The sequence below is a fragment of the Eupeodes corollae genome, chromosome 1 (genome assembly GCF_945859685.1).
Source record: "Eupeodes corollae chromosome 1, idEupCoro1.1, whole genome shotgun sequence".
NCBI lineage: Eukaryota > Metazoa > Arthropoda > Insecta > Diptera > Syrphidae > Eupeodes > Eupeodes corollae.
In genome coordinates, this window is record NC_079147.1 from 202,914,196 (window position 1) to 203,058,374 (window position 144,179).

The 144,179-nt window shown below is 31.8% G+C and overlaps 1 protein-coding gene across 1 annotated transcript; it reads left to right on the forward strand.

The window, feature by feature from the left end:
- The first annotated feature begins 9,447 nt into the window (after window positions 1-9,447).
- LOC129943095 (ABC transporter G family member 20) lies at window positions 9,448-91,643 on the forward strand. Its single transcript, XM_056052322.1, has 9 exons — window positions 9,448-10,124; window positions 43,368-43,793; window positions 78,544-78,703; window positions 78,839-79,101; window positions 79,180-79,273; window positions 87,068-87,492; window positions 87,610-87,829; window positions 90,218-90,395; window positions 90,462-91,643. Exons 2-9 carry the CDS (start codon window positions 43,576-43,578, stop codon window positions 91,214-91,216), a joined length of 2,313 nt encoding a protein of 770 aa, XP_055908297.1. The 5' UTR covers window positions 9,448-10,124; window positions 43,368-43,575; the 3' UTR covers window positions 91,217-91,643.
- The last annotated feature ends 52,536 nt before the right edge of the window (window positions 91,644-144,179 follow it).

Sequence of the window (144,179 nt, forward strand, 5' to 3'; positions counted from 1 at the left end):
TTTTTTATTTTAAATCAAATAACCACACAAGTTTGCAAGCAAAAACGAAATTAGTTTAGGGAAAATGCTTAAAGAATATGCAATATTTTTCCGTTGAATAGACGCGCAAAAGGTATGCAATGAAATATGCAATATGTTTTGTCTGCCTGCACATATGTTCGAAAAGTATGCAATATGTATTCAATTTCAATGGCGTCAAATTATAAAAAAAAAAACTATTGTTAAGGGATACATATTTTACCAAGAAGTAATTTTCTAAATATTTAGCATTTTAATAAGCGACTCCAAAATTTTAAGCATTTCTAATAATAATTGCTAATTGCTTTTCATTAAAAAACCATCATCCGAACAAGTCTAAACAGGGACACTTCCTGAAAATAAACACAACAACCACTTATTAATTTGAATTCCTGACTGTAGACAGGACCAGTCCATCTACTACTCTTATAAAATTAATTGAATATATTATTTAATATGGATAAAGCAAATTGTTAAAAGTTAAAGTAGCCATTTAGTATTTTTAACTTTAGCAAATTTTTAAGAGATAATAAAATGTCAAGCACTAATTATTGCTTGTTATTAATTTTAAACGATTTAATTATAATTAGTAAAATACTAAAATAGCTTTAATAGTCGTTTAAAATTTTGCTCCAATGCCGTTTGTGGAAGCATTAACCTTCCATTTTTATTTATGGCTTAATTTTGACTTGCCAAATGTGAAAAGTCAAAAATAACCTTTTATTGGAAAATTTTTATTTGTTTGATATCGAATCTTGTAATTTTAAGGACATTTAGACCTAGTGTCATGTTAATATATTTTATGTTGTATTTAACAATATATTGTTTTTAGTTAAGATTCATTGGAGGGCAACTATTTAGTCGCAGAAAACTCTTAACTCTACAATTTTTGAATATTGAACAAATTATTTTGAACATTTCCACTCATTATTAAAGAAAAACAACCTTTTTAACCCTCAATTTGAGTTATTTTGATTGAGTTTGATTTCGATATTGTTTAAAAATACATCGAACCTATAGAAATAACTATTTATTTATTTATGGACATAAAACGACTTCCTTTATCATAAGGAGCCATATTAAAGGTACTAAATATTAATTTTCTTTCCAAACAAATTAACAATTTGTAGTCAAATAAAACAGCTTCTATCTAATATTAGTTACGGCAACTCTTTAAATTATATTCTTTTTTCTTGTTTATTTCCACTCTTAATTAATATTTTTTTTTGTATTTAATACTACTAGCATTTAATTTCAAAACAAACTCACAAAATTAAGTTCATACTCCTTCAAAGTAATAAGCTTTATGTTGAAACTTTTCATATAAACAGCATCTAATTTTAGAAACGGCAACGGCAACCCTCAACACTATAATTTTGTTGTGTATTTCTAAATACTCTAGGTTTGTACGTCGTAGTACCTTATAATCATTAAGAATTCATAACTATCCCCGTCAATTATTTTATGCATGAACAAGTAAATTGAAGATAATTTCACTTTAAGTGTATGATGAAAATTTAAATATACCACAATTTTACCACCTTTATACACACCCACACCCAAACCCACATCCATACCCCCCCATGTCAAAGTGTCCTTGGCCTAGTGTCTTATACCTGGTTTGTAGTCCTTATGATGTCCCGCACTACCACTTCTACAAATTTACAAAAAAAAAAAATACACCACTAACAGAATTATTTTCCCGCGCTTTTCCCCTTTCGTTTATTCTAATTAAAAATGAAAAGTTTAAGAGTGAATGGTATTAATTTTGCTCACAAGGACCTTTTCGCAATTTATAATTTGATGGAGACTGAATGTTAGATTTCAAAAGAAATAAAAACGAGCAAGAATAAGAAATAGAAAAACTAAAATTTAAAGTCAGGGTATAGGTAGGTAATCCATGCAAGAAGGAGATGGAGAAGGAGAACTCTTTTATGTAATTAAAGCCAGAGACAACTGTGACTGTGACACTCGCCTTCCAGCCAGCGAATCGTACCTGGACATCTACCTATTTATTTGCCTAATAGTTGGCTTTGACTTGACGCTTCCAATACTGGTCACTGGACGGTGCGGTAGTGCGATGATAATATAAGGGTACGCGGGATTCGGATACCGAGGGGCTAGCTGTCTCCTGAAATAGCTTCCAACTTTACCCTAAGAAATTGTTCTGCATAGTTATTCTCTTCTCTCCTTTTCGTTTCGTATATTTACTTTAATTATTCAAATGCAAGCGAATGCTGCTCTTTTAATTGCAACTTAAAATTCAGAACGTAAAATTTGTGAGAAAAAGGAGGATTTTAGTTTAACATACTTTGGGTGAGTGAGCTACTTTTAATGTCAAATTGTATATACGTACATAGTTCAGGGCTAGAGAAATATTGCTTTGGATTTGTAAAATTTCTTCATCTGCAAGTTTGTTTAAGAATTTTGTGATGGTTTTTTCCTTTGTATCTGTGTTGTTAGTACGAGTATTGTAATAAAATATTTTTTAGTTCGTTGATTTGTAGGAGAAGCAAAAGGAACGAGAACAAACTTTATTTGTCAGTGTAATTAACAATCAATTGATAAAAGAGAAAATGAAAACAAAAATGTTAATCGAAATAAGTTAAGCTTTGGTGAAAACTTCGCCCAGGATTCTTGATGGACAAAAGTCGACATCAGAAAGGTTGCGGCAGAAGACTTTTGATTCAAGGGTTTTTTAAAAATTCTTCAGTCAACTTCTTCTTTTACCCTGGTCATAAGTTGAAGAAAACAAATTGAACCTTTTAAAAATACAAAAATTACTAATATCTGATTGTTTGTGATTGTTACCGGGAAAACCAGCAGCGCTTATTTGGATGCGGCTTTGTCGTTGGAGCCACACTTAGGTAACAAATCTTGAGCTATAGGTGCAACAGTGCCCTTGCTACGATATTAAAATTGTCTTGGGATATTTTAATGTCAAGCTAGGAAAGGAAGATGTCTTTGGTGGAATAATCGAAAAAAAAACAACCTGCACGAAAACGGCTTAGGGCTCATCCATTTTGCTGTGGGGTGAGACGTCAAGGTAACCAGTACTCATTTTCCACACCCCAACATCACAAACGAACTTGGAGCTCTCCAGATCAATCTACCGTCAACCATAGTGACCACATACTTGGCAACATTGCCAAGATGCAATCAGAGAAGCCGCCTCTTACGTTATGGGTTTCAAGTAGCCACCAACAAGGAACCACTGGTTTGATAAGGAATTTCGCTATGCAAATGCAGCTAAACAATAGGCACATAAAGCGGTGCTGCATAAAAGAACGAGAGCTGCTAACGAGACCAATGAGGAGAAGAGGCGAGAGGACCACCGACTTCTCAGAAGGAGACAAAGAGAGCATGAGATGCGTGCGGTGGAATATGTTGAGAGGTTTAAAAGCAAGAGTGAAGTTCGAATGTCCAAGTTCATAAACTAAAGTGGAAACTTCATGGTGAAATAGCAGTCAATGTTGAGGATAAGGAAGGATCACTTTTGCAGACTGTATATAACGGCGACGACGAACCGAATTCAGCTGTCAGGCAGGATGGGATAACCCATTCAACATAGACGACGAAAGCCAACAATCCCGTCCTCCCGACTTAGAAGAAGTAAAGATTGCGATCCAAACTAAAGTCTAACAAAGCCGCTGGAGATAATTTGTTAGGAGCATGCACCGACTTATCTGTAAAATATGGCCGGAAGAAAGCTTGACCGATGAATGGAACCTCATTATTGTTTGCCCAAATCTGAAAAAAGAAGAACCTCTTAACTACTCTAACTATAGAGGCATAAGTTTACTTAACATCGCTTATAAAAAATATTCTCTGTCGTAAAATATGACCGTCTCAAGCCCATTGTCAACAACCTGATAGGTTCTTATCAGTGTGGTTTCAGACCAGGAAAGTTCACAGTCGATATTCACATTACGGAACATCCTGGAAAAAACATATTTTCATCGATTTTATGGCCGTATATGACAGTATCTACAGGGACGAGCTGTATAGAGCCATGTCTAGTTTTGACATCCCTGACCATTTAGAATTCACGCTGTTCCATAAAGGTTCGTACCGTTGAAAATATCGCTGCAGTAAGTGAAATTGTTTCCGAAGACGCGAATGTGTCGATTCCTCGTCGTTCTTAGGCATTAGGGCTGTCTTACAGCATTGTACATATGTTGCGTTTAGCTCTATATCTGCATCCATATAAAGCCCAGCTCACACTACAACTGAAGCCGGTTGACCATTCACAAAGTCGAACCTACGTTGAATGGGTGCTTGAACAACCCGCGGCGGCGGTGAACGGCGATTTTTCGAACAAAATTTTCTTCAGCGAAGAGTCACATTTTTCACTCGTTGGGTATGTTAGTAAACAAAATTGTCGTAGGTATGTGGGGTTTTTAAGAATCCCCAAGTAGTTGAAGGGAAACCATTACATCCACAAACGTAATTGTTTGATGCGCTCTTTAGTCCGGAGGTGTAATTGGACCTTTCTTCTTCGAAAACGACGATGGAACGACTATTACCGTCAATTCGGAGCGATATGGGCATATGATAACTGTCTACCTGCTATTGAAGAATACGACTTGGAGAATTTGTGGTTTCACATAATGTCAACGTTCAAACTTTATAATAAAAAAAAGTTATATTGAACAAAAAAATTCATGTATGTTTTATTTACGTTTAATTTTGAAAACGCAAAAGGGATAACCCTGTATGTGCTTTTATACTGATTTCATTTTTCTTTATTATCATTTTCGAACTTAGAATAAGAATATTAAAAAAGAAAGGCGACCGACGACGTCAGCCTATTGAGGCACTATTCGTAATTTTCTATTATACATCGTAAAAAGAAACAACACACAGACAAAAAGAAAGACCAAGAAAAGCTTTAACAAAAAATAAAAATATTCATAAAATCACAGTCCATGAAACATAATAACTAAATTTCTAAATCCTTTACCAGAAAACAAAACAAAATAGGAAAATATCGACAAACCTATACTACATAATACATGTGCGAAGACCGCAAACGTTTACCAACTTTCTCCTTTAATGCTCCTTAACATGCATCAAGGTTCAAGAAAGAAAGTTCTATGACATATTGGGTCAGTATGGAACATTGGTCAATGTCCTTCGCCCCATCAACATTTAGATCCATTGGCTTTTAGGATATAATATGTGCGGTTGCTGCTTTAAGTATAAATGTTCGTTCATTTATATTCAAGGTCATTTCATCACCCACGATTCTCTCCTCAAGTGATATAATTTATGAGATTGTAAATTGGGGTTTACGACACCATCATTGAAGCCGAAATAAAAAAACGCTTCCAGCATCAGTAGCCATCGTCTTTTATCTTCCTCCCCATATATTCGTATGCGAGATGAGTTTTTATTAGTTTTTCTTTCAAGAGTTTAAGAAATGCGAATAATTTCTTACCATAAAGCCTTCTCGTGCTGGATGAGGTCTGGTATCTGGTTCTCTATTGAAAAAAAAGAAAGAAATTTTAATCAAAGAAATTTAATTTTCAGCCTGAAAAAGTGAAAAATAAAAAAAAAATATTACTCGAGAAAGGGGCCCATGGGATGTTTTTTTTATTATTGTCTTCTTGACAAAAACTAAAAGAATAAGGATAATCAATTCAGGGAATCCCTTTGGGCAAATTAAAAGAATGTCCTTAAGTTGTGTTTTAGAAGAATGCAAGAAAATTCCATACATAGGAGAACGAGAAGAGAGAGGAGAGGGTGAAAGAGGTTGGAATTTGAATAAGATCATAAGCATTTTAAATAAATATTTATATTAAGGTACCTGAGACATGAAGTATGAATAAGGAACTTGAAGACAAAATGATATAAGAACACAGTAATAAGATAAAATATTTTGTAAATTGTTGATGGCTTAGAAGTTTTTCTTCTTTTGAGATTACAAGTTTAACGTGATTAATTATTAGTATTTATCTGAGGAGCATACGTTATGAAATATCAAAGGATTTTGTTGGATTGGTCTTAAACCTTTATTTATGGTTGCTTAGGATTTCACTTATATTTTTTGCTTTATCAAATTCTTTGAGTGCTGTTTTTTACTTAAAGACGTTCAGGAACATTATTTAATATTTAAAACTAAACAAATGTATATATCGTTAATCTCCGAACATCCTTTTTGTTAAAACAAAACAAGTGTGATAAGTTGGGCATAAAATTAATAATCGCTATTCAGGTTTATAAAAAATGAAAAAATCTACTCATCAACAAATATATCTATTTTGTCGCCGAAAAATTGAGAAAAAACTTATTTTTATTTTGAAAGAAAGAACTTATAAAAAATACACATGGTTCCATATCGTTTTTTTTAAATTTTGTGTTAACATTTTTGGATTAATTTTGTTATAGTAAGAACATAGAAGAAATATCTTCTTCGTTGAATTTATTAGTTCTAGATTAATAGTTGAAATGCACAGAGAAAATACAAATAATTATGATTATAAAATTGTATGATTGAAATCGAGCTCTGACCTATTTCCTAAAAATGCTACTAGTAGGTTTTTCCATGACACATTGGTGGAATTTTTTTAACTTTTACTTTCCAACATACGTTTCATCAATCTCAAATTTGCATCATCACTCAGGAACTATAACCAAAATTGTTAGAAAGATTGAATACGGTAAAGAATGAACAACTTAAGATCAGTAACAGACTTACTCAAAAGCCATTGTTAGCTAAATAGAAACCTTAACATCCTGGGAGTTTTATGTTTTGGGCCCTGTTTCATAAAACACTTTTCACTTTGCAAGTTTGGACTTTTACTTTGCAAATTACGTTTCACGTATTTGTTTCTCCAAACAATAAATTTTTCAAGCTGTATTCAGAATTTTGAAAAGGTTTTTCAGTAAGGGATTTTCATTAAGAGTTGGTTTTTGAAAATTTGTCGAAAACTAATAAAAACAGACATACATTAATACACACGAGTATATGGACCGTTTAAAAAATGAAGAAGTAAATAATTGTTATGAAGACAATAGACATAGGTTCTTTTTTATTTTTACAAATTTAAAATTAATTTTAAATGTTAGAGTTGATTTATCTCAATTTCAAAAATTAATGATTTTGTAGAGCATAGGAATCTTAGCCATTCTTCAATAGATTTTGAGAGTTTAAAGCAAAAACCGTTTTTTTTAAATAGCTTGTTAAAAAATGAATCGTTTTAAAGAATATTTTGAAATCCTTGAATTTGATAAAAATAACCAAAAAACATTTATCTCTAACACCATTTGCTAGGCACAAGATTGTTCAGACATAATCTCACAATTTTTCCCTCAAGGAGAATTTCCTTTTTTAGGTGGATGTGTTGATCGTGCCATAAATAAGCCCACAACTAATTTTAACTTAGTAAAATGGACAATTTGTAAGAGAATATGCTCAGAAAATATCAGCTTTGTATATGAAACTTGAAAATTGTGTAACCAGCTTTTCAAGGAAGATTACCTGTTTTAAATTTACTTTAATTCAATAATACTTTTTATTTTTTTTATATACATATAAGCTAAGTTTGTCATATATAATTTTAATTTTAAGATTCATTCGAAAACTGAGAGATCAAATAAAAATAATTTATATTTCTTAAGATTGATCTTTAATCCTGAAAAGACCATAACAGTTCTAAGACTTTGAAGATTTAAACTTATTTATGCTCGATTTGCAATGTCTCCCGACTGCAATGGATTTTTCCATGAATGTCTTCGCTAGACGATCCACACAAAATATCCAGATGCCGCCCTATTCGACTTTCACTGAAGCTGAATAAAATAAGAACTAAGGAAATTGCTTATTCGTAGATTATGGTCTAACTGTATGTTGACCTTTGCATGCAACAGCCAGTCTATATTTTAAGACACTTACTTTTAGGAAAACAACTTATAAATATTACAGCTTATGTCTATTTATGTACATATAATTGAAAAAGTGAGTCTTTCAGCTTACAAAAACAAAACAATATTTTTATTTAGTTTTACAAATAAGTATTACAAAAAATACAACGAGGCGTCGCGACGCACAGAGAGCTAAGGTTGATTTTATGCTAAACAACAAATGAAAAATAAGATTTTAATTTTTGTATCTTTGTCTTTTTTTTGAAGAATTGTCAAGATACTTTTTAAGTTTTATTTTGAAAGTTAGTTGTACTACAGTTGATACAGGACTATATACAAAATAAAACATGATTTTTTTTGCATTAGTGTGCAAAAACTAATGAAACAATGAGTTCCTTAAATTAAATTAATAGCTAAGAAACTTAATTTGTTGCTTCAAAATAGAGTTGGCTTAGAAGAAATTACACAGCTTTCTATGACACCAACACGTTACAAACCGTTACGCTTTTTTTAAATGCTAGCTACAGATAAAACATGAAATATCAAAAAGTGCAGCAAACCGTACCAACCGTGAGTACTTATCAAACTCTTCGAACATGCATTTTTTTTATTTGTAATAAATGTAACTCCACTACCGATATTTTCGCCAAAAATACGCGCCTGATGTTAAATTAGTAAAATTTGTAACATATACAAGATTGATTGTGAAAGTATGTTAAATTTCTAACAGAAAATCCACCTCAAAAATATTCTTATGAGAAGTCACACCTGCCTAGATATCAGAATAAGTTCATGAATTCTAAAGTAAACGGGACAACCCCAAACGAATGGGATTTTTAACTTTCTTAGAATTAATCTGTGATAGTTTTTTTGGTAGTCCTTACAACCTTCCGCTTACGCTGATATTTGTAATAGAGCTGACTACTTAATGCTTGGTTAAATGCAAATCATAACTTAAAATACAAAAAAAAAATAATTGACATTTGTGACGTCAATCATGATAAGATGACAACAATGGTATACGAGTATCTTCTTTTTTTAATGGCAATGCGTAAATCAAGCATGAATTCACTGAATTCTAGTGAATCCCTCATTAAATGAAACTAATCAAGCAAAACGACCTGACTAACGATTTCTCCAATTAAATGCTCAAATTACGGATTAGTTCATTTTCCGTTAATGAGTATTAATTGGAATAATCCTTGATAACAGGTACTCAAGCATATAAACAAACTACTATGCCTCCCTTAGTGTGGGCGCCTTACCTTGTTTCGAATATTAATTTTCTTAGGTTCCAAAAAGTATGCTTTAAAATAAAAAAAAAGACATATTAAATCTCTCGTGTACTGACACCCTGTACAATTGACTTACCAAGCCTAGATTGACCACAACCACAGCACCAGTTCAGAGCCAGCCATGTTATATGCATACCAGACCAGCTAAAGCTTCGCGGCGAATTCATCCATATTAACGTTTTGTTTGTTTACACTTTGGCAGAACCTGTCAACAAAGGTTACTCAAGAACCAGTATCTGCTCCCATCAGCATTATTCAATTCGCTTTAGCGTTAAGCGCATCTACGATCTTCACACAAGAAGATACAAAATTATCTATTTGTGTCCGTGCTGACTACTGGTACTTCGACTACTGACTACTTACTGCTGACTGATCACAAATAGTTAATCGTTTTCGTCTTCAGTCTTAAGTTACTATCACTCTTAAGTCAGTTTAGTTCGAGTCGCACTACTGATCAGTCATACTTCTCATCTCGAATAATAAAATATCCATTTCTGGCCGATCTAGTATCTATATCGATCGCATTGAACAAATGTCCAACAGTAGTAAAGTTGTTGTACTAGTTACACCGTGTGTTGCCTATTTCTATTCCAAAACAAAGTCGGAACAAAACTTGTTTCTGACAACATAACTTTAAATTAAACCAAAAAACTCACTCGTGGTTTATCGGTCGCGACTCGCGAAGTATTGAATTCAATTTTGTTTAGAAATACATAAAAAGAAGTTAAATCATTGCTACGTAAATGTTTTGTAATAAGATCATTTTCTACCAAATATAGTTTTTAATATTGTGTAAGAAATTGTAAATTGTGTGTGTGTATGTGTGTGATTTTATGTTTGTCTATAAGAATCAATGTGGATTAAAAAGTGTTGAGACAAAAAGAGGAATTTCTGTGGAAATCAAAAATAGCAGAGGTTTATTGAAATTCAACAACCCGATTCAAGGTGAGCGATTTTTTAATCTTCATTAGGTATACCTATACCTATAACACACAGCCTTATATTAATGTTTGCTAGTTTTTTTTTTGAATCATCTCTATTAAAGAGTCAATTTCCAAAAGAGTGAAGAGTTATAATTATTCTGCTTTGAAAAAGCTGAGTATCTTCTCTTTGGAAATGGAGCTCAAGGTCAACCCTAAAGTTAAAGCGAATAGGTGGTCGCAAAAACCATCCGTGGGTTTAATATGCTAATTCCGACCATTTGATTAAAAATTTAATACTTGGCAGTTATAGTTTATTAATTTTACTTTAAAATTTAATTCATATGCATAAACATTATCAAAAAGAATAAATAATTTGTAAAATGTTTTCAGTCCGTGAATGTTTCTATCGTAAGTTTAATGCCTGTCGTGGTTAGGTATGAGAAGCCGAAAATTTAGACTTCCTTTGATTTTCCTGTGAATCATATGAAAATTTTCCGTTCATACAGAAAAGTATTTAAATAATACCATCATTATTTCGTTGTTAATAAAAACTTGTTATAGGATTAAATTGGTTTTTATAGAAAAATCAATAAGGACGTAGTTACTATAATTTCTCTTATACCTATACTTATTTTTAAATGAGTTGGTAATGCGAAATAACTTTCAAAAGGTCTTAGGATGTTAGTAATTTCAGTTAATCAGACAGTATCCTACTTAATTAAGAGTTGATTGTTTAAACAAAAAATAATTACGTTTTTAAGGTTAAGAGCTAAAGTATGCACATTTACTTCTATTTTTTCTAAACTTCTATTTTGAAATGGCTTTAAGCAGATATATAAATATTTTCCTACGATTAGTCAATTAATTTAAAAGCTATGAATTACAACCCAATTTGCATATATCATTTTCAGTCGCTCTTAAGTACATATATGTATGTATTTCTTATCGATTTCGTATAATTCTTGTCAACTAAATTAGGATTCCCTTGAACCATTACAGTTATTCATACGAACAGCGTGGCTTTTATTCAATTCCCTATACAAAAATTTCGTATCTACTCCCCTTTCAAAGTTAAAATTTCAAAGGGAAAAAGCTCTTTTCTCAAGACGCGCGCACATAAAAGGAAACATCTAAATTATTAATTCAAGGAAATCATCTCAAGTAACTGCAATCAAAACGTTGTCGTAATAAAAGTACAATTTAAACAAAAAAAAAAGAACTAAGTCAAAGAAATGCCACATTTTTAAGGAGCTCTTAAATTCCACACTCAAATCAAACCAAAACAAAATTCTTGTTTAATCAATCATACATTAAAAGATCTGATTCCAGCAGACAACTTTCCCGCCCACGAGCGACGAACGTCAACGTCTATACGCTCGTTTTCATCGTCATCGTCATAATCGGCACACTATAGATTATATACCTGCCATAATGGGATCAAGTAGAAACCACTAGCACCACAATCTGCTGCCTTTTATTACCCTTCAAGTATTCGCTTGCTCAAAGGAAAAAACCCCTAAGCGGCTTTACCCACTTAATGCTATCATCTCCTATTACATCCTTTCTTGTTTTATATATCCTCTCCGGTATCTGCTCACTTATCGTCTTTTCCGATTCTTCTCTAACCTTCCTATGACGATGACGAGTAATTCTTAAAATCCACGCTCACACTCAACCATTCCCAATTTAATGGTTTCGCTAACATTTTTACTTACACATCGTTCATCCTGTTTCCTGCAAATAACATAAAACTCTTCATTTTTGTACTAAAATCAATCGGAGTAGATCCGAAATCTCTATGTACCTATATTATATAGATAAAGTCTATACTCGTATATGTTTATTGTTATTTGGGTTCTTTTGTGAATCCCTAAGGGCAGCAGCTATAGCAGGTATAGCTGCTCCAACACCAACCCCAACGCCAACGTCAACCACACAACACAACAGACAAAAAGTCGTTAATAGTTTAATGGCTTTAAATTTTGCAACGAACTGAAAAAGAATGTTTTTCATTTGAAAGCTTTTGTTTTGTAGATATTCCGTCTCTCATCAGTTCTCATCCTTATTCCAATCTTTCTTATTACCATTTGAATTTATTCCCATTTCGATTTAACTAAACACAAAGGCTCCCTAGCTCCCTAGTTGTAGAGTAGAGTAGTAGGGCTTTATGGTGTACTACCTATGCTTTGAGGCGGTTCGCTTGTGGCAAAGAAACGATTTCGATTTAATATGAATCCGCTCTAGCTTCGCCCGCCGCCGCCGCCGACGCAACCGTACTACCAAACAAGAAACAGAAACAAACCAACTCTGCTCCCATAGTTCGAAGGATATTTACGCTTTTCTAGCGAATCTGAATCTGAATCCGAATCGAAACGGAAGCTGAGACAACAACAGGTTATCCATTCATCCATTGGATGAACACATGTACTTTGCACGCAACAAGAAACTGAATTTTATCCACTGAAACACAAAACAATTTCCATTTTGTACAAAATGTTTATTTTCATCCTTAATTGAGCACAGAGCAGAGCACAGCGAAAGGATGATGGAATTTTGATTGTTTTGCTGGCCTAGGCTTTTTCAGAGATGCGATTTCTTTATTCTTTTTGTTTCTTTTTTTGTTTTTGCTTTGTTTTTGCTTTTCTGTGCACTTCAAAGAAGTTAAAGTAAAAGTATTAACCTTCTTCTTTTAAGTCTTTTATGCGTGTTTTTTTTTAATGATTTAAAGTTTTTTGGAAAGGGTCTGCTGGCATTTCTTTCAGGAAAGATTATTCAATGTTTTTATTTTGAACTTTTGCTCAAGGGTTTTACCTACAATTGAAGGTTTATATATAATTTTGTATTAAAGTAAACCTAAGATGAATCTTTATGTTGTATTGTAAATAAATATGTCCACTTCAAATACCTTAATATTCAATAACGCAAATGATTGAATTTCCAATATCAGTGTTATATAAAGAGATTATGTATTTGTATAATCGATATAATTATTCTAAAGACATTCTCTTGACATTTGAATTGAAAAAAAAACTTTTATTTCATCGGTTTTTAACTAAAATATAATAATAAAAACAAGTTCAACAAAATAGTATCCAACAAAGATTATTTAACAATTAAAAAATTAAGGTGTCACCAAATTGAATAAGAATAAAAAGTTTTTAACGTTTCTATGTCGCCGACGACGTTCCGAAAAAAGTTTCAATCAACTTTACTACAACTCAAGTATCCAGACAGGTGCCCCTTTAACCAGTTTCAATCAAGGACAAAATCCAGTAACAGAGATTAGCTTGAACACAGTGGTCTTTTCTGTTTTATCAATGTTTTTGCAAGAAATGTTCTATCAGAATAGCCACTTGCATTTCTTAAAAACTGCTGGCGTAATACTTAACCATCTTCAGTTTACCATTGAGCTCAACTTCGGACGTACTGTCAAATATCGAGATCGTTTTTTAAACCTCATACAGGAATGTAGAATGCTTTGCCCAACTCTTTTCTCTCATTTAATTTTGGTACCTATACAAACTTTAAGTCCAATGTAGGTAAATTTTTCTAAGTTCGGGGTCCAGGAGATCTTTTAAGCGCCCCTTTAGAACCGAATGAGGTCTCGTAATTTACAATTTTTCCTCTAAGATTAGAAACTTGTGTATTTGAGATCATATTAGAGATTTAATATTTTTGTCTTCTATTTGGTAGTGTCCTAAGTTTTTTTTCTTTTTAAGCATGAGTATTTTGCATTTCCCACTATGTGATCGGGCCTATTCTTTTATTCACTTTTCATTCTCGGCCGATCTTGCATTGCTTGAACGTAAGGGCGTTACCTGATTGTTTACTGAACCGGTCATCACAAATTTGGCCACCAAACGTTCAAAAGTCGACTGTGAAGAGCCACTAAGTCTAACATAAAATGGGCGCAATGCAATGCGCTCAACGTTTGCTTTAACGTGCACTCATTTTGATAATAAAGTTTTATCATTTTATCATTATGATTTGGCAAAAACAAATGAATAATAAACAAAAGAGTTGACATATGTCACTAAAACAAAATGGTTGCCACGGGCGACAAAAACTACCCTTAAAAACCCTTTATACCTTACTCCGTATTTCTTTGCAATTAGTAGTCACTTTTTATGTTATCAACTTTCGTTGTCTCCTCCACGATTCAATGTCACACGAAAGTAGTTTTTATTTACACCGACACTTAAATACAAAACAAACATGTTTACATATAAACTTAATACTAACCGGAATGATTAAATTTCATATGAAATCCGCTATTTGAAATTAATATCTTTACTTGTGTATTTACAAAGCTATATATTTTTTCCATACGGATGCTAGATAATAATCACTTTTCCATATTATTCATTCTCATTTCAATTGAGAATTTATCAACTTGAAATTATTAAAATTATCAACACTCGCTTTTTTCATACATATTATAATCATTGAGAGATAAAACCCTAAACCACTATGGATTTTTAATAATATTATATTTAAACAAAAAAAATGTGTTTTGCGGGTTAAAGCGATATGAGAGGATTTTATGGCAAAATTTAAGGAAATCGGTTTGTTGAAATAATCCTTTTTTTTATTCAAGCAATAAAAGATATAAAATTTTGTAATACTGTTTCAACATCAACCACCGGACCTTAATTTTTATTGCTTTAAAGGACTTCAAGCTTCCAGCAAACATTAGCTGAATAAAAAAAATAAATTGTTTTTAAAGTTGATAAAAACAATGAACCATATCTACTAATTCAGCTTTATTTCATTTTCATAATAAGAGCATGATGGTGAGCGAGGTGGCGAATAATTTACAAAAGCAAATAAAATTGCATCTATTAAAAATGAAAGCATTTAATTTAACGAAGCTAATGATTTTTTTTTACGTAGCGTAGGAATTAACAAAACTAAGCACGGAAGCACCTTCCCTCATATCTACATATATGAGCTTCCATCCATATATCGTAACAAATATCTCACATGGTGGAGGTAAATTCTATGTACGAATACGAGTTTGTAGGTTGTGTGTACGTATTTATATCCATATAAATATGATTTTATTTTGGATTCAGATCCAATTTACATAAACCTCCCGACGATGAAAAAAATAAACATAACCTTGATCCTCTTAGGTTCTGAATTGTGCCTACTACCTATCTACCTCCAAAAAATGAAAAAATAAATCGAATTAAAATGCTCCACAAACCAATTCCAGGCCAAAATCGTTACGTTAATTACTCACAGATAGCAGCAAGTTTGCCAAGCGTTTCCCAGCATAAATGTGCTGGGCATTTTCACAGAATTTGTGCGATGCGATGTGTGTTGTGGGTTCAGATGGAAATAGCGCACGCAAAGAATTTAGGTTTGTAATAAAATGCAAAATAAAAACGTACACACACACATACAAATGAAAAAAATTGTTTACTATGGAAATTGTGCTGGCAAAAAATCATCTGGGAATGCATTTTGTGTTTGCCATATGTTTTGAAAAATTGTTGAATAGACATATTTTTGTGCGGTTCTATGGTATTTGCAAACATAGTCATAGGGTCAGCAAAATCTGAGCCAAGTAAATGACCATCAGGCCCTTCAAGGTTATACTAGCTAAGCTAAATAAGTTACAGGAAGTTAACTAAACGATATGATGAGTGGAAATAATCTTATGATTAAATATTTGAGCTTGTTAGCCTTCAAAACATAAATGTTATTGAGTGAGGAACTTTTATTTTGGTATAGTTATGTCTCGCCACGACGTTTTTTGTCGGCCTTTCAAAGTTCTTGTGTCACCTGTTTAAGTACACAATATATGTAAATACTAGATAAGCAGTAATATATTGCTGTTATAACAGCTTAAGCCAAAATAATGGGACCATTCTTTGCTTTTGAGTTAAACAATTTTTTACACATTAGTAAGAAGTGGCTTTATCATTAAGTTAAATTATTTAAACAAAACAAAAATCAGTGGCGTGATGGTTAGGGCTTATAACTGTCATACCAGAGATCCCTGCCAGTGCCATCTAATTTTTTCTTCACGAGTACTGCCTTTTGCAAGATATTGACAAATCCTCCAAGAATAATTTATGTAATTAAAAGTGCTTTCCCAAATTAGCTGTTCGGATTCGGCTTAAAATTTGTAGGTCCCTTCTATCCCTGACAACATTACTCGTACACAGGAATGGTTGTAAGTTACTAGGCCCACACAAACAACATGAGTCATACTGTAGTTTGTAATGAGTAACAATTCAGTTAGAAGACAAAAATTGAATAGTCTTGTTTGGTAAGAAAACAAGTTTCGATAATATTTTTAATTATTGATTTTTTTTAATGTGTGGTTTAAGATTTTGTTCAAATATGTTACATCTACATTTATTGCATACCCATAAGATGAGAAGTTTGAAGTTCTGCAAGAATTTAGCTCAAAGCCTAAAAAATAAGAGCAACCTTTATTAGACTTTTACTCAAGACAGCTCAAGAAAGGTTATTCCTATAATGCAGGAGGTTGACCCACACAAAATCTACAGAAAGGTGTTATTACAACAAACAAAAAATAGAGGCGAGCAGCCGCGGCGGCGGCGTCCGCTGTTTTTTATTTTCAGACTTATGGTTTTGGAGAAGAAATAAAAAACATTTAGTTTTATGCTAGGGCCAAGAATTAAGCTTGTTATAAAGATATGGGCTTGGCATTATGTTTTAAAAATTATTTAGGCCACATTGTAAACTCAAATAAATTTCAGCCCCCAGTGATGATTAGTGCATTCAATTCGTGAATGGTTAAGAGTTGTGAGTCACTAAGCTTTAGTGGAAACAGCATAAATTATTGTACAAGATCGCGGAGAGACTTATTAGGGTCTTCAAGTTTTTAATTTTGTGCAGCAAAGCAGCAAACTGAACCACTTTTAACTTCCCATAGGAAATTATTGTAATCGGTTTTATTTGTCAAATTAAAAATGTTTACATTTCTTGATGTTTCAAGGCTCACTAAATCTAAATCAAAAATTTTTAAGGAGATGTCTGTATGTCTGGGAAGATTTTTTCGTAGTCTATGTCTAAAGAATAAGTAGAGATATGGGCTTCAAAAAAGTTTTCTTATACAGATAATAATTTCAAAAAATACAGAAAGGACTATTAAAGATATTGAGTATGAGGTTCTTTTGGTTGACCCAAAATATCTCACAAAAATATTATATAATGTGACGTGATATCAAACTAGAATTATTTAGAAAATAATCAATTAAGGGCTTTTGTATAAATAAAAAAATTAACTAATTATTTGACACCTCTACTATTTTATGAAGAAAAATTAATTTTACATACAAAATAAATGTATGCAACGGAAAGTAATGTTTTTGACGCCTCCTGGTAAAATTAAAAAAAAACAGCTTACAAATAAAAAAATAAAAACCTTAAAATAAACATTACTAAAAGTTGGTATATATATATTTTCGACTCAAATATCTTGGCAAAAATTAAAGATATAAAGCCTTTAACTAATTTCATCCTATAAAATTTATTGTTTTCAACACACAGTAAAATTTGTATGAAATTCCACGTTCAGTTTTTTCATGAAAATTAAAATTTACAAACATTGATTTTCGAGTGTCCGTACAATAAATAATAATAATAAATATAGGTATTGATTTCAAAATGATTTCTTTCCAGGTTTATTTTTTTGTTAACGTAAGATAATAGTCGTACGGAAACCCAAACTTTATTTTTTTACATAAGAATTAAAAACATTTGAAAAATGCTACTGAAATTAGTAAACATTGACTTTCGGCTGCCAATTTTGGGAACAAAAACAGATTTTGAAATTATCAATTTTTGAAATTGTCAATCAAAATTATTTCATGTGCAAAATTGTTGCTAACTTTTAGTTATTTTTTTTTTAATTCAATTACAACTTTTTTTTACAAAGCACGAAAACCTAAAAAAATTTAAAAAAATCTGATAGGAAATCGTTTTTGGCTCTAATATTAGGAAAATAAAGAAAGATATTGACTTCAAATTTTTCATCTCACATAAAATGTTGTTATTAATATTTTGCTGGAATTTGCGAAGAATCTTCATACGCAATTGGAAGTTATCAATGTGGTTGGGATAACAGCCTCTTTTGTTGGTAATAAATTTGCACGATTTACAAATGTTTTTCGGGAGTAAGTCTATTAATTTTGACAGTTGATGAATCAAAGAAAAATATATTTGGAATTAATAAAAAAAATGTTTGCCAGTAAGTGGTTTCATTTCCTCCTTTCCATTAAGTATATGAGATAGAAGATTAAACAAGGTATTTCTATTTCTTTGAAAGTCCATTTTGAAGTCTAGCCGAAATCTAGACGTTAACTTGGCTCATTTTACCGAATATAAGGTATGCAATTATACCAAAAAACTAAACATTGTTCCTATTACTTTAGCCTTAGCTGTATTTCCATACTTTATGTTTATTTGCATAAATATACATTAGATTCAACTTGCATACAACTTTAACATTGTACACTTTATCGATTTATGCCTTTTGTTATAGATTCATTAATTAATATATCATGCGCAAAATGAGATATTTAATTACATTTGATTTGTCATAATTAGATACCTACAATCTACAGTGATGCATCATGGAAAGCTTTGTACCATAATAACACTGAACTTAGAAACAGTTTAAAAGTGAACTTGCAGTGTCAATAAGACAAACTTTTCCACTGACACAACAATTATACATACATATGGATGTATCTCCTGAGAGGCATGTCAGTTAGCATTTAGCAAGGTAATTTCTATAAATTGATGAACTTAATAGCCAAGCAAATCAAACATACAAACAGACAATACCTGTCTAACAAAACAGAAAATATTCCAAACGGGTTTTTACGAGTGTCGAGTGTGTAACGTAGCTTTACCTAATGATGACAAGTAAGTAGGTATGTCTTATCGGTGAATCATGACGGAGAAAGATGACTGACATTGTTTAGTGATTTGTTAATTAAAATCTTAAACATAATTTGCTAACTAACTTGAGTTATCTTACCTTAAGATGTATATATGTATATAGGTCCATAACACCAACAATTGGGGTTTACCTGATGGCAAGCCTATACCCAAGATTGAATTTAAAGGTCATGACATTGAACTATATTTTAAATCATTTAACTTAATTCAGATATTGATCTAAATATGCAATAAATTTCTTATTTCAAGAGAAATACATGTTTCTTTTCCATGTTACTTCTCTCTGCTAGCTTCTCATTGTCACCATTACCAGGAATGTTTTCATTATTTTAGAGCACTTAAGTAATTAGGTAATTTGCAAAGTGGAATGAGAAATATAATAATGAACAGTATATTGAGTTGGGTGAGAGGGGAAGGTGTTGTTTATAAAAATAAAAAAAAATTGGGTAAATTACTTTTTTGAGATTTCCCTCCCCGCTCACTCCTCCAAAACAGATTGAGGTTTGTATATATTATATAATTTTGTCTGTTGCCTGCGACAGACACTTATATCTTCGTTGATGATGTGACAAAATCATCCGCCTTCTTCAAACTTGAATTTGTGCCGTGCAAGCCGGGTTCCCTTAAAATGTATCATCATCAAAAAAGTTCATCTGCCTTTCACAAAATTAAAGTCGCACGAGAGCCAAAAAAAAAACAAAGACTGAACAAAACTTTTGACGGCAAACTGATGAACGGATAAATGGTTGGACGGACATGTGAGGTGAGATCATTATTCTTTGCTTTTTTTTTGGTTCTGCTTCCCTTTTTTATTGCCAAACGTTTGTTGGTGTACAGTACAGTCTGTGGTATAGACGGTAGAGGGTCGACGTTCGAAGGACGACCGACGTAGATACTTGAAGAAAAAAAGGAAAATTAAGCTCGATAGAATCATGAGATGGTCGTAAAGATGAGGGATAAAAGATTGAATAAAGTACATCATTGAAGCAAACAATGTTATTCCTAAATTATGACTCAATTTTTGTGATTGTTATTTTTCTCAGCAAAATAAAAAAAGCTCGGATTTACGAGTAAGTAGTTTCACCAATAAGTTCCAAACCATAATGAGATGTAATAAGGTCAACAGAAGAACATCTAATTATATATATACATAGCATCAGGGATTTAGTTCCATATCTTTTAAAACACTCATCACTGAAGCTCTGTTTGCATGGAGAGAAAAAAGAACTAATAATAAGTAATATCTACAAAAAATGTTACATTTTTAATTAATGAAGGTGTATTGCGTGACTTGCGAAATTAAGATCAGTTGATAAATTTGACGACTTCCTATTAAACAACTTACATGAACATTTTTTTAAAACATTTTTATTTCATTGATAAAATTTGTTTAACTACCCAACTCCAAAAGAATTGAATGTTACACTTCTTAAAAAGGTGAATATACATTTCATTTGTATTGTTTCCAATTTTTATTAATTGATCTTATTAAGATACAAAATGATTGTGAAAAAAAAAACAAATTTCTCCTTCGGGAAGCTTGATGCAATTTTAATCCAGTGATAGACAAAACAATACGAACACTTTTAATGTGCTACGATTTCTTAACAAAATTTAGGAATTTAAAGTTAAGGTAATAGATTGACTTTACAACATATCTTTGTTTTTCTGCCACTCTTTAAGATCTACAATGCTACAGTTGTCGATCAAAAAAAAATAAATATTTCTATGCATATTTTTACTTTCAAACATCTTATTCGGTAAATTGCAATAATGTATAGACCTTCCTAAGCTTAATTTTTCGGATGATGTGGATTCGTTAAATGGTGTAGAAATTATCATCTTAACTTTGAGAAAAAGAAACTTAGCAGACTTATGACAAGATGAATTTGTACCTTAAGAATCTTCCAGTGGCAAGAATAAAATATGTACATGAATTGTTTAGTTTTTGTTTTAAGTTAAATTAATTTCCGGGAAGTTGGTAGATATTTACAATTGTTCCGCTCTTAAAACCAGTCAAATCTGCAGATATGCCACACAACTACGGGCAAATCAGTCTACTCATTAAAGTAAATGTTTTGACAAAAGTAATTTAAAATAAATTTTAAAATATGTTGAAAGATGAGCTATACTTTCTCTAGAACAATTTGGATTTCGTGCCTTCAACTATTCAGTGCATAGAATAACCAAGCATATTGAGCAAAATGTCAATGAAGAAAAAAGCACAACTATGGTCTGCCTAGACATAGAAAACGCGTTGAACACCGTTTTGCATAACGTTTTATTAAACAAGTTTTTAACTCTTAATTTATTGATGTATTTCGAAAAGATTGTACAATCATTTTTTATTAACAGGAAATATAGAGTTATTGTAAATAGTAAAGTCTTAAAATTAATGTTGAATCTTCCGAGACATTTTTTGACAGAAGAACTGCACCAAATTTGTAATATTGAACTAATATCATTAAGACTTCCAAGCCTTTTTGCGAGATAACAAAGCATGCATGTATTAAAAAAAACTTGTTAGTTACTTAATTATTTATTTATTTAATTGATTTGATGATTGAAAACATTTGTTAAACTTCATATCTTTTTCATAACTTGCTTTATTGTGTACATTAATTGTTAATTTATTGATTTTTTTTATTAATAATTTTGTATTTATTTAATTGTTTGATACTTTTGTTAACTATATTACTTATCTCACTATCTGTTTCGATGATTTCCAGTAATTGTTAAATTCTTGTTTATTTGTACTTAGTATTTAGTACTTATTATTTTTTATTTATTTATTAAGTTGATTTCTTTAATATAAAAATTACTTATGCATTATTTATATGGCTTTTCGTTTTAGTTTTTCCTTCACTGTATATTGTTCAATGTAGGTTAAGACAGCAATGCAATGTATTTTATGGTATACACGGTGAAATTCATAGAACATCATAATACCTCATAAAATTTATCTAGCACCGTGACCTGAATCTACTTCCTTAATTTAAATTCATATTGATTAGCATTACTCACAAATCTCGAGTGCTAGACAAATTTAACCCAAAATATTTTTTTTTTAATCTTTGTTTTAGATGTCAATACCAGTAAAAATACTTTAGGTAGCACAATTAAATGGCTCTAGTATTAAACTTTATGTTTCTACTATAAATCAAGTTATTATATAATTATAAATTATCCAATATTTTATTTTTTATAAATTCCTTATTTTTTCTTCATTGTCTTGAATAGTAATCATTTTAGTATTTATTTAAGGAACAATAACATGTAAATTATGTATAGAGAGAAGGCTTTAAATTTTCTTAAGAAATCATACCATATTAAAAGTGGTCCTGTTATTTTGTCCAAACATCTATATTGAAAACACATTAACGTGTTTTATTTAAAAAATGTAATTTTTCAAATTCTTTATTAACATCAAAAAAGGTAGGTAAGGGAATTTCCAAAATTATAATAAGATTTCTTGTCTCTTTTTCATTTCTTAAGTTATTCAAAGATATTTTCAAAGTTTAAACTGATTTAAAATAAATACCTAACTATGTATGTTCTTTTAATGCAATCTAAAAATAATTCGGTTATTAAAAATACACAAGGATACGAGATGAGTATGTCTTTTAATTTGTAAGCTAAAAATCAGTAAGATAGGCCAACTGTGTTTTGTATAAAGTTATCCGAATATCGAAAGCTAAATTATGAAGTTACAGAGTTATCAACAAAAATTGTTGCCAGTCCAATACAAATATTCACACTTGCCACCGCTCATTAATATAAGCTCTCGCTTTGTTGCACATGCAGGTCTCACAAACTATGTACTATATACCTCAAACCTAACATAACACCAATGCCCAATGCTGATGATGCAAAAACCAAAAAGTCTATAGGTATATATAGAATGTAGTATAGCTAGGAAAATATTGTTTCTGCCATAGTAGTCTGGTTGTTGTGATGTTATTTTATTTATTTATACTTTATCTAGCTGCAACAATATTCTTGCAATATTCCACACTCAATCGGGTTTAACCATTAAATTTAAAACCACTGCTATGCTGTGATGGTCGCTGAGGCAAAATGACTCAGCCGTGGCGGAAGATCGAGTGCAGCAATAGTTAATACGATACAGTCAGTATTAAAAGTGAATGTACACTTGGAGTATTATATTGTTATGTAGGTTAGGTAACATTTGTTTATTTTTTTTTTTAAGAAAAAGGAATTTTTAAATTGTGAAATTTTCTAAAAGTTTTATATATCAACCAACTTTTGTCAGTTGTCGTTTAAAGTCGGTCGAATAACTTTTCAAATGGAAAGCTTTATGAACGTTTTACTTAATTGCTAAAGAAATGTTGCTAAGTTACGAAACTACAGTCTCTGGACATTTAACTAAAGTTAAATACAGAAAATAGCTAATAAGGATTTTCTGAAATTTCAAATTTATTAGACCGTTTGCTAGATTAAGGTCTGCTTGCTTTACTGTTTAGATGTGTTCCGATATTTTTTTTAAATAAAAAGAAATAAATATTATATTATTCACCAAAGAAATAAAATTTCTTGTAAAATGCAAGAAATGTGTCACACAAAATTGACAACTGGTAAAATCCTCAGCACTTAGAAAATGTACGTAAGAGTAACTTTAATTTTATTTATTCATACTTATATACATAATAAATATTCGTATGTTGTTATCTGAGAACGTTTGAAATGTTATGCTTTATAATTCATTTCAGAAATTAAAACAATTTCATTGCACAAAAGGACTTCGAGTGTTGATTTTAAGCATGTACAAAAAATAAAGATAATCATGTTTTTAAGAAAAGGAAATTTTTCAGAGTCCATGAGATATAAAAAAACGCTAACTAGTGAAGGTATAAAGTTGAAAAACAAATGTACAAAAGCCTACATTGAAGTTTCATGGAAAAAATAACGTTTAAAGCTTTTGACGATTTTGTATTACAATTAAAAGCACTCAAAACGTTGCTAATACCCCAAAAACAGTACCAGATTTATTAAAATAAGGAAGGATTAAATAGGAGATACGAGTCTTAAAGTTTTAAACATCAAAATGCGAGGAAAGATCGGGGTGTATAAAGAATTCTACATTCTCCTTGTGCGGTCTAAAAAAGAATCCATATATTTGACAGTACGCTCGAAATTGAGGTCAAAGGTTAGCTGATGAACATTCGTGGGAGTGCAAATATTAAAGCTGAATTATTTGAGAGGGAAAATGCAAATGACTACTTCGAATGCAGTATTCTTTTATAACTGGTGCTGACACCATTTCTCTATTTCACAACTCTCAATACAGCTTTAATCCTTGTTTAAATAAATAAATACATAGGTCAATTCTCTGGTTTAACATACACTTGATTATCATCTCTGCAGCTCCAGTATTTTTTCCGCGGATTTCGGAGAGATTACGTAAAGCTTTCCTGATTTGCCTATAGAAAAGTTAAACATTAAGCCCGATATATACATTTCTCATGTCTCGCTTATCGAACATGAGGTTTTTATTTTCTCTGCAATATATCCTTGATCCGATACAAATACCAAAACTTCAAATTTCGTAATTTTCAACATTCTTTTTAATACACAAACATAAAAAAATTACGTTGACTCTGTCGTTCGTTCTTCTAAGAGATGACTGTTTATTTTGACTGGTTTTGCTTTCGTATATCAATTTAGTTTGTTACACTCATTTGTGTTCCTCTCACTCAGAAAACCCTGTGAACGAGTCTACACACGAACTATCTGGCCATGGGGTTCCAGAATGCAGAGCTTTGCAATTTTCCATTGAATTAATTTTTCCGTTTGAAATTGATTTTTGTTTTTGTTTTTGGCTTTTGTTTCAGTTTGTTTTACAAGTTACGTCAGGAAACAAAAAAATAACATTTTAAAATCAAACTGAACAATGAAAATGTGCGGTTTATTCCATTACCTGGAAAAAATAAAGCTTACAAAAATAAAGTAAGGGGGGCAAGTCGTATGTGGTTGCCAAACTTGTTCTGTTAGCGTCAAAAGGCAAACATTAACTTTTTTGGGACAGGAAAACTACTTGGATTGAATTTGGACGGATGTCGATGGATGAACGACGAACTGCTGCTGGATGCAACCTTGAATTCTCGAACTCGAACTCAGACAGAGAATATACATATATATGTACATCAATGTGTGTCATAGTTACAGATAGTTATATATCTATGAAATGTATATAACTTACCAAAGTCCTCAAAACATTGATGCGACAAATATTTGTTTGCGTATATGTATGTTTTCGACTGTCAATTTTAATTAAGGCATTCAAATACATGATGTTCGTAAATACCTGTATACCTGTTTATAATGTTTATGTAAGTAATTTAAGAAAACAGACATGTAAACAAGAATGAAGTTTACCTTGATTAACGATAAATTTAATGCCATGTTACCTACCTTGCCGCCACCACGCCGCCCATAATAATTTTCCCGGTCAATTGCGGTTCAGCCGATTCCCAATAAAATTGCAACTTGGTGACCTTATTCACGGGCAAAGGGTAGATGGGTTTAATAATGAATTAAGGAAAGCATAGGAACATTATTTGCAGGTATTTCGTACCATTACACATTCTTATTCAGTTATGTGTGTGTAGCTACATTTATTAAAAGTGCACCAAAGTGGCCTTTGGAAAAGTGCTTATGGTGGCAATTAGCAATTATTATATCCATACTAAAAGATATACGTTTGTTGTTTCTTAATCGAAGAGTAATTGCATTTGGAAAGACAGGGGTTAAGGTCATTATAAATCTATCGAACAACATTTCCGTTTAGTTTGATTTTAATGCGTCTGTCTGTATAGACTTACAAATCATGTTTAATGATTGAACTAAAATTTGTATTTTTCTCAAATTATCTAAATTATCTTGAGATGTACAGAATGTTCGTCTCGAAGTTCAAGGTTTATAGGTTAATTTTTACAAATTGTACAGGATATGCTGATTAAAACGATAAGTATATGTCATCGTAATGTTCTTCAATTGATCTCAAAGATGACTGTATATAAATTAATAGAGTATATTTTTGTAAAGTATTTTTTAATTCAAAAACTTCCTTCCTGTTCATCAAGTACGCTAATTACTTAAGATTTTGTTATAATATATTCGCAACTATCGGAAACTATAGATTTATATTTATACTGAAAATTCTCTTAATAAGTCTTTCCATATCGGAACCTTAGCTCTCAGTTCTCAAGGCAGTTAAAACTTTTTTTTTTAATTTCTGTTTTATCTATTTTCTAATGAGACGGGACACAAAAGTAGTTGACCTAAAAACTATGCAAAACTTTCATTGTATTTATCTACCAAAGAATCTTTTTTTTCTCAATCTTACATTATTCCCTCATTTCCAAGAAATTGTTACGTCAAGATTGGAAGTTGCAAGCACCGCTGCGCGCCATGGGAGCGCGCAAAAGTGGTAGTTTCATTGTCCTACTCTACACGAGCAAGTAGTTTAACAATCTACTATCCATCATAGGATGTTAGGTACTTTTTCGATGAGACCCTCTAGGCAAAAGAACAGCAAAGTCAAGTTGGTAAAGAGTTACTTCCCGATAATGAAAATTAACATCAAAAGCAATTATGTTCCTTTAAATAAGTACACTACTCTTTACATGTTAAATTTTAATTGTTGATGTTTCATAGTCAGGCTTTCAATGTTCTGGTTCTGGGTGTTTTACCTGTTTAACCAATCGCTTCCCATCTTATATACCTATTATAGTTTGCATCGTGTTGTGTGGAAGCTTTACACACTGTGTTCCTGTGTCTATACATATATTTCAACGTTATTCATCGGATGATGTTCGGAATATACAGGGAGCTGGTTACATCTGCCCTTGAGATTGAACCCAGTTCAGTGACCAGTTTTTATAGAGTCATATAGCCAATAAAAGTGAATTAATATGACGGCAAAATGATATTGCCATCGCGCAGATACTATATTCACGGAGAAAGAGCCTTTTTTTTAAAATATAAATTCGATTACAATGTACTGCTTTAAATTTATTTAAAATTTTAAAGGCTTGGGATTGAAAAAAAGCAGTTTAATATAATATTTTGAAATTATTTTTATTTTCAGCGATATAATTTCTGATATTAAAGAAATGATACTGCTAAGATATTAAAGAAAATATAATTTTTAAAAATCAGTTTTCGATCTTTGTTTGAATCTCATCTGACACTCGTAGCTTAATATAATGATCAAAAAACTATCATGACTAGATTTATTGAGGTTATTCTATTTTAATTGTCATTTTTACTGTATTCTTTCATCATCTTTAAGTAGTGTTAAAGGATTATCCGTACCCGTGGCATGATGGTTAGTGCGTTGGACTGTCATGCAAGGGGTCTTGGGTTCAATCCCTGCCTGTGCCACCTTAATTTAAAAAAAATAATTTTCGCGGGTACTGCCTCTTGCGAGGAATTGACAAATCCTTCAAGAGTAATTCTTGTCATGAAAAAGTGCTTTCTCAAACTAGCCGTTCGGATTCGGCATAAAAATTGTAGGTCCCTTCCATTCCTGACAACATTACTCGCACACAGGAATGGTTGAGAGTTGTAAGTCACTAGGCCCTGGTTCACAACGGACTGTTGCGCCACCCCATTTGATTTTTTTGATTTGAAAGGATTATCCACATATCAAGGTCGGATACAGACAAGGATCACACACTAAACATCATCAAGACCAGTTTTTGAGCACTACCTAAAAATGTTATTCAATGTTCTGTTAAGGAAGCTGTCAAAATAAAAATAACATACATAATGTGTATCCTCTCTCCTTTTCCTAGTGCTCACACTTAGTCTTTACACAATAAGGTTAGTAATATGCTCTTGAGTTTGAGCTTATTATTTTTAATTTTTATGAGAAAAAAACTTACTGTTGGATTTGTATAAACATTTTCAGAATGTCGAATGCAGTATTTTCTATAAGATGAAATTATTTTTTATGTAACTCGAAAATAAATTTTTACCAACTTTTAGTCTTGTTTTTTTTTAGGTTTTTCGTTAAAAAAAAGTGTCAATTCGATTTTTATCAAAATTTTATTAAATGTTGAAAATGTCATTATTCGTTGCCATTAAATCGTTTTCGAGATAAAATAGTTTTTTGTTCGTGAAATATTCGAGGTGACACTTATTTTTGTTAATTGAATTTGTTTCTTAAAATAGCACGTCACAATATAAAACTACTATAATAAAGTTCAATTCAAGTCGCTAACGTCACTGTTTCGTGAAATATTTTGGGTTAACCAAATTGCTATGCAAGAAACCACCCACGCAATTTGTTTGAGAGTCCTTTCTGCATTATTATCTGTAAAACAAAACTTATTTAAAGTCTACCGACTTCTACTGATTCTTGAGATATGGACTACGAAAAGAGCTTCGTACATACACACGTACGCACAGACATTTCCCTAAAAATCTGTTATTTAGGCTCAAGGGATTTTGAAACGTCGAGAAATGTCAAAATGTTCAATTCGACAAATCGGACCGATTACAATAAAACATATTTCAATTGGTAAAGTGACAACTTTATTATTAGATTTTATGTAAAACACTGTTGTCGCGAAAGTCATGGTATAACTATTTAATTTGCATGACCCCCTAGATATGAAAGTTTTCAATCAGTTTTCTATATATACATACCTCATTTAAGAGCAAGAGTACAATAGTTAAGAGGCTTGTTTTCCAAAAATAACATATTCTGTCCTTGTTGCCAATTCTATAAAATTAGAAAGTTTGCCAAAAACTCTTATCTTTTTCAATAGGAAAATAGACTTGTATTACACTTCAGAATTTCACACATCAGAAATTTTCAGAAAGAAGTAAAGTTGTAGCAAGCGTCAAGCTACGATCAGGGGCAAACAAGAGCTTTAAATTTAAATAAAATTATTCCTTGGCTAAGTTATTTAAAAGCTTTAGAAAAGTCAGTGTATAAATAGTCAACTTCATAACCTTGTTCTAAAGCATTTTAACATATGTTTGAGAATGTGAGCAGATTTGTAACGGTTGATCTATTTTCCACAAAACCATGTTGCTGTTCGCAAATGAGATTCTTACTAACTACTAGCATTTTACTCGTATATTGGAGCAGATGCTAGAAGACAAATTATTATTTGGCGTGAACCTTTTGTATATGTCTTGATCAAAAATAAGGCTGCAAAACTTAAACATCGGAGAGAGAAAAATTTGCATTTCTTCAATTTAAAGAAATAGGTTCATCTAGGTACATAATTTCTCTAAACATTAAAAACAATCAGACTAAGGAATGAAAATAAGTTTGGAAAAAAAAATATAGTGTGTCACTCACAAATTGCAAGTGGCAGAATCTTTTCTCATTGCAATTCTCGAGAGCTTCGAAGCTTTTATATTGAATTATGTTTTCCAAGATGCTTTTGGGACTTTTATATTCTTGAAATTCATGTCAATTCTAGAACAACCCCAGCTTGATTACTTCAAAGAGTAGATTTTTTCAATTTATTAAGATCTTAAAAGTTTTTGAATTTAAAGGAGAAACAAAAAGATATAGTTGAAGGTGTGTTTCAGGAACTAAAGTTTGTGTTAGAAAATAAATAAATGGTGTAAGATTGAACATTTTTCTTAAGAATTTGCATATTTGTTTTTTCTCCCAGAAAAAAAATCTTATTAAAATAATAAAAAACATTCCTAAAGCTTTTACTATTTTAGTTGTTTTTTTATTAAATTAAATTATTGAGCACTTTTAGCAACAAAGTGGATTAGATTTAAATTCAAGAAAATTCATACGAAAATTAAAGAAATACTCTCCCATGGGGGGAGGGGGTCAAGGCCCCTAGGACACCTCTAGATCCGTTATTGTCATACATACCCTCTTCTGCAAGAATAATTAATAATTCATCAAAAGATTTTGTTTGTTGATTAGTTTGTTGTTAAATGAAAGTGTAATAAAAAACCTACAAAGAACAAAAGCTTCCATGAAGTTATTATTTGTTGAATAAAATTAAATCCTTCGTTTACATTATTTTTCCATCACTGTAGCTACTTAAAATGCTTAAAAAAGCTATTTTCAAGGAACAATACGTTAAAATTCTTAAACTATCAAATCCCTTGTCGCATCTATGACTTCTTCCTATAACTCACCTATTTTTTTTCCAATTTGTATTAAATTTAATCATCATTATTTCTTTTATTCAATACGATTGCCGTATAAAAACATCCTAAAATAAATCAAAAAACAAGAAGCACATTTTTTCTAAAGGTTTTGTACCTTGAAAAAAGAAATGCTGGCTATTATCAGCGTATCAGTATGACACCAACATCTATTATATTACATCTTTTATTAAGGTACCTACCTGGTATTCAAAAGCCCACCTTGATCATCTTCAATTGATGATTTACATGATATCCCTAATGATTTCGATAACACTTCATAAATTAGGTACTTCCGCAAATTATGTCCTCACTCAATTTGAAGGAGCATTAGGGACTGGCTTTTTCTCTCTGTCATCATCCAAATAATAATAATAATGAAGTCAAAAGAAAAAGAAGAAAAAAGAAAACCAAATGAAAGGAAAGGAAAAAACTGGTAAAAGTATAAACCAAGGGAAGAACCGGGAATAATGTTCTAATTTTAATTCTGGACTCATTGTACAACAACAATACGCGCGGGGAAGCAAGTATACGACTTTCAATTTAAACCGGAAAGGAACCAGAACCAGAAGCACAAGCAAAGAAAACAAATTTAGAAGCAACACCCTCACGAAGTCAATTTCACCCTTGATGAAATCCACTTGCAATTTTTCAGTCGCCGCCGCAATAGCATCCAAAGAAGTAGAGGGCAGTGGAGTGGGAGTAACATGGTTACAGAACGAAGCAGTGAAGGCTGAGAAGAAAAAGGAGAAAAAGAAGCTTGTAACGCGTTTTAGTTGGCTGCAAGGCAATGTTGATGTTCATTAGGCGAGGATCCTTCTTGATGTTTACTCTATTTTAGTTCTATTTCTTCGAAAACGTGTAAAGAAACAAATTGTTAAGATTGTCCAACATCAACATAAGTTTGTCCTAACGGTGGTGTATTGTAGTGTAGATACTGATGTTTATATTCTTTTCGCATCCCGCCATGCCATCCCTTGCAGGCAACTATAAAACCTTTGTTTATATTTTCTACAAATGTTCCTGTGTGTCGGTATAGCTGCGATAATTACTCTTACAATGGACAATGAGTTTACGTATACCTCAAAACCGTAAAACTGTTCCAAAAAATTGTAGCTACATACAATACATAGATAGATATGTGGCTTCTTCATGGGTTTTTATATTTCTTCTTTATGGGTTTAACATGCAACTTTTAATCTTCAAAGCAACTTTAGTGGAAAATTAAAGTGGAACTCAAGGAACCAAACAAAGTATACTAAAGTATTCAGAAAATGCAAATACGTTGCTAACACAATTATTGGGAGCATAAATCATAGAAAAGTGCCCAAGGCCTGAATATATTTTCATTCGCTTTCAATTTGTACAGATAAAAATGGCGACTCTAAGTAAATTATTTGTATTTACATGTCAGATCAATAAAATAAATCCACTTTTATTTTTATTTTATTTCTTTGAGGTTTTCTTAAATTAAAAAACATCAATCTAAAATTCAAATAGTTTTACTTTACTGGCCGCTCCCGCCGTTAGCATTGTATTTCATTCGTAAATACAATTTTCATCTTAAAATTCAACCGTTTAAATAAAACAAAACCCACTTTGACAAATGAATCTTTTATACGGATTCTGTGTGTAATGCTACTTAGTTTTCTTGAGTCCTTCTGTAAGTGGCGATGGCTATGGTGATGGCGACTGACAATAATTCCTTTTTTTTTCTTGATGTACATATAAATATAAAAGCAAGTGGTCCTTCTGTAAGTCCCTTGTGTAAATAATTTACCATAAAGCCCTGGTACTTATTCGTCAAAACTTTAATGTCTACATCATTCAGAGTTTTAACATTTTAGAAGTTCTGTTTTTTTTTGTTATTATTTTCTTTTCGTTATTTTATTCTTCTCTTTCTTTTGCTCTTCATTTTCATTATCCTTGCCGAATTTTCTTATGAGAGTTTCGAAAGTGTGATTATCGTTAAATTTTATTCAATGCCACAGATTTTTGTTGTTTTGTTTTTCATCCAATCGAAACGAATTTAGTAGCCGCCGCGCCGTATTGTATCGTTTATTAAATTTTTTTTTGGGGATTTTAAATGAAATTCGATATGATTATAATTTAATTTTATGGATTTTTATTTATTTTCGAGTCAAGAGTTTATACTTGTATCATAAATTTTGAGAAAATAAAAAAAAACTTTTTCAATTCAAAGAATGCTATCAGGGAAATTCGTATACGCAGTACAATCTGTTTGATTATTGTTTTTTATTGTAGTAGATATGGAAAATGTTTTATGGGAATAAGTTTTTTTGAGATTGTTTTTATACAACCAACTTAGGTTCTTTTAGTCATTTTCTTTTCTTTTGCAACAATACTAGTATTTTCAAAATTTGCCTCAAGATTTATTGCATTTATGTACATGAGTGTAATTAAATAAATATGCAATGATGGTCAAGAAAAAGTGGCAATCCAAGGGCTTATACATAACTTTGAATTTTTGTTTAATAAGTCCATAAAATAATTTTAGGGATCTTTTTTATTATAACTATTTTGAAATTTAATTGCTCCTGACATTTTTTTCCTTAGGTCTTGTCATTTAGGTACTAGAAAATGTATAAAATAATATGGTTTAGTGGGGACCTGTTGTACCCTCTAAATATAATATTATAAAGAGCTGACATTTACATTTTCATTTGTAAAAAAAATTGTCACAAAAAGAGCACCCTAATATATCTGTAATATAAATTTGTTTTTAGTGAATTTATTCTTTTTAGTTCAATTTGTAACAAAATTGAACTATCTGCAAAGGAGTAGGAACTGCTGTAGTAATAATTTGTGTATACCTTTGTTTAAGTATTCTTAGCATTGTGTTAAGAGTCTTATAAAATCTTGAGTCCAAATCGTAAACTAAGTAGCGTCAAAAAGTCAGGACAAACCATTTTTTCGTGATTATCTCAGTTTCAATAGATCTGATGGTGTTATAACCTTTACAAAATATGTAGTCTAAAATTTTCTAAATAAAACTAACAATGTACAAAAAATGGAACAAAAAAGTACATTTTCTTTAAAATGGATAAGCTTACATCTAATCTTAAAATAAGATATTATCAAATACAATAATTGTATGGGCATGATTTAGAACTCAAGTAATGGGGCTGAGTGTTTAATAATTGATCATTGGAGCCAATTACCAAAAAGATACCACTAGCTTCAAATCAATTATGTTTTGTAGTTCGAACAACAGATCTGGTTGTAGAAAATTTCGTTTAAAGGTAAAACAACTATTTCAAAATTTCGAAAATTCAAAAACAAAATGTTTTTTTTTCATAAACTCTAGATTGTTTAACTAAAATTTAATTTAAAAAAAGTTTTGAGTATTACGCACTTTTTGCCCAATATCCCTGAATCGATTGAGCGTATGAAAAAAAGATTGCAACAAACACTTTAGCAAATCTTCTTGACAGTTAACACTGTTAAATCTACAAAAGCGGAGATAATCAATAATCACGATCAATAACGAGCAACGTGAGCGAAATTTTTTGAAAATTTGTACACAATGTTTTGAATACTAAAAGGGAGGTATAAACGATTTGCAGCTTTCTCAAGCCGAGGTAAAAGCCCTATTTTGCCGGACTGTACGAAGTGACAAACCCTTCATTCGATCACTAATAATATTTACTCACTCGGTCACTGATGGGGTAATTCGGCTCCAGATTTGCTTAAAATCAGAACTTTTTAAACATGAGCTCATCATTATAGCACTTTTATTATTTTCTTTTAATTCCCATTTTTATCGTTGGGTATAACAGAAACTGTTTTGTAGACAATTAAACGTTTTAAAAAACATTTTAGCTTCTAAAAGCTTCTTACAGAAGACTACAAAATAAAACCCATCTCTGCTGTTCTTTCAAACAATGGCTGGAGATCTTTTTTTAGAAGACCAATGCAAACTAAAAAAAACTTCAAAAATAACTTTTATCAGTTAGAAATTGTTAAAAATCCCATAGTTAAAGCTTTTTAGTAGCAAAGTTTGGTATGTTTGATTTTGAGAACTTGTGGAAAAAAGCGGAGATTCCATGTATAACTAAAAAAACTCACAAAGACAAGAAAAACCTTTAGTCTATACAACTTTTTTGTTTTGCAATATTAAAAATATAAAGTGGTAACACTGTGTCATATCAAAAGAATATGCGTGACAATAACAAAAAAAACTATATATACTCAAGAAAAAATAAGAGGTAAAACCAATAAAACAGCTTCTGACTTAACTTGTTTTTTGTTTTCAATCCAAATTGATCTTGAAATTCTCTTTCAAGTCTGTTATTCTTTTTTTTTAAGTATTAACATTTATGCAATGCAAATGACCTTCGAAACTTAATTGGATTTACCTTTTCTGATGTATAGGTATTCATTTTTTTCTTTGGGAAAATAAACGGAAAGATACAGCGTACGCGTTTATGATTCAACCTACTATAGGATGATAAAGTGATGACGATTGTTAAATTTGTGGGTTTATACTTTTCTTTGTTAAAATTATAGCTGGTCAATGGCATTAATTCAAAAATTGTAAATGTTATGCTAAATATCCACAGATATATGGAAACAAATTCTTAAAAGGTTCTACCCAGATGGTATGTCTAATCAAGTTCAATTGAGTTGAATGACATATAAGTAATACAAACAAAATATGCGTACTTACTCTGAATGAATGTTTCTGCTTAGGTTTTTAATCAATTTAAATTCAGTCAACATTACTATCAAATATCATGCATTTATTCGAACTAAAATAATTATAAATTTATAAGTTTTTCTCTTATTTTTGGAACGTTCACTTTTATTTTAAAAAAATACTACTTCCTTTATCCAAGCATATAAAAGCTTAAATCAAAATAAGAAAATATCTTACAATTAATAAGGCAAGAAATGTATTGAAATCGTTAAAAGGCACTGTGGCGTATGCGAAACTGATATAATTTAGTTAGGGGTGTTGAAATGGTAACCTACAGTCACCGCAGTAATAAAGGGTGGTTACATTTTAAAGCCCAGTGTTGAATATGGACCACACCTAAGTGTCAAGTTTTTGTCTGCATTTCGTTTGATATTTCTCAATTTGGGAAATAGGCGGAAAGTAATTGTATGCTGCGGTTGATGAGCTGGCGGTATCAACGTGCCGTTTATTTATCAAAATGATTCCGGCAGTAGTTACTGCGGATGGTGTTCGCTATCGTGAGATGATTGCGAACTTTTTATGGCCCGAACTTGATGATATGGATATTTTATTACATATACATAATTGAACCATACCAATATTATCATAATGAAAAGAAGTAACAATTATTACCTAAATAATTTGTATTTTATTTAAAACCATAATCGGCCCTTCAAATGTAACTATCCTTAAGTTATTACAATATAACCAATAAAAAAACAACATAATAGTTTCTACAAACATTTTGGTACAAGGAAAAACAGCATTAGTAGATATTATTATATTTCGATACTACTTATGCCATCATTAAAAAAAAATATCAACAGAAACATATTTTTTTCAAAAACTTTCTTGGAGAAATTTTGTTGAATTTTGTCCACTAAATTTTGAAACTAAAAACACGCAGAAATGTAACTTGCTTTTAATGTAATTTCACATCTTATTTAATGCAAAATAATGGACTGCTTAAGAGACGATCAAAATAGAACATAATATAAGTTGACTCTCTCGAGCCTGACCTAAGATTCAAAAAGTAAAATTTGTATAAAGACCGCTGATGACTGTGCAAGACTTAAACATCATGTTCTCAAAATTATATTATTTTCAATCTTTTCTTTTCATTCAATCTCTATATTTAATAATGTTAAAATAACAAGAGAAAAAAGATTGGGGAAGGATCACACGATAAGCCTAGTATAAAAGAAGTATACAAACGGATAAATACGATAAAAACCATCCTCAATTACTTTTCAAACCACTTGATTACATCCTACATTTTACAATCGAAGACTGTTAGATGTGCTATTGTTTTCTGTGTTAAATTATAAGATAGGTACAGCGTATTGAGTAACCAATATAAAAACGCCTTATATGGCATAACCCTTTTTTAAGAAAGTCTTCTTATAATATAACAAAAGTGAGCTTTTGAGTCTATAAAAGAAGCACTTAAGCACTCAATACAAAAAAGCAAATTTGTGGCATCCATTTGGGCATTTTGTAATTTTCTTTTTTTTTCATAAAATATTTCCATTAAATAATTATTTTTATTCAGAAAAGTTTTAATTCGGGGACTTTTCATTTGAATATCTATTAATTTTAATTAAAGTTAATTTAATTAAAAAACGCTATGGCGGCTTGAGTTGATTTGGTTATTAACATTCGACCTAAAAATAATTACATTACTCTGAATTAACACCCGAAGAATTTTATTTTTATTCCATTACTCAAAATGAGATAATTAATTTGCATATAATTATTATTATTAACCTTTTAAAGTTCTCTACTCTCCCTACTAAGGACCTAAAGTTTGACAATCAAGGGATGGGTACATAATTAAAAAACCAAAAAAAAAGAGCAAGAACTGAATTTCTGTTTAATTTATAATGAAAACCTTGCCAATCGAAATGTAATCAATGGATACTAGATTTTTATTTTAAAATTATCTCGAAATCTCGCCAATTTTTGCTTTGTTTCATTTTTGCCAATATGAAATCTCTTCGTTTACAATTTCAGTTGTTTGGATATGTGTGGGAGATGTTACCTATGTATATGTAATTTAAATTATATTGCAGTAACGTATTCAACATGACCTTGAGTAATTTTTTCCCTTCATTATTTTTTTGTTGTTGTTCTTAATTGGCAGACTTGTACTTGGCTTGTGTTGCATCTCCAAATTGCTCATCCTTCTTTTATTTCTATATACATATATATATTTTGTTTTTAATGGAAACTCGTGGCAGAACCATTCCCTATACCTACACGTAATGATGTCGAATGTGCTTGTTCTGTGGCATTATTCTGTGTATACAATTTTAAACTTTATACCGATGTACAAATTTATTGTGCTTCGATAAGTGGAAAGGGATATTGGGAGTTCAAACCGATTACAGTTATTTATTTAGTGATTTTTGCTTTTCGATTTTGTATCTTTTTCTGCTTAAAATATATGTATTTAAAAAGATATTGCCAGCAAGGGAGTTTTTATAATTAGAGGTAAACAGCAGTTATGTTTCAGTATCCAAATAATGTAGAATCAACATCAATATTATCATTAAAATTAATTTCATAAGGTTTATATCTCATGTTTAAATTAAAATTAGTATTTTTTCTAATGTGGTATCATGGATGTTAGTTAAAGTGGATATGGAAATCATACAAAATGCAAACTTTTTGTTCTTATTTTTAAAATAAACAAACCGAATACATATTTATAAGAAATTTAAGAACAAAAGGATAAGGTACATTAAACGCAAGCAAAACATATTTCATAAGTTAACGGTTTTTTGAAAGCCTCAAACAGAATGATGGAAGTTAAATTAATCATTTTCTTAAAAGGCGACATAATCAGAAACCATAAAATTTAAAAATGCCTCGAAACGCCCTTAAAAGACGACAAAAAAAAATATTCGAATCCTTTAATCTTATGTACTTTCACATTCCAGAACAAAAGTCTTAAAGTATAAGTCCAGCTATCAATTTCACAACACTTGACTTTTTGGCTTCCAACACGCAGAACTCAGAACGCAGAACTCAAAACCCAAAACGCAAAACGCAGAACGCATAGCAGCAGCAGAATTTCATTGTATTCCATTCCTTAAATATTGTATTCAAGGATTTACATACTTTTTGATGCTGTGTAATGATGATAAAGTATATGCACGTAATTTATCACGCTGGCGTGTAGATGGGGCTTTTGCTCATTCTCCCTTCGTGCACAACACTTTATTTCATTTCGAATTGTTATGTTCATCATTTGCATATTCTGATATGCGCATATCAACGAAGTGTGATATAAATTTGCATATTCCTGTAATTTTATCGCACAGATTCCTTTTTTCTTTTTTTTTCTATCAAAAATGATGAAATGGATTTACGCGCTCATCGTTTTTTGTTTTTCTTTTTTTTAATTTTAAATATGTGTTATCGATTGACTTTATTTTAAAATAAATTGTCAACAGAATATTTTTTCAATTGGTTTATTCACATATTTTATCACCTAGAAAATATTGTGTAGATTTTCTCTATATAAAAAATAAATAACCTAAATCATAAATAAATTAATATTTATCAACAGTAAAAACAAATCCAATCAATTTTATTTATAACGCAAACAAAAATAGTTAATTTTTCAAATAAAAAACTTATAAAGTAGAGAAAAATCAAAATGGATATTATTCAACTATCCCACTTTTGATACCCAGGCTCCAGGCTATATCCTGCCCCAATCAGAAAAATTAAAAAAAATCCACTAACATCATCGTATAGACTGCAATAAAGTAACCTATAATATAGAAAATTAATCCCTAAGTCTAGGGAAACAAAAATATATGTAAGTCTTTTTCTTCTTCGTCTTCTGCGAATCCTTAAAGAATCGAGGATATTTATTATGAGAAGAACAACACAAAATGATTTTCCTTCGATGATGTCGGCTATGTTATTCCTTGTTCCTTTCTAAACCTCAGCTTACACTTCCACCTACAACGACGACGAGCTAAGAGCTATAAGATGTATACAAAAACATACAACTTTGGTATATGTGCTCCTTCATTCATGATTTACTACAATTGTCCTTTTTGTGCCATTCCTTAAACAAGGAAGCAGCAAATACACATTTATGGTTTTCACATCTGATTTATTGCAATCAGAAGCAAGACAACTATGATGATGTGTATTTTTTCTTCTCTTCCGCTTCGTATTTGTTTTATTTATATATTTTTCTGTTTTTTGTTTTTTGCTTTTTATGTGTCAGTATGTTATAAGAAACAAGAGAAAATTCTTTAATGTTCTCGTTAGTCAAAGGACATGTGCAAACAATTTTATATGACATATAGGTACGAAGAGTGGCATCCAATCAATATATAAGACATATAAATGTCGTATAAAGCCAGAGGGCATGAGATAAGCCTGAACCCACCATCCATACTATCAGACAAGAGATGGGGTTGATGTAAGAAGACCCGTCAACGGGATTAAACAAGTGAATGAAAATGCATTAACATTACATACATATATGACTGCTTATAGATCTGATGATAATAATGATGATGGTGAACTAAAATTAGAAACAGAGGTATAGTCCCTTCAGTGAAATGTACAAAGGAACATACATATATTCAGGAAATCTAATATTGTAACTTGTGTCCTAGTTTATAAACATGACCGAACTTTGCGACTATACCAATTCTTAAGAATCACAGAGCGCAGTTAACCTATAATAGAGTTTCCGATTATGTGGAGAAAATTAACAACTTTGCATTTTTTGTTTTAAATTAAACGAACCCTCGATTCTGTATCCTATCAGCAGCATCAGCGCGAAATATAACTCAGTGATGCGGAGCAAATTATTACATAACTTTCATAACCGTATACACCAACTGTTTGACCTAATTGAAGTGTTTCGAAAATAACCATGCACCGCTAGGCAATAATTGCCCCTTCATAAAATTGTGATCCAGTTTCTTAATTTAGTAAATTCCCCCTAACCATCGCACTTTACAAAATAAATATTAAAACCTAATGAACTCCACTCCGGCTTTAAGGAGCACGCCCTGCCGTATCTATAGAATATGGTAGATATGTTTATACTCTGGGTCATATTTTCTAGACACTCATACGTGACAAGAAACTCTATGTAATCTATACAAGGACGAGCTAAAAATGTCCTTTAACAGGTATGTACATATGTATGTATATTTTTTGTAACTCATTTATAAAAATGACAAATTGTATCATTGATATAATGAAAATAACGTCAAAAATTCCAATAAAAATAAGAATGATTGAGCTCCACTGGACCATGCTGCAGTGCAAAATAAACCAATTAAAAATCGAAACGCATAACTTAGGTAATTAATGTCAAAGAAAACCCGAAATTCGATTAAACAAAAATGACTTAAGAAAAAAATATCTCAAGATTATTATGATTTATGAAATATTTGTTTGAGGTTTTTCTTTTATAATTTAATCGTTTTTTTTGTTCATATATTTTAAGATTTAAAAGTGGCCTAGAGCGGCTGTAAGATAGGGTGTGGGCTACTTAATCAAGTTGAAAAATTAAAGCTTCGAAAATGGTGTATTAACTTTTTTCCAATTTTTTTTATTTTTGTGTACCCCAAAGTTTTTCACAAAAAGGAATATTATGTATAAAAATAAAATACAAAATTCGTATAATTGATGTGCAAAGGAAAAGTTAGCAAACGCTTTTATGTTCTTTATCAAGAGTAAATAATTTTTTTTTTGAAATGTGTTTACGAAAACAAAACGAAATGTTTATATTTACTTTACAGCCTTTTTTATTGTTTACTGAATTTCTTAAAGCCTTAAATGTTTGCACATTGTGATAGATTTGTATGTTTATATATTTAGTAGCGATAAAAGTATATTTAATAAACTGAAATGAGCTCTAAATTAGTCAGCAGATGTTTAGTCACACAATCTTTCTAAAAATTGATTTTTTATTTGGACAACGTTCGAAGAAATTTACAAATGAAACCTTCTCCTGAAAAGCTAGGATTCAAAGTTTGTTGTCAAAACAGATATAATTTAAATTGTGTAAACTTCAGAATAATGTGGATTTATCGATGAAAATTCTTACACACATAAATAATTATTAGAAAATTCAAGAACAATATACAATTTACAAGTCATGAAATGTGTTATTAAAAAGCATAAGTTACTTTTTGTATCGATTTTTTTTTAAACAGATTGTGACTAAACAGAAATTTGTTTTAAAATCTCTTAAAATAAGGATTTTCTAAAAATTTTTAAATGGTTAAAAATTTCACTGAAAACCAATAATCGCTTAATATAATAAAAAAAAGCTTAGAAATGTTTTGCTTTAAAGTCTCGTTTTGAGCTAACTTCTTGAACGGTGAAGTTGGACTGGTAAAATTGAAAGATATGATTTTCTTGAAAAGAATTATTTACTTGTACACTTTGGATTGTATGTACTTTTTTATTTAAACTCTTAACATAATATTGTTATGTAGGCCCAGAATTTGTGGAAAAATATGGAATAAGGGTGTACTGCGAGTGCGACTAACTTAATTGAATTTATATGCAAAGTTTTTTTTCAGTCCTCAAGAATGGCAAAGAAGTTGATGTTGCCACTGATTACAGCAAAGCATTTGATAAAATATCTCATAAGATATTTTATCTCAAACTTAGAGCCTTAGGTTTTCCATATATATATTTAAACTGGATAAGCTTCTAACTTTAGAATAGAACTTATAGAGTCCTCTTCCGTAGCTTAGTCTCCAGTCCCATACATGACATTTCTGGAGTCCCACAAGGTTGTCACCTTGGCTACTTACTCTTTGTCTTAACTGTTATAGATGTCTGTCTTCATTTAAAAAAAAAACTCAGATATCCTAATGTTTGGGGATGATAAGAAAATTTTTAAAATTTTCTCAACTCCATCTGATTCATTACTTTTACAAATTGATGTAAATATCTTTTTTTGTTTGGTGCTTGCATAACTTAATAAAGTTAAAGGTAGGTAAATGTAAGCAAATGACCTTTTCTTGCAGTCAAATCCCATCTCATAGGGTATACTTCTTCCTTATTGACCCTGTCAACGCAGGCTATTCTATTATTGATATTATGTGTGAAAAACACTTGAATTTCCATTCCCATTTTGACCAAGTTATTAATACAGGTAATAGATCTCTCGGTTTCATTAAAAGATGGTCAAAAGAATTTTCTAACCCCTATGTAACTAAAGCTCTCTACATTTCTCTAGTGCGACATCCTCTTGAATATGCATGGCAAGTATGTTCCCCATTTTAAGAAAACCATTAACTTAGAATTGAAAATGTTCAAACACGTTTAGTTCGATTTTCCATACGTTGTCTCCCCTGGGGTTATACATTTAACTTGCCTCCTTATGACGATCGAATAAAACTGATAGGTTTGCAACCCTTATATATAAGACACAAAAGCGCTGATATATTTTTTGCTTATTAATTGTTAACGGGCAATTTAGTTTCCCCGGCACTCCTAAATAAACACTAACCCTAGGAACCTGCGATCTATCAGTCTTTTTTACCGAAATATCTTTTCCCTCATTATCGCACTAACCCTTTGAACCAATGTCCAGAATACTTCGTCACTGCAGCGCTGCTATACTAGTCTTCGACTTTAATATTTCGGAATCCCATCTGAAAGATACTCTTTACTCGTACTTATCCCCTTTTTAGGGCCCACGTGAATCAATGTTGAAAACTGATAACAAGAACCAAAGACAAAGAATTGTTAAAAGCTAGTGTTAATTTAAATTAAGTTATAGCTTGTACTTTGCTGAATAAATACAAAAATTAAATAGGGAGAGGTCATCCTTCTCCCCCCCTACCTGCTTTAAGAAAGTAGTTCTGCCTTGAGAAACTCTGGGGTTCCTTTAACTAATTCTGTAACTTAAGGAAAACAACCTATCTTTTGCCATTGTCATCGTTTTATTGTAGACCTGTAGTTTCCATAAAATGTATCAAACTAATATAAAACTTTAACACGCACCATGATCACGTCTCTTTTAAATGTTAAGGAAAAAATTAATGTATATTAAAAATAAATGGAAAAATTCCTTAGCCACCATTTAATCAATTTTGATACATTCCTCAATCTACTTCAATTCAATACCGTGTTCATATCCGTTCATGCGTTTTTTTAATTTAACTTGGTCAACCAAATAACAAGGTATTTTGGTCTAAAAGTACTTTACAAAGGCTGCCCAAATGAACTTCAATGAAAGTTCCGTTTCAATAAACAAGAAATCAGTTTTCAAATACAAAAACATTTATTATTGGCCCAATAGGATAGAAATCATGTTGTTTCGTAATCCATACCCTTATACCTACATCTTTTTTTTGTTTTGTATTTACGACAAATTTGTCCATGTAAACTTTTTTGTATCGGTATTTATAACTTTATTCAACCCAACTTCAATCCCATTTTTTTTTTTAATTTCAGAAACTTTTGATACTTCAAACAACTTAAATTGAATTAGTAGCAACGTTATAAGGGTTTATCGTTCCATCATTTTAAGAGTGACGACATTGAGTGTATCGTGTATTTATATTTATACATCATAGTATAAAACTAAGCAGGGGCGCCAAAATTTTCCTACAAAACACAAAGTTCCATTCTAAACAACAACCACAAACAAATAAATCTAATCATGGATGCTGAATCAGAGGGTGTTCCGCCAATTGAGCCAGCCGCACCCCAAATGGATTTAGCCGCACGTCGCCGCCTTTTCATGTCACAACCATCGACTGTGGCCACCAGAAAACAGCAAGCTGTATGTGTACGCCGCGCTCACAAAATGTACGGGACAGTCAAGAATCCCAACATTGTGCTTGATGGGCTGAATATGACAGTACCAAAAGGATCAATGTAAGTTTTGTTGTTTGTTTTGTTTGTTTGTGTTTTATGTTGATGATTTAAAAAAGGATTGTCCTATACAGCATTTTAACTTTATTATAATCCATTTGGTTTTTTGTTTTTCTGTATATGGTAAGTAAATATTATTTGTGAGGAAAGTTTTGTTTTTATAAATACAATACAAATACGACAAGTACAACTTCCTCCCTATAGCCATATCATGATTATGTTCGAAAGAACATCGTCATACTATACATTTTCACAGGATATGATCACACACACAAAAAACTTTTATAAATAAATTAATACCATTCTGTTTGCGATGTGTTTTCTGTTTGGTTGACGTTTTTAGTGAAAATGCGTTAAAAATAATAATAATAATAGTAAAACAGAAATGCATAATGATGTTGAATTTGGAATTGGAATTGGATACATCCGAATGTCCTTTTATGAAGTCGACATCATTTTCGCACATGGATACACTTTATTTTGTATCAAACGATATGTTCGCATTTTGAAGTGGAACTTATCCTATAGCTTTAAGCAAAGTGCCAGGAGCATGCAAAAAGTTGATTGCTTTTATGCACCAGCAAAGTAGTAACAGATTATTCTTTATCGTTCTCATATGCTCTTATATAGTCGTATAGTCATCATCATCGTCTCCATCTCCGTTCGTCGTCGTAGTCGTAGTCGTTTTAGTCGTCCTTCTTTCGTGTAGGGCATCCTGTTTGCATTGTTCCTTGATTCCGAGCAGTCGATGTTTCTTTACTATGCTGTTATATGCGCTCACCCATTACATTAAATTTTCTTCTTTTTAGATTTATCTTCCTTTTTTTTTGATCTGATGGATAAGTAAGCATTGATTCTACATCACTTCCTCTATCAATTTACACTTACACGAAAGGATATGCATTGACTTAAACTACTTCACCAGATTTGTTTCCAGATCAAGAAATTTATTTTTTATTTATTTTAAAATTCTTTTTAATAGAAAACGAGTATTTCCGATGGATTTTTTGTTGGGGATATCCCTAGAGTTAGATGTACGAGTATGTCAAGTTAAATCCAAATGTTTATATTCATACCATATTTAAAGCATACTCGTGAATACATATGCAGGTCCAAAAACATTCACACATTTACTAAACGGTCGTTGTACCTTACCTAGTAGTATTTTGTATATTTTGTGTGTTTTTGCTTTAGTGTCGCTAGTAAAATGTTAACATAAGTCAACGACATGAATACGTCAAAGATCGTCAGACATTAAACTCACCTGTACTTTTTATTGCTATACAACTTGAAGTCATGTTTCCAAACATACTATAACACGTTGCTTAATAAAAGATTGTTTATGTTCTCGGGGCTAAAAGACATAGAAGTTACTCATTCTGGCAAAACTATGACAGGGAAGAGTTGACTTTTTATTTTGCATCATAATGAAAATTAATGATTCTTTAGTTTTAGGAATAGTTTTAGCTAACAAAAAACAACAAGTTATTAAACCGGTCATGCCATTTTATTTAATGATTATGAACTTGCGAAACAGTATAAAGATGTCAAAATTCTGCCCAAAAGCTGTGGGTTGCTTTTTGTCTGACTATGATGTCTCACCTTTGAGGTTTTTCTTTTTTAATGCTTACAATAAACTATTTATTATGACACATTTCATGCTGAAACGTATAATGGTTGTCTATATAAACAAATTTAGTGTACAGTAGCGTCCATGAGCGACATGAGGATGTTTCTGGTTCGTGTCAACTTATTTTGTAGAAGTAAACTAAACGACTTATAAATCACATGCAGTAACTTTTGCGTTAAAGAATATGCTGAAGGAACCAAACTTATTTGAAGTTTAAATTGTCTATTAATATATAAAATTTATAGACGTTAATGGAAAAATTTAAAACCAACGAGTGCATCAAAAAGATAGTATTATAGGTTGTAAAAACTTAACTTTAGCAAGTCGTTCATGAATCAAGAAAATTAAGATTTTGGGTGTATATATTGTTCTGTTTTGTCGCAAAAATAGTTTTAGGGGTCTCATTTTGAATTATTATTTTCTTTAATTAATTTTGAAATAATTGCGACATTTTCAATGTTTTACCTGAAATTTTTTTCTAAGTCCTTTTACTACAACTTTTTCAACTTAGAAAAATATCGATTAATAGTTAAGCAACCGTTAAACAGTTAAGACACATTTATTTTTGTTATTCCACGTTTTTTTAGCTTTATGTATTATATAAGTGATGGTTTATTAGTATATTAGCAGTTTTACGTTAATTATTTGTAAATTCCAATTAATTTTGTAGTTCTGGGTGTTTAGTTTAGTTGATATGAGTGCAAAGGGTTTTAAAATAAGTACTTGAGAATTTTTTTTAAATAAAACGCAAACAATTTAAAATATTTTTTCCATAACTTGTCCACGCTCTTAGAGCACACCTCTAAGAAAATAATAGCCCCAAGGAAAATAGTCTAGAGGCGTAAGATCGTTTGAAATTTCTCATTTTTTGAGATTTGTTGAAATCACATGTCGTATAGGTACATATCTTCACAGTTTAGGCGAAAACAAGGCTGGGATGTTTGTAAAAAAATGTCAATTGTTTGATTTCAAAATCTGTCACCATTTTAAGTAGATTTTTTTTTTTAAATTTTTTCAAAGTATTTGTTTATTAAAGAAATACAAATTGGATTGATTATCCCAATACTATTACCTTACTTAAACAGTAAAATATAGCTCAGAATGAAATTATTTTGAAGTCAATACGTTTATTTATTACCGAGATATCGAGAATTGAAGTTTTTAAAAATTTTGTGTAGGATTTTTTCTAGATATTAATTTTTATGGATAAACTGACTATTGGATTTTTATACAAATTTTACTAAATGTTGAAAAAAATATTTTTAATACGAAATTAATTCGAAATCAATATCTTTTTTTTTTGTTGATATATTCGAATCGAAGTTTAGTTTAAAACAAAAGAATTCAATTCGAGTTTACTAAAAAATTTATCAGATTTTAAAAATGTTATTTTTCGTTACATAAAATTATTTTGGTTAAAATATCATTTCTTGTTCAGAAATATTGGAGGTGAAATTTGTTACTTTAATTATAAGTTACATGAAATGTTTTGTCAAAATTGTACTCATTTAGTATCACATTACATTTTATAATATAAAATTTAATTGAAGTCGATAGCACTAATGGTTCGAGAGATATTTAGGGTCAACCAAGCACCCACTTAATTTTTTTGAAGGTCCTTTCATCAACTTTCGATATTATTGTCTGTTAAACAAAATTTATTTGAAGTCTGGTTCCTGAGATAAGGACGTCAAAAAGTGGTATCATGAACGTACGGACGTAGGAAGTTGTAAGCTGTTATTGCAAAACGAAAAACAATTCATTCCAATTTTACTATTTTAATTTCGCGAGATTTCAAGGAATTGAACTGATTTGAAATTATTTAGAATATATATGCAACTAAATATCTGTTTCGATTTGTTACCTATTTAATAGGTTAACACACTTAACTTGTATCAACATTGGTCATTCATGACTAATTAACTGTAAATTATGAGCAGGTAAGGTAAATACTATAACACCTTAAAGCTCGTTATCTTAAAGTCAAGGCAGCAAAGCAACACAAACAAAATAGTCTAATTCTAAATTTTCTCATCTAATTAACGAATATTTAAAGGAAAATTATCTTTAAGTTACGTTATTATAGTTAATATGCTAAAATAAATGTCACATAAACATATTTGAAACAGAATACAACATTCTATATAAACAAAATTTTACACGATCTTTATTCACGCATCTCTTAAGCACGTCATTAATATTGTCGTCAAATGATTATATGTAGACAAAAACATTAGACGCTCTCATTTTCGTTTTTATAATAATTGGTTCCTTCACTAATACATAATTATTTTTCATGGTCAATTTCATGAGATGGCAAGTCCAAATAAGAAGATACTATAAATTATTTATTCACTATAATAATAATAATACAAAAACCAACATTTCAAACCACAGATTCACTGTCAAACTTAGCTCTCATAAGACCAGAAAAGAGATTAAGTTGGTTAACGAATGACATTGGCCTACTTGGATGATTAAAAAAGAAACAAGAAAGAAAGAAGAAACATAAATACAAAGCAGAAAAAAAGACTCGGCGGAAAACAAATACAAGTGGAAAAGGTTGCAAAGTTGTCGAGTTATCGACTTGAGTAAGATAGTTATATGTACATACATACCTCCTGAGATTTTTTTTTTATTGTTTTTTTTTTTCAAATAAACTTGATAATTCTTAACAGATCTACATTTTTAGATATAATTTAAGATACAAGTACTATAAATAAAAGTACTCAGCAAACCTTCTTTCCTGCTATTTTGTTTTTCTTTTAACTTGTAATGATTTAATTAGCTTAACTTAGCCTTTTGCCTTTTATTTATTATAAAGATTTCGCTTAGATTCTTCTTTGTGCTTAATAAAATTAGCTCTTCAAAGCATTTTTATGAACTTAAAACCATAAAGAGCCCAATGAAAAATGCTTTAAAAAAGAAAAACTATTTATAGCAAAGTGCACGCAAACAAAATTAGCACTAAAAGCTTAGCATTATTATTATTGTAGTACTGCAGTGCACTTTAAATATGGAATTGTTTGCCTCTAAATTTTAATAATAACTCTTCATGCTCGATGGCCGGTTTGCGCCTTGTTTTAATAATTGAAATAATCGTAGGTAGGTGTGTGTGGGTATTAGCATTTCAGAAATAAGCTACACATCAATAAACACTGTAAATGATTATTATTATGCTGATTTCTAATGGTTGCAATTCCTCCATGTTGGCAATATATGTAACTGTGTATTTTTGCATTTACAATGTATGAATTGTGCGATTAAAATTAAAAGAACAATTTTTAGTTTTGTATTAATTGATTGAAGCTAAACAAAAAATAAATTATATTTCCAATATGAAGTTCTTAACGTTTAAATATATGCTAAGTAAGCATTGTTTAGAAGGCATGCTTTACTTAAAAACTTCGTGCAAAGTGTTTTTGTAAAAGCCATGTTAGCATATGTTTGGCATGTGATTTGACTTTATATTGGTTTTCCAATTATCATGGAGTAACTGGCCCCTTAATTAAAACAAGATTGCTTTTAATTCCAATCTTAACGGAAAGATTCAGAAATGCAATGCATTGCAATTGATGTATTTGGAGTGATGATAATCTTTAAGACATTGCAAAGAAACCGCCGAATACCGCAGCAATAAATCCCGGTAAATTGAAAAACTTATTTTTTCTTCATCTTTTAAATATTATTCAGCAAATTTCATAAATTATTTGACAAATATATATTGACAATTCTTTTAAGAAATACAAAAAATAATTTGCTAGTTTAAAATTGACAACTGCGCGAGGAAACTCAGTTACGGTCAAGTGTTGACCGTGAAAAGAGCTAAAGTGATAAACGGTATATTTTTAAGTGAGAGTGAAAGTGATGATTCTTAGTTGGGTCTCCGTGTAATACGTCGCCGTCGGCGCGGCGCCCTCGGGATTATTAATAAAAAATACATTATAAGAAATATTATTTTCTTTTAATCTTCTCAATCATTATTTATTTACCATTAAGAACTAAATTATGATGTTTAAATTCATCAGTCGTGCGATATTACAGCTTTTCTATGACCATGGTATTAAGAATGATTTTTGGTAGCTGTTCCTCTAACATAAACATACAAAGTGAAATTTTTTTTTTTTAAGCTAGTCAGTTGCAATAAAACTTTTAATGTCGTAGCATAGTTTGTCAACTTGTTTTATTTGGTTCTCCCTTTTCACGAAGGTGCTTTTACGAGTAGTTCTTGCTTAAATAGATTGTGTATAGAGCTTTGGCCTGTTTTGTGATATCTTTCCATTTATTAATTTTCATATCAAAGCTTAAGGTTTCTCAAAATGATTGCAAATAAAATATATTTTCTTTAATCAACTTCAGTATACTTATTTTGAAAATGTTACTCATTATAAGACTCTCTATTTTTATTAATTTGAAAACTGTAAAATTTAAAAATTGAAAGACAGCGTTCTGTTACTTTTAACATCGAAAAAATTGCTCGCAAAACGATCCAAATTAAAACAAAGTTCAAAAGTTTTGTTCCATATTTAATTATTTTTCGATCATAACACATTCCAACATTAAATAATGAAATTTTCACGACAGATGTGTCAGAATATGATAATGCTAAATTGTCATGACAAATTTATCATTCTATTTTTCCCTAAAATTTGTCTGCAGTCAATAATTTTTAAGATGGGTTTCTGTCAGACAAGAGTGACAAATTTTTAGAACTATCACTTGTCAATTTGTATGAAATAGGGCCCTGGTGAGTTGTTTGTTTGAATCGTTGGTCGTTTTTTTTTTAAACGGTGTCGTCCAAGGGCTTGTAGGGAATAAGGACTGTTGAATGGAGGGTATATGTCCTCGCTGTGAGGAAAGTAGTCCTTCTTAACCGGAACATGCACGACATTTGTTCGATAGTATATTTGTCGTGAAAGTAGTTTCTTTCCCAAAGATCGTAATCTAGTTTACTGTAAATTATGTTGTGGTGCAGTGAACTTTTGGCTTGCAACGCATACAATTTAACTGATTCCGATACAGCTTTGAAGAATTTACTTTTATGTGTAATTATTAAAGCATTGATTCCATCCTGCGTTTATAGCTGTTTTTTCCTTAACAAATTTTTCAGTGAGAGACATCAGACTCCTAGATATTTGTATTCTTTCACAAACTCTATTCTTTCTATTCTATGGCACTTCAATGGTGTGCCATGCTTTCTTGACCAGGATCTCCGCCGCCATTCTTTAAAACAATCACTTTGGATTTGTTTACATTTAGCACTAGGTTCTACTTTTTACAATGTTTAGCAAGCAAGAAAAGAAGAGCTTAAATGTTAACGCCTGCCTTCTCAATTCCTGCTGGTAATGCTTTAACTATATCTTCAATGAAGACTGCAAACAAATTGGTGTATTAAATAGAACGATTTCATATCCATCTGTTCTCTATTGATTGTATATCAATTTGAGTTAGGCCAGCTTAAAAAGAAATGTACACTTTAGAACTATTTTTAGAAGATCGAACTAGGGTCCTCGTAGTTAGTTAATCAGTATATTTAACAAATTCTTAAGCAGTTGAAATTATGTTGATTTTGAGTTAAAATTTAAGTTAATATTATAAACTTACTGTAAGCATTTAACGTACATATTTAATAAATAATAATTGTATGGCATTTAATACAATATGTGTAGTTACTAACCCCTTAAAAATACTTCTTATATGAAAACACCATAATGCATGCAACAAAATAATTTGATAACTGCAAGCATTCTTATGTATATTTTTTGGGACAAAATGAATTTGAAGTTTTTAAGAACCAAAGTATCAAAAGAAGGTATAGTTAATGGTGAAATTTCATTTACGTAGGTATTTCATTAAAAACACACATCCCTCTTTAGTATTAACATCTAGGTAATTACACAAATCTGTATTTCAAAAGCGCCCAAGAACAAAAAGGATCATTCATAAAACCGCCAACAGTTAGTTTTATGTGCTATGTTCTATTACCTACTATCTATATAGACACATTAAGTAGTATGAGCACATCATCACATCTCTGGAAAAACCATTGCATGCGCCATTCGTGTAGGTAACTCAATATCAATTATCTCACATTCCGTTGTTTGTAAAAGGTTTTGTAATTACCTGAAAAGTTTTCCAAAAACTTTCACTGCTTAACGAAACCGCAAGCATTTGGCAGTTTAATTGAATTGTGGTGCACGCGTCTTGTACCTTAAAATACTCGTAGTACTCAAATGTACCTACCAGCATAGCATAAAGAAACAGTAGTTTTTCAACTCATGGGGGAAGCATATTCAAGAATCTATCTCAACTACTTTCAAAAGTTTTTTTTATTCTTTAAAAAAAAAATCGTAATTAAAGTAAAGATACCGATCCTTTATATAACTGTATGTACGTAATTGAATAAAGGATAAATAAATAATGGTGGAAGTGGTGAGGTAATAAGATCCATTATTTTATTCGAATGCCTTTCAATCATTCTTAAAAGCTCAAACAATTTATCAATAATTACCAAGTACCTACTGAATTCACAACACAAAACAAATATTATGTTTTACCCAAACTCAACTTTAACTGTTCATTTAACAGAACATAGTGCCCTCAACTGAATCGACTTTTATGTATCTGCGTGCTTGGGAATTCAAAATTTGATGAATATCATTCAAATTTTGTTAGCTGAAACAAATCGTATCTTAATCCTTAAGCACCACACAAAGCTTAAACAAAACATTTCTATTCTATCTGAATCTCAGACATAAACCTAATCTCATCCGTCGATTTATTTAATGACCTGGTTTCCTGTATTTTCCTATGAATGCTCCTTTATACTCTTTCTTGTATACAGAGGATTGTCTATATACATATATGTATATGCAAACATGGGTGGATGGACAGAACATGGATAAGAAAGAGGAGAAAAGATATCATATCCTTTTCAAAAGGAAATAAGTGTTAAAACGAGGAAAAACATTACAAAAGTTGTTTGTAAGTAGTAAAGTCTATTTTGTTCACTTTAGACATTCAAAAAAATAAAATTCAAACAAAATGGGTTTTAAAATTCTTCCTTCATAGAAATTTTAGAATTTTATAGACTTTGCTGTTTGAAATATTTAATTTCTTATACACAGTGTCACAAATAATACAAACAAAAAAAAACACATACAATTCATTAATTTTTAATAGTAAAAGATCCGTTACTACAAAAATAACACTAGGTGTATACGTACTTTTTTGTGTGAGGACATTTTTTATAAATAATTTGCGTCCATTATTATTTGAGTGGGTTTCATTAATTTTAACGTAAATTGTTTGAACTACAAAAATCAATTTTTGAAAACTAAACAACTTACATAAATGACTGCAAAAGACAGTTAAAAATTTGCGAATCAGTTCAATCAAAGAAATAATGTGAAAAAAAATAATCATACAAAATGTACTTATTATGACTCTTTCAGCAGTTTCAGTTATTAATGTTAGCTTTTTTTATGGAAATCTTATTTATGTTTATTAATCTCTCACTAAAATATATATTTTTCTTCAGAACGAGCATAAAACATAAACTTCACTTCAGCAAAAATTGATGGTTAATTTTTGGAAAGCTATTCAAGTGAATCGCGTTTATATTCGCAAAAAAATGCTATTGACGTTTGCAAATTATTTAATTTTGTCAAATAACATTAAAATGATTGATAACCAAAACCATAAATTATATTTTTGATTCTACTCGGTTCTGATTGAAATAATTACATATGTAGGTACATGGAAAAGAAGAAAATTAATGAAATATATATTTTTTGTGTTTCTTTTTGATTCTGTCTTCTAGACATTTTTTTTCTTATATTTACAAACGTACTAACGAGAAGGTGTTCTACAAACACACAGAAAATTATGTATATAACATATACTGGCCTTCAGTATTAAGAGCCCTTAAAGGACATTCAATTTGATTTTGTCAAATGAAATTGTATGTGATAAGGACTATGGACGACCGTATTGTATGTGTGTAACGTGGCGTGTGTGTGTTTGTCAAGAGTTTATATACATATATACATACATATTTACGGATTACCCGGAACCGGAAGGGAGAATTCCTTGTACAATATTGATGTTTTGTCATATTTTGCCGGATATTAAATTTAGTAAAGATGAAAAGCCCTGGCTAAGGTTCATTGGTTTTGCACTTGACAGTTGACTTAGACACCTATTCTTGAGAGAATTACATTGATATATCCCATATTTGATTGAATCATAAAACAATCTTGGATTATTTATTTTGTAAATCAATGTTTGGATAACGTGTACCTACAACTTCCTACATAGCCCACTTATTACTTAACCTGCCCTTCATTGTTAACCTTAAAAATGTATCGTTTTTTTTGTAAATGTGTTTTTTTTTTTAATAAAATACAAGTATGCTTACATGCCTTTTTATACAAACTGTTTACGATTACCCATAATTTAATGGAATTGAATTTATTTAATATATCAAAAAATCAAAGTTTTATTTTAGTATTAAGTATTTATTTCATCAATTGATTCAATATCTGCTAAATTCAAACATAAAAATTTATCTTACATTTAAATCGTAACAATTAAAAACAATTACCTTACAATTACATACGTAATCAAAAACTTTGGTTTAGCAATTTAGCATCAATATTACTGCACATTTCAATGATTAGTTTTCAAGATCGTGTTATCGGTTCATTGAAACCTAAATTAGTTCTATGATAAAAATTTTTACTACGTGAAGATCTATCGAGCACATACAAAGGAATTAGAAACCGAATTTCTATAGAACTTATTGAAAAAAATATCTTTTATAAACAGTTATATCGGTTTCATATCAATCAGTTGCTATCTCGATTTAAAGTTTTATATAGGACCCGTCCAATTAAATTTTCTTAAAACAAAACTCTTAAACCGCATTTTTTCAATCCGATTAATGCTATTTTCATAGCATGGTGACCAGAAGATACAACAAAATTCCAAAATTGGTAGAACTAGAGACATGAATATAGTTTTTCATTCATATGCATCTTGGAAATCATTTGAATATAGTTTCAGAAAGCCTAATAAAGAATTTCCCTTAGAAACAACTTAATCAATGTGTGATCCAATCCTGAATCAATATAAACTCTTAGATCTTTCATACAATTCACTCTAAGAATTTTATAATTATTAAAACAATAAACAAAATCTATGACTGACGTGGATCTTTTTACACTTAAAATTTTACTTTTGTGTTGTTGAGTTGAAAATGGTTATAATTGCACCAATTTTAAAAAATGTTTATGTCTACCTGTATGAAAAAGACTATTTTAATAATTCTAATTCTTGTCATGAAAAGTGCTTTCTCAATTATCCTTTCGGATTCGGCAAAAATCTCTGGGTCCCCTCCATCCATGAAAACATTACAATAAATTCTAGTTCCCAACGGACTGTTGGTCCACCTAAATTATTTTATTTTTCAATATTCATTAGCATTTAGAATTTCATCGCTGTTGTAAGATGTTTACAACAACTAAGCCAAGAGGTTACAATATTATTCTGCATCATTAGATATTATGTCTTTAAATTCAATAGTTTGTGGAAAAAATGAACATTTCCGTTTAGAATTTATGAAACCCCAATATTGATCTTAAGTCACTTGCTAATGTTATAATAATTTAGAAAATTGAATTCCCTTCGTAACTTGCCAAACAATAACATAATCATTTGAATATTGTTTTTATTTTTTATTTTTAAAGCCAGAATTGCAAACCTTGCAGGTAATTAAATCATATTTAGATGTTAAGAAAAAACAATCGAATATGAAAACAAAGAGGAATGAACTATCACTAGCAAAAGCAAAAGCAAACACTAAACTGAATTCTTTAAAAATGCTTATTTCTTTGACTCAAATTTAATTATAATTTTATCTATGAAATCCTTTTTCTTAAATACGGATTGACAAATCCTTGTATTTTTACCTAATGAAAAACTAAACAAAACAATGCCAGTATAGTGAAGTATATTCGCAATATTATTTTTGTCATTTCATTCATTCTATCAAAAACAAAAAAATGAATAAAAAATAAAAGAAAAACTGTCTAACTGTATAGAAATTTTCAGTTGAGTTCATTTTCATTTATTTTTTCTTGTTAATTAACTACATTCCTCTTATCAAAATCGCAAGAAAAAAAATGATTTCTATAGCTTCTTTTTAATTTACTCTTTACCAGAAAAAATTACGTCGTCGTCGTTTGAAAAACAAAATTAAAAAAGAAATATAAAACAAAATAAAAATAAATCAAACAAAAACCAAAATACAATGAACAACGAAAAATCGAATAAACAATAAAGAGACAAATAATGGTAATTCTTTTACGCCCTCGTTAAAACATTTTGGTAAAACAAAGTTAATTTGGGAGCACGAATCCCCATTCAAATTAAAGTTGAAAAAAATACTATACACAGTTTTTTATTATTATCCCCCACTCAAAAATACGAATACAAAAAAATACATCTCTGCTGCTTGTCGGTGTTAAATGGCACCAAAGGGATAAATGAAATCATTTTGAGCTTTCTTTGTTCGCTTTGTATTGTTTAAATTTTTACTGACCACTTTCAACCCTCCAGCTGAGCATCCATCCGTGTTAGACGTGTATTCAAAATCAAATAGGGATGAACTGAACGGGGGTGAAAGAACTTTTACGGGCTTGAAAAAAAAAAAATAAAATGCACAACTGCGTTGAACGAACTTGCTGAGCTGTGTACCTATCTAAGGAGACACATAAGATGAAACCGCACGTACATACATACGGACTTTCTGTGTACATAGCGAGGTGTTTTTGTTTGCATACAAATCGTTTTTTAAATATTAAAAGTTTTTTTTTTGCTTAAATTGACTTCCATGCTCGCAGCATCGCACAAATAAATTTGTTCCTTACATTTTGAAAGTCCCTCTTACCTCTGCATCTGCATTCGGCGAGAAGATGCCAAGTTTAAAGAAAATCGATATAGTTACACGGTAGACAGGGTTTTTCCATCGTCCTGTATCATATTACATTGGAAGGCAAAACATGGTTGAAGCTGTATTCTCCTACTTTCGAGTCCTTAAGATCTTCTTTAATGGAAACTTCAAACTGCAGGCTTTCGACCATTGTGATGAGGTATGTATATGTAGGTAACTTTTGTATTTTGCATATTTTTTCACGAAATTATTATACTCACCCTTACACCTTTATTCGAAGGAAAGATAAAAAATGTGAAATTCTGAATGACTGTGTAATGAAATTAGAGCAGTTTATAAGGGTTTGTAAAATTTTACACAGCTTGTTGGAGTGTTCAATTAAAAAATATGTTTCATAACCATTTACCCCATATGACACTGAAGGGTTCACAACAACATAACCACTAAAGTAACCCCAGTTTAACCGTCATACGCAATAATGTAGGTGCTCATGCAATAATTGTTTATTTTATTTTGTTTTACTTTGTTTCGCTTTCATTTTATTTTTATTTCTGTTTTATATTATTTATTTTAACTTTTATACATTCAACAACATATTCGTATAAGGGTTGGGATGGTAGAGTTGAGGGTGGATAGTAAAACATTGCAATCAAGTTGATTGCAGCTGTGATGCAGTTGTAACTACATAGCTTCCTCTGTGTTTTAGTATTGTTTTGTAAAAAATATTTATCTGATGTGAGACATAAAACATATGAGTTTTCATATAAATTTTTAAATAAAGATGAAATACAAAATAAATTTACACGACAACGACGAGAAACTTTCGATATTAAAATGCATTCAAATAAAACTATAGCCGTATTGTCTGATGAGAGCTATTTTGATGCATATAAAAACCTTTGAAATCACATTTGCCTGAAAGTATGCACTTTAAACTAGGATAGGTATACTAATAAAGTTAAGCTCAATGTTCAACATTATTTGAAAGGAAGTTTGATAGAAAAAAGAGTGTTGAATCCCTTCAAAACCAAGTGCAAATTTAAACAAGAAGTGGTTATTTAAAGTTTTTGTCCATAACTAACAAAAAATTAAAAAAAAATAATAAATCTCATGATGTTTGCTTTTCGAATGGTATTTTAATTAATCAGAAACAATCACGGTATAATTTTTAATCTGCCAGAACCCGTAGGGAAAATGATTTCACTAAATGATTTCATTTCCATAATACATATACGCAAATAAATATGTTGAGAGTATTGTATATTAATTGTATAAATGCACAAAAAATTAACTTGATTTAAAAAATATTGTTTTTGAAATAATTTTATTTCAAGATTTTTAAAAGTACTCACCTATTTTTAATAACAAGTTAAGCTTCATGTAAATATTTAAAACTAATGTTTATTTGATGGAAACAAATATTGAATTCATTTATTACACCAGGATAAAGGGTGTCTCATATTCACGGAATTTGTAATTTTGGTACAGAATTTATAAAGCTTATATTTTGTACAGATTCTTACAACCAATACCTTAGAAAAGTTATAATACCAATTTAAAATACAATTTAATAACTCTCGGTTAATCTTTGAAGGAGCATATTTTCACTGTATATTATTTCCTAAGAAGGGCTTAAATCTAGAAATATAAATGTGTTAATATGTACACATATAAATATTGAACGTTAGTCAGTTTTGAATTTCAGCACAATGTTTTGTCATATATTTCAGTTTTTTTAAATAAATAGTAGACATTTTTAATATTTAAATATATTTTGATTTTTTTTTGATATTTTTAAAATTATTTGGAATTATTTGCTTTTAAAACGTTTATTTATCTTGGTTCTAATAAAATTTCGAAGTCCTCGCTGTGAGTAGACTTTTGGCACCATAGTATTATTATCTGCAATTAAAATGTCAATTGGATTGGATTCATGGACCTTATGTCTTTTTTACGAAGTGAATTTGAAGTCACTATGGAGGAGAGGGAGGGTTAAGAAGTAGCGTTGATAAAGAAGTTACTATTCAGCGATAAAATGTTCACAAAGACATGTTTATCGTTTTTCAAACTTAGATATGCCCAAAAAATGAAAGTACTTTGCTTCCTTAAGCAGACGAAATTTCTCAATATGAATTTATTTAATTATAATGTTCTCTTCACACCGGGGCTTTTACATTATTTTGTGTAGTTCAGAAACTTAACATTTAAACCTTTAAAGAATTAAAAACATTGCAAGAGATGTAATATCCTAAATCCCCAAATTTGAAGTTTTAATAAATCTCCAGCTAAGATCTAAATCAAAGTTTTAGCGCAGAATTTTAAAATTAAACGAGTTAGAACTTTATCAAGTTTTAATTTATAAATAAACCGAGTTTTAGAGATCAGGGCATCTTTAACCAAAAGATTGTTACTTTGCAAATTTGCAAACAAAAATAAAATCCTTCAAAGCAAAAGCGCAAAGTATTTCACAAAATTTGCAAAGTAAAAAGACTTAACTTATTAATTTTTCAGACTTTATTTGAAAAGTGTAAATTAAAAGTATTGAAACAATTTAAAAGTAAATTTGTGAATCAATATCTATCGTGGTACCATCAACATACCCAGCTACATAAAGAAATCCTACTTGAGAAAAAACTTGCGAGGTTATTTTTGAAAAATTGTGTGCCCAGTCTACAGACGGTTGCTTTGTTTATTCCGTGCATGCAAAACCGTGATATTGTGCTCTATGCCCAAAGTTTAGTGTACATAAAAGCTGTTGAAAAGGACTTAAGCACTCACTCCTTTGGCTATTGAATTTTAGGTTGTATACACTTTCCATGAATTAAAGAACCTTTACAAACACGCACATTTTTGAAATTGATATTAATCAACGCGTTAAACACAAATTTCGAAATTCACGTTCTTTGGTTACATTCGTTTACATTAATCAAAAAAAAAGCATGTATCTATCGTCTTGTTAAGTATCATAGTGCTCGTATATTTTGTTATTAGTTTTCAATAACTTTTTAAAACAAACTCCTATTTGCAAATAAAAAATTCTATTTTGCAAATTTCGCGAAGTTTATTTTACCAAACAATAAACAAACGGAAAGACCAAATACTTTGCAAAACAACAAAACGTTTTACTTTTCATAAAAGACTTTGCAAATTTAAGTTTGGAGAAACGTATTTTGGTTTCAATAATGTCGTCTTTGCAAGTTTGCCTTTAGTTGCAAAATGAAAAGTGCTTAGTGAAACAGGTCTTAGCATTTTTTCAAGAAATTAGGCGTTAGAGTGTTGACATTTTCTATGAACATTTCACATATATGTATGCATATATGTTGCTGAATTTCATCAATCACAACTCCCAATTTACTATCTTAAATCAATGGTTGTTAACATAGACCATGGTTACATCAAGGTAAAATCGGCCGATTTCGTGACTAGAAAAAATGTTTATTTGGCAGTGGATGCATTTGTTCCTCAACAATTGCTCGTGTCTTTTTTAAACTATATGCAAATATCTTGACAGTTAATAAAGCCATGAAGATGAAAGTGAACTTCATCACTATATATGATTTTGTTGGAAATTCGCTTATTTTTATTTAAAATCAAAATGCATAGTTTACTTTTTCCGTTGGCAACATTATACAATTTTATGGTGAGAAACTTAATTTCGGGACACCTTCATAATTTAAACAAATAATTTACATTTACTTACACTAAGTATAAAAATAAAACATTGATAATAAATTTTAAAATAAATAATCGTATTTGACGATTTGTAATTAACAATATTTAATTTGGATTATCATATTATTGCATTAAGCCATTTAATTGAAATTAAATAATTTAAAACTGTTTATCTCTATATAGACCAATATCAATTTCAATAAACGCTTTTCAAGGAGATTTTCCGTTGCTATACTTATCCTATTGCAAAGAGCACTTGACATTACTCCGTGAAAGTAGTGAAAAAAGTGAAAGCAATTCCTGGAAGAAAACATCCAAATTGTATTCGAGGCACTTTACTATCTTCTTATGTCACGTTGTGATGACGCAACATGCTGTGCATATAGAATTTCTTATAAATGCAAAGATGTGTGTAAACAGTTTTCAAAAGATGCACTCTATAAGAAGAAAAGGTTATATACATATATACGTACATTTATGTAAAGGTGTAAAAGTCCCTTTGAACACGAAAATTTACTCGTTCTTTACTACAGATGAAACCACTTTAAAGAAATGCGCTAATATAAAAAGAAAAGTATAAAACTAACCTTCTTTACTTTATACAAGGTTCTCTTCTCCAAACTAAATTCCTCGCAAAAGGATTTATTTATTTTTGGACATTTTTCAAAGATGTAAATTAATCCAATTTTCTGGAAATTGAAAAAGCAAACGTTTTTCAGACAAATTGTAGAAAAAGAAAACTATAAATTTAGCATTATTGCTTAATCTGGTGCAATTTTTGAATGTTTCTATTTTGTTTCAATATTCAAATGAATATTTTTAACCTCAAATGATATTTAAAAAAAAAAATGTACTTAAAAGCTTATTTGTATTTAAAAGTATAAAGTAAACTTTATTATGAATAATTCTTTTCGTTGACTTTGTTGTTTTAGCCGCATACAAAAATAAGCTGCGACTTTTTTTCTTAGCCTTTTATAGTATGCTCTTTTTAAATTTGTATTTCAAGCACTGAGAGGATTAATAATACACAAAAAAGCAAAAATAAGCGAAATCAAATTTATTTATTTTCGAGGAAACAAAAGAGATTTTTATAAAATACAAACAAAAAAAGACTGACAAACACACAAGTGTCATGTATGAGAGAACATCCATTTTGTGTGGTGCCGCGGCCCGACAGGACCTTTTACAAAAGCGAAATATATTGAATAGGTAGGTTTTTTAGTATTATTTGAATAAAATCTGAAATAAAATAAAACGAACCTTCATATGCGGATATTAATTTAAATATATCTAAAGAGGCATATAAAAATAAATATACAAATGGCTAAAGGTTAAAGAATTGTATATATTAAAATATATATGCTCCTGAGAAGGGCAACAATAAAAAATATATTTATTCATTATCAAATAAAATGGAAAACTAGAAAATGCAAATTATTATTTTTGGAGTATTTCGACAGCAGAAGAAATGCAAAATGGCATCCTGCTATTTCTTGCCAAATTCACAGACCATTTTTAGATGAAACCATTCTATTTGAAATTTTGTCCTTTCTCCTCACTCCTCAAATATTTCACGAGTTTTAAATGCTTTTCGGTTTGGTGTCACAAATCTGGGTTCTTTCTCATGGGGATGATGATATTTTTTGTGTGTTTTGTTTCATTTTCCAGCAGTTGATTTAAAATTTTAATTAAACAATTACCATGAACGAGGGGTGAGCTCTATATATGATATATGTCGGCGTTAAGCTTCCTTCTGTTGGATAAAACTGAAATGTCGAATTTTGCTTTTTATTCTCTTTATTTTTCATAGTATAAAGCATTTAAAATTTATTTTTTTGTAAAAGCCGTTTTTAGTTAGTGTGAAAAGATATTCCTAAAATATTTGTGGAATATAACAAAAAAAAAACTCTGCATCAATTTGTAGTTATATGGAAAGTTCAATTAAAGTTTGACAATAACAATTTAATTTAAATTAAGCTGTTTCAAATTACTACAAAATCAGAAATTTAAGGATTAAGTTCTTCAAAAAATTAAATCGCTCTTTACGTTTTCTTGTATGTATTGATTTATTTGGAAAACCTCCACCAATTCCTTTCCATGTCGTCTCGTGTTAAAATTAGTTAACATACCTTCTAGAGCTAATTTAGTCTGAATAAAATAGTTATATATGTAAGTGTGTATATTTTGGTAATATGTCTGAATTAAGGAGTGCCAAAAGTTTTTTCTCATGATTGCATAATAAATTAAGATTTTTTATCTTTATGTCTTAGAAATTATATGAAAAACCAACTCATTGAATAATAGTGGGAAGCCATGAAATACCTTCAGAACAGCAAGAGACAACACGCAATCTATTGGAGCACATTTACAAAACCCTAAAACAACGTATACACAACCATATACAGATTGGATCTACTTAATTTTATGGGGAGTGATATTTTACAACATTTAGTAATAAACAAAATACAAAGAATTAACATAGAGATAAAGAAATATTGTAGCTTTAGTTTTATTATTCCCAACGAAATCGTAAAAATATAAATGCCACAATTCGTTTGATTAACTTTTTAAATACGAAAAAATGAAAAGGCTCTGGTTGTACAGCTTAGTTGAAAAACAAATTGTATAGCTATGCACTTTCCAAAGATAATTAGTATTAATTATTTTCTCTATTTAATTTATCAATTTTAATTCGCATCTTAATAACAGAACTTAAGTTGAGAAAAATCAGTAATTTTAGATATTTTCTATATCTTGAGAGCTCTCATTAGAAACTGACCTTTGACTTAGATTCATTATTTCAATGCCAGAATCGACAAACTAATCGAAAAGTTATACTTGAAATAAACCCCCAACACTAAGTGCAAATAAATTAACACACTGTTGTATACAATATGTAATTTGAAAAACAAATAATTGCACACACCTGAAACCCCTTCAAAATTTTAGCATCTACTACACAAACTTTTCAAGTTCGTGCATATTATTTGCTGTATCAGTGTAAACACAGAGAAAACATGGAGCATGCAAAGTTCAAGTAAATTTATATATGTATATTATTTTTATGAAGAAGATTTCAATTAATATTTTTTCGATTTAAACAAATATGTACAGGCAATATTTTTTTTTAAATATTTATGCACTATATGGCATAATAAAAATTCAAAATATCAGAAAAAGTCAAGGTTATGCAAAACAGTTAGTTTTAGAAAAATGCACAAAACTGAGGCCTTCTGAATACAATATTGATTTGCTTGATTAAACTCCAGTCAGAAATTTAAATTTAAATGTTATATGCAAATCCATTCCAGAGAATATTTGAATTTAAAAATAAATATGATATATATAATATGATATATATAACCAACAAAAAGTCTACAATTTTCTTGAAAACAAAAAATTAATCTCATATAACAAATATACATATGATGGTACATTATTTGTTCTTGTTTACCTACATTTACAAATCCCCTGATAATTTTCCGGTGTTTATCATAAAACTGTCCCACCACCCCACGACCCCACCATGTCAACTCTCGCAGAAGGCAATACTATGTGCGAAATATACAAAAATATAATGTCGTCAACCCTCGAGGTTGTTGGATGTTGGTGTCCCGGAAATAAAACCAAAATAAATAAACCAAATTTACAAAAGTTTCATCACACAGGTGCATTACACAACAACAGAGCACTTTGTTGCTTCAGCTAATGGGGTGCAAGGGGGGAGAATAGGCAGTAGGTAGTAGGCATAAGGCAGTAGGCACCTATAGGTGGTAGGTAAGGTATGTACATACTGTTTTGTATTAAAATTCATTTTAATGGCATAGTACCGCGTTAAGTCCGTCCGGATATCCTTTTTCAAAACCAACAAAGGATTGCGCTACATTAACCACCACAAAAAACACCACCTCGCGCGCACTTGCGGCATCTGTTCATAACTCTTCGTTGCTGTTCTTTTTTGTTTCTTTTTTGTTGTTCTGTTCATCACTTTTTCTATGTAGAATATAATAATTAACACTAAAATGAATGTTCGCGCAAATCCAAACAAAAAAAGCTTCGTATTCTTTTTTATTCGGTTTTCTTGTTTTATTTGGGGTGTGCCACAGAATAACCCTTACCGGCTTGCGCCTTACCCTCTACAAAGTAGAAAACATGCCATTGTTTCGAGGCAGAAAATAATATTACGGACACCCCTATTTCTTGTACTGCCGTATACTATAGAGTATATACAGTAAGCGAAAAATCGTAGCGAAAAACCTGCTTCTGACCATAGCATGATGTATAACCTAATAACTTGGCTTTTTACTACCCTTGGCATAGTTTCCGGTCTACGTCCATCGTGAAGACAAAAAGACTCGCTGTGCTCTGCTATGTACAATGCAAGAGAATTTCACCAGTTGTTGAATATTTAGTATATATTTATATATTTTTCTAGAATTACTGCATACCGCGTTTCATTAATCATCGAACGAAGGTACAACGTTTTATGATGGCGGTCGGTGGGCGAAAGAAGAAAAATTGTTGGCATTCTAATTTTCTTTTTGTTCTTTTAAAAAAAAGTGGCAACAAATTAGTGACGGGTGTAACAGCTTAAGGGTAGTTGCTTTTTTCTTCACATCATTTCGGAATTGCGTTTTTTAGTAAAATGATAGGGGATGTAAAATTCTAAGAACAAAGCTCGTGACTTAAAGACAATCTTTTAAATAATCTTAAACGTAATTTTTCTCCATTCCTTTAGGTTAGGTTAGTTTAAAATGCGTATCCGGGTCCATTGTTATATTACATGAATCTCGAGGCTTTCTTCTGAGCACAATAAAACCAGATTGAATCCCTTACGAAACGTGAAAGACTGATTCATAAACATGATTGAGATCGTCAAGATCCTTGTAGAAGAATTCTCTTAGATAGATCTTGTGTTTTTCAGTTAGATTACACGGGATGTGAAGTAGTGTTTTCTCCTTTTCCTCATCCATATAGTTTCCGAAAAAGTCATTGGAGAACACTCCTTTAAGCGTAACTTTCCTAATACACCGATTATCGAGCTTATATGTGATCTGCTTAGAGATAGTATGCACCTTGAACACTTTAGATCAAGTGCAGGGCAGGTGCTTTTTCGTGACCTGACACGTGTTGATGTTATTCCATTTGAGGTTTGCCTTCTTCATAGCGTATTGCATTAGCCAAGCAAGGTAGAATCTACTGTACCGTGCGAATTCTGATGCTTTAATCTCATATAAAATTTCTTGGAATGTCTCTCTGGCCCAGCGCCAGTAAAAGTGAATGTCAAACTGTTGTAGAGACAGTGTCAAGAGATTTGATAGCTTCCTGAACATTTGATTAAATACGAATGTTGATATCAGGTTTACCTTAAGCCAGGAAAAGATTCCTTTAATCACCAAAAGTTCCAACAGGAACATGCTACAATTATATGGAAGGCGGATGGAGAGACTTAATTTCAGTCGTTTAGAGTTCCCGTTTCCACAAACCCCTTCATTTATCTTTGATCCATCTGTATTAAAGTGTATTGATCCGTCTTCTAGGAATGCCATATCCTCCTGGAAGCCTGGAAATTTCTATCGAATTGTAGCTGGGGAATGGTGCAGTCTATTTGCTTGGAATGGATTCTAAATTCCATGTTATTATTAGATATTCCTTTAAGAAACTGAAGAAATCCCTCTCATTGTCATTTTATGTGTATTTATATAAAGCTTAGGCCATGGGACCCATTTAACAAAAGTCCCCAACAGAATCTACCTACTTGGTATAGCAGCGTAATTATTTTCGTACCTTGACTAATAAAATTGGCTTTGCAAAAATATCTTAAAATCTCTGCACCCAGAATACCAAATACCATAGCTTCCTATACCTACGTAATACTCGTAGTACGTCGAGCTACATACCTGCTTTCCCCTAAAGGTATGCAGGACGCCGGGTTAATCTGCGACTATGTTCCGGTTGAGTGGTAACTTAAAAGGAAGGAATTTTTGTTTTGTTTCGCTTTATTTGCAAAACTTAAACAAAAGCGAAAAAACAGCAACGAATTGTTGTCAAAACAAAAACACACAAACTCTATAGAAAAGGTTATTGTGTTAGAGGTGCGGGCGAAAGGCAGTTTTAACAACTCTCAGAAGTTAGTCTCTTAATGTTGCTTGCCACCTTTATGGTAGGTGGCAGGTGTAAGTGTGTACTTCAACTATGCTGCTAAAATAGAAGAATAGTTTCTGAAGGTAATATACATACACATATACAGAAACACACACACATACATATATACATAGTCATTGAAGCTGGTTTAATAATTATGAGTAACTTTTGTTTACACTCAGCAAACATGCAAGCCATTCATTTTGAGTTCTTTTTGCCGCATGTGTATGTTAATTCAAAATTTCCCAAGCACAAATTTTCAGATGAAGGATCACACATATGATTCAGAAGGGCTTAAACTACACCGCGGTGTAAATAGCGATATTCGTAAAGGTTTATGTACCTACCCATGTTATGGTAAGAATTTATGTTTAATGGCTTCAACTCGTACAGTAGGTAGGTTAGGTATAGGGGGGATAAGATATGTCTCACAAGAAAACAACACGAATTTATAGTTAAGATAAAATGCAAAGAGTAATGAATCCGAGACATGGACCGTTTTTGTTTAAGTTTGTCGGTCTGAAAAAGCATCCAATGTGACAAACGTGGTTGGTTTTAATATATGTACCTACACATGTGTGTATGAGTTCACAGCTTTAAGTTGTCATGGGTAGCTAAAGGCAACTTACAGGTACAATGTAATTCACATTTGTTTTAGTGTACCAAAAAACAAAAAACACGTGGAACCATTAAGAACTCCAAAAACTGAACTTAATATTGTCAAAACAATAAACTTCTTCAACAAGATTATGTTCTTGCTCCTTAACTTGAACAACACAATTTTTGAGAAATGTTGCTAACCGCATCTTGAATTATCTATTTGAAAGAAATTTAAAGTAAAGAAGTTCTATCACACAGTACAAACCACATATCTGCATTTTTTTCCAAATTCGTAGGTAAAAGTTTAGAAAATATTGAGACTCGTTAAAGAAACATTTGAAAGTCTTGAATTTTAAAAGAAAACAAAAAGTGTAGCCTTTATGAGGATTGTTGCAAAGAGTTACAGATACGATACTTTAACTGTTCGTGAAGGTATAATATACCATCACCATGACTTGTAGGTAGGTTTACACATCAACTTGCACTCCAACATGTCACAATTCTGCCTACTCCAGCCAACTCTTGAGCAGCTTTACAGAGTACAAGTGGGCACAATCATATGGGTTTAGACCTGAGCGCTTGAGACATCACATCTCATCTCCTTACAAATTCAACAAAAGTATAATAACATCAAAATGTGACGAAAAGAGACAACAAAAGCCTGCAAACAACTTAATTTTCAAAGTAAGAATGCAAAATTGTTAAGTCAACAATTTGATATGAAAATAGTAGTTACTCTGTACTGCACAGAATACACGTAGGTATATGTGTAGGTATGTAAAATGTACATATACACTCCTCTGTACAATGTACATACATGTGGGATTTACGACCTGCAGTAGGTATAGGTCGTGTATAGTAGTAGTTCAAACACGTACACCTCTGTGTCAGATGTGAATTATGGAAAAGGGGATAAGTTTGATGTAAAAGTTGCAACTTTCAACTTTTCCAGATTCTGATGGTTTAGTCGGAAGGGATGTCGTCATCATCAGTTCTTCATACGAATTAGCTTTAGCTTTATTTTGTTAGTGCCTCATTTCTGAACAAATTGAAGACAAAACGCACAGAATTCATGACGTTCTGGGTATAGAACCTATATTAAGAGAGACACTTATAATGTCACGATGTGCATTTTTGCTGAAACGCCAAAGGCGCGACAAAAAGGTTTATAACGCACTCATATCATTATAATAATAAGTTATTATGAAATTAAATGCAATTAAATTAAGTGGGCTAGCTTATTTAACATACATATCAAACCTACATATTTATATTGTTTTTATATATGCAAATATAATTATTTCGAGTTATTAGAGAATGAATTTTAATTGGTGTCGGTGTGTGTATGGAGATATTTATATGTGTGTATAATGTTTATACGCGACGGGGTTAGGATTTTGAAAATCAAAGTGAAGTGACACGAATGAAAATCGTATCTCTCCCTTAGTTTGGGTAAAAAGCACAAGCAGATTCAGAATACATATTATAATACACAGGACCCTCTAATATGGTAGTATTTGTGTGGTATTTTCTATAGGGTGCAAATTTCCAATTAGTTCAAATGAAATGTGTTTTTTGATCGTTTGATAAACTTACAAAGTTAAAATAATTTGTATCTAATATAGAATGCTGCACATTCAGCTACATACGTGGAAAACTATAAAACATATTTTTTTTTGTAGATTTACTAAATGAATTTTGTGCTTGTCAGTGTCATATAAAATATTATTCATAAAATTATATGGCTTGTGGTGAATCAAAATTGTGAAATATAGGGTTAATTTGTACAGCTATACCCAAAATAGTAGAAACAAAACTTAATTTTAGGTAATTATGTTTTAAGCACTCGTGTAATTCAACAAATCTAAAAAAAAAATCCATTTATCCAGAAAAGTATGGCTTCGTAGCAATACGTTCATCGGTGATGTAATGGTGTCTAACCAAATAGTGAACCAACTTACTGATCTGACTGTAATTTAAAAAGTTTTCATTCGTCCGAGAGTTGAATTTAACTCAACTTAAACAAGTTCCCAAAAAAAAGTTTAAATCTCTTAGATACTCGTAGAAAGGGCTTCAAAAATGATAGGCGATAGAACTAAATCTGAAAGATTTATATCGCTGGAACATCGTAGCAATGTTTCATGCCTTCCGTTGTGTTACATATGTTTTTGCAAATAATTTTTTGTCGAATAAGGTAGTTGCATTCAAAAAACAAATGTATATTGCTCAGTTTATTTTAAAACATCCTTAATGAGACCATAGTCAAGAAAATAAAAATTTAATTACACATTCACATCTAATCCGTGAAAGTAGATCCGTTAAATGCATCGAATTCACAGCTAAGTCGGAAACTGACTGCTCTCACTTGAGAATATGTCTTTAAATGACTTCATATATTTGACATTTTCAAACAAATAAGACTGTTATAAACGAAAAAAGTATATTCTCAGTTGAATAGTTTGACAAAATATTACAGCTGTTTCTTAAATTAAATGAAAACAAGTTAAACTGAAAAGTATGAAATGTTACAATTATTTTGGCCATGGCTGTAGAAATGAACGATTTTGAGTATTTAATTAGAATAACATAAAACACTTTGTGCGAAAGTACAGTTAAAGGATTTCAAATTAAATTAATTTATTTTATTTTGTTTTCATTATAATTTTTTACAATATGCTTCGCAGGAAAAGAATCCTTGTCAAAGGGTTGACACTCTTTCTGAAAAAAAACCATTGTTCAAGAATGAATAATTTGCTCTTAAATAGAGGGTTTCTGACACTGTGCCTTTTGAAATATTTTAAGCCCTTTGAAAACTACTTTGAGAATTATTTTAGTTGGAAATGGTGGGTTTAATATAGAAACGATTTCAAGGATACTTTTTTAAAAGTTTTCCATTTTTCTTTCTTTTCATTCAACAACTGTACCTGTGATTAGTATAAAACTGAATTATATTTCAATACACACAGATACACATTTTTATTTAATATGTAGCCTTCAAAATACATTCATAAAAATATTAAACACTTAACTATGTGTGTTACCTATTTGAAGCATTTAAAGATGTGTGGGGTTTTATTCATCCCAATATTTATGCTACAATAATACATAGCTATCTCTTTTTTCACATTTCAAATAATTCTAAATCACATCACACATTTTTTTCTTCTGCAAATGAACACTTCTTGTCTGACCATGGAAAATAAAGGACACTTTTAGAATTTCAACTTTTGACAATATTCACAAAAAAGAACAAGAAAAAAAGGATAACGCATTAAATTCCAAAGTATTGTGCCAATACACAACTTCTATAAACCGGAAATTGTATGCTCCATTGAAACTTGTGTGGTAAAAGCGGTTCGTGTGAACAAACCACACACACACACAGGGAGTTAAAAGAGTTTATTTCGTAATAGAATGCGTCTATATCGTGGCTAAAACTTATTTCCTTGAAACTTTCCAATAGAATGAATATGAAAAGAAAGAAAAAAATAGAGAACTGAACTGAGAAGTGCTGGAAAAGTTGAGTCCTGATGTTTTTCTCTCCTTTTATCAATTTGTGTTCACTTCTTTCCGTTGAATCAAGTAAAAAAAATCCATAGTTAAAAGTCCTTCAGGCTTATATACGCGCAAAATGTAGTCATCAGTTTTTATCTTCAGAAGATGGCGCTAGTTCATGGATGATGGCAGGTCCTGCGGTTCTAACGCTCGATAGCTGATGTTGATGCCGAAGCACTGTGTAGGATGATGTTGGTATAGAGTATAGTGCTTGTAATTGTTTTGTTTCTAGAACTGCCTTTTGGAGGTTGTTCTTTGATCACTATATGTATGTAGGGTGGTGATTAGCAGCTGCCTTGCCAGAAGCCTAACAAGCCCTTGATAAGTAGAAGGTATAGGTAGATATAGTCGATGTGGAAGCAAAGAAACAGTTCGGTTCACAAGCCAGCCAGAGCCAAAACTTAGAAATTACTTTCGTAATTAGATTTTTAAAACGATTTGCTTTGATGTTTGACCGGAAAAATATTTTATTTGAAAAGTTGCAAGTTAAACTTTTTGGCAGCAAATTCCTTCGTTCGTCGTTGGTTCGTTGTGAATTTTAAGAACAAGTATCTATAATTATTATTGGCATCCTTGGGATGTTAATTAAATAATGAATAAGAAACAATTTTCTATTTTATAACAACCCCTTTTAAAAATAATATATATCTCTTATTTATGTATCATTCGCTTCAAAGTTGGATAGAACTCTTAAAGATGAGTTTATTTTCAGTATAAACAGGTTGTAGTGAAAATTGATTTTTATCCGTTTAAAATTGAGATTGAGATAAATTATTATCATTCGTATGCATACATATTAATTTTTGTTTTTGAGGATATCCAAGAACAAATCGAAAAACATACAAGGATACAAGTTTTATCGTCCTGCACCCACATCATGCTTATTTCATATGGCTCTTAAGGCAAAACACATTTACATACATGAATGTAATCATGAGCTTATAAAAACCAATTACAAAAATCCCTTAAGCACTTTTCTTATACATATATACAACACCATCAGCATTAATATCAATCGCTACTAATTTCCTTTTTTTTTTCTTCAATGCAAGACAGCATGTTCAAGAATCTTGAAAATCTTCACAACGAACTATCATAATTACTTGTGTTCGTTCGTATAAGATGATGATGATGATAATGATGACGAATCCTAAACACATTGTTTTCGTAACAATAATAAAATCTACTCACGTAGTTCTGAAGCTTTATGAACACACACAAAAAACGCTATAGGAAAAATCATCACTATGAGATTAAAAACTTGAGCGAGGTCAGTTGCCATTGGCATTGAATATACAACATACCCCCTGCCAGCACCCTCCTTCAACAAAAAACCATTAAATCTTATAGAGAGTTAGAAACAATGCATACCATATCGTATACACTAACAGATGCCACAAAGTATATTTTTCTTCTTTTTTGTTTTTGAATATGAAAATGCTTTTGCATTACGTATATTGAACACAACCTATATCCAATATTCTATTGTCAAGTTTCTGAATCACATATAGAACTTGGAAAATATTGATGAGTGACAGTCAAATGGGGTGTATTTTTAAAGGTTGCGTAAGGGCATTATTTTCCCGCATCTTTAAGCCTTGGCAGAGCTTCAATTTTAATTGATGTCAAAGAAACTAAAGATTTTTCAATTTAAAAGGCACTGCCTTAAAATATGGAACAAAGTTGGTTGAATAAATTTTAAGGATAGTAATAAAATTGTGCAAAAATAAATAAGGTGAACACACAGTTAGTTGAGAAATAGGGCCTAGTGGAATGGTGCCTGACGCACCCTCTCTATTAGCGACTTATGTCAGGGATCGAGGAAACCAAAAGATTTGTAGCGAATCTGTAAGGCTAATTTGAGAAAGCTCTTTTCATGACAAGCATAACTCTTGGAGAATTTTTCAATTCCTTGCAAGATTACTTATACACAAATGTTGGTATTAAACAAACAAAAAATGTTGTTCTATGTTTCAGATAGTTAAATATGAAATTTTGATATGCTTTTAATTTTACTTCAGTTTTGAAATGAAATAAAACGATCCAAAAAGCTATTATTAAGAATTCAGCTTTTCCAAGATAGTAATTGAATTAACATTTAAAAATTAATTTCAAAAGCATACATCTGTAAACATAGTTGTATGCGTATAGAAATCATGCCCTCATCTTGAAAATAGACTTGTTAAATTCAATAGTAAAAAACTCAGTTAAGTGGAATCAGAAAATAATTAAAGGATAAAGCAAAGACAATCGTTGATTTTAACTTTGCTATTTCAAGTTGAATTGATTTTTCTTTCATAATTGATAATTAAAATTTTTCATAAGGTTAACTAAGCATGGCATTGTCGTCTGCCCAATTGACAATCGTTAAACAAGGTTATAAACTATAAAAAAGCAAACAAAAATATTAATTACCCAACGAATAGTGTGTTTAAAAACTGTTTCCAAAAGATTTCATTATGTATTTGGATTCTGTAAGCCGTAAGAGTTTTTATAATAATGGCATAAGAAGCACTATTACACCATCATAGTGGATCCCATTATCGCTAAATGTTCTTCTTAACTCTACTTTTTGAAAATAAAATACCTTTTCCTATGAAATATTTTTTAACTTATCTCAGCGATAATCGACAGATCCTCATGATGCGGCATTAAGTTCATACATGCTAGTTCACCTCTCATTTTGAAAACCGCAGATATCAAATCAAATCAAATGGGGTGGCGCAACAGTCTGTTGTGAACCAGGGCCTAGTGACTTACAACTCTCAACCATTCCTGTGTGCGAGTACTGTTGTCAGGAATGGAAGGGACCTACAATTTTTGGCCGAGAGTTTAAGAAAGCACTTTTTCATGACAAGAATTACTCTTGAAGGATTTGTCAATTCCTCGCAAGAGGCAGTACCCGTGAAAATTAATTTTTTTTAAAATTAAGGTGGCACAGGCAGGGATTGAACCCAAGACCCCTTGCATGACAGTCCAACGCACTAACCATCATGCCACGGGTACTACCGCAGATATCATCGTTCTTAATTTCTCTTACCGAATTTCCCGTACGGAAGAAGTTGCCTGTGCAATACATTCGAGTCTTCATTTTTCGTCAGTTTTAGCGAAGAAATATATAATACTAAGAATCTTTGAATTCCTTTCCATAGCAGGCTTGAAAGTTAAAAACAAGGAAATCATCAATAAACAAAGAAAACAATAAGGACCCACATGGCGTCCCTGTTTAACACCCATTGTTGTTTCAAACCAGTCATGTATTTCATCACCATTTCACACCGTCAACTTATTCCCATCATACAAGTTTTCTAAAAGCCTTTTATACTTTATGACAATCATTTGATGTAGAGCTTGTGAAACAAGTCGTTTCTATTGGTGCAGCCTTGAAATTGGCAAAAAGGACATAAGGTTTCTTTTGCTGCTCCAAAAGAGTACCTGCAATGCCTGTCATTTGAGTAACCACTACAAAACCCCGCATTTATTTTAGTAATTGATTTTGATTCATCCAAACAGTCGTTTGGTTACGATTGTCACAAAAATGTTATGAAAGGTATTTAAACAGGTATTTCACGGTAGTTTTTTGTATCAGAAATTTCGCTTTCTTGTATTTTATTTTTGTACATCAGAGTAAGTTTTTGAATGAGTTCAACATTTCCATAGTTAAGAAACTCAACTCCTATCAACTCCAGGAGCTTTTTCATCTCCAAGTTTACTTAAAGCTAAACATACTTCTTCTAGTATAATAAGCAAAGAAAGAATCAAGTCGTTTAAAAATAGCAAAATTATCTTATCTGGCAGTTTCATGTTCTGGGAGATCAATTCAAATATTAAAATAAACAACTTAAGCTCCGCAATGATATTTGCCAAATGTGAACTGCTTGTACTCTTAAGTGAGTTGATTCAAAAATTTTAAAATAAAATATGGGTTTTCTAGGTTTAAAAATTGTTATTAGTATTTCATTATTTTTAAAATGTTGGGGTTATATTTTAATGTTTAAAGTTTTTTTTTGTTGGAAAAATTACTAAACGGGTTTAATTGTCCGCACTTATGCGGTGCGCGTTCGGTTTTGTTTTAACAATTTTAATTTTATTTTTTGACTTAATCCAATTTTCAATTAGTAATTTCTCAATTCAACATATGAATTGCAACGTTAATTTAAACGTTAATTAATTTTCATTTAAAAATTACAGAGCACGCAGAACTTTTATATTTACATTTTATTTATCCAATTCTGCACGCACACATAGGTATACTGAAGTGCATATATATATACCATATATAAAATTAAATCAATTCGAATGAAAATGAAAAATAAAGTGGCACCGTTTGTGGTCATCTCTTCATCATATATCGTCATGAAAAAGGCAGTGCATCAGGACAGAGTATGAACACTGGACAGAACTGCTGCTGCTCTGCTGATGCTGATGATTCCGACAAACGTTACATGTTCACTTCGCCTCATTTAATATGTCAACAATTAAAGACTTTTTCACAGAATTCAGTTTTGTTTTGCGAATTTTCTGAAGGCATCATCACACTGGTTGCATTTTATCTGCTTTTAAACTTTTAAAGTAAATATAAATATGATAAGTTGATTTTAACTCAGAAGTAAAATTGTAATTGGTCAACTTATAATTATTCAATGGTTAAATATACATTTCAAGCTTTGTAGAACCCTTGAAGAAGTTTAAATGCTTTTCATATTAAAATAAAATTCAAAATTCAAAGTACTCAACAATCTAACAATTTCCCAGCAAATAGAAAAATAAATCTACTCGTATGTATGAATATTTTAAGGGTAATATATAGTGTGTACACATTGTTAAATCAAAGGTCCCCATTTTACTTACCCATACGCGCGCCTCACCGTCCTTTTGAAAAGTATATACATATATCTTATAATATATTCATATATTTTCTTGGGCAAAAACTAAGGTACTTAATACCACAATACCAAAACTATAAACACAATATATCATAGCCCAGACAAAAGAAAGTATTAAGCAAACCTTTTTTTAACTTATCATCAAGTCTTAAATAAGTTCCAATATAAATGTATATAACTTTACGGCTCAGCACAAAACATAATGTTTACTTTGTACCTTTTGATTTTAAAGCTTTCCCCTTATCACATTAGTTTTGGTACAGTAAACCATTTTATGGCATTCATAAACCGAGGACTGAATATAAAAGACCCAAGCAGCTTATACCATTCACCTCTCGCAGGAGTTCAGACTTAATTTCATGGGACTCAACTTATTCTGCATGATTTCGCCTTTAGAAAAATATGTAAACAACCTATATATAAGGTGTATATATGGATGTGTGATTGTGGTGTTAAAATCTCACCTCCCACCTCCTACACCCGATGCGCAATTACATACATTATACGAAAGAAGCATATTTACAAATTAATTATAAAAATATCCTTTTATTAAAAAAATAAATTCATTTTGATTTTTGTGAAATATTTTTTTCTTAACTTTAATGAAACAAGTGACTTCAATCAATTTATGTATTTTCACTGCACATGTAAATATTTTGTTGTTATCTGTTGTTTTGTATTTGTTTAGAAAAATGTTTATCCTTTTTGAGCCCTGAGCAAAAAATCAAGCTTCACGATTTCTTTTTGTTGATAATACGTATACTTCATTATATGTTTATACATTAGGTACGAATATAGACAAGAAACCATCCTTCTATCATCATCGGAAGGGATTGGCTTCTAGCTAAACTACAAACTCAAACCATCACTGATGCGAATGCTTACTGAATCGTAAGGACACAATTTAAACACTCCTCCCTGCAAAGCTGTGTTATTCTTTTTTGTTTTATTTAACCATAGGGTGTGTCGAAATACAATTATTATAAGCAAATAAAATTAATTTATTTAGATTTGTTTCTTTCATGTTTATTCTTTCATCATTATTTTAAGACTTGACGCCAGAGGCAAACAGTCGTTATATTCTATTACTTATTACGATCATTTTTACTTCTTTTATCTACGTTTAAAATGTTTTATTTTTGGATAAGGCTTTGTTTAATTTTTGGAATTTACTAATAAGTATATCTTTATCCATACATATATTCAATGTAGATGTTTAAATTGTATCACAAGTTGTTACACTGTAATGATTCGATTGAGTACGACATTGGTGTTTTCAAAGCAGATAAAAGTAACTAAAAAGTTCTATACAAGAAACTTGAGTCGTGAATGATTGCTTAAATTTCCATGGTATTTATTGGTATTGCAAACAATTTTTCTGTTAAATATTTGTTAATAACTTTAAGAAGAAATCAGGCCTACCACGAATTCTATCGTTATCAGAAACTTTTATGAATTTTTCTAATACGAGCGTATTTGATAATAGTTTATTTTCGCGATTCGTAAAAGTATGGTGGATTGCTTTTGAAAAAGCGACACACTAAATAAAGTTCAACGTTTAGCTTGTCTGTTTAAAGGCGGATCTACCTAAAACCTCTTGATATATTTAGCAGTGGGCTAAAACAACATAGGCCACTTCATAATTTTTAAGATTTAAGAATCAACACACAGACTAAACCATCCCTCAACTACAATTCGACATAAATTTTCCGATTTCTATATCTTCCACAACTTTATGCAAGAAAAGGGCATTTCTTGAAGACAAGTTAATCCACTCTTTTACAGATAGATTAAAAATTAATGAAGGGTTTGGATGGAGTCGTGAACGACTAAAATTAATTAATGCTAATAACAGCATCTAATAACCGTATTTTCTCAAATAGTCAGGCCGCTATCAAATCCCCGGAAGCTCTGTCTCTACAAACTTTATAACAGTCCATACAGTTTAACATTCAACTTTGCTGGTTGTCGGGCCATAGTGACATTCCAGTCAATTTTAGGGCAGATGAACTTGCCAGAAATGGAACAAAACCACCCGTTCTACAACGTTTGGCGAATGCTGGCACACCAATTGCTACGTTTAAAATGTTGCTAATGCAAGACGTTATAAAGAAGCCGAACATCAGATGGACAAACATAACCAGTAACCACGTGTTAGGTCACAAGACACATCTGGGCTACACTTGATTTAGAGCGCTCAAGGTGCTTGCTATCTCTAAGCAGATCGCATAATATGAGCTTATATTTTAAGCGCGATAATCGGTTTCAAAACTGGACACTGGGAAAGCACGCCACGCGACTATGCGTATTCACAAATGACTTTTGCAGGGGCTTTGTGGATGAGGAAAAGGAGGAAACAGTTCTTAATCTCAGCAGCATGTGCCATGCTCTAGCTTTAAAACGCAAGATATACCTAGAAGGATAAACCTTTAAAAATCTAAGCGATCTCAATCATATTAACATAATCAGTCAATTACGTTTCGTAGGGAGCTTAGAAGAAAGCCTCAAAATTATACCACAATAGCCCAAAAAACTTGCATAGGTGTGTCGTACTCTTTTCCCGACAGCTAATTTACCCTAAACTAATAATAATTTTAAAGTTTTACTAATTGAAGAGAGTTACTTTAAGGATCTAATTGCTCGAATTTTATTTCTACAATTTTTCTACTTTCATACATTTAAGAATTTTTAAATTTTTTAAAGTCTACTAAACCAAAAGCAAGAAAAAAAATATTGGACTTTTTTCGCAACCAAAAAAAAGAATTTGCTGAATCAATGTAAAATTATACAATTAAAAAAATGTAATTATCCATTAAAGGCAAAATTCCTCGGTATATTTTGATTTCATTGTACAGCTAATTTTAGAAAATTCTTAATTTAATTAATTTTAAATAAACTGTTTTTATTACACGGTACACCATTTTTAACTCCTTTCAAAAAAAGTTTTGTTTTTTTAAATGATGGTAGTTTTTTCTCTGTCAAAATTAATTTCGAGGAAATATCTATATAACTTAGGAATGGAATTTTCTGCAGAAAATGAAATCTCCGGAAAATTCTTGAAAGGGAGCATATTAAAAATTAAATGTTCAATCGGTACACTTGTTATGTAGCGAATGTGACGACCAAAAATCATAAATTAATGGGGAATTCATGCCGCTTACATAAGATTGAAATAAAATACTTACTTTCATACAACAAACAAAATAACAAAACAATATTTAAATCCAAACCACCCCGTAGTTAAACTCGTATACTTAGTAAAATTATAATCTTTCCTCAAGTATTCATATGTTTCAACATTTAATTTTCCAGTTATGGACTCCTTGGTGCATCGGGATGTGGCAAAACTACTCTACTCTCATGCATCGTCGGTAGAAGAAGACTGAATTCTGGAGAAATATGGGTTCTGGGAGGACGACCAGGATCACGTGGCTCCGGAGTACCCGGTCCAAGAATTGGATACATGCCCCAGGTCAGTTTTAAATTCTAAAGTAAACGATTTTAGTTGGTTTTTTCTTCTTCGTATTTCTGTGCATTAGACTAAACCCTAAATATTATGTACATATATAAATATAAAATAATGTGCGTTTATGGTAAACTCTTATAGGAAGTTGCATTGTATGGAGAATTTAATATGCGGGAAACTATGCGTTACTTTGGTCTTATTGCGGGTATGGCTAGTGGCGATATCGACGACCGTACAGAGTTTCTAGTAAAACTTTTGAATCTACCAAATCCTTCTAGATTTGTTAAGAATCTAAGCGGGGGACAACAGAGACGTGTGAGTTTGGCAGCTGCTCTCCTTCAAGAACCAGAACTTCTGATATTGGATGAGCCAACGGTTGGAGTTGACCCTGTACTACGGCAGAGGTACTTTATGGAAACCATTATTTAATTCAACTTCAACTTTGACTTTGACCTTTTACATTTTTTTATTTATATTTATAGTATTTGGGATCATTTAGTGGATATAACCCAAAATGGAAACACAACGGTAATAATTACGACACATTACATCGACGAGTGTGCCCAAGCACAAGTGGTAAGTACACCTGTGACACAAAACTTTTTTCTTACTTTTTTGCACCTCTATTAACTCCCAAAGCATGTCACACCTCAAACATGGCCAGTGAACACTTTTCACCCTTAAAAAATTGACAAGGTTAGTTGGCAGTTGGGGGTTGGGGTATATACCTACTAGTAGGAGGATGATATTCTATTCTTAGCCTTTTGTGAACTGTATACGAAAGTAGCATTGTCCTAAAGGATACATATTTATGTGTGTGTGAGTTTGTGGCCTGGTCCTTAAGGGAAGACAGAAAAGGAAGGATTTACGAGTTTTGTGCTCCGGAAAACCAACCATATAGATTTATTTACGCGCCGTAGAAAAGACGGTTAAAAGTAAATATCGAGAGAAGTTAAGTTGCTTACAACGAATAAACCTGAAAAATCATCACAGGTTGAATTATGGGGGGATTCAATGACCGTTGAGTTGGTGAAGTTATTGCCAATAAAGCCACGTTGACAATGGACGACAAGGTTCTAGAAAATATTCTATAATAGGTATTAAAAGTAAACTTTTTCGAGCTGGAAATGTACTTTCCGCACCAGGTGCCTAAATATGTGTGAAAGAGAGTCTAAATAATGCTTTAAGACTTCATAAATACCTTTGATTTTATTTGAAACGATTTTGGGTCTTAGCTTTAAGGCCATCAAATAGCAAAAGGTCGCTCTAAATAGAATTCAATTATAGTTTTTTTTTGTTTGTTTGAAGTTTAAAGACATGAATACCTCAGACGTTCTCGACTTAAACGATTTAACCGATTTTTGTTAAACATTATACCAACTAAGACAATACATTATTGAGGTGCTAACTATCTCAATGCCAAGCCCTAAGCAATAGGTTGGTGACAATTTTGCTGCACTTTTTAAACTTAATATTTTCGCATTTAAAAAATCAATTTATTGCATAAAAACCAATGTTTCTCAGCAATAAGTGAAAATTAAAAAAATACAAATATTTATCTTGTTTTGAAGTGGATTTATATTTTTATGTATGAAACAATGGCCATTATTACTTTAAACAATACTCCATATTAATTTAAAATATGTGCACTTAAAATTATACAACAATAGTACAGATGTAAATAAATTTAATACGAAAAAAGCTCTTAAGAGCTTTAACTTCGGTCAAGGACAATCCTTTTACCCAATTCCGTTTTTCGGCTTAATCTTAATAAATAATGTGGTGTTCTTCAACCTTTCGACAAATTCGTATCCTACTTTAATAAAACCGCTTCGCATTTTTATGAGGACTAAATGAAAGTAAGGAGATAAGGAGTGGAAACCTTTTTTTTGTTGCTTGCTTTTCGGTTTAGAGGCAAATAATCCCAAGATGCACAGAATTACCTGCAAAGTATAGTAGTTACTTCAAGATAAATTTTCCAGCTCCATTAAACAACAATTTTGCTCCACAACGCCTTCCATTTAAATACCCTCCACTTAATTTAAAATTTTCTTTTAGAAATGAATATCAAAGAGAAAAAGGACTTTCATCCGCTTGTACTTGTGCTTATGCCGAGAAAAGGATGTCTTGAGAGAGTACTCATGATACGATACACGATATAATGGTGTGCAAATAAATTTCATCCTTGCACTATAACTCGGTGTTTTCTTTATTTTGTTCATTTTTTGTATGTATAGGTACCTATATATTTTTTTACTTTCAAGATGCTTCGCGCACAAATCGCCATAACGCCAAGTCTCCTGTACTAAGGTAGTGTTCGTGCTGCTGGTAGTGTGGTATAGGACTTCTTTTTTAGAACCCGGATTCTTCTTCTTAACTCTCATGTTGAAGTTACTTTAGGCTTTGAATTCCTGCTGTATGGCTTGCTACATTACGGCAAGAGATATACACTTATAAAATCTACAAGGAAGCAATTTTCCTATTCTCGTGTGGGTATTCGCGAGGCTCTCGCCCCCGAGTACAGAGTACAATCTTATATAGATACTGACTCGACTCGACAGAGGATGAAAAAAAATAAATTATTTTTTTTTTCGCTGAGTGTAGATAACCACCATTGGGGGATTGTATCATACATACATTCATACACTTAATGCTGTCCTACACCACCACCACTACCGCCGCCGCAGCCGCAGCCACAGCCGCCGCCGACGGACATAATTTCTTCCTTGTGGTGAAGGGAGTATTTCTACATTTCTGTTATTTCTTTTTTCTTATTTTAAGTACTATAATATTCGTGACTTTGTTATACATCTGCCCTCGTTTTGTCTGCTAGGAAATAAGGGACATTTTCCGCTCTAATAAATTGAATCAGAGAGCGTAAACTCGGGAGTTTTTTGTCATAGTTATGGCGGCGGGGGTCATCCTTTTTTTAAGATCCTTAAATAACACATAATATACATATACATATGCTAGTATGGGTATGCACAATTTCACGTAGCACGCTAGCTCAATTAAATTAGAGCTAGAAAGAAGCGAAACTTGACATTGACATCGTATACTTTTGAACAGTGAATTTCAAGCTGAAACACAACTGTAGCAGGTTTTTCTTTTTTTAATTTAAATCTTAGGTGATGTTAACTTAAATTAAAACAAAAGTCAAGAGCATCAAAAAATGATATTTTTTTGATATAAAATAAGATTAAAATGAGTTCAAGTTTCCATGAAAGTGGAGCATATTTAAACTGCGCTTTCAACTGACATTTTTCTACTTCATTCTTTTCTTCTTATTCATATAACTAGCTACAGATGAAGAAATACAATTATTCACGTTCCACTGATAAAATACGGAGAACCCTTGATGTATTCTTAACAAATGTAAACGAATTAATCAAAAATGAGTTTAATATCATGAAACTTCAATGACAATCGTCAATAAAACTACATTATACATTTTGCTGTTTCAAAAGTAAACGTAAATAAAATACATATAAAATTATTTATCCTCATAATATTGCCTAATTTATAAAGTTTAAACATTGATATTATGTGTGAAACACTACACCGTTTAAATGACCACCACGCGAATTGTTCGAATCATCGATTTTTTTGGGGTCATTTTCGACCACTTTTTGACACATATTGGGCCATGAGCCATAACTCGACGAATGTTGGTTTTAAGTACTCAAGAGTTAAAGGCATAAATACGGTCTTTCGCGCAGCCCCAAAAGAAAAAGTCCAGCGGTTTCAAATTGCATGATCTTGGTGGGCAGTTGATATCGCCATGACGAGAAATTATACGTCCAGCAATTATATAACCATAAGGCTCCGTATTGACCAAAGTGCGCACCAAGCAATGATTTTTTTTTGGATTTCATAGCCTTACTTTAATTACTTGAGTATTCTCAGAAACCCTAAAACGACAATTTTGTTTATTAACATACCTACCAAATGAGAAATGTGCTTCGTCGCTGAAAAAAATGTTGTACGAAAAATCGCCATACACCGACTGTTGTTCAAGTACCCAATTTAACGTATCTACGACGCACGTTTTGAATGGTCAGCTGGCTCAGTTGTTGTGTAAGCTGGACTTTATATGGATGTAGGTCTACATCCAAATGCCAAATACGCCATATTGAGCAGTAAAACAATCCTACTCCTAGTTCCTGAGAACGACGAGGAATTGACACATTTGGGTCTTCGGCAAGACCTTCACTTACAGCAGCGATATTTTGAGTGGTACAAGCGAAATGATAATGCACATGCCTAACAATATTTGTTACCAATCCATTCTCTTCAAATTTTTTCACAATTTTCACAATTATGTAAACCATTATCTCCTTTTAAAACACCATATGTGGCTGTTTCAGAAAAAAACATTTTTATAGTAGGTTTAACCGATTTGTAACTAAAAAAAATTGGTTTGACAACTTAGTTTGACAGATGTTGAACTTTTGAAACCAAAAAATGGATAACCCTTTACAAATAAAAGAATGCCTTTTTTGAATTCCAAAATTTTACATTTAAATATTCTCCTCTTAAAATCTTTTCAACCAGAATTTTACATTAAATATTCTCGTCTTAAAATCTTTTTATTACAACAGGGTCAAATTTCATGAAATACTTTTGCACTTTGCAAAAAAATAAATATACTGCAAAAAAAAGTTGCAAAGTATTTTAAAATTAAGAGTTAACCCAAAATTTTAAAATGTATATTCTTTGGCAAATTGTCTTGTTAACTGGACAACGGCCTAGTCATTGATAAAGCTTCGGTTCCCGAATAAAAAGGATATTGATATTAGTTTTTTAAATTTTCTAATGAATACAAAAATAAATAAAATTGAATTGAAGTTAAAATAAATCTTAGGGCCGAAAGGCATTAGTATTTAGTGTTATAGTTTAACTTAGAGTGTCCGTATGGGACCATTAAGTTAGTTGCAAGTTATGGATAATTAGGCTAGTTTTATTAATTTTTGTCTAGCTTAAAGAATTAATTAATAAAAATGAATTAAAAAAAAGCTTCGGTTTCCATCGATCACCGAAATCAAGCATCAGTGAGTGTGGTTAGTAGAAAGATGGGGGACCGTCTCGAAACCTACCGCGTGCTATTGTCATGTGTTCTTTCTTTCTGTTGTTCTTTCTCTTCTTTTCTTCTGTCTTGTATTAACGGTAACGTCTTGTTAACTATATTCACTTCTTAATTTTCATAACACTTCATATAATTAGTTTTCGAAACTTTTCAAAACATACACTACTTGCAAATAAAAATGTCTATTTGCATTTTCTGTAAAGCTTTTCAAATTTGCAACATATGACATATTTCCACTTTTGGGAAAAGATTTCCACTTTCCGAATTTGCGTTTGGTGAAACGTAATTTGCGAAGTAAAAATGCAAATTTACAAAGTGAAAAGTTTTTGGTGAAATTGAGCCCAGGTTTTTAGAATACGCTATTTTAATAGATGAGGACAACATAAAACAGGGTATTTAAGGCTAAGTGAAAACACAACATTTCCCTTAACAATAAATTTTGTGATGATTTTGCGAAGTATATATCTTTTTCTTCTATTGTACAATTTAAAACATTGTAGCATCATACTTAGTTTTAGTTATTACTGAAATATTTAGAGATCACTCGTGAGTCTTCATTTGACTCTTTCTGATGTTTATAAAAACCTGGACAACAATTCTAAAGACAGTTCTGGAAAGAGTTATTTGAACAATATAAAAGTTTACCCTAGGATTGAAAAATGAAAAGTGAAGTTCATAAAAGCAAACATATTATAAAGCTAAGAAGTTATGAATTGTTGATAAAAAAATATAAGGAAATATGTATTAATTAATTAAAATCAGGTGCTGCAATTGACTTCAAGTTTGTGGTACCTGCCATGTTTATTTTATAAAATATTTAGTTGACTTAGCAATACGTGTTGGAAATTTAAGGTCAGAATAGCTATGTTCAGTTGCCAAAAACCTTAAGTGAACAGCCGTTCATTGCTAGAGATAAAATTTCTCATATTTGTATTTTGTCTATCTATATAAGGCAGCATCCATAATCAAACGATGAAGATGTAAACTTGAAATAGTTTGTCAATTGTTTATAAGAGTCCTTTATTCAATTTTTTAATCATCACGGTAAATATTTCGATGATAACTAACGTTGCCAACATCATTTTCGGCATCATGCGTCCGCTTTTAACCTATTGATACTTAATAACATCGTAAACGCAAAGTTGTATATACTGTTATTTTTTTCATCTAGCATGCTGGTCCATGTAAACCTTTTTATTGATTTTGTAGAACCCTCTGTGTTCAAAAAGTGCATTTCATATTTTTAACTATAAAAATTTCGGTTGTGCCTTTCACTTTTACAAAATACACATGTTTGTTTCGAGGTTACCAAATAATATTTTGATTTCAGCAGGTATTTGCGGTTTTGTTTTAATAATTTTTATTAAATCTTAAAACTATTTTTGTATATAGATAAGTAGACATAATTTTCAAGATATTTACAACTTAAGTTCAAAAGAATTTACCTTTTCTTGTTAACAATTAATATTGTTCTGGATTTTTATATTAGATTTATAAATATTTCCAAGAAAGAAAAATACAAAAGAACATTCATAATTAAGCATAGATAGAGAATGTAAATAGGTACTTCGGTATACCAAAAGAGAAAACCGACAATAAAAATAATAATCTCCCTCAGGAAAAAGAATTATGTGAAGGTAGAAGTATATCAAAATAAATTGAAAAAGAGGTAGAACTCACAAGAAAGCTTTTAGTTATACTACCTTCCACAGAGGGCCTTTAAAAATTTCATCATAAATAGATGATAATTGTTTCTTTTAAGCCTTTGAGTATTTTTTGGTATGTATTAAGAACACATCAGCCAGGTAGCATAGGTCGGCTTTTTATTTAAATCAATTTGTTCGAAAAGCATGAAATTGCATTGACTAAACATTTATTCGAATTATGTTGAATAGATTTTAAGCTTGAAAACTTTATATTATATGGTAAGAGAAAGGTTAAAGTCTCTTTCCCTTTACGCTGAAGGATAATTGTTCATCCGCTCTACATGACTCAGTCATCTTCATCGTCGTCGTAATCGTTGAAAATTCACTTTTTTTCAGTGTCGGTCAGTGTCCTTGTCGTTGTACTTCCTTACTAAATGCGAGATTAAAAATCTCTTAAGAATTTTCCTCCTAAAACAACCTCAAGAGCCTCATATACCTTTGACAAAAGTACTATACACTATATACACTGCACTACAAAACATAACCGGTATATGACTAGAATCCTGCTAAGGGACACTTGGGTTACTCTAGAGAGGGATTTGCTAATGAATTGCCGTCTTAGCCTTAGGAAGGAACGAATGGTGAGAGTTATCCTTCGTTAAATTTCAGCACTGTCGGTGCGGTGGTATTGTTTAAATTTGAAGTCAAACCATCCTATAACTATACGAAGGTATTTATGTTTCTTCTCTGCTTTGCCAAAATTAGTATAGAGAAACAAATAAGACTCTCAATTTACAGGAAATTCAAAATGCTTCGCCAGTAAGGACTAAAAAAATGGTATATCCAACCCCAAAATAAAAGTTTTAATCTTTATTTAAGTACCATAATGTTTAAGAGATCATACTCTTTTGAGTGCTGAGCTTAAAGAATTTAAGACTGACAGTGACAAATATCATTCTTCATCTTTATTCAATATTGCTCTTTATTTTCCAAATCGTTAAGAATACTCACATCTCCTTAGAGATTAAATGTTTAAATCAATGCATAAAAAAGCATGACATACATAATGTATACAAACTAAAGTACAACCATTAATTTCTTGTCAAAACCCATAAGCCAGAAAAGAAAAAATTTCTTCTACCTCAACTCACCAGGAGAGCACATTTTACACCCCTATTGTTGTCGTAGTTTTTGTTGTTGTTGGTGCCTCTGCGACAGACAGGCCAGCCCAGCCAGCCCGGCCACCCTTCAAACATTTTCCCATTACAATTACGTTTGGCTATGAGCCCAAGCCCAATCACTCATTTTCTCTTATCTCCTTTTCTAGATGATGGCCATGTCTGACACTTGTTCTTCTGATGTTCGCACGTAATTAAGTCAATTATAAGTCAAAAAGTTGTTGAATCAATTAACTTAACTGCCACGTGTTCGTGGTTCGTTGATTCGTTGAGTTTTCGACAACCGATATATAAGTGAGGCTTCCTTCCTATAAAGTTGACTCTCTTGTCTTCCTTTTGTCCTCCTCTTAACTTGACTTCCTTTATTCGATTTTTGTTTACAAAAACTAACTTCTCATTTCACTTTAGCATTCCATTATGTTTCCGATTTTCTGATACTTTATTCTTCTTTCTTTCAAAGATTGGATTACTTCGTGGTGGAAAAATGCTCGCTGAAGAATCGCCAGTCTTCCTTCGAGAGAAATACAATGCTGATTCATTGGAAGCTGTGTTCCTCAAGTTATCTGTTCTGCAGAATGCGGGCAAACGAAGGAGGTCTTCGATAGCACAAGAGATTATAGAACAAGTTGATGTGCCAGCAATATCTAATCCTGCGCTAGATTTGTCAGATGAAGCAAATCCAGAGATTTCTGGAGAGTTTGGCGATAACATTTCAATGTCGTCGCACGGCAGAGATCCGATTACAGCATCAGCAGCACCAGCGCCACCATTGCCACCAGAAGATGAAACCCCAACTTCATGGACATACAATTTCGATGTGATGAGCATGAATCATTTACACGCTTTGATTTGGAAGAATTTCTTGTGGATGATGAGAAATGTTGGGTAAGTTGTTTTGGATTTAGATTTGGATTTGGATGGAGGGAGGAAAACTTTGATTGAATTAATCTGGTATTTCTTCGTTTTGATTGCTTTCGAATAATCTTTTCCTTTTCCTTTTAGTGTGATGCTTTTTATTGTTGGCTTACCGGTTGTACAAATTGTCGTTTATTGTTATGCTATCGGCCACGATCCAACGGGACTTAAGATTGCAGTTTCAAATCATGAGATGGACGAGGATATGATCAACTATCAGTACTGCCCTTCGTTACCAGGATGTAACCAGACTATGCTTAGTTGTAGATATTTGGACATGCTGCGGACCAACAAAAGTGTTGTTGTGGTAAGTTTTATTTGAACTCTTTTACAAACCTCCAAAAACAACTTTGTTATCAAACATTTTTTTTTTAAATGTACATTTCATCAAAAATAACTATCAAAAAGTTCTTTACCAGTTTAGTCAAGAAAAAGAGCTAAAATTTTGCTACAGTACTGTCATTTTTAAGTAGATCGCATCGTGTAATTGTTTTCTCAAATTTGAGTATTTATTCATTCACAGAATTTAAATAAGTTACAAAACTCCTATTTCAGGTTCAGCACTTTATCGTGTTATTATTCTATTTCTAGTTTAACTTTGCTATGTATGTACCCTTTCACCAATTAACATCATTTCAAGTCGAAAATCGAGATTTTATCATTTTCCTTTCATTCGTTCGAGAGTGAATGAGTAAGAGTCCTTGAAAATCGTTTAGTCTTATACATTCAAACAAAGTACAGAGCAAAGCTAAAGCCAAAGCCATTGCAAATTCAAGAAATATTACTCCATCTATCTGTGACTAATGTTCAAAGCACCCAGCCTCTTCAACTTATTTCCGGAAATTTATTTGTCATGTCCTGCCAACCGACAAGGACCATTCTTTACCTCAACACAATCATCACCCGTTTTTGCCTATGGTTATATTGTACAATGTACATGCATATGGATGTATGTATTTGTAGGTATATATAAATAAAACGCACACCAGGTAGGTTTCGTAACGCAACTACTCTGGGGCTTATAATAGGTAGGTAAGTCCTCTTTATATACTCTCCATCAAAATTGCCCCAAAGGCCAAACCCTGAAAGTCAAAGTCTTTTAATTTACGGGATGCTAATAAAAATCCTGTGCCGACATCAAGCTAATAGCTATTAAGGATACTGCTACCGCAACACAAAAACCTATTTCGCAAATGTTTCACAAGTACCTACCTTACCTACCTATACGTACCTACTGCTAGTCTCACTCCTATAAAATGAAATAAACATCCGAAAGGAGTTCCGGATCCGGCAGTGGCGGGCGCTCTCAACACACAGAAACACTTTAAATAATATTAATGTCCTGACAAATAAATTACCTTTATTTTCTTGGTTCTCTTGAATTTTTACGGCCAACTTGTAGGCAGAAAGAAATTAGTGCACAAATCAAACGAATTAAAAAGGCAAGCAATGGCAGCATCACCATCGTTTCCTTTCGTTCCGCTCGTCGTAGTCACATTTAAAATTACTAATGATGCAAAGTTCCTCCCTTACGCCTTTCGTCTTACTCCTTACGCCCTATACGTTTGCGGTTCAGTTTGGTTTCCATAATATTATCAGTTGCAGCCCTTTAATTTGCTCAAGCAGAAAGCATCTGTTTTCTTTTTTGTTTGATAAATTGCAAGTAGGTTCCATTCCCGGAAAGAGTATTTAATACAAAGTTTATTTTTTAATTTTTTTTCATTTATTTTTTAATAATTAAAAAAAAAGTCAAAAGGGACTAGCAGCATAATGGCCAACAAATTTATTCGAAAGATCGTTTTATCGACATGGTAGAGGAAGAGGACGAGTGTTCGAGAAAAGTTTTTGCCTTTCGAAGTTGACGGAAATCCTCGAGGAGTGCTTTTTTGTTTGCTTTTAATTGTCCTTATTTTTCCTTTTTGATTTTTTGAACTATCAGAAGAAGAACAAACTTTTATTCGATGGGAAAACTTCATGTTCTTGTAGTGCGTGACTCAGATTAATCCAGGCTTGATGTTTAAGACGACAAAGTTGAAAAGGAAGAGATAAACTTGACAACCAACAAAAGGCATGCATCATTATTACTCGAACGCAGATAGTCAGACAGTTTTTGAGGGTTTGTCGCTTTGCTTAGATATAGGGGTAAGAGGTGTGGAAAAAGTATGTAACCTTAGTCGTCAAATGATTTTGACGGTATTTGTCGTTAAAAATGCATGCACCTAACTTTTAAAGTTGATGATGATGTTTTACTGGAATCTTTTTAGTTTGAAGAAAAAGTTTTTAACGTTTGGTAGAATTTGTTTAATTTTTTATTGGCTTCCGATATAGATATGGCGACTTGTATCACATGAAGGAGGTACTTATATTGACTTTAATAAAGCTATTTTTTGAGTATACTCGTAGAAGCGAGTGTTAACTTTTGTAAAAAGCAATTAGTTGGGAAGTAACTTAAATTGAAATTGCATAAGTTAATCAACTTGTGTATACACATGTGCAAAGTGTAAGGGCTCTTAATGTGTTTTTGAAAGTATCTCAATTCAAAAAATTTGGAATTCTGTATTAAAAGACTGATTAAGCAAGGAAACAGTCATGAAATCGATATCAAAGTCATGAATTTGTATGTTTTTCATATATTAAAGGATATTTTTTGATTTGAAAGAGATTTTTCAAAATTTGTATTTATTTTTTATTTCAGAAATTCTTTCAAACAGATGAAGATGCATACAGAGAAGTGAAGATGGGCAAAGCATGGGGTGCTTTAGTTTTTAGTAGCAACTACTCCGAATCACTTGTGGAACGCACAGAGAGTGGTCGATTCGCTGATAATGGCACACTGGAAACAGCTGAAGTTAGCGTTCGCCTTGACATGTCAAGTGAGTAAAACTATTTGATTGCAATAGCCTATCAGGATAACCCAATTTTTAAATTCTTATCCACAGATCAACAAATCAGCACATTATTGTACCGCGACCTGCAGTTCACGTTCTTTGACTTCGTAGCAGCAATCCTGAGTGATTGTGATGTTAATTCAAAGCTCGGACGTGTTCCTCTCGATTGGCAGGAACCTATCTACGGCGACCGTAATCCCAATTTCACTGACTTTGCTGCACCCGGAGTCATCCTAACAATTATCTTCTTCCTGTCGGTTGCCATCACATCCGGTGCCATGTTAATCGAGCGCAATGAAGGAATGCTGGAACGATGCCTGGTAGCCGGCATAACTGGTGCGGAAATTCTCTTATCCCAAGTGCTTACCCAATTTACAGTTATGTTCAGCCAGACGATTTTCGTGTTACTCTTCAGCTTCTACTTCTTCGAGGTGACGCTGCGTGGGGATATCTGGCTGGTGCTATTCCTTTGTGTCCTCAACGGACTGTGCGGAATGTCGTTTGGATTTGTGATAGCATGCGCTGTTGACACGGAACGTACTGCCACGTATGTGGCAATGGGTAGCTTCCTTCCAATTGTTATGCTGTGCGGTATTATTTGGCCAATTGAGGGCATGTATCCGTTGCTGAAAATTGTCGCATTCTTTTTGCCATTAACTAAGCCAACAGAATCCCTACGCTCAATACTGCAACGCGGTTGGGGCATTAATAATCCAGTCGTTTATAATGGTTTCATTATGATATCAACATGGGTTTTGGTATTTTTGATATTAACAATTTTGCTGTTAAAATTTAAAAAGGGTTAAAATTCGAATTTTTGGTTCAGATGCAAAATTATTATTGGTTATAAAATGTAGTATAGTATAAGTAAATATTAATAAAATCGATTGTTTATTGCTCAAAACAAGGATATTATGGATGATAGTTTTTTTTTTATATTAGGTAAGGGTCCCTCTTTTCATAATTATTTCTCTCTTTAAAATGTATAAGTTAGTTTAAAATAAGGATGGACAAACAAAAATATGACTCATCTTTTTGTACTCGATGTTGAAGTATAAACACATTTTTTTGTTAAGCAGTATGTAAGATGACTTGATTGTTTTTTGTTTATAAGATTTAAAACATTAATTAAGGATATTATGTATTTGCATTTTTTTAAAAATAAAAATGCTACCAAAATCGAAATATGAAAGACAAATAAAACATTGTACTTACTAAAATTTTAAAAATATATTTAATATTTTTTTTTTGTCGACCATAATTAGTAAATACACATGGAGTTTATTAACTTTTATTGTTTTTATTCTAAGAAAAAACGTGCTTTATTGTCCCTTGAAGCATGCCAATGGTATTAGTACCAATAAAAAAAAACATGTTTGGGTTTTGATTTTGGCAATAAATAGAGAGTGTTTGAGAATAATAGATAGGGTTTTAAAATATCAATTATTGAGCTAGAAAAATTAATCTTGCGACGTTAAAAAAAGAAAAAAGCATAAGTTTGTAATATACAATAATTTCATTAAGTATACTTTAATTTTGTATACATTGACATAACTCAAAATTTAGATTTCAATTAACAAAACCGTTGAAATGTTGGCAGAATATTGTCGAACTAAAGCTTTCCGCTGTTCCACATGGTTTAGTTGTATATAGTTTGGCACACGGTTGCCAAACACTACTTTTCAACAATTTCTGGTTTCTGTAGCCGGAGATATAACTCGTTGCACAGTAATGCTTTCGATCTTATTTCGGTCTGCCAAACTCGTTTAGCTGCTGTCTGTAACGTTTGCAGTTAACCGTTCTGCCGAAAAAAAAAGGATCGATGACACTTCATGCCGATCCTCCGATCCAAACGGTATATTCGGTGAATGAAGAGACTTCCCTTGATTCACTTAATGGTTCTTCTCACAAAAGTAACGAAGGCTGTATTTATCTTCCTCAACTCTGATCCTCTTCTGTAATCATAATGGCGTCTTGTTCTAGTCTTATAATATTTGATAAAGAAAACTTTTTGATTCATGGAAAATAAATACAAATTATTGGCTTTGAAATGTGATTTTTAAGGTGATTTTCATATGTGTACACTTAACGGCTAACTCTTTTGTATTGTTTTTCTATCGTAAAATGTTTGGAAATGTTAAATTGTGATTCTAGTATAGTTTTAATTCTTAAAATCATGTTTAGAGTGGTCGACGAGATTACACCCGAAGAGAGTTTTGCTAGTGCCTGGTCTCATCAAAATTGAAAAAAATCAGACTCGTACCGGTATTGCCTCTCGATCTCTTAGTTTTCATAGCTTATATTTTAATTTGAATTCGCGTCTCAGCTGTTTTTTTTTAAGTTTAATTTTTAGTATACCCTGAGAAAAAAGGATACAAAAATGGTCGTGTTTTTCTAGTACCTATACATAGCTAGTGAATTGCGTTTTTTTTAACTTACATTAGTATTGCTAGTGAATTGCGTTTTTTTTAACTTACATTAGTATTGCTAGCCATAAGTTTTGTTACAAGCATAAAACATTTAATAATTTGTATTGATAGTTATTTCATTTATTAATAAAAGTTCAATTAAAAAATTAGTTGCACCCAAAATTTCCGACTTCAGGTTGAAATCCTGCTCTTAAACGTTGTGGTCATCGATTTTTAGTGACACTCGCTGATTCTAAGATTTTAAAAATTCGTGTGAAAATTCTTCCAGTAACGCTCTCAAACTCTGATCACAAACAATAATAATAACGACTTAGATATTGACCATAAGGTACTTTGGCATTGTCTTGGCTCTGATTGTCCATCAGAATCCTGTTGAAGAATCCATTTATCTTCATTGAAAATTGTATTTGTGAAACCCTTTACCACATCTCTTTGGAACATTTTGAAATGAGACTTCTAATCAAACCATAACAGAAGCGTGTTAATGAGAACGTTTGCCAATTAGAAAAACGGTTTTAGTTTGATATAATGATTTCGCATAAATTGTATCATTTTCTTTGTTATAAGCTTCTTTACGGGGAAAACCTTTTCATTCGAAAATAAAAGAATTATTTCCTGCTCATTTCTCGTGGGCCACTGACAAGCCACCTTTGAATCTTTCTACAATAACTTTTTAGAGTCGAAGTATTAACAAATGATCTGCAGAGCGTTGATAAACCATTATTTGTAGATGTGTATATGTGGTGAATATATCCAATTCTGTGTGCCTTATGTTTCACTTTCGAAGGGGCTTTAGTGGTATTCGTTCCCGTTCGCGTAATAAGTTTACAAATGTGGGCAGAGTGTTGACAACTACGTTTTGGCATAGCAAACTGACACTGAATTTGATTCGCTAAAAGTATTGTGGTTCCTAAACAAAAAATGTTATTTAATAATTGCGATTCTATTTTCTTTAGCGCCTTAATCCATAATAAAACAAGTGGAACGGAAACAAAACTCAATGCTTATACTAATATAAATATTTAGAAAAACAGGATAGATATTAAATATCAAATGAATGTTTTAAAAATAGGCTCTTGAATTTTTTTACAGACTTTATGGTACAACTAGGTATGACTTGGAATAAAAAGTCTGATAAAAAACTTTATTTTGATATAAACAGATTTTTTTGTTCCAAACGTCATTCAGAAACTATAATGCCCTTTCGGAAAAAACCATGTAAAAAGTTTGGAGTTTTAATTTAAAACGTGTCCATATATTTAAAAATACTTTATGTAATTAGATTATAAAACCGGAAATGATTGACAAAACCGGCAAGACTCTCAGAAATCTACAGTCTGTAATATGCAAACGCATTTTCAAACGAATTTTCAATAGAATCGTCTCGTGGCCAGCTTAGGTCTCAAAAAATATTTACTTCAGAACAAACTATTTTACGGATATAAGAAACACCCATATAAGAAACATGAAAGGAAATCCTTTTTACGCATTAATATGAAGATTATCAACATCAACAAACAATTACATTTGCCAAAACAATTATAAAAAAACATAATTTTGCTTTAAGCCTTACGCACGATAGAGAACACAATTTTGAAGTTATTCTAGAATACTAAAGTACGTTTTTTTGGAACACTCAAAATATTATGTAATGTATGCATATAACTTCGTGTTCAGGAAAGTTTATGCATAAGAAATTAGTCAATTGACTTTCCGGAAGTTTTTATTTAAGAAAAACTCAGTTATAACAAACACATTTCTTGGATTTGTATCCTTTCTTTTATCCGTGTTGCAATGTTTATGTAAATATCGTAGGTGTGTACTTACTTGTATGCAACATCTTTTGCTGTATCCAATTTTTTCTATTTTTTTGTAAACCAAACCAACCCTGCTAAATCAAATCCAATAAAATATTTCGTCAAGTGCCAATATATTTTCACATTTCGATGCAGTCATGTTTCGAACTTCGAAGTATGCAATGGAAATCATTTTTTGACTGGCAGCTTGGCAGTCCAATTTAGTATTTCAAAAAAACTCGCACAGTTCTTAGAAATATGCCAAATCTAATTGAATGTATTTAGAGGATATTTATATGACATGAATCGTTTTACATTTTATTTTTCTCAATATATAAGGATTACGGATTCTGAAGAACACATCAGATAAAATACATGAACTGTATAATACAGGGGGGGTACATTTGTTTTACTCTCGAGAAAGAGGGTTGATTTTTTTTGGAAGTCTTATGTTTCCTTCATGAAATTGTAAGTCAAAACTTTTGCTTTCTCGCTACCTGTCTCCATTGTTCGCTTGCTCTGCTCGCATTTAAAGTGAATCAATCATTATGTACATAGCAATGAGGGCTTTTTGAATTTCAGTCGTCAAATTCCCCAATGTGTATTTATGAAATAATAAAATGAACGTTTTATTAAAGTTGACTTTTTCTTTGAATTTCTATACAACCAAAATACAAAATATATTTATGTTCAAGATACTTAACAGAAAACTTTGACTATTATGAGTCCAGTAACCCATGATAGTGGTATGTTTGGTTTGCCCCAAGCCCCTCCGTCCTGGGTCTGGGTTGCGGAAACTTTCTATTTAAAACAAGAAAAGTTAGGGTTTTGTTCGGTGGTTTGCCGAGATACCTGCCAACTGCACAGAAAGTATAAAGGAGCAAGCTTTCAAGAGTAGATAGGTTAGGTACTTGGTATGGTATATAGGATGGATGGTAGGAGGTTAGGTAAAGATGGGTACCAGTACCTATGTATCTCTTCTATGCAACTTCGAATTACTATAAAAGAAGCTATACACACATACATATATATATATATATAGAAGTATATATCTAAAACTATCGCTATAATAACTATGCCATAACTTTTCGAACAATAATTGTAAATGCATAATAAATTAGGTAGCAAACTAAGAGTATAGTGAGTTTCGCTTAAAATCGCTTTCATGTCATTAATTATGGGTGAAACAACTTAATTTAAATAATGAATGTTTAAAGTTGATACAGAAATTAACTCGTTGATTTTAAGTTCTTATTTTTATTTTTCGTACAAAATTAATGATGTGTGTATAATCCATTGTTTTAGTAGGTAAGTTTGTTCTCTGAATTAATTATTATCAAAATTAAAACGCACTGTTTTTACCTATGAAATTTTCATTTTCCATGAAAAACATATTTTTTAGCAAGGGATTAATTTGATAAACTCTTTTTGGTAAAACTTGAAGCCTGAAATCCACTGTCCCGGGAATGGACAGAAATATGTTGCGCTTTATACAGAAAAAAATGAATTCACTTTACAAGGATAATACTCCTGTCACTTTTGGCTACAAAAATGCTGAGAGAAGTGATATGTTCACATGGGAACTCAATGATGGCTAACATGTTACAATAACCTTATTTCATCAGCTGGCTCTAAAAATACACTCCTTTTTTCCTCCCTTCCCCTTCCTTCTTTAAATGAGAATACTATTGCTTTCAAAACCAATTGAGTAGCACAAGCACAGTAGTTGTATGCATCTAGTTGTACGCTTAAGCAAAGTTACAAAAGCCATTGTCGAATGCAAATTCAATAGAGGCAACTGTTTTATGATTGATTTGACGATGAACGTATAGTTAAAACAGTTGCTGCTACCATACTATCATGGTAATGGTAAACGTCATGTGGTCGTAAAACTGCAAGGAATTCACGTCAAAGTCGTTGCCGAATGCCGATATTCAGATATTGTAAAAGTTCGCCGCATTGGAAAATTGGAGGAAAATTAGATTTTTGTGCGATGGATTGAATTTTGTCAAATCAACTATTTTTATGGCATCCTTCTTCTTTTTTGCTTTGCTTTCTTTACTGTTATACTGCCCAATATAGAATTCTACGAGTAGTATCCTTAATTCCAAACCTCCCCCAAGCCATATACTATACAATATCATTCGATCTTTCAAAGTGAAAGAAAATATTTCCATTTGAAATGGTTTTCACGAATAACTGGAGTTAAATAGAATTCCTTCAAAAGCAAAAAAAGAAAAAAAGTCGAAAAAGAAAATACGAGTCATGATGCCAGGCATTCTCCTGCTCAGCGCCATCATCAGAGCTCAGAGGGTCTCAAAGAGGGCAGCATGAATATAACTTGCCAGAGGAGCCAAAGAGCTCCAAACACACAATACATGACATTGCTATGGAAATTATTATCAAAGTAGAATACACTTGAATTCCTTAAATTCAGTTTACTTACACACAAGAATATTTCTATAGGATAATATATTGGAATTTATTTTGTTCCAAATGTTGTTAGAAGTCACGTTGGAAAACATAACCGCAATATTGTACCTCTTTTTTGACTTCGAGTGCCTCTCTGGCAGCAAAACCCAAATTATGACTATACAAGGATCCTTAAAATTGTGAAATGCTTTAATTAGGATTCGAAATTGAGTCATCCAAGATAAGCACCGAACCAAATAACAATGTATCCAGACCAATCTTTTCAGTTCGGCAAAAATTATTATAAGCAGCAATATTATTGCTTTCGCTTGTACTCCTTTGCTCTTCACAAATAAAACAAAATATCATGTTCATCTGAAAGCAGAAAAGCATCGGCTTCGGATCCGGCTTCGGCACATTTATTGTGTAGAAAAGAAAGTAGATATATGAGTATCAGTGTATTCTGACAGAGCAATTGAATAGCTGTTTAATTTATTTTCAAGAACTGCGCGTAGGTATAGAGTACGGGTTTTATCGCTTCAATTGACCATTAGCACGTTCTGGGAAACGTAAGCGTAAGCTCTAATCAATTCACTGTTTCAAGAGCCTACGGCATTATATAGTATATTCTTTTAAAGAAAGTGTGAGGTATATAAATTATTTGAGTGGCATTTACTTTCCCGGATATCGCACAAAAAAAGAAGAGAAAACAACAACAAAAAAAGGGAAAACCGAAAGAAAAAAAAACATTTTGTTTTACTTTGAGCTTCAAAATAAAAACAAGGAAAATTATTATTTTTTATGGCAAAACGTGATCTTTTTAAACCCCCAGATTTTCCCATTCGCGGTCGTTACACCTATACCTAATACCTATAGATAGGTTATGGTGGTTGGGTTTTATATACCTACTAAAATTAAGTACCTTTCTCATGATATAACTTGGGTCGATGAAGGTTTACCTCAACAACCAATTAATTTTCCACTCACGCTTGGCGAAATAAAGTGATAGATATTCAATTTGTGGCATGTGACATTTGAGACGGGTTTATCACCGAATCGTTATGATTATATATACACATCTATTGGCATACATCATTAGGATATTTATAAACTACGTAGGTACTTAAATATCTTAATTAACCTAAATAAAAACTTAAATAGTTACTCCCTTCTTTCAACTATTCCACCAAACTTAAGTACTGCTAAAACATATTGCTAGGGTAGGTATAAAGGCTGGCACAATCTTTGCAATTTGTTCAACTACTCTAGAATTTGAAACGATTATTAAAAAAAAAATTGGAAAATGCATTGATGGACAAAATAATAGAAACGGAGAAAATCATTTTATATAGGAATTCATAGGTTTAAAAGGGATTTCCTTCTCTCCAGGTTTTATAATTCCAAAAGGTTTATTGAAAGTTTTTTTTTAAAGTTTTGAAGTAATAGTTTTCGTATGTCGAACAAGCCGCCCAACCATTTCAAGCAAACCGTAGGCAAACAAACTGGAGAGACCCATGGTTTTCTGCAGAATGTGAAGCAGATGGGAAAAAATCTTTTAGGCTGCTCAAGCTGGTGATGGCAATCAATTCAAACTCAGCAAAAATGATGTACCAAAACGCAAATGTGGCTTCCAAAAATCTCTGCAAGGAAAAACAAAAAACAATATTCCCTTTCCCTCAAGGCAAGGCTGAACGATGTAAGCAGCTCTTTTTTGAAACTCAGCGCGAGAAGGAAATGCGATACCTTTCGTTAGGAAAACCGAAATGTGTACGGGACTTTTAGAAGATCTTTCTCAACGATTACTATAGGAAGGTCAGAAAGACCTTTCCAAATACTGTTTGCTTATCCTAGGATCGAAAACGAAATTCTGGATCAAGCATTTACAATTCAAGAAGTAGCGACTTTACTTCACAGATGCAAAAATAACAAAGCTCCAGGAGACGATTTTATTACCTATGAGTTTTATAAATATGCTTCAGAAAACTTCTTAATTAAATTAACAGATGCATACAACTACATCTTTATGAGCAATGATTTTCTGGTGGAATATGACTGTTAATACCAATAAATCGAAGGTAATGATTTTTAGCTACAGAACAGAACGATATGCAAGAGAAGAAAAATGAAAATGGAAAACGTATAACTTGAGGTGGTGAGGGAGTCTAAATATTTGGGGGTAATTATAGCGCCACCATTTCTCTACAAAAACATCTGATGGCAAGGCTGATCAAAGCAATCAATTTTCTTTTTGAAATTAAAAATATAATTATAATACATTTATGTCTTTGTACCTATATAAATAAAAACACTTTTTTCTGGCTGACGGCAACAGTCAATGCTATATTTTATGAATTTTTAAAACACATACATATGTAAATCAATTTGCTGCTTAACAAAATCACACACTACTACTACTACTATTAGTAGTAAAATATCCTTATAAAGGGTGGGTACAATTTAAGGGCCACTGTTGAATGTGAACCACACCTTAACATCAAGGTTTTGCTGCATTTCATTTGACATTTCTATACATTTCAGACTAATTCGATTTGAATCATGAAAAGATAAAATCCAGCAATGCGTTAAAGTTATTCAAGCATATTATGAAAATGGGGGTTCAAATCCAAATGCATATTATCTGTTTTTGATTTCCTTCCAACAGTATGGTTTGCCTCAAATACAAAGAAACTTTGCAACCTCGTAAAAATAAGTTATTCTTATTTTTTTTGTCAAAGTGAAATGTAAGCAACTGCTTAAAATTGGTCTTATTTCACTTTTGTAAAGTACAATATGGTAAATCTTTGTAAGTTGATCTTATTTCATTTGGCCTTATTTTACGGCACCGTCATGAGATGATTATGAAGTTTTTATGTCCCGAAATGGAAGATAAGGATATGGACGATCATGCCACTCATATACCATGCTTTGTTTGTGTTTACAGCATCTGGAATTAAACCCTTGCATTGTAATGGACGGAAGGCATTCGTATCGGTAATTCAAATATCGACGCAGTTTTCACTGAATTCGTTTTATGTGCGTTGTTACTATCTGTTTGAAAGCTATAGTTACCTGTTAAATTATGTTAGAGTTGTATGATAATCATACTAGCAATAACGTAGCTTTTGTCACATGAACATTTAAGTTTTTGAATACTATAACTTCATGTTTCACTGACGTCAACCGATCTTTGGTTCGTTTACATATATTGGAACATTTTCCAATACTGGACAAATTGTAAAAACTGCCATTTTTCTATCAAGGGAAGTTTACTGTTTATACTATTAGTTGATTTTATCCAAATATTAGAATGCCGACAATTTTTTGACTTCCAATTGAAAATTGTTCGTTTTCACGGTTGGAACACTTTATAAAATAAAAAATTGGTACTCATTGGAATTGGACAATTTTACAGTGATTTTGTTTCTAAATGAATCATCGGCTTTAATAACTTAAGGAGATCGAGGTTTGTTCGTATTTTGCTAAGGATAAAATTGAAGGTTATTCAGAGGTTTTACCATTTTGATTTACATTCATTGACGGCCGGCTCAATGGCGTCACCAACGACTTATACCAAACCGTGTTTTTACCTTAGGTAGTTTAAACTCCGCGCATCCCACAAACATCTCGATCTCCTCGATGAATTGTAAAGTTTGTTCATGTGTCTAATTCGTTTCATCTTTTTTCTAGTTTTTTTAAATTCTTTCAAACTTCTGTAAACTTTTGTTATTGTTTTCTGCTCAAATACTTACTTCCAATATAAAATATTTATGATTTGGTTGGCAAGAATATCATCTTATATCCAATTGGTGGATAGCTGTTTAATTATTTTGACGGATTCAAACGAATTCTAGAATTTTTGTATGAGGAAATTGTCGTACGGTTAGCTGTCAATTTTGTGTCTGTCCTTTTTGACAACTGAAATTGGAAATTTACATGGTTGAAAGAAAACTGCCAATACAGGAAGATTTTCTAATCGTGTACACTTAGCCTTAGGGTGTAGCCTTATTTAAGTAGCTTGTAGAACCAATACACTACGAACCAAACTTTCTGACATCTGTAATTCAATTTGTGTGCCCTTATGTGCATTTTAAACCATACTTCCCCTAAATTGTCCAGAGACTTTTTTTTTAAATGTTTTTTTTCTATTTTTATGAATATAAATTTTATTATATGTTTGTGTTAAATGTGGTTTTATATTCATAGAATATGTAGGCACTTGAGAGACCCAAAAAAGGTTCCCATTCTTATGAAACACATTTATAAGTATCCATCCACCAAAGCTGATACTATACTTCCAAGTCCTTTTAACACCCAGGCTGACTGTACGAGACGAGATGTATTCTCTTGTTCGTGAACTTACATTAATTTTTAGCACGTCCTAATAACTGAAATCGTTTTCACCCTTTTCAAGTGTGCCTAATAGTTATCATGTGTTTTATGTTAACATGCTCGAAATATGTGTTCTTTAATTGGTTATCTTTGCATACCCGAAATTTTGACTCGTTTAGATATAAACATAGGTATAGCTCCATACATATTTTATTTTTCTTATGGGGAAAATTGAATAACAATGTTTGGAGGGTTTTGAAATGAATTTGAAATATTCACAGAAGATGTCTTTATGCCGAAGTGCTTATAACAAACCACACAGAATTTCCTTTTATTGAACTTATCATGTTTGGTACCCCCATAAAGTTGATGGGGGTATGCGACAACATAAAAAACTATATCATAAAGTCAGGTTTAATTTTGGTGTCTTGTTTTGTTTTTTAATCTGAATTTTGAAAACGAAAACAATCCTATCTTGTACGTAGGAATATCTCCAGACATTAAACTTAAAAGTTACACCTAGCATTTTGCACCTTTCAGATATCATTTAAAAGAAAAATAAGATCTAGCAAAAACCAATACCTATACGGTAGTAAGGTAATTCAAGTCGAAAAGAAAAACGTGCTGCTGGTACACATAAAAATCACATAACCATTGAGCCAAAATTTGCTGATGGTATATTTAGATAGGAATTAGAATATATTCCAATAAGGAATCATGCTTCTTTCGCAACAAAATTGTTTGCTTTAAATTGTACTGGGCTAAAAAAGACTGCCCCACAACCATAACCAAACCATGCCGTACCTTTCAAAAACATTCCAAACCCCACAATTTCATACCCCTTTGCCTCTATGTCTAATGGCAAAATAAAAACGCACACATTTTTATTAGACTTTTTTCCTTACCATGCTGTTGCTTTGTTTGGTACTTTTATTTTAGCTATTGATATAGGTATTTAGGTATACCTTTAAATTGAAGAGAAAATAAGGATTTTTATTTTGTGCTAATATTTTTAAATGGAAGTTGGGTAAAGTAAAAAAAAAGGAAAAAACATGATGACGGTTATATGAAGACGATGATGATAACTTGGTGTGAGGTGATGCGAGTCTATTATTCCCGAAGGCAAAATATAATGTGTGTTTTTAGGAGCTTGTGCCTGGGAGTTCCGGATTCCGGATCTGTTGACCTGACACTGACAGCGGCTGGTTTTTATGTGCTTTTATTGGCAAACCGTTCTTTGTAAAGACTCAACAACAAAAAAATCAGCCCTTTTTGTTCAAAAATATAAGTCTGTCATTTATCGTTATTTTATTTGGCCTTCCGTGCGTCGTCGTCGGTCGTCGGCGTTGGCCACGGAGATGGCGATGGCGTTGGCGGCGCGTCGAGGGTTTCTTTTTCGAATTATGGTTATTTTATTGAATTTGATTGGTTAAGGTTATAACACCTTTGTATATGATTTTTTTCTGTTTCTGTCAGTGGGAGCAAATAAATATGCAAATTTGTCATAAAATATGTAGGTTTTGTATTGCTACCTAGTTAAGGAAGATTATTTTATCGGTTTTTTGTGCCCTTTTTTAGTCTTTGTTTCCATTGAAAACTTTTAAATGACTTTCCAAAATCGATATGTATTGGATTTTACATAGGCGAAATTTGAGACTGACTTAAGTTTTTACATTTTGTTATTGGGACTATTTTTAAGTGCTAGCACGCTCGACTTTTTCACAGAATGAAGTTAAAAAAAAAACCAACAGGGCTTTAATAAAACACTCGCAACAATCAACGCCTTGGTTTAAAATTAAAATGAATTGTGTTTCAACTCTATGGTGATTCAGAGGTTAAAAATAAATAAAAAAACTGATGATATATTTTTTCTTAAGTGAGAAAATGTGAACAGTGATGGACAAAACAATAGAAACAAAAATCTTCTCTGCTTTGTATTGCACATTTATTTATTTTATTTTAATCACCCTTTCGAAATGGTTTCAAGTTTTTGTAGTATCGAAATCTCGAACAAAAGACCTCCTTGACTTTCGACTTAGAGTCTCCGGTCTTTCTTTTAAGTTCATTCCATTCGGGGTTAAGATCAAAGAAGAACTATGATGGGCGATTTTTAAATGGTATATTCTATTTTAAAAATTATATTTCTTAGCCATACTTTAGAGAGTACTTCGGGTTATTAAATTGGGGACAAAATAACACTATTGAGCTTTGAGTTCAGATGTAGCATCCATTTTGAATTTCATCTGAAAAAAAAACTGGCCCAACTTAAGGTGCTAAACAGCAAACCATAATCATTCCTCTACCAAAAGATCTTTTTATATTAAAGGATTGGTTTGTTCCCTGCCAAAAATTGATATTTGGTTTTCCGAACATAAGAAAATATACCAATTTGCACAATCAATCTGAAAAAACAGCCCTTTTTACTTGCGACATATAGTAACTATTTACATTGTATATATGGCAAGTATTCCATTCGTAAAACATTTCTAATTCGATATTTTTATCAAACATGACTTTTCGATGGTAAGGAAGTAAAAAAAGTGAGTGAATTTATTATTTTTTTTTTCAAAACTCGATATCTCTAAAAATATCTATAATGTTAAACTAATATTTATAGTTCGTAAGTGTTCTTACAGAAAAGAACGATTGAACTTGGAGTCCGATATAAAAAGCTACAAATTTGTCCATACCTTTCTTTGTGTTGTGCGTTGTCTTCGGATTCGAATACTTTTCAGGTCGGAACAACGGTTTATCAGGCAATATCAGGCGTTGTAAAGGATTATCCATTTTGCGGCTTCAAGAGTACGTATAGGGCTGTAATTCGACATCTGTGAAACTAGTGAACGTCTTACTAAAGACCCGAATGTGTCGATTCCTCGTCGTTCTCAGGACTATTACGGCAAACATTATGGCATTTTTTTGTAATTGGATCTACACCTACACTCATATAAAGTTCAGCTTACACAACAACTGAAGCCAAACCATTCACAACGTCGCGGTCGTAGATACGTCAAATGATTACTTGAAAAACAGGCGGTAGAAGGAGATTTTTCGAACAATATTTTTTACAGCGACGAAGAACATTTCTCACTCGGTGGGTATGTTAATAAACAATTTGTCGTATTTGGGGTTTTGGGAATCATCAAGTAATTAAAGATAGGCAATGACATCCACAAAATGTCATTGGTTTTTGCGCTCTTTGGTCCGGAAATGTGATTGGACCTAACTTCTTCGAAAATGACCGTCATTTCAGAGCGTTATGGTCTTATAAGATACCGCCCAATATGTGTCAAAAAGTGGTCGAAAACTACCTTAAAACAATCGATGCTTGCAACAATTCACGTGGTGGTCATTAAGAGTATGTACAATAAAATACAATAGTTTTCTAATCTTCAAACAAAAAATACTGCATCTCATAAGCATATTCAAGGGTTCTTTTTTCAAAAATATGAATAATTAGGTCATGAATAGGCTATTAGCCACACTTTACATACAAAATACAAACAAGCGAATAAAGTATTTTTTCTTTTAAAAAACAATTTTATTTAACAAAAAAAAAATATTGGTCAGAATCACAAGAAAAACACTTTCTTTATAATTTTTTTTATTTCAGTCAACATTCGCATACCTACTTCTTCCTTATTTTACCAAAAGTCTTAGAATAACTAAGAAGAGCTTGGTAAAGGTATTAAATACAAGAAATAAATGCACTTTAATGCTGAATTTAATTAAATATCCTCCGTTTCTGTTATTTTGTCCATCACTGTGAGTATAGGTATAGGAACTTCCATACATACTTGCATACTCAAAACAATATCTTTAAAAACATCGAATATCATCTGGGAAAGGATACAACAAAAAAACATCTTATAAAAACAGAAAAACAATAACAAGAATATTCAGTGTGGTAAACTGAAGGAAAACAAATACAAAATAAAAATTAATTTAAACTTTTTAACAATCTGTTAAATAGAACTTCTAAACCTGTAAGTATTTCAATTAAACTTATTTTTAACTTTTGGAGCTGCAATGTTTGGATTCATCATTTTAATCGGATAAACAAAATAAATACATATACTCGTAGGAGTACTTGAATACACAACAACAAAAAATGTATAACACAAGAAACAAAACGAACAAATTTCTTATGCCAAAAGTTGTTCTTTTGTTGGTATAAAATAAGTAAACTCTCCTAACAACAAAAAATAAGAAACAGAAACAAAAACAAATGAAAAATCCAAACACCCAGCTCTTGCAATTTTAAACAAAAGCCTTACATAATAACAGAGTAAAAAATTATATATAAAACTGACATGGCTATGACTAGCCCACAGCTTTACTCGTAGAGTACCTAGATGCGGCAAATCTGTTTACTGCATCTTCAAAATGTTGCTTCTATGCTAACATTGTTCTCCTTGTGCGCATTGATAAACTCTTTGAAGGATAGTGCACTTGTCACATAAAAGCATCTCCATCATCTTATCCTAGGTCCTTTGTTTCTGCAACAAAGAACAGAATTTGATGGCTTATAGAAATTCCCATTGCAAACGAGTGGGGGTTTCCATTAATTTTCCTACCTGATGCAACCATATCCATAAGGATTTGTAAGTACGAACAAGAAGAACCAAAAGAACCAACAACTATACCTACTTCCTTATTCTCATGGCATACGAAAACAAGGAGTAATGCTGATGCTTCCACATCCACACTGAATAAAAGTATAAAAGAAGTAGATGAAGACGCGGTTGACGATGAGGAGTGTAATCAGGGAGATTGACTTTATTTGCGTCTATATGTACTCCCATATGTCCTTAATATTCCCCTATCTTCCTTTCTCTAATAAAAGTAATATTCTGTTGGGGTTCTACTGGTTAAATCTTCAATTTTTGTTTTTCATTTTTGTTTTTGGATTTTTATTTTGGAAATGGAGGTACGTACCTCTATTTACCTACTTTCCTTGGAGTTGCATGTTTTCTAAAATTGAAACAAGAAAACATACATATAAGGGTACAAGGAGCTTGTATGTTGGTATGTGTTGTTACGCTAGCGCCACAAGGACGTGAATAGCGTTTTAAGTTAATTTTCGTGAATAGAGCTGAAGCTTGCGCTCGCACTTTATTTAGAATGACAATAAGGTGATAAGCGCCAGTAACCTTTGCACAGGGGGCTAGATGAAATAGCAAGTATAACAGAATTCGTGCCAAAAATAAGAGAAAATATATTCCAAAAAATATATGTACATAAAATAAAAACAATTTTTGATCTACATCTATATGTATTTTGTGTATTACTTTTCAACTACACAAGAACAAAGGGTAAATCATGTTTTCTTAGATTGATTTGCTTAGATCCGCTAAGTCGTATATGCGAGGTTTTTCATAGCAAACAAGCAGATATCTACAGTCATACACCTTAAAAAACCATCAATATGGATTTTATATCGAAGTATATAGATATGGGCTGAGGTTTAAATTTATTGATACGATATTCACCAAATCATCTTATGTGAACATCTGAGCATACGTTTTAAGAAATCTTTTTTCTAAGTGAATAAATAATTCAATATAATCTTTTCTTAACAGGGACGTATTTAAAAATATATTTTTTTTTTAAAAGGACAGTAAATATAAATAAATAAATTAGGTGGCGCAACAGTCCATTGAAAACTAGAGCCTTGTGACTTACAACTCTCAACAATTCCTGTGTGCGAGTAATGTTGCCAGGAATGGACGGGACCCATTAAAAATTATTTAATAAATCGCAGAGGGAAGTCAAAAGTTGGTGACAATTTCACTGATTCAATGAATCTATGTGCTGATGTTCCGCAAAGCTCAGTTTTGGGTCCTATCCTACTTCTTAACCCTCAGTCCGAACAAATAGCAGATAATTGATATCTCTAAAAAGAAATTTGATGCCAGTAACCTACCACCTGTCTTCTTACCATATTTTCAACTAAAATTTGTTGAGTCACTAATCTACCCTTCGAATTAAATCAGAGCCCTTCAGCAAATAATTGTGCCTTGACTTCTGTTAATACCAAACATTGGCTTATTAAATCTTTGAATTAATTAAACAGTTGATCTTTAAAAGCAAAACGTGTCGTGAATCTGTTTAAATCAAATGTCAATTTGATTTATCAAATTAAATTTAAAATTTGTGAAAGAGAACATTTTTTGTTGCTGCCATATTACGCAATATATGCTTAAAGCACTACAAACTTATTACCAACAGAAATACACAAATTAGTAAATGGCTATTCACAATAATATGAAATGGTGAAAAGAATACTCTTGCCTCCAAAAATTAGGATTTTCTTTCTTTGCTGCAGAGCTTTGCTGATATTAGAGCTCATAAACCTATTAATGACGGGCGATTTTTTATTCAGAACTTTCAAAAAGAATGACTGCCAAACTAGCTATGATGATTCAGAAGTGTTTTTGATTTGTTTTCAGTATATGTAATTTGACAAATCTCTATCCAAAAATTTACTTACAACATAGACTCTTGAAGTTAGGTTAGATTAGGTTAAGGTGGTTTTTGACGAATAAATAAAACACTTAGACCAAGAGTTGGATCGTCTTGATATCACATGGCTCATAGAATCTACCCTACTCGTTTAACCAGTGAGAGCTTCCTACATTTGGTACATTAGATGTCGTAAGTCTATAAGGTGAAGTCTTCGTTTTTGTGACCGGGCGGGGCAGAAACATAAAAATTAATACATTGTATGCCTACCCACTAAGCAGTGTTCTGAAGGACTATACTATAACGGAGCTTTTGTGAAATCTCTAACCGCAATGAAATGCTTAGGGCATTTAGCATCAAGCATTGGATAATTTAATGTGGTTGACAGACAAGTGGTTGTATTAGTCCCTGACTCTTGAGATTTAATTCGACAAAATTGTACGTAAATCCGAAAGCGTTGGCAACATTACCGATAATGGCTAATGGCACAGAAAAATTAGAATTAGACATCCAGTTCGATTAATACGCCGAAGTACGCCAACATTCGATGCAGAATTGACTAACCGTCTGTGCTCAAAAAAGTGTTTTAAATCTGGGAAGACTGACAATGTAAACAAAAGTAGACGCAAAGTCCTTGTATCAGAAATAATTTTAAATAATTTTTAAACATTAAGTGGCATAAAATGTAAGAGCTCATATAACATTCAAAAAATAGTAACCACAAAAGCAAAAGGTTATACTCAAAAATAAACAATTACTAAGCAGAAATATTAATACCGCACTTATTGTGACTAAACTCACCTTTATGGATCATTAAATTTACACAAAATAACCATATTGCTGAAATAATACAATCGGCTTTAAAACCAAATATGTTCTTAATTTATTTAAATAACCACACTATACACTCTTTAGACGCCACAAAAACTATCAAATTCCTTAGTTATCCTTTTTTGCCAATTAAATACAGTGCATTTTCAAGTTACCCCACGCCATCCATGCCATACCATAAAAAAATGAATCTCTTATAAATGTAGATTTGTGTATGTCTATGTGTATGCGTGCACAATGTACATTGGCATACATCTATACACATTTGCAAAACCCAAAAATTTGCATTTCCAATTTGAATTCCTTCAACACAAAACATCATCCCACTCAGTTTTTATTTTGTACGTACATACATATACAGCCACTCTCTAATGAACATCGGAAACATCTTCTTGACGTCGCCTAGAATTCGGAAAATTCAACTAAAACGGCCGCTGACAACGACAATGACAGCAAGCAAGCAAGTTCCCCACAAAAAGAAAAAAACACCAAACGCAGTACATTTATATATGTTTGTATTTGTATATGAGTGTACATTTGGCAAGGACCTAAAACCCCCCTCTCTCTATTTCCAAACAGGATGGCAACAACAAAACTAAATAGAGAATGGCATAGCATCCCTAACAACATTAACAGAAACCGCCATACCGCAAAAACACAGCAAATAACCCACTAACCAAGCCTCGGTGGCACACAAAAGAAAATTCCTCTGGAATTTTCAGAACGAAATAAAAAATAAAGAAAAAAGGAATCTAGGATGAAACGGAGCAAGCCAGCCACCGAAAAGGAAGAAAAATTCATCGGAAAAGGAGGACTTTGTACTTTTGAAACAATAAATAAAGAAGAAGAGGTTTTTTTAGCTTTATTCTCATCCTTATTTTTTGTCTGTGTGTGCTTTGCAATTGCCACATTTATGTGTTGAAAATGGCAAGTGTATCGAGGTGGTGTTTGCAAGGGGTGAATTTTACTTTTCTTCAAATACCTCTACAAAGTATAGAGGTACCTACCTACTTGCCAACCTGTTTGAAGACTTGACTTCTGCTTCCCGCTATATGCATATAGCTTCTGAGTCCTCAGTCCTGAGTCCTGAATCCCGAGTCCTGAAGAAAGGAAAAAAGACGCACTTTGCCTTGTAGCACAAAGTATTCATAAAATTGTAGTGAATGGAAATTACCGAACACTTTAAACGGATAGGTATGTACTATGTACAAGTAACAGAGTAACAGTAACAGTACCCAATATCGCCCGCCACCGCCGCCGCCGCCTTGGTTGTGATTTTCTCAACATTTCTTTTGAAAATTCTGTAACGTTAGTAGCTGCTACGTGCTTGTAAGGACGATAAGCTGGATTCATCTTTTTTCGCATATAAAATAAAAGTTGAAGAGACAAAGGCACCAATTGAATTATGTTTTCAAAGCGCATTTTACGTTTTTTACGCTCAAGTGTCTATTAAATAAATTCAAATGTTTAGCCTGAGGTCAAAATCAGAATTGATTGCTTTATATTCAGCAGCACTCAGATCAAAAAATAAACGAATGCACGAGTATGTTAGCCGAATGAATTCACCCGCATATAGGGATATGTTGGTCTGTATTTCCCTCAAGGATTTATTAAATGATTTTCGGTTTGAATATTTTGTGTCTGTTATTTTTTATTTTTAACCTTTAAGCAATCAGGTCTGTCAATGGTATAAAATAAAAATGTTTCTAGTTTTATAATAAAACCAATAAGGTTCATTTTAAATGCATCGAAAAGATGACATTACACTTGCTTTATTTATTTTTTTTTTTGTTTAAGTAAAGGTTGGTTTAATTTTAAGGGCCGATTTGGATTTAAAATAAAACTCAAATAGTTTAAGAAATAATGGTCTTCTCTTTTTATTAAGGTAAAATTGGTATGGTATAATTATGTATGGAACAATATAACGGTCAAATTACCATCGCGACCTCGACGGCACAGCTTCACCCGATGGTATTTTGGGGTTCTATGCCTTTAATGTGCAGAATTATCTCATCTTCAAGCTATTGAATTGTTGGTGGCTTATCGACGTACAACAAATTACCCAAAAAAAGAAGTCGAACGGTGTCAAATTAAATGAACTTGGCGGCCAATTGAAATCGCCACCACATTCGTCTACATTCATATCTTCAATTCGGACACTAAAAATTTCGTTCAATCTCGATCTCACGATAGCGAAGACCATTGACAGTAATCAAAACGGCCTGGTTTTGCAAAAAAAAAAATACGGCCCATAAACCGCACAAAATAGTCAATCTTTGTGGATGCATTAGTTTTTCGACAATCACTACATTGGGTGAGCATTCGCCCAAATGCGGCAGTTCTGCTTAGTGACAAATTCACAAAGGTGAATATATGTCTCAGCACAGAAGATGATTTTTTTTAGAAAACTGGGCATCCACTGTTTTCATTTCGTACTACCATTCTGACCATCGACGACGAGCTTAAAATGGTCAAGAGGTTTTAGTTTTTGAGTCAACTGCACCTTTGAGACCTGTAAATGCAAGTCTTAATGCATTATAATCATCAACGACTAGCGTGAGAGGTTCAATTGTTGGGCACGACGATGAGTTGAGGTGGACGGCTCTTCAGTCACACTAAAGGGACCAGCAGTTTTCACACCTACAGACCCGATTAACTCAAATTTTTAGACGATTTTTCCGATTTAATTGACTGAAAAAATCATGATGTGCATAATATGTGTTTCGGTTTGACCATTTTCATGATAAGCCTGAACAACTTTAAGCCGTTGCTCGATTGAGTGTCTCTCCATGGTTAAAATTAAATTTGTCTAAGACATAGAAATGTCTAATGAAATGCAGAAAAAAAATCTTGACCTTAAGGTGTTCTTCACATTCAACATAAGAACTCAAAACTACACCACCCTTTACATTTAAAAGTAATTTGAAGCCACAAAAATAACATTTTAGTTCCAGGAAACAGTTTAATAAATTTTATATTGTCATGTGGCCAATTTCCAAGAAAGTGTATACCCTTTAGACTCGTATTAGATTCGCAGTATAAATATCTATTTTAGAAGATAATGTATCTTTTTCATTGGATAAAATATTTCCCTTGAATTATAAATCCTTGATTCACTGTATCAACCAACAAAACTAATTACATTTTTTCTTCGAAATGATTAAACTAATGCTTATCTACTTTGGAGCGCACCTTTGCCAACCTACATATATTTATATATGAAACTTCCACTAATGATTTTTTTTAATTTAGCTAAAATAAAGATTCACATGGAATCAACCTCCTTAGAATAATTTAAATAGAATTTGAATGCATTTTTTCCTTGAAAGCGAGAAGTTAAGGTTGCTTGCTGTTGGGATAAAAGAAGAAAAAGTATAAGACTCGGATAAAGGACATTCTAAGCCTTTTGTAGTAAGGTATCCTGTTTTAAATTTGTAAGTTTTTGTTTGCTTTTTATTTGATGGGATGGGATTGTATTTTATAGCTCTAACATCTTAAAAGAAAGAAAAACCTTTAAGACACAACCAAACACTGAAGAAGACAATTTAGCTCAGGAAATTCTACTTGTATGTCAACAATAGCCCAAGAAACGACGGAATTCAAAACATACATTTTTAACAACGAAAAAACATGAATCGGAGTAAACATTTAACTGAGTCAAAACCTACCTACCTTTATACAGAAGGAGAAGCTATGCATATAAATAAATGGAAATGCTAAATTTCCTGTTACCTTGCCGCCAGTCACCCTAAAGGATGCAAATATGTATACTAATGGAAAGAAATTCGAAACTTTAGCCATGTTAAATTGCTTTTCAAAATAAACCAAAATGGAACAAACAAGGACAATATTACAAGTATACCAAATTTATTTCTTATACTCGTACAGCCAACATTTGTTACATAAACATAGAAAGTTATACAAATGCCGATAACTCTTTTTGAAGACAAATTTAACTTTCCTCGATACCCGATATATAAAATCCAACAAGCAACAACTGTGAGCTAAATTTTATATTATTTTTTCCTCAATTTTTTGAAAACTCCTAAAGGCACAGCAAATACTCGAACATATATTTGTTGCAATCAGGTACATCGTTAGGTTTTCCTTTTTTGTATTTTATAATTAACAAAATGAAACATTGGCCAAAATTTAATTAAAATTGATCTTTTACCTATATATGTATTGTGCGTATATATTTAGTAGAGTTAAAAATTGAATTTAGTTGATTTTCATTTGTATTTTGTAGTGTTTATTTTTTTAGCAAACCGTTTGTTTTCCAATATTAAATACCCTACCCCTGCCTACCACACCTACTTGGTGGGTAATTATTATTTGTAATTTATATTTCAAAAACTTCTCTTTAATTGTAAATGGATTGTCGGTATGGGGTTTAGTATTCAGCGTCGGTTAAAGCAGGCTTAGCAAAAATAGGCCTTATTTTACGACAATTTGGAAAGTCATAAGTTTCTTTAAAAGTTTATTATTGTTGTTATCCTCTCGCTTGAAAATTACAGTAGGCCTATGAATATAAGATTAATGGTAGCTTTTCTGTTTTTCCTGCTTCTAGATAAAAACTTTCGTAAATATTTAAGCTGCTTATGGTTATAGGATGAATGTAATTTCCGCTGCATTTGACAAACTTTTTATGGTAAATTTGAATCCCAATGAGTTGACTGGATTGAGGAGGAATTTATGAACTGTTGATGAGTAGGTCTACTTTATGAAGAGTTTTCTCAAGTCAAATGTAACTTATTTGCAAATATAATTCTGGGAAACATTCTAAGAAAAAAATTAAAACAATGATTTTTTAGTTTTGCACATCGCAAGATCAATTTGAGGAAAATAAAATTCTGTCAATTAATTTTTTTAGAGCTTTAAGTTTTCCAAAGAACCGAGATATCGTCTGCTTGGAGGTAAAAGTCATGAAATTACAAAATCAAAATTTTTCAGGAGAGCAAAAAAACGGGGATAAGCTCATTAAAAATAGGAAAATGATAAATCATTCGAAATTTCCACCCAATTTTATAGCATTTATAACAGTTATATTCACTAAGTGACCTTTTATACTAATGGAAAATTACATTACATCAACACACAATGACACAAAAAATTGCACTTAGCGACTTTTACCTCCAAGCAGACGATATACAAAATAATAAAACTGGCTTTTTTAAGTTTAATTATTTAACTATTTTCATAATATTATATACGAATTGGTCATTGGCACATTGCAAAATATTGAATTTATTCATACAATGCTCAACGCAATTTTAATCTTTTATTAACAAAATTAAGTTATTTTAAAAGCAGAATAATCTAATACCTGTATAACAGGCGGTGGACGGTGATTTTTCAAACAAAATTTTCTTTAACAACGAAGCACATTTCCCACTCGGTGGGTATGTTAATAAGCCAAACTGCAATATTAGGGGTTCTGACAATTGTCAAGTAATTGAAGAGAGGTCATTACATCCACAATAAGTCACTGTTTGGTGACGAGGTGGGATATGACCTTTTTTTATGACCTTACTTCTTCTAAAACGACACGATTGAATGACTGTAAACCGGAAATTCGGAGGTCTTATGATAACCGACTTTATTTTCTTTCTATTGAAGAATATGACTTGGAGAATATGTGGTTCGAACAAGACGGTGCACATGCCACATAACTCAGGTGAATTTTGCTTTAAACCAACATTCGTCAAGTTATGGCTGAGATATAGCACAATATGCGTCAAAAAGTGGTCGAAAATGACCTCAAAAGAGTTAGTGGTCATTAAACTTTAAAATAAAGAAGAAATATCATGAAAGAAAATATTGTATGTGTTTTATTTGTGTTTACTTTGAAATCGCAAAATGTATAACCCTGTATTAAGAGATTATCAACAATTTAAACCGTAATACAAAATTATCATCTAAAACATTCTGAATTTCTTTGGTTTTGGATAAAACAATAGCAGAGAAGAGAAAATAAATAAATGAATTGAGTTGGGCAAAACCATGCAACTATTGAGAGTAAAATTTTAAATTTTCAAATGTTCCCAATGCATTTTAACTTGCAATTTTTTACATTTTTGAAATTTAACTTTATTATTATTATATATTGATTTTAAAGCATCCTTTTTTAGGATATATAGAAAAGGCAGAATGATAAGAAATTCAACCCTATCCTTAACCAAACGAAAAACTGGAGGTTCACTCGATTATAGGGCTGGCCACTAGTCCTAACGATATTTTATAGAACTTACTAAAAGATATGATAGGAGTAAGGAAAGCAAACCATATTTGTGAAATAAAAATATAAATTGAATATAAGAATGAAACAACAACAACTTGTGTGTGCTACCACCAAGTTCATAGGCTGGAGTTATAGCTATTTCACGGGGGACAACCCGATCATCAGACTCCTTTAGTGGTGCTTAATCGCTTTTTGTTCAATTTAATTTTTGAAGAACTTTTTGCCCGAGCTGGGCTTGAACAAGCGATCTAGCGTGTGAGGAGTTAGTGCACTACGCACTACGCCACCGCACCCACATGAAAGTTGTAAGCCAATTACAGGTTTTTTTTTTTCGTTCTATCGAACTATACTGAACCGATTAGCATTTTTCTAAGCACACACAAGTAATTGTTGTTGTTTTATTCAGTTTCTTTCTAGTATCTCCTCTCTATAAATATAAATTAGTTGGTCCAACTGCTCGTAGAGAACTAAGGTCTAGTGACTTGCAAGCTCTCAACTATTTTTGTTTGCGATTAATTCCAGGGAAAGAGGAGACGCACAGTTTATGTACTGAATTTGTAAATTCCTCTCAAGAGCAAGTACCCGTTCAACAAAAAAAAACTTAGATGGCAAACGCAGGGATTAAACATAAGACCTATGCTATAGCAGTCTTACACACTTCACGCCAGGGGTAGTAATAAAGGGTTTTCAATTGGCGACAGAAGATTTTTGCACCCCGTGCCGGATATTTTGTTTTGGTGACATCTGTCAAATCTTTTGTTTGTTATTCAGTTGTTTTTGCCAAATCATAATGGCAAGTTACACGAGTGAACAGCACGTTCAATCAAAATATTAAAAATGAGTGCTCGGTGCACGTATTGCGCCCATTTTACGGTAGATGTTTTGGCTCTTCAACTTTTGGTGGCCAAATTTGAGACGACCGGTTCAGTAAAAAACCAGCCAACACCCGTACGTTCAAGGAACGCAAATCGGCCGAGAATATCACCGCGGAACTTGAGGCAGTCTTTTCCTCGTCGTGCACCAGAACTCGGCCATTCGCAGTCTTCAACTTGGCCAATTTTGCGTCGGAACTTGGGTCTTCACCCGTACAAGATCCAACTGTCCCAGGAGCTCAAAGTTCATGAGAATCGACAACGACGTTTGTTAGCTGACTGGGCTTCGACTTCGAATCTCTTAAAAGAGAACCTAAATTTTGGTCGAAAAATAATCTTTAGGACAAGGCGCATTTTTTGTTAAAAACCATATATGGGACGACACCAACCCACGCTAGGTTCACTAGTTGATAATACATACATCTTCAAAAAGTTACCGTTTAGTGTTGATTTTGGGCCGGTGGCGTAATTGGTCCGTACTTTTTTGAAAACGACGTTAGTGAGACAGTCATCAGCGAGTGCTACATAACGATGTTAACTAATTTAATTTTGCCCAAATTGAATCATATGGACTTAGACGACATGTGGTTCCAGAAGGACGGCCGCGGCCCTACAAGCCACACTTAATGGTATGCATGCGCTGTCAATACCTTACACACAGCTTGTTTTATGCGATTGCAAAATCTGCCAGCTTTATTGAAAAACACTTTATTTTTGTGTAATATGGGGTAACAAACGCCTCTCAGAAGGCAAAAATTCAATTTTCAAAACCGCAATTACTAATTTGTTTAGTTCAAAACGTTTTCTGTATCTAACCATGGGGTTACATATCTTACCTAATTTGTCAGACATCAAACTCAAAATTTTTAGAATATACAGACCGTCTCGTTCTTTTTTCGAGTACGTTTTAGGTAGTTATCATTAAGTCGAGAAGAAACCGACCCTTTTTTCATCTTATGGCAAATGGATGATTATTTATAATTTGTTTTGTTCAACGGAATTCTGGCGTATTTTCAAAAATAAATGTGGAAAGTTCACTAGTTTCACCTTCCTGTCAATACGTTGTTTTGATTTATTCGAAGAGGTAAAAGTCGATAGAACACTGGGCGTATACCCATTTTTTTATAACTGCATTTTTTAAGAAGTTTTTTTTCAATTTTTGGTTGTTAAAGTCAAAATGGTTTGTATACCTTAATACAAAGTTAAATGGCCCTAGAAGTGCCCTAGAGCAACCAAGGTTATGTAGGTGTACATATGAACATAATATACAACGAGAGCCTATATATATTTTCTTTAAATAGAGTTATTCCAGCCCTGAATTATGTAACTGATGGTTTTGAAGCTATGACAATATTTGTCCAGCGGCTCTGTGTTTAAATAAATCACTTTCGCTATTCGCACATTACTCAGTAACCGTTATCAATCTCCAACAGTCATTTAATATAATTCAAACAATTTTCCATTGGCTCAGCCAACCACTCACACACAATACACAAACACAGACAAACAAAATGCAATTCAACGTCAACAAAACAAATCAGAAACAGACAAACATAAAATCACAATAAACCAAAAACAAAAACAAAAGCCTTCTGCAATAATTTGTTTAATAAATTTATTATTTTAATTTATTGAGCAAAGTATACTATGCATGAATTAAAAACAAAACAAAAAACTATATGAAATGAAACAACACAACAACGCAAATGATTTTCCAATTTAAATTCGAACAAAACATATTCGATATTAATTATATTGATAATCATAATGTAAATCAACTGCTGCTGTTCATATCCGTAATCGCAGCCAGCGATAATAATGGAATTAGTAAATTCCACAAATTAGCACCCACCAGCTCGGGTTGTTGCTTTATACCTACTCGCGCGCGTGTTGCTATTATGATGCTAACGCTGATACTGATGCTGGAATGGTTCGGGTTCGGGCTCAGGCTTATGCTCTGGGTTTAAATAAATTGCCATAGCACAAACTATTTTGGTGGCTAGAAATGGGAACACATTATAGGTCGGAGGTTTGGTTGGGCTTTGTTTGGTTTGGTTTAGAGGATCCTCTACAGCCACGTCCACGACCAATTCTAGGTCCACACAAAAAGGCAAACCAAAAAATGATTCCTAAAATTAGTGGTGGTGCAGTTGTATCACAGTTTGTAGCATAATCTCTTCAATTAATGGATGTCCAGTTCTCTATAGTCCCATAGTTGGCCTCCTCGCTGTCCTGGACAACTCCAATAAAGTCCTTTTTTTGTTTTTCTTTTTTGTTGTACTATTTTATCTAAATGAATTGGAAAACTTGTATTTAAATATGTATGCTATCAACAGGACTTTCACAGACAACAAAATTGAGGTATGTTGCTATTCTATACACTTATGTATATCGATTGATACAGGAAGTTTGTTTATATTATCGATATTGGTACGGTGCGGTGTGGTGGCTTATTGCACAAACACTCGCACTCAATAGGAGGCTGGAGATGAAGGGAAATAGGTTGATTATTGTGTCCAAGCTGATGCAGAGCAGAGCACATATAAACGCCAACAATACACCTACAACTCCCAAACAGGACATCGGAGCTTGCATCGACTAATGATATTTGCATTGCAAATTTATTCACCCAGATTTACTTGGACAGAGTCATTCTTTTTTCCTTGGCTATTGTATTATTATTTATTTTTGAATAATATTCGTCAAATTGGGTTGAACGAGAACGAGAATGAGAATGAGAACGGGAACAGAAACAGAAACAGAAGCAGAGAAATCGATGGAAACATTATACATAAGAATACAGTGTGCGTATTTCGAAACACGGCTGATAGATGATATTACTTGATTTGCAGTGTAATCAGAAATATGAAAATTATATGGTGATTTTTTTTCCTAATGTTTAAATGTATGTATATTGATAGAGATAATAATATTTTCTTATACTCGCACAAATAGCTTATCTATACACGTATACACCATACACATATGCTATAAAGTATATTTTAATCGAAATATGTACATATTTTGATTTAGAAATAATAATTCTATCTCACAATATTTAATGTGGAATTAGATTAATGTATAAAAATATCTTTTAAAGTTATATGAAATTTTCAAATACCAACGAAATAGCAAGTTTAAATTATAAGTACAGTAAATACACGATAAGTGCCACACATTAAATAAAACATTCGGCTAAGTGCACACTGCATATAGGAACGTATTTCTTTATTAACAAAAAAAAATTAATATCAAAAATGGGTCAGGTTCCCTAGCCCTAAAGGAAAAATCCCCAAAACAAAATCCCTAAAACATAATCCTTAACATAATTTCTTAGATAAACTCGAAATATGGTAAATCTGTGCATAAGGATTTTTATTTTGGGAATAATTCAGAACAAAGTTAAATTGTGTTTTTCATTTTATTCTCTTTTTAATATTATATACACTTGTACTGAACAAAAACATAATTAATTAATACTATATATTTTTTTATAAAATAAACATATGAAACAAATAATTTAGCATTATTATATGATAAACATTTTAAAAATTCAAGTTTTTCAATTTTTTACAACCTTGTAATGACATATTTTAACTTTTTGTATGTTTTCAATGCTGATTATTTATCTTCTATTATTGCATATAATCCTGAGTTTTGTATTCTTAAGATACATTTGAGGCGGCGATGCCAGACTTCTACCGTATTTTATGTGCGAGGAAAATTATTTTTTAGACAATCGGCAACTGACTAAAACTAGTCTTCAAATTTTTTTTGATGCATCCAGAAAAATGTGTTTAAACCAGAAGTAAATTTTTGAAAAGTCGTTATCTTCCGAACCTTTTCTTAGCTCCGAAAAGGGTGATTACGTTTGTGGATCATGGGCATGAGGATTTAGGTCCTCGGGATTTTATAAAATAATAGTCTCCAACATTTTAATAGATTCTGATTATTAAAATTGAATTTCAGAGCCATCTCTTATAAAAAAAAAGGAAACTACTTGAGGCAAATACTTTTCGAATTAATTTTGTATAATTTAAAGAATTGTTTTAAAACTTTATAAGATAAGGAAGAAAACTAGTTAAGTGAAACCTATTTTACAAACGAATAACGCTTGCAAATTATTGAATTTTATTATCAAAAGGCGTGCTCTGTTAAGAAATTTCATTGCGCGCTTTTTACAGAAAAATTGTGTTCAGCGACGAAGCTCATTTTTGTCTCAACCAGAAGCATTACAGGAGCTACCAATACATGCAGAAAAAGTTTCGGTATGATGCGGTTTATGGGCTGGTGGCATCATTGGACCGTAATTCTTCAAAGATGATGCGAATCGTTACGTAACTGTGAATGGTGAGCGCCTCCGTGATGATGATATCAAACTTTTTTTGCCCAAAATGCAAGAGCTTAATTTGCATGACATGTGGTTCAACAAGACGGTGCCACATGCTACACAGCACGCATAACAATGGACTAATTGAGAGGAGATGTCGGTGAACATTTTATTTCACGTTCGGGACCGGGCAATTAGCCGCCTAGATCGTGCGATTGTACGGCTTTATACTATTTTGTGTGGGGCTATTTTAAAGTTTATGTCTTAACAACAGACATGCCCGCTTCAATTGACGCATTGGAAGACAACATTGAAGCATTTATTCGTGAGATACCAGCCGACATGTTGGAAAGAGTAGAAGTTAAAAAAGATGAACAGTTAAATATTTTAAACAGATCGAAAAGATCAGTAAACTTTCCATTTAGGTGCGTACAAGATAAATGCTTTGGGAATTTTATTTTGAAATAGTTCCAATTTAGTCCGTGTAGAGCGTTTTATATTAGTTCTAAATTTTTAGTTATAGTTCCTTGTCAGGCATGTTGTAATTGACATTTCTATTATTTTTCTAATTCAATATAAAATTGTGTATAGAAATAAAATGAAAACATAGTTAACAATCGAATATCTTGCGTAAATTAACATGAACTTTCTCTTAACCCACACAAATTCGATTTAGCACTATTTTCAAGGAAATGCAAAATTCAATGTATTTACCCTCCCAACTAAAATCTAAATTGGAAACACAATATAAAAGAAGGAGTCAAATGAGCTACTGAAGCTCTCTACTCCAGCAAATACAAACTATTGGTAATAAATGGGGCTTAAAATCCTGGATTAAGCATTGGTTTATACACATCAGACGATTTTACTGTACTATGTGATGTATGGTGGATTAATTTAGAAAAAGCTACTACTAAACAAAGTCCAACGTTTAGCTGGCATGTGTATAAGACTTTTTACACCTTTAAGCTTGTAACACCTTTTTATAAAATTTAATAGCTGCAAGCTCTGCTATTCGCCTCAAAGCTTAATTCTTAAGTATATAGAATCAATTCGAAAGTATATAGACTACACCATCCCATAACTAGAATTCGACATAAACTTTCTGATTTCTATACCTTCCAGATCTTTCTAGGAGGGTAGGGCATATTTGGAAGACGAGTCAATCCACTTTTATAAAGATGGATCAAAAGCAAATAATGGAGTAAGTTGGAACGTGTACTGTGAAATGACTTAATTAAATCGTGATATCAACAGCTGATATCCGTATTTTCTCAGATAGTCAGGCCGCTATCAAATCTCTGGACTCTGTCTCTGCAAACTCTATAACAGTCCATAACACAACAGTTTAACATTCACCTTAGCTTATGGAACCCGTCCAAAGAGACACTATACGAAATTGTAAGGCAAATAAACTCGCCAGAAATGGTTGTACTGTAAAACCCATTCTACAACGTTGGACTAATACTGGCATACCAATACCATGTAAACTATTGCTTATGTAATGTTCTAGCCGTATTCTCAAATGCAGAAGCTGTATGTATTAGGAAGAAGAAGAAACAGTTCTTCACCTCCTCTGTACATGCCCTGCTCTAGCTAAAAAACGAAATACCTACCTAGAAGATTTCTTCTATAATGACCCTTGCGATCTCAATTATGTGGACGTAATCAGTCTTTTCCCTTTCGTAAGAGACTCAAAGAAAGCTTCGAGATTCATGTGGCATCATATTCATAATCGAACAATATACTGGCCTAAATATGCCCTAATAAATTCCAAACACCCATTTTAACCTAACCTTACCTACATGAACTTACTTCAGAGAAAAAAGTATCCGAAATAATATAAAGAAAAGATGAAATGCCCTTTTTATATCTGTTCATCTTTTTGAAATGTATGCTAAATGGTTTCCTAAATGCGTAATTGTTTCGATTTTTAATGAAGAAGTAGGTTTAAGCTTGTTATATGAGATTTTCAAACAGTTTTTTAATGCAGAAAAGCTTATTTTGATGTGATACATTTTTCTGAGTAAAATTTAGAGTCGCACCATCACTAAGCCATTCTAATAGTAAAATTAAGCAGAATAGGGATGTGCATTGTGAATGTGATACAAAATATGCCCGAAGGAAAAAATATAACAATTTTATTTTTGGGAACCCAAGAGTTGTGGCTCCTTTAAAGTACGTTTTTAAAATTTCGAATAAATTTTCGTACAATATTTAAAAGGATATAATTTTGAAAGTTGCTAAACAAAATAAGTACGTACTTAGACTATTCGTTCAGATTTTGAAAATAATAATTTAAATTTAAGAAAATAGGTTAGAAGATACAAATTGTTATAACTTGTTGAAAAAAATAGGAATCAAGCTCTAAATACAAGAATCCTAAAAAGTAAAATAAAATCCACTTGAAAAATTTTTAAAAATCACACATTTATTTCTTCACCAAAACACACTTATTAATATTTACTTTGTATTCTGAATTTTTAGGACATTCACCATGAATGGGCCTCTCAGCTGTACATTGGTTGCCAGTTTTGTCAAAGCCAGTTGGACAGGATTGACCTGCAGCAATAGCTAGAAAAGCCATTATAAAAGCAAATACCACATAAAAATTCATCCTGAAATCAAAATGTATGTTTTTGTTTTAAATTCTTGTTTACAGAAGTTAATTTTATGTATTTCTAACTAAACACACACCTTTTAAATCTGCTTTGTTGAGTTTAAAAATACGTCTAAGACAAAACAGAGATGAAGCTTGTATTTATAGACAGACTATTCTTATCAGTCGTCATTGATTTTTTGTTTGGAATAAATAGAAATTTGACCGAATTTGTTGCATTATAGCGATTAAAATTATTTATCAATAATAAGGAATTACCCACTTGTACATAAGATTTTGTTAAGGTTATCAAGTTATATTTTTTTTAAATAAGTAAATATTTTGTATTACATCACCGTGTGCATGAATTGAATCACAAACTTTCGTATTTATCAACCTATTTTTGAATGAGTGCATTTCTGTTCATTTTGATTGAAAAACCTTTGAATCTAGTGATAACTAGAAATACAGAATTTCTTTAAAAGTAGGTGTGCCTGTGTATCTTAAACATCCCTTTGCAGTACAAAATCTTACTCTTTAAGCTTTTAAGAATTCTTCTTAACCAATAAACAAATATATATACACAAAAAGTAATGTAAACAATAATAAAAATAAAATAATTCTTTCAGCAAAACAATCAAAGAATAATATATGTACAGTACAGTACATGTTTGTAGGGTAAATATCGCAAGCAATTTTATTTCAACAACGACATTCTCATAAATTATCACATTATATCGCCTGTGCTGAATTAATATGATAATAATGGGAGATAATTTACCATAATAAATTAACGTGACGATCCTGTTTTGTTTAGAATTCCCATATAATCCTCGAGCTCAGTTTTGGCTCACAGGCAAACACAATAGTGCCATCTGTTGTCCACCGTTTATAACCCTCTAGCACTTTAACAGAATGACAAACAAATATAGGTATACCTTCTATTTTCATGTTCCTATATAGATACAGTGGTGGCCAAAATATTAAAGTGTGAAATCCTGTTACTACCATTTTATCACAAAAGTATTTATTGAAAAAAAAAAACAGTTCCAATCACAAGGATGAGGCTACACGTTTTGGAATAGATTTTCGCTTTTTATAGCTGTAGGAAGTATTATACCAGGAAACTTTTACTACCTGAGAATAAGTACGTATTTCACCATCACAAATTCAAAAAATTAAAAGGAAAATTCGAAATGAGCGTTGGAATTTTCCAAAATCAAATAGTGAACTACCAAAAACAACAAAATATTTCACTTGGAGGAGGTCATTGCAAATGTTTCCGTTCAGGAGTTTACAAACTTTTGTAAAGAATATCTAAAAGTGGTTAAAACAAATGTTTTAATTCAATTCCAAACACAAATGGGCTATGGAAAGACTTTGACGACTACAGAAAGAACAAAAATAGATGTTCTGAAGGACATTCAGGACGTGAAATAGCAAGGAAACATGACAATTTTAATTGATCATATTGCTGATCCGCAAAAATATGGGAAAAAAATCAAAAAGGCAGAAACAACAATATCATGAGAAAAGCAGTTTTGTCTACGGCTTGTCTCAAATTTCACTCTACCAGCGACCAAAATAAAGACCAAAAGCTGAGTGCCTACCAGAACTACAACGATTTAAAGGATAATACAAAAAAGTTATACTATCCAGAGAAGAAAACTAACAAATAAAATTATTTTGAGGCAAGTACACCGGAAGCATCGGATAAGTTTTGCAAGTGAACATGTTACTTGGAGCAGTGAATGGAAACTCGTTGCCTTTTCTTGGTTACAACTTGTATTCCCATGATCTGATAAGGTATAAGCTTATTTTGGAAAGACATCATAGCCATACATCAACCTACTATGGCATAATCGACTTTTAGTTTTGTCCTTAATAATGCACGGGAAATCTATAAATATTTTCAGGAACGGTCGTTTTTTTAAATTGAAAAGCATTTTTAGACCTTTGCCTTAGATTTGAAGACACTTCAAGGATCGTTAAAAGTTGAATTCAATCATAAGACGGGAACTTTTGCCATGGCCTTTTTTTCACGCAACATAATTAAAAAAAGATCGGCCATCGCTTTTTCATAAAGTCTATGTAGTTGGCAGACAATTTGAAGATAAGGATACTTTAATCGAAGCTTTTTCATGATTTATGGGTTCGAATTTCCTGTGATTATTAAAAAAATTGAATGTTTCGATTTCTAACCGTTTTATACAGATTTCCGATTCCTTTAAATTTTATAAATTTGTAATAATGAAATACGTACCTTTTTACAGGTAGTAAATGTTTCCGAATGCAGCACCTCCACCAGCTATAAAAAGCCAAGATTGATTTCAAAATGTTTGGCCTCATTAAAGTGGTTGGTGGCGTATAATTGTAAGTAAATATAATTTCCAATTTTCAATGTGAAATTGAATTAAAAAAAAATGTAATCTTATATCCAAAATGTATGTGGATAACACTGGTCAAAAAATAAGGAGTGAATCAGACTTTGGTGGGTTGGCCTTTGTTCTTAAACCCGCTTTATAGCATAGAGTATTTTAGTTTTTGACATGTTTCCATAAGTGTTGCTAACAACTTTTCTTGAATCGCAGTATTTTTAGTCTTAATGCACGATATTCTGTTTTTCAATTCATTCCAAAGATTTTGTGGGGTTTATACCTGGCGATTGTGAAGGTCATTGTAAAACTGGCACATTTACTGGGTCAAACCACCTTGTCACGAGTTTAGCAGTGTTTTAGGGTTCATTATCCTGATAAAATAATAACACTAATGGTAAATTACCTTCTTCATATAGAAGCATATTTTATTCCAATGTTTGGGGTAACGTTTATTTCGTATGACCAAGATTTTGAACTTATTTAGCTATTCTTTTTCGTTTGGAACTAACATCTAACGACAAAATTTGTTTTCATCAAGGTGGATGTTGCAAGTGAATATTTAAGAGCTTTTTTAACTATTTTTCTTTCGAAGTTTTTTTTGGAAGTCCTCTTATTTCAAACACTGCACATGGAGAACTATAAAATACATTCGCAATTATATCGTAAGTGTTACTTTCATCTTTTAGTTGCAAAATCAAACAACATTCTTCTTCAAAGCAATGTTTTTTGAGTCCCATTTTTTAAGTTTTAAAGCCAAAATTATTATTTTAGTTATTTGGAAATTAAAAACCAAGTTCCAATATTAATTTCTCAGAATTGCAAACTGTGCACTCAAATTTGTATTTCCGCTTTAAAAAATACGTTGCTTTGATAAATAGTCATTGAAATTTGTCAGTAGCTCTGGAAAATTTTGATAGTAAATCCAAAACTGATTTAAAGGTTTTTTAAAAACAATATTTGAAAAGTTTTTACGATAGAATTTATAAAGTGAAAAAAATGTATTGATTCACCCCTATTATTTTGGCTACCACTGTATATACTCGGACAGTATACACCGTCATGACAATGTCGTATCCATAATAGTTGTCCTTCAATAATTTTCTCAGGGTGTTACGTGCGGTGTTCTCTTCTTCTCCATTCAAAATGTGAATAACAAAAAGAAATCTGTTGACTAACGGAGATTTATGAAAATTGCATCTGCTGGACAGTCTTAAAAACGTCTCCAAGATTAACTTTGACAGCGTTGACATCCTCCGCTTATTCCTTTCAAGTAGCTAAAATAGCCAAGACTACTTCACTATACACTTTTATACGAGTATACGTACTCATACATACATATCTAAGTTAAGTGTGTCCAAGAATAAGATTTCCCCAGTAGGAAATTTGCTCACCAATGAAAATTTTGTGTGAAATCGCCAAGGAAATCAGCTACTCGAATCATTTAGGAATAGCATGCAATGAAATCCTTACTGAAAGGCATTGCGTTTTTCCTATGATTATACAATCCACCCTATCTTTTTCCTTGTAAAATATTTCATTCCCGATATGAAGCACGAGATGGGTGTTTTGTTTTTGTTTATATTTGCCTTTTTCTTCTCTACCTGCCACTGAATAATACGGAGATTGGCTTCAGTTTTAGAATTTCAATGCTCGGGTTTTTTACATACAATAAAAAATTGCCGTTCCCGTTCGTCAGCCTGGTTTGCTTCGAGAAACAAAGTTATTTCCAACAACAACGACCGACGGTGATGGCGACGCATGGTTGAAGGATTGCAATGTTCGGGTTTTTTACATATCATAAAAACTTCGATTCGCGATCGTCAGCCTGGTTTGCTTAGAAACAAAGTTATTTCCAACAACAACGCACAGTGTTCGGGGTAAGTGATTTTTTTTGAGATCATTGTTGTTTTTTCGAGAAACAGTTTTCAGTTGAATTTCATTGTTCATAGTGTCAACAAGTGAGTAAAGCTTAAAATTATTAAAAAGAGTTTAGAAAATAAAATATAAGTGTAAAAAAGTGAATATTTTGGTAAATTGCTAGAATTTGTGTTCAAATGGACAAGGAAAATATTCAGGTAATTTCATTTAAATTACAAATCCCTTTCTACAATTATTTAGTCCTATTTTATTGCTCTTTTTCTAAAGGCTTCCGGATCTAAACAGTCGGCAATGGACTCCATTGAATTTTCACCCACAAAGCAGGCAAGGCGAATTTTTAAGAAAACGGTAATTATAACTATTATTATTTTATTAAATGAAATTTCTATATATCTGCTTTACATTTTGTATAGAATCAACAAGATATGATAGACGAAATGAGAGCGGACATTAAACGTTTGTGTGTCACCACGGAGCAGCTAAAAAATGGGATCTGCACATTGGCATCATTTTTTGCTATAAAATCATAAAAATTTACATGAATGTTTTTTTTTTAATATTTGTATCCAAAGATTTAGGTATGAGTAAAAAATAATTCGATAATAAAAACATGATTGACTTCATTTATGCACATTCACTACATTTTTCACCAGGTCAATTTGCATTAGTGAATGAGTTACATTGGCTTCCCTAAGGAAACCACTGGTCAATATTCATTTATGAATAAGGCGTTCAATTTTGCAAAGTGAATTCCTTTGTGAACATTCATCACATTTTTCACCAATGTAAAGTACACAAGTATATCAGCAACTCCACTAACCCAGTGATTTCCCCGGTGTGAATTCACGGTATTTTTCATCAACTAAAATTCACTTTGGAATACACCAAATGCACTTGCTTGGTGATTTCCTCTCTGAACAGTCACCATGAAATTCACAACTTGGTGAACGCCAATCCAATCCCCATGTTAATTTCACTGATGTTTTCACCATGTTTTCATGGGGTGTAGCTTCCATTCACCAAGGAAAAAGTTGGTGATTCACCCATGAATTTTTTGAAATTTCCTACTGGGTCCGTAAGAAAAAAATCCGAAGATTTATAGGAGGGATATGCGAACGGAACGGTATATAGGTTATGCTCCCTCTCTAAGGAAATGAAATCGGAGATTGAGAGGCAGCAAAGGAATCGAAAATGGAAATGAATATGTTTTAAGGATGCAATGATGATGTGGACTTTCATGTCCTACCGGGTTGATGGAGCACGTTTAGGAGCTTAGCTCCAGAAAAATGCTTGTAATTTTTAGGATCTTTTTGTTAATTTGAATGTCGCATAAGAAATAAAAGTCACTCTTGGAATAAATGTGAATATGTGAATAAGGGGGTCTATGTAAGGCAATGGTTTTTGTTGATCCCAAGCGATTCTTAAAAGTTTTTGAAAAATCTTCAATATTCAAAATGTATGAAATTTATAGTGGAACAAAAAAGTATTGCCAATTGCATTTTTCAAAAATTTTTTACGGTTTTATGTTTAAGGTTTTCTAAGAAAGCCTTGTATAAGATTTAAAAAAAACTGCACCTTCATAGTGCAATGTATTTAACCTTGATTACGTGACAAAAGCCCCCGAAAAAAGTATTGCCAATATCTATTGGTCTTTGAACTTTTATGGATTTAAAGAACCGTAATTACTTTGACTTTATAATCAAGGTTTCAACAATTAGCAAATCGTATTTTTTTTTATAGAGAAAACGCAAAATTATAAAAGAAGTTAAAAAAAAAAAAACCAAAATAATTGTCCCAAACTTGGCCGAAGAAGGTCAAATACTATCGATAAACATTTTAGTGTTGCGCAGGATCTTCTTTATGCTTCGCACAATTTAAAGTAAACGCTTACAAGACCCCATCCTGTGAACTTGAACAGATCATTGGTAACAAGAGACTTAAAAAACCAAGAAGATGGGTAAGCCCCGAAACCTATACTACAACCAGAAAACTGTGATCCAAATTCGAAAAAAATATATCTCGAAGCAGCTAACCTCCGATGAAATGTGAGAAGGCTGCAATGATGAGGAGGAGCATGAAGATACAGCATACTTCTTTTGCCTCTGCCCAACACAATGTCCACATTAAAAATAAACTCACTGCGAGCTATTTCTTCAATAATCTTGAAGAACTAGTACGTGTTTCAGAAAACTGCCTCATAGGCTTTATAAAAGTCTCTTAATGGCTTGAACAAGAGAATCCATAGGCATCATAGGTTTTCGTACTTTATTTTCAAGGCAGTTATTACTTCGGGGTATCACAATGAGTCTATCTAAGTGTGGCGATGATGTCATCAATCGTCAGCAAATTTACCTAAAGTAACCTAAACGCTTGAAAATCGCCAAATCACATTGAAACAAACCAAGAACGTTTTGGAAATAGGTTGTTTTTTCTGATGACTCGAAATATAACATTTTTAGGACCAAAAAAAGTTATATAGGTAGGAAAAAAATACGGAGCTGAACACTAAAAATGTTGTTCCTACCGAAAAAACATGGTGGTGGAAGCCTTTTGGGGTGTATGGCATGATGGTGTAGAAGGAAAAAGTTTTAACTGTCGTAGGAGTTTATTTGTCTTTCAACTAAGGAAACTTAAAACTTCCCCGTAATCTCCTGATAGAAAAATAATAGAAAATAAAATAGAAAATGTATGGAATCCTTTGAGACTCACATTGAAAAAGCACAAGATTTCTTCAAAATCCAAACAAAAAAAGGATAAGAATGAAATAGTGGGACCAAATATCGAGTGAAACCGCTCCAACTGTAGTATATTTGATGTACCGAAGATTGCAAGCACTCATTGATACCAACGGAATGAACACAAAGTACTAATCGTAATATAAACAAATTAAGTGTCACGATGTTTGTCCGCGATGGACTCCTAAACTATAGAACCGATTTTAATCAAATTTGTGCACCATATGCAGTTACTTATAAATTGAAAGATTGGATAGCTTACATCTCAATTTATGATCGCAATATTAATTGTTTACAAATTAATTTTCGAAATCTCTTGACTGGATTAAGTAAATATTAAATAGATGACGCTATGTCAAACTTAAAAACGTCTTATATAAGCTACAATTTAATAGCATAACCACTATGCATCCACCAGAACTATGCAACATTTAAACGGCAATGATAAACTTTTCGGTGGTGCCCTCTTACTATTGTCTGGTGATTATCGCCAGACTTTACCATTTATACCTCGCTCTACTTTCGAGGATAAGATTAAGGCATGTTTAAAACAATCATTATTGTTTGATCATAAGCATGCAAAATTATCCATAAGCACACATATTTTCCGAACAATATTGGGAACGGTAAAATAGAATTGCAACAAAATATGCAATGCATTAAACAATTTCCGCACAAAAATGATTTGTTGATGTTGTCGAACTTAACTTACAAATAGAACAGAAAATCGATACTATTGTTAATGAACATGATGATGATAAAACAACAACAAAATCTTCGAAGTATTCTTGAACCAACCATTTTAACTGGAAAGTTTAAAGTAAAAGTGGTCACGTTGCAATATATTCCCATAATACCATCAGATTCTATCATACCCTTCAAATGGTCACACTTTCCAATTTGTTAAGCTTCTGGCATATCTATAAATAAGTCTCAAGGCCAAAAAATTTCCATTTTTGGTTTAGATTTGGAAAACCTATGTTTTTCTCATGGCGGCTATATGTGGTATGTTCACGTGTAGGAAAACCATCGAACCTAATTGGGTTAGCGAAAGACAGGTTAACCAAAAACTATTTTCACCGATTAGTGCCAAAATAAATTTAAATTAAAAGTATTTTGATTTCAAAATAATTAATAATAATGTTAGAAGATTTTAAACTATCTACCCTACCTTCCTGAATTATAAGTTTAACTTACTCATGTTATTTGCTAAAAACTTTGTAAAATATATCAATATACATTTTAAATTTAATTCTTTAATATTGATTTATTGCTTTAAATGAACAGTACGAACATTTTGTTCAATCGTGTTCAAAGTCCTTCTCCTTCAAATCCCGAACCAGTTAATTTTTATACAAGCCTTAACGTTTCCGTCTTCGTTCGTAAATAATAATTTCATGGTAATAAGAGATAACTGCAGTAGAAAATCAGTCATGAAGGTCGACATGTTTTTTGTACAAATTGAATCTATGTAAAAAAAGCATGGTGGTGCCCATGTCTGATGTTCTCCTACCCATAAATAGTTCACAACTATGCAATAAGACAAAAAACATTAGCCACAGAAACCCGTGGCCGTGTCAGCTAGTAGCTTATAATTTTTAGCAGTATTGTTTTTCCCAATAATGCTGTTTTTATTTCAATAAACAGAAACAAATGAAGTTTACTTTTAATTACTGATATCTTAAAAATACACATATGTATGTTTATATTTTTTGAATTTTTGAGGTCTAATAAAACTTTAAAAACCATAATTGCTAATAGTTTTTCTTATTCACTGTATATGTTTATTGATTTTATATATTGCCGATTTTAAAATACCCTTACATATATCATCGTTAGATATTTCGAATATCACTTTTGTTTTTTCCGAATGAATAACTTTTTCTTTTTATCGCCTTTATCTTAGTCAGAAACAAAATTCTTGCATCAATCAGTTATTACCCTATCGGCCATCGCAATCAGTGCGAAGGGAATTTTCCAAAACTTTCAATAGATTTATGTTTCATATATGGTTAAAACTTTATTTATGGCAAGCTAAGCGATAGATTTTTATTTTTATATTTTCCTGATAGTACAACATGTTATATGAAGTATTTATTGAACATAAACTATACTCGTATAAAGCTTTATCTTGATAAAACACTAAAAAAGAGAAAAATTAATTCAATAGGCACTAATAAATACACACAAAAATATATACATATACAAGAGACTATATACAGTACATAGAGAGATAGCACTAAATTTGAAAATTTGCGATTCTGCATTTGACATCGCTTGAAGTGTCAAACAAATTTAAGCTTTCAATTGATCTCGATATATATTATGCTATTCAGCCTTTGACAAATGCCCTCAATCTGATTGAAGAAGACTCAATCGGCTTCCATTGACTTCACTTTGTAAATTACACTCAACCATTCAAGCGGAAGGGCCATAATCCTTCGCTTTTTTCCATGGGTCAAATGTCTGTCGTTTTTGTCGTTGCCAATATCTTGAATTCTTATCTAACCATGTAATTTTGGCCCGTTTCTTCAAAGTTACAAATATCCAAACGAATATGGAGGAATGTTAAATAAATAGAAGGAAAAAGAAACAACAAAAAAAACATAAAATCAAATAACGAAAAAAAAAGAAAACATGAAAATGTCGAAAACCCATGTCAACATAAATCAACGACGTGTGACACCCTAATCCTGAAAGTTTATGTTGGTTGCTTTTTTCGTGATTTCCTTCAGATTGCTTAAATGGTTGGACATAAAAAACAATCAATGGGCAGGATGTCTTGTGTTAGAAACTTTGATGATAGTTATACCTATCCTTAAGTCCTAACCTACCTACCTACTTGAATAGTCCTAGCTCCTAGCCAGCACCTTCTCTCAAATGTCACGTGAAGTGACTTTTACTTGGGCAAACTTCTTGTTCTTTGATTCCTCATACATATACGACCGACGACGAACGACGACGACGAATTCGAGAGCGTGTTTTGACTCCTGGGGCTTCTCGTCGTTGGTTTTTCTTTTTTTGATTTTTGTGTTTGTTTCTTTTTATAACCAGTTGACTAGTGAAACACTATTTTGAAGTAAGGACTTTTTGAAGTGCTGACTATGGTGTTTTATGTCTACCTTAAACCATTTTACACAAGAGGGATGATATGTCGGAAGTTTTTCAAGAAATCTAACTAAAGTACATATTTGTGGACGCGGACATTAATCTTTCACTAAAATTCTTCTTACAGTCAATGCAAATATTTTAGTATCGATTTTTTGTATACACTATCGCTCGGTCTAACTTGATGAAAGGTTACTTTTCGGGAATTTAAAGAAATGAGGCAGTGCCATGCCATGTTAGTTTGTATTTGTGTTTCATGACTCTCGATGGAATTTTATAGGTCAGGAGTTTATTTTATAAATTTATATAAATTTAAATTCTCAAAAATTGAATTTAAAAAAAAAAACACACAAATACCCAATTGGGTTTTGCACACATGTGTCTAAATTAAAAACCTTTTGTCATACTTGCATTTGGGTTTTCAAAGCAAAGCCACTGACGCGACTACACTTCGGTTAGCATAATTAAACCACAATGTGTTTGCAGAAAGTAAACCACAGTGTTTCATCATCAAATTGCTTAAAACTACGCTGCTGCGTTGCGAACCTGATTAAATGTGAGTTCGGGCTATGATAGGAAATTCAGTTACTCTGCCATAATATACGCATACATATTTATATAAATTCTAACTTTATATGGTTCATTGAATATGAATAATTTTCTTCCCTAAGGTCATCAGCTTCAGCATCACACATCACATTCGAACTCAGTGGGAAGTATATTAATAAAATTTACCAATCGCATGCCAGGTTTTGATATTAGTTTGCAGTACAATATAACATATACATTATGTATAAGTATTAAAATTTTGTATGCGTATTTCGAATATTAGTTTATCGACTTTGAATTTCGATATACGTTAACTAATACATATATTGAAAATCATCATTTATGGAATAAAATCAAACGGAGGATTTCAATTTTATTGCCAATGCGATGACCACGAAAATGGGTTAAGTCAATTATTCGAGATTCTTAGAAATGTATACGCCAACAAAAATGATTAGCTTTTAAATCTAGATTTTTACAAATAATTTTGTGGATGCTCTAAACGTTGAAACATGGTGACTTATATTTAAGTTGTTCAAAACAAATGAAAGTCAAATTCAGAGCAAGGTTGGTTTTCAGTTAATTATTTCAAAATTAAGTCTAGGCTTTATATTTAAATATTTCATCAAGCAATGTTGAGTTCTGCATGAATGTAACCCTATGCCATACGGACTTCAAGAGTAATTTTAGTATGTAAAGCTTAAGTTAACCTTTTATGTATGCCATAAAGAGATCTGCAAAAGATTCAAATATTAAGTATAAGCAACAACATACATTTATCGCAAAACAGCGATGGAAACAATTTTAGGGTGATTAAAAAAAATATATGTTATTTGGCCAATGTGGAAAGCGTTCTATTTAAGATCCATAAAACCAGTGTTGAAGCGTACAGGATACAGCACAATTATTAATTATTGCTTCTTTTGAATGGCAAATTTGTCTATACATGGAACAGTGAAAAAAAATAAACTGTAAAAAATATGATCCTCCGATGGTGTTTTACGCTGGATAACGACCTCTAGTACACTCTAAAGTAAATGGAGTTCTGGTTTTAAAATATAAAAATTCATGTGCTAGAATAATATAGTATTTCCAAGACCTAAACCTTGAAAAGTTTTAATAAAGCTCAAAATTTTGATTATTAGCCTTGAGCATCAGAAACGAATCTTAAATGGATTAAAAGTGGTTTTAAACTTCTCAAGAAAATTTACAATGCTAAGGAGTTTGCAAACAAGTGGTTTCCTTGTTAATTGCCCGCAATTGTTGCTATAAGTTGTCTTCTTCTTTGTTTTTGGTTAAAGTATTGATTGTTGCGACACGTGACTAATAAATGTTTTTAGTCTAGATTGAAAAATATCGAAGATATTGAAGATACACACGTTCAGAACAATCAAAATTAATCAATTGTGACATAAGAGCATTATGGGAAGACGAACAAAAGTGGGTCCTACAATTCCGTCCGTTTTTTTGTCTGTCCTTGCCCCTACAACCCAAACCGATTCGATTGAATTCAAATTTGGTAATTAAGGTTTTAAGCAAATTCCCATAAGGCGTTACAGTATTCCATACAAATTTGTTGGTCAAAAACGAAAAATTCGAATTTTCTCAAAAACGAACCGATAGTATATTTTTTCCCTAATCTGTCTTTATTCAATAAAAAAAAACATGTTTTTGTATTGCTTTACCCGATAACCCTGTTATTTTGTGTTTAAGTTTTCTCAAGAACAAATGAACCGATTTCAATGATTTTTTTTTCTAATATTTGATGGTGTAAAACGTCATTGTATTTATTTTTATTTAAAAAAAAATGTAATTTCGTATCTTGAAAATGGGTCATCATCTTTTCACGAAATTGAAATGTAAAACGTATATTTATAAGCTTTAGATAAATGTTTTCCAAACTAATTTTTAAACTAAAATTGAAAAAGACTCTTCGGATACATGAGCAAGTTCGATCAACCCAATCCTTGGCTCTGCATAAATTCTGTTAAGAAGAGAGGATGAATTGAAATTTAGTAACAAACGTAAAACGGGTTTTCGATTAAAAACTTGGCAACTTTTTAAAAAAGCAAAATGCAATTTGAGACATTTGAAATATATTATTATCGGCGGGACGACAATAATTTTCGAAGACTCTGCCCTACATTAGCTTCAAATCTTGAGCCAACTTAATCTTGTATGGGTGTGAAACAAGATCATTAGCCAAAATACCATAATGTGGTCTAAACGATGCAACATTCTTGAGAACACCACGCAGTGGAATTAACTGATATTTTCGACACTTTGAACAACCAGTTGCCTCACCGACACGGGAAAATCACAAAACAATATATGTAGACTTAAATTGTTGCAACAAACTTGTCATTGCTTGTAAACTAGAACGAGAACTATCACATTCTCAAAATTTCGGTAGAAAATTTTTTTTATTTTTGAAAATGTTGAGTTTACTGAATAAGTTTATAATGACAGTAAGATGATTAGCCAAAGTTGTCAAATCATTATTCCAAAACCCTTTAGATACCGGTATATCAGTCAGAGTTTAGTAATAAATAAATAAATAAATATAAATTGGGTGGCGCAACAGTCAATGAAGAACCAGGGTCTAGTGACTTACAACTCTCAACCATTCCTGGGTGCGAGTAATGTTGTCAGAGATGGAAGAAGCCTACAGTTTATATGCCGAATCCAAACGGCTAATTTAAGAAAGCACTTTTAATGACAAGAATAACTCTTGAAGGATTTGTCAATTCCTCGCATGAGGCAGTACCCGCGAAAACTTTTTTTCAAATTAAGGTGGCATAGGCAGGGATTGAATACAAGACCCCTCGCATGGCAGTCCAATGAACTAACCATCAAGCTTCGGGTAATACTGGTTTAGTAGTACTAACCCTAATATTACGAAACAATATTAAAATAGTTGTTATACGAGAAAAATATATCAAATTAAAATAATCTGTTCCTACAATTGAAACATTTCTCCTACTGATTACTTGTAATTATAATCAATCATGCAATCGATTACATAATTCAATTATATGTATTTTTAAACATCTCCTGGTGTAAACTACATATGTGTTTGAACAATTTGAGTATATACATACATATACATGTAAGTATGTATACAAAAAAAATAAAAATAAAAATAAAAATACAAATTTAAAACAATCGTTTATTGTAAAAAGTTCAAAGCCAAACTTCAGACAAACTTATACGAGAGAAATCCCCTTTGGTATAAGTTTCAAATAAAACCTACCTACACCCATAACGTTTTGCATCCTCGACCTCATCAGAGATCAGCACAAAAGCACAAGAGTAGTACTGTTACAGTAGTAGCGCAGCTACAAAGTGTATCGAATAAATATTTTGTGTCCACTTCCTTTTATCACCGAATCCATCTCATCTCGTCAAAAAAATGACCAAAACAATAAAACTAACTCGCCTGGATGATTTTCTCGTGAAGTTGGACTTCTGTTTTATATTATATTAGATATGGTACCCCACTAGAGACAAATAGTTCTTTCTTTCATTTCTTTCGAATGTTTTATTCTTTCATTTAAGTTTTTTCTTCTTCTTACAGACAATAATTCTGTTTGCTTTCAGTAGATATGAAGGTTGAGGATACCTACCTTTTCTGGGATAACTTTTTGTTTAGCCCGTCCTCATCTTAGGGGTATACAACATCCTCCTACATACTGTTGGGGTAGATTTTGTTTTCCTTTTTTTTGATAGTGGGACAGTTATTTAGACGTGGATAAGTTTTCCTTTATACAGATATACACATATGTATGTATATATTTAATGTACATTTGTACATATCTATATCTAGTATTGCAAAGTTTTTCATTTGCAAGAGTATGGAAGAATAGGAAATTGCCTGAGAGCGGCTTGGGCGCATTTTATTTGATGAATTTCTTTTGTCAGAATTTGTTGAACAAGTCTCTGTTTAGAAACTGATATTATGTTTGCTTTTTCAGGGAAAATTCTCGGGAGGTATTTGTGAAAGTTTTTGAAATTTTTAACGGTCAACTTTTTTGGCAAAGCAGAATAACTAAGACACGGAATAAAGTATGAAGAAATGGAAGTTATTTGACTTTTGAAATTTTTGAAGAATAAAGAGTTAAAAAATGACGATAGGTATAATGTTCATCAGTTCTGTTGCACTGAATAACGTGAAGAAAGAATGCAACTTACAACTTTATTCTTTTATGATCAAATTTATCTTAATGGTAAATTCATAACAAACAAAAAATAGATAAATATTTATGTTGCAAAAGTAAAAATGTTCAATTTAAAAAAAACTATTTGTTGAAAAATGCAATTGAATATTGTTTGACAAGTTAAGCAACTGTTTTATTTAAAAATATATTATAACTTTATTACGTCCTTATTTATGAGTTGTTTCATAATTAGCTTAACAGCAAAACTAGTTTTAAAAAAGTTCGAGTTGTTTTGCAAACAATTAACTTAAACGTCAATCAATCAAAATAAAGAATGCTTGCATATTTTCTTACTTAAAGTGGCGCTACAGACCTGTGTATAGGGCGACCACAAACACTTTGCGTGACAATAATTTATTAAAAAAATAATGGGTTATCAAAGTGCGATTTTAAAAATATAGGGCTGTAATTCGACATCTGTCAAACTAAGTTGTCAAACCAATTTGTTTTTCTTCAGTTGAAAGTCTGAAATTTACGAAAATTTTAACTAGCTTAACTATCACATTAACTAGCTTAACTATCACATTAACTAGCTTAACTAGCGCATAAAAATTGTTAAAACCAACTGAACATAACAATTTCAGCCAGCTGACCATTCACAACCTCGCATATGTGAACAACAGGCGTAGGGGATGCGATTTTTGGAACAAAATTTTGTTCAGCGACGAAGCACATTTCTCACTCGGTGGGTATGTTAATAAACAAAATTGTCACATTTAGGGTTCTGAAAAGCCTCAAGTTATTAAAGGTTCACAAAAAGTCACTGTTTGGTGAGCTCTTTGGTCTGGAGGTAAGATTGAACCTTACTTCTTTGAAAACGACTGTGGAATGACGGTCACCGTCAATTTGGAGAGTCCATATAATAACTAGATTTGTTTGCTTGCTATAGAAGAATACGACTTGAGAAATATGTGGTTTCAACAAGACGGTGTCATATGCTAAAAATGTGCGGAAGAATGAAGAGACTTCCATAAAAGAAATGCTACAACTTATTCTTAAAAGAATTGATAAACAGGATTTGAATATCAAACTGCTAAGCGAAAAAGTCGCTCTTAAAAAACAATGATGGACAGAACACTTAAAATCGCTACATGGAATGCAAACAGTCTTATACAACATTCATCCGAATTAAAAATCTTTTTAGATCTAGAACATATCGATATTTGCCTGGTGTCCGAAACTCATTCCTCCAATGGGAAAATTCTAGATAATGTAATAGAAAACTATTCATGTACCACGCTCCACATCCAGCTGACAAGTCAAGAGGTGGATCGGCGATTCTTATAAAAGAAAGGTTAAAACAATATGAGGTTGCCAAGTTTACTAGTGAAAATATGCAAGTAACAACTATTAGTATTGGTATGAAAAGGAAAGAGTTTAAGATAGCAGCTATATACTGCCCACCAAGGCGCTCCCCGAGAGAAGATGACTATACAGATCTATTTATTCTTCTTGGGCATAACTTTCTTGTTGGCGAAGACTTCAATGCGAAACACACCCATTGGGGTTCAAGACTTATATCAACAAAGTGCAAAAGACTTTTCCAAGCAGGCCGTTAATACAATTGCGAATTCTATTCCTCCAGGTCGCCAACTTACTGGCCTCCCGATACGAACAAAATACCAGACGTTAATTACTTTTTCGTAGCTATAGGAATCAAACGAAATCACATTAGTGTCGAAGGTAATTATGACCTGTCATCAGATCATACTCCAGTGATTCTATCACTAAGTGAATCGGAAGTACTAGAAAAAAGTAATCCAAAGATTGCAAATAAGAAAACAAACTGGATTGATTTCAGAGAAAAGCTTTTACGTTTTATAAATTTAAGATCTCTCATGGATACAATTTATTTATTGCTGATGTGCAACAGGCCGCTGAAGAAAGTACTGCAATATTTTCTAATAGAAGGCAAAATGAAAAAAAAAAAAACAAATTTACAAATTCAAAAATGATTCACTCAGTACATTCCTAAGAAATTTAACGATTGATACTTCAACCGATTTTTCGCTATGGAAAGCAGCCAAGCGCCTGAAAAGACCGCAGTTACAAAACTCGAACTTGAAATCTCAAGATGGGAAATGGATCGGTAACCCGAAAGAAAAAGCTAACCTTTTCGCTGTATATCTTGCGAATGTTTTAAAGCCATACTCATCAAACGCGGCTGAAAATAACTTACAAATTGTTAATAAGATAGATGAAAGTGAAATAATAATTGTAAGACTTAAGGAAATAAAAAGTATGTGTTTACATCAACTACCAAATAAAAAATCACCAGGTTACGATCTAATTACTGCTCAGGTTATGAAAGAAATACCATTGAAAGCCTTCATAAAACTCCAATATATAATAATTGCATGCCTTAAGCACCGGTATGTCCAGCACCATTGGAAAATTGCTTAAGTAATTGTTATACCATATCACCTACAGAAGTGACGGCTTACAGACCAATATCGCTTATACCAATTATGGCAAAAGTTTTTGAAAAACTGCTTCTGAAGAGACTTAGCAAAGTCATAGAAGAAAGAAGGTTAATCCCAAACCATCAGTTGGGCTTTAGAAATAAACATTCCACAAAAGACCAAGGTCATAGAATATCGGATGAAATAGAAAAAGCATTAGAAGAAAAACAAGTATGTTCAGCTATTTTCTTAGATGTTGCTCAAGCTTTTGATAAGGTTGTGCATGAGGGACTTGAGTACAAACTGCAAAGGCATCTTCCCAGGCAGTACTTTGAAATATTAAAATCGTACATCTCAGACCGATTGTTTAGATAGAGTAAGGTACGATCAAGAAAACTCGGAATTGAAGAAAATAAAAGCCGGTGTACCACAAGGAAGTGTCCTAGCTCCTACCCTGTATTTACTATACACAAGGGATATTCCAGTTGATAATCACACTACTTTTGCAGATGATACCTCAATTTTGGTACCCGACAAATGTGTCTCTAAGGCAGCAGTAAAACTACAAAATGCCGTCGACACAGTGAGAGCTTGGACCGAAAAATGGCGTATCAAACTCAATGAAACAAAATCTTCATATATAAACTTTATAAATAAAAAGATAAACAATATTCCAATAATCATTAATAATCAAGCTGTACCTTACGCCACTACTGCCAAATACCTTGGAATAACTTTGGATGCACAGCTTAAGAGTACATCAAAAAGAAAAGAGAAGAACTAAACTTGAAATATAGAAAAATGTACTGGTTGCTTGGTAACAACTCTGATTTATCAATCCACAACAAAATAATGCTGTATAATCAAGTACTAAAGCCTGTTTGGAAATATGGAATCCAATTATGTTGCTGTACAAAGAAAACAAATACCGAAATCATCCAAAAATTCCTAAACAAAGTCCTTCGTGGAATTGTTAATGCACTTTGGTACATAAGAAATACCGATCTACATCGTGACTTACAAATAGAAATGGATACAGAAGTTGTTAAAAAAATACGCTGTATCGCACAACCAGATACTGCAAAGTCATACTAATTCTGAAATGGAGTCCGTTTTGAATATAAAAAAACATGTTTGGAGTTTAAGAAGAACCAAGCCTCATGAGCTTATAGTCTAAGAAAGTGATTGTACAAAATTAAGACAGAAAAATCGGAAGTCGATCCTTCAAGATTGGTCCTGATGAAGAGGTGGTTTTAGTGGTTAAGAGTCCCACACTACTTGGTGTCGAATACTGCTAAATGTCTTTTGAAGATTTCCTCCTGTCAAAAAAAAAAAAAAATATGCCACACAACTCGAGCGAATACGACATTATTGCAAGAGACATTTCCTGGCCGTGTAATTTCTCGTAGTGGGGATATCAACTGGCCACCAAGATCATGCAATTTGATACTGCTGGACTTTTGTTGTGGGGCTACGCGAAAAAATGCACTTAAAAACTAACATTCATCAATATATGCCTGAGATACTGCTCAATATGTGTCAAAAATTGATCGAAATTTACCTCAATGGAATCGATGCTTCCAACAATTCGCGTGGTGGTCATTTAAATGATGTAATGTAACACACATAATGTCAACTTTAAAATTTTTAATAAAAAAGAAATATCATGACAAAAAAAATATTTTATGTGTGATTTATTTACGTTTACATTTGAAACTGCAAAATGGATAACCCTCAACCACAAAGCTTATGACGGCGAAGTGATTCGTTTAATATTAATAAACGGTGATTTTTTAAGAGCTTGAGAACTTTAAAAAAAAAACCCATAAAATTTGCAAAATCTCATCGATTCTTTATTTGAAACGTTAGATTGGTCCATGACATTTACTTTTTGAAGATAATTTCATTTAAATGTTGACCGCGGCTGCGTCTTAGGTGGTCCATTCGGAAAGTCCAATTTTGGGTAACTTTTTCGAGCATTTCGACCGGAATAGCCCGAATTTCTTCGGAAATGTTGTCTTCCAAAGCTGGAATAGTTGCTGGCTTATTTGTGTAGACTTTAGACTTGACGTAGCCCCACAAAAAATAGTCTAAAGGCGTCAAATCGCATGATCTTGGCGGCCAACTTACCGATCCATTCCTTGAGATGAATTGTTCTCCGAAGTTTTCCCTCAAAATGGCCATAGAATCGCGAGCTGTGTGGCATGTAGCGCCATCTTGTTAAAACCACATGTCAACCAAGTTTAGTTCTTCCATTTTTGGCAACAAAAAGTTTGTTAGCATTGAACGATAGCGGTCGCCATTCACCGTAACGTTGCGTCCAACAGCATCTTTGAAAAATACGGTCCAATGATTCCACCGGCGTACAAACCACACCAGACAGTGCATTTTTCGGGATGCATGGGCAGTTCTTGAACGGCGTCTGGTTGCTCTTCACTCCAAATGCGGCAATTTTGCTTATTTACGTAGCCATTCAACCAGAAATGAGCCTCATCGCTTAACAAAATTTGTCGATAAAAAAGCGGATTTTCTGCCAACTTTTCTAGGGCCCATTCACTGAAAATTCGACGTTGTGGCAGATCGTTCGGCTTCAGTTCTTGCACGAGCTGTATTTTATATGGTTTTACACCAAGATCTTTGCGTAAAATCTTCCATGTGGTCGAATAATACAAACCCAATTGCTGCGAACGGCGGCGAATCGACATTTCACGGTCTTCAGCAACACTCTCAGAAACAGACGCAATATTCTCTTCTGTACGCACTGTACGCATTCGTGTGGTTGGTTTAATGTCCACTAAAGTAAACTGAGTGCGAAACTTGGTCACAATCGCATTAATTGTTTGCTCACTTGGTCGATTATGTAGACCATAAATCGGACGTAAAGCGCGAAACACATTTCGAACCGAACACTGATTTTGGTAATAAAATTCAATGATTTGCAAGCGTTGCTCGTTAGTAAGTCTATTCATGATGAAATGTCAAAGCATACTGAGCATCTTTCTCTTTGACACTATGTCTGAAATCCCGCGTGATCTGTCAAATACTAATGCATGAAAATCCTAACCTCAAACCCCTTTATATATATATATATATATATATATATAATATAATAAAACTCCACTGTAAGCAAAACTCAAGCAAAATCACTTGATATTTTGTATAGGAAACCCAAGATTGAATCGATGCAAAACAAATTGAACTCAGTAAGAATTCAGAATTGTATCAAAATATCCAGAATTTATCAAAAAAGTTTTGGAAACGGAAGACAAATTAAAACCGAAAAATGAAACTAATTCCCAGGTCGTGATAAGCTTCATAAGAAAAAAATCTTATGATTAGAATTATTATCCAAGCAGAAATCTAATAAAGATGAAGATGCTTTCAAACAGACCAAAGTCCATGTTTTGACAAATCTAAGCCTTATATTTGATTAACATAACTTGACAATGATATCCAGAAGAAATATGACGGGTTTGGAAAAAAACTCATCAAAAGCTACGCTAAAACTGTTGAAACAAAGCTCAAGCGTCTGTTTCGTGGAGAACATGTTGTTTTAAAAACCGAGTGAAATCGTTGCCCACATTAAAAGTCTTGCTTGAAACCAACGGAACAAAACTCTTTTGAGGACATTCTTTTTCGAGCAAATTCCATACGAGTGTCAAGTTTTGCTAACAATTTTACCTAAAATAACCAGCTTAGACGATTTGGCTGAAATGGCTGCCAATTTTTTTAATATTATTGGTAATCCATCAGTATATACTATTTCCGACCAACAAAAGTTAGTTAGTCCAACTTTTCAAGCGGTATCGCCCAACATCAATAATCAAATTAAAATGATGAGCAAAGCTGTTCAGGAACTTGCAGAAAAGGTGAACATTTTAAAGAAGGCCATTCGTTTATCCAGATGCAGATTTCGTAACGCACCGCGTTAACGATGAAGATCAAACTCTTTGCATAATACTACCGGTAATATTACCTACGTCGTAAGCCTTTCGAATGTTTAACCCTCCATAAACATCATAATGATGTCAATGAAAATCAAAAGTAAGTACATTTTCAAAGTGTTTGCCAGTTTGTTATTTTCAAACAAACAATTAATGCTTTTAAAGAGTAATTTAAAGCATTTGAGATTATACATCGATTAACCAGTTTCAAAAATTTCATAAATTTTCATGCCTAACTGCCAAAGGGCAATCTC

Bases quoted from the DNA above. Each gene is read 5' to 3' on its own strand.
- LOC129943095 (XM_056052322.1), top strand. From the start codon at position 43,576: ATGGATGCTGAATCAGAGGGTGTTCCGCCAATTGAGCCAGCCGCACCC. The intron at 79,102-79,179 runs GTACTTTATGGA...TTATATTTATAG, and splicing joins GACCCTGTACTACGGCAGAG to TATTTGGGATCATTTAGTGG. The intron at 79,274-87,067 runs GTAAGTACACCT...TTTCTTTCAAAG, and splicing joins AGTGTGCCCAAGCACAAGTG to ATTGGATTACTTCGTGGTGG.